Consider the following 144,179-nt stretch of genomic DNA (forward strand, 5'->3'; position numbering starts at 1 on the left):
ATTGCGTGTCTGTTTTGTCTCAGGCACTAAAGATGAGTTTAAGATATTGAAAGCCCGGAGCTCAGCTGGATCACCCATTTTGATAGCAAAGTCTCCCAGGACAGTGGTAGAGAGTTGAGGTAGAAAGAAAGACTGAAACACATGCCAAAAGCTGTAAGGAGTAGTGGAAAATGAGCTGGTCTGTAAATAGCAGCAAACTGTGGGCCAGGCAAGGCTCATGGTACAAATCATGAGACTCACAGGAAGAAGGGTTTTTGAAAGGGAATGAAAAATCAGTTAATCTGGACTTGACCTCGGACTTCAGGGACTCCGCTGCGCCTTCCTGCCCTGCAGCACATACATCAAAGGAAAATGGTCAGTCTTTTGAGGAGAGAAGGGGGTGTCACCAAAAGCCAAATAAATGATAAAGAAAGAGATTGGGGAAGGTGGATCAGTTAGTAATTACCACATAACAAAGAACTTCAGAATCTCAGTGTATACAATAGTGAGCTTTTATTTAACTTGCGCGTCTGTGGCCAATGGGTTTGGCAGATCTTGGCTGGGCTTGGTTCAGTTAACTTATCTAGGATATCTCTGTTTTATATGTTTGTCGTCCTCCCCTCCCTGAGACCACTAGGCTAACCCAGTCATGTTCTCACAGCCATAGCAGAGGACACAAGCCAGCTCCAAAGACCTTTGTTGAGCTTCTGCTGCATTGTGACTGACTGTCAATGTCCCATTGGCCAAAGCAAGTCACATGGGCAAGCCCCACATCAGTATGATGAGAAAGTATACCATCACCATGGAAGTAAAAGAAAGCACAGGATAATCTGATAGACCACAGCAGTGGAGTTTTAGTCCATTGTAGTTCTGGAGAGTACATGTAAAGTGAGGGGCACCCAGAGGTGGGAGGAGCATGTAGAAAGGCGTACCAAGCAGAGTGGAGGCAAGGATTCAGAGGAGCCTGTGTCTTGCAGTGTCTAATGTGGCATGCAGAGGAGAGGGCTGATTGGAGTTAGCGGGGCAGAAGGCTCCTATTGAAACTCTGGTGAAATCCCATTTTCGAGAACTTTGTGTTAGCCAGTTTGTTCGTGGGCTTGAAGGGGCATTTCCTAAATTCCCAGAGAAATGTTAACTGCTAATGACAAATCAATCATACCAATACAATATCAAAGTAGTCAGTACTCCTTTGAGATTTCAGGCATGCTATACACCTCTGCTCTAAAGTGTGACTGGATTTTTAATAGAATCTGGCTCTCTCAAGTTCTGCTGGACAACTGAGTTACCAACTGGGGTGGAAAGTGGGATCTGACTATATGCGAACTCGTTACCACATGTGATTAAATCCATGTGTATTTTGTTTATGCCTTGAATGGCACCCAAGTATTTTGATTTGGGGATTAGTTAAATCCTACTTAGCTACCTGGTTTCTAACATAAAATTAAGGAAATAGACTCTTTGAAACATTTTACTTGATAATTCTTGCTTTCATTGAAAAGAAACTGTAACACAGGTGTGGATTGTTTAAAAACAGATGAAAAGTAAACACCTGGGAACTTTTCGGCTCAACACATCTGCAGCCCTAGACCAGCCAATGTTCTTCACTGAAAGTCTCCAAGGAGTAGCCTGTTCCTGTTCTCCCCATTCTACACATAAATATTAATTACCCTTAAATACAACCCATTTACTACTATCAATAATGAAAAATTAAAAATGCCAACACAGTGTGAGAGAAACTGGAATCTAAATTATTACATTGTGCTGTTTGCTCTCTACAGTGGTGGTTAGATTGAGTGTCCAATCGAGGAGACTGTGCATGCATCACCTGTGTGTGATAATTACAGTATGCCAGAGGGGAGTCTTGAATTTTTCAAGAGGCTTTAATGATCCCAGGACATTGGGGTGTGGTAGCTGGATCCTGCAGAGAGAATATAAACTCAGTGTTACAGAAAAATAACTGTGTGGTTAAAATGCAGAGAGGGGCTGAATACTAAACCTTCAGTCTGAACTGTTTGGATGAGTCTATGGGGAAGTTAATTTTATGAAATGTGTGTTTTAGATTTTCATCTTTTAACCAGACAGAATGGCAACTAAAAGGGTGGAGGAGAAATGGAGGTGCAGAATTATATTTTTAAACATATTTATAAAGCCCACTGACCTATTTCATCTTTCTTTCTCTAAGAAAGAAGGCACAAAAATGAGGTCCTAAAGTCATATGAGGTAAGTTGAAATAAAGTCAGCAGTAAAGCCAGTAAGAATATAACAGAAAAATATAATCTGCATTATTTAAATAATGCAAAGAATGCTAAAAAATGTTACTGAGGTCATTATGATACATATACTATTGTGTGAGGGTCTAAACCTTTGTGGTCTTTAAGACATAAATTCTTTGATGTAAAAGTAATAAAAATACTATGGAAATGTAAATAAGTGGTTTGAAATTATGTTGTTTCCCAATATTTTTCTTTTAACTATTGTTAACTGATTATAAAAGCAGTAAGAATTCCTCAGAGAACATTTATAAGGTATCAAAATATAACATAATCTAAAAGAAGTATTATCAACATTATTTTCATCCAGTTCATGAAATGCTACATTTTTTCAAGGTTTAGAGATTTACTTTGCATTATATTTGAATACCACTTTGAATGAACCAAGTTAAGTCAATGATTAGGGGACCTTTTATTAAGCAGGGCATGGGCTTAGAGAGGAGACTGCCTTCATTAGTTAATATTGAAACTCTTCATCTTATGACAGCTTTTGAATGATTTGGCATGGTATTATCATAGCATTTTAAGAAATCAAATTTTCACAAAACATGACCCTCATTTTAAAAAATCAGTGTGTTTTGGAACATAAACGTCCATGACTCATACTTGCATTACTTAATACCGTTTTTCTGTTTAATGCTTTTTAACTGGAATTGCATTTTCTCTGATAGCCATCCTGCAACCACTGCTGGAAAGCAAGCCAAAGCTTTCTTTTTTCTGGTTTCAATTTATCAAGGATATTTTTGCTTATCACTTTACAAACGATGTTATTGTTTCACATCAGCGTTTATAAATTAATTTGACATATTTTAAAAGTATTTCCTTTTAAAAAGGAGGAAGTATCTTAGATCTTTTATTTATTATCATGACTCCTATATTTGACTTATTTATGTTATTTCATGTAATAGTTTCTGACTCTGTGCATTCCTGTTTTATCACGCTTTCTACATCTTCATGGCTGTAACCTTTTCTGCTTCTGGCAGGTGTATCCTGTCAATGTTGCATGCAGAAAACAGACAGTAAGGCAGCGTTGGCTATCGAACTCTTAGAATTTCTAGAGAGGCAAGCTCGTCCAGCCTGGGCCTCCAGGGATAATTTCCTGAACATTGAAGAACTGACCCATCCAAGGAGCTACTACCCCTGAAATCACCTCGGAAATATCGGGCTGGCGAATATACTGTGCGGGGAATCAGGCGTGGGGGCTGCAGCCAGAGCGGCCTCTGCTGCGGACTCCACGCATCGCGGGGGAGCTGGGCGCGGGGTGCTGGGCAGCTGAGCGGGGGGCCTCCTCCCGCGCCCCTCCTCGCCAGCGGCTACAACAGAAAGGGCCAGAGGTAGCCCTTCATTCACTCCCACGTCCCAGAGTTTCTGTGTTTCTGCTCGACTGGCCACTTGCACCCCAGCCCTAGCTGCGAAGGAGTCTGGGAAACGCATTGCTTTTCCTGGAGGCCCTGATAGCAAGGACCGCAGAAGGAAGGGGGGAGAGAAACGGCGCCAGCCAAGCAGTGTCAGTCCCGCAGTGCTTCTGGCCTGCTTATAATCCCATGTGAATTATTTGAATCCTATCTGAATGATGTAAAACTTTTTTATTTTACAGTTTTTAGCTCTAATTCTATAATTGTGGGAGGTCAGTGGTAATCTTCAGGTTCTGTTTATATATATATATATATATATATATATATATATATATATGTTATTTTCTAATCATTACACTTTATATTTTATATTTATGTATGAAACAGAGTGAAATATTATATACATAAACAAGTATATATATAATTATAAATATATATCACATATTTTAATTTTCGACATTTGCTTGTAAGTGGATAAGCCTATTGTTAGAACCATCTTCCTTTGTTCCATTGGCATTTTGAAAACTTTCCTAAGTTTTCTAATAAAAGTTTTTTAAGTGCATTTGAGACTTTCTGTGAGTGTACAGAATTATAATTTATGGAATGAAGGATGTATAATACACTATAACAACATCCTCTTTACCCAGAATATCATTCACTTATGTATCTTACAGTTATGGCTCAATTTTAGAATTTTTTTATATGTTTTTATTGTAAGTTAAAATCTGGACAATTTCCTCAAAGTAGTTTAAAGCAGAGTGATGTAGCCTCATGGAGTTTTCCTCAAAATCATCAGGTTCTGGACTCACCCTTTACAATATCTTTTATGTCAGCTAATAAGCTCTACAAGCATTACAATAGTCTACTATTGAAATCAACTTAGTAAATGTAAATTGTGTATTTCATTACTTCATATATTCTAGGCCTATAATGGGTCCTGGAGCTTCAGCAATGAATGCCCCCCATCCCCACCCCATGGAGTCAAGGTCTAGCATGCTCTGATATAAATCAATAAACACTAGACAGTAAGATAAAATATCATAGAAAAGTGTTATTAATTCTGCCTGGGGGTTAATAATCAGGGCAGATTTCCTAGAGTGAGTAATAGTTTACCAGATCTTTCAATTTCCTAGTCAAAAAAACAAAAGAGGAAAGTGTAGAACTCTCACTTTAATTAAAAACAATCAGAACGAATGTGAAGCATTTCACTCCACGGTTTTTGTGTGTGTAAAGACTTAGAGAAAAATAAAGGGGGTGATGGTGATTATGATGTTAATGCATATTATTCGCTGCCTACTCAGCAATTGGCTGGCTACCCTGCCTTTTTCCCTGCTAATGCCTTCATTTTCCTTCTGGTATCTATTCCTCTCCTGATTTGTAGCAACCGGGAGGTTTTGGAGCTCAGGGGTAAGCTCTAAATAGTTTAAGTCAATGAACAGAATCCAATGCCAGCCAGTGATTGGCTTAAGGCCTAAACCTGTGATAAATAGCGCAGGGCATTTCTTGGCCACAGAGGTAGGTTCAGGAAAGGGCACAGGCTAGATCTGGGCGAATGAAATGTAAGGGGTATTTTTTAAAAGGGGGTCCTGGGAAATATATTCTTAAGAGAAAACCTTAACTGAGCACTGCGGACCATTGTCGGATATACTAAAAATCAGATGCAGACATCTGATCACCAGCCCGAAGATGAAGCTACTACACGGAGATCTCCCCCACTCCCCTCCGTGAATCTCAGGGAAGTGGAGACAGGCCGTTGAATTAAGTAAGTCCTAAAAACTTCAAACTTTTGGGTACAAGAGCCTACAAATATTATTTAGGCCAGTTTGACTTGACTTTTCCATTGTTTGCAATCAAAAGCATTCAAAATTAATTTAATAGTTAACAGCTGTGTATAGGAAAAAGCTAGCCTAAGAATTACGGAAAATACAAAAATATTTTAAAAGAATATAAACAAAAATAATAAAAGTAGACAGGGTGAAACCAAAAAAAACAAAACTATGACAAAGCTAAAATAAATGAGAATAAAATGTCTAAGTAGAAAATAAAAGTTACAAATCAGTTTGGCAAAACAATCCTAAAACTGGGCAGGAGCGACTAAATCATGGAAAACCACAACAAAACCTAGTGTGCTTGGAGAGCTCCTTCAGGTTAAAAGGAACAGCCGATGTGCACACTGCTTTGGGAGTGACAGGGTTTAACATAAAGGATGTTTCCAGTCATGGGTACATGGGAATATCTGTGCAGCTTTTAAAACATCTCATTTCTGATTTTAGCTCTGGCAATTTCCATGGGACAGGTGTAACTGAGGTTCTGGCCTGCACAATTTTATGGACTGTTGAGAACCACACACGCTTGGACCTCAGTGTGACTGTCCCTGCACGCATCTCTTCCTGTTCTCTCTCCATGTGTGTCTCTGCATGTGTACGGCTTGTATCTGTTTCTCTCTGTGCACACCTGTCTCGGCATGGGGGTTTTTCTGAACGCCTGAGTGGTGTGTCTGAGCCTCCCTTTCTATTTTCCTTTGTTTCCCATTGTCCCTCTGTGTATCTCTTCTACGTCTGTGTGTCCCCCTCGATGGTCCTGCCTGTGTGTTATGTCTGTGTGTTATCTCTTTGCCTCTCTCCCTGTGTCTCTGCATATGTTTACTCTTTGGGTCGCCACATAATTCTGCATAGCTTTTCTCTGTGTTTAACTGCATCTCTGTGTGAATCTTTATGTGTATCTCTTTTTTCCTTACACTGTTAATTAACAGTAGAAACATACTCAGTCTTTTCCCAAAACCAACCAGAACATGTAAGAGCCACATCCAAATTCCAGGACCTTAAGGGACATATTTCTTAAGGAGCCTTGGTCAGCCAGTAGGAATCCTCTGCTCCTCCTGCCACCTTCGCCATCCTTCAGTTAAACCCCTGGCCGATAAGTGAGCCCCTCCTGCGCTGCGGGGGACCTGTGTGATTGAGGGCCTTACAGTGATCGCACACCATCAGACACACCTGTTCAGCCCCACCGCACCTCACACAGTGCCAGCCCAAACTCCCAGCAACGGGGGAACATTTATTACTCATTTCAGTGATCCTACTCACAAAATAATCCTGCCTGCATGCAGATACCATTACATAGTCATGTCACTTCTAACTCCTGCTGATGCTTGTAATCACATACCTTTCTAGGGCATGGCCACCGAGCACAGCCACGCCACACGTCCATCAAGGGCCACCTGCAGCTTCCTTCGTCTGCAAAGCACTTTCGTGCAATACTCACTTTGCAGTTTGGCAGGCTGCACGGCCTCCTGCCCTGTTCTGCCCTCGCATTAACATGTGTGCGTTTTCCTACATGAATTCCTGCCTTGGAAACCTGTCCTGCTCTGATCTGGTGTATGAAGCTCTTCCCCCTCAGTGGCTCACAGCGTGCTCTCACCTTGGCCTTTCCGTCTTTAGCTTGTGCTCCAGGTCGGGTCTTTCTCTCCGGCCACCCTTTCTTCAGCCTTTGCAAGTTTCAATGTTAACATCCTGGTCTCCATTTCTTTGTGACTAGTCCCCATAGCATTTTCAGATAAAATGCAGCTTGGATATTTCCAAAGATAGTTTTAAAATATATTAACCCAAACGACTCGTGCTGGCGAGGGTGTGGAGAAAGGGGAGCCCTAGTGCACTGCTGGTGGGAATGCAGACTGGGGCAGCCACTGTGGAAACAGTATGGAGGCTCCTCAAAAAATTGAAAATGGAGCTGCCTTTTGACCCAGTGATCCCACTTCTAGGAATATATCCTAAGAATCCTGAAACACTAATCAGAAAGAATATATACACCCTTATGTTCATAGCAGCACAGTTTACAATAGCTAAGATCTGGAAACAGCCCAAGTGCCCATCAGGAGATGAGTGGATAAAAAAGCTGTGGGACATTTACACCATGGAATACTACGCAGCTGTGAAGAAGAAAAACCTCTTACCCTTTGAGACAGCATGGTGGGGCCTGGAGAATATTATGCTAAGCAAAACAAGCCAGGCAGAGAAAGACAAACATCACATGATCTCGCTTATACGTGGAATCTAAAGAACTTAATAAACTGATGAACAGAATAGATTCAATGACATGGAAGCATAGATGAGACTGACGAATGTCAGAGGGATGGAGGAGGGTGGGTGGGTGCAGGGGGAGAGAGTAACCAAAGAATTTATGCGCATATATGCACAACCCAAGAACATGGACAATGGTAGGGAGAGGGACTGGGGAGGGGGAGGGGACAGGGTGGAAGGGGTCATTGGGGAGAAAAAGGGACATCTGTAATATTTTAAACAAAAACAAAAAAAAATAAAATAAAATATATTAACCCGAAATATGATTCATGAGGCAGATCGTAAAGGATGGCAATGACCTGTAGATCTCTGGAAAGAAAGGGATTGGATGCTGAAAGGGATTGGATGCTTTGTGCTGGCTGGGTGGACTCAGAGGAAGTAACTTCTCCAGGCTGCTGACTCCATGTGAAAAATGAGGAATTAGACCTTATAATTGTTAAGATATGTTTGGGTTCTAAAAATTTATAGTCATCATAAAAACTAATTTTCACTGAAATAAAAGCATGTATTACCATTCATTTCATGACACTTAAAGAATTAATCCCAATCCCCCATGCTCATGTTCCCAATCAAACATTAGTTTACTTCTGCAAAATAAATTTGCATTTATATTTTGCACATGATTTTTAATTTGGTTTAGTTTATGTTTCTAATTTAGACTTTTGTGAAACTTTTACTGAAAAATAATCCAATTGACTAGAACTCATTTCACTGCTAAGAGGCAGAATAAGTTCTTAATTTCATCTCTCATTATGAATTCCAACAACCTACTTTATATTCATTTATTTACAGTACATTAGTTCCTTTTTTCACACATGAGAAACTTGAATCTAACACATTTAAGCTAGAGCAAATTTACTGACATCAAATGCAGTATTTGGCTCTTTAATCACAAAACAACAAAGCTATTTAAGACAATGGGACATCAAGTACATTAATGCCTTTTGGCTCCCTAACTACTTATTCCGAAAATGAACTTGTTATCTTCTTGAAAGTACAGAACACTAAATCTTTGTGGTGTTTTTTGTTTGTTTGTTTGTTTTCTAAAAGATAGGTTCATTTCAAGATCATAACCAAAAAATATAATAAACATATAAAAATCAGAACGAATCATGAATATAAGACACTTGGTTAATTAACAGTTGACTTGGGAGAGGAGTAGAATGTTGATTAAATAATGTCGAAGTTATTTCAATGGGCATATCCGAGAACATACATTTTGTATTTTGAGATTTCTGCCATGCATGAAAAGGGTGCTGACACTATTACTAGTTAAGCCTTGAGTCATTGTGTATAAGAAAGCTTTGCTCTAGCACAAAACACTCAACTAAATTAAGCTCAGCTGACCTAAAGAAAAATAATGAAAGAGGAAACATATAGATGGAATCAAATCACGTAACTTATATATTTCTAATTTACTATGTCTTTGGTTTTTTTTTGTTTTAACTGCCCTATAACAGTAAATTAACACATTACCACAACTGGGTTTTTCCATTCCTCTGTGTTTGTAACAGAATTTTTACTTTATGCGTTAGAATGCCTTGCTATAGTTGGATATAAATAGATGCAGTATTGTGATGTCTGTCTGTCACTTTCTTCCTTATGCAAGTCTGCCTTCTTATCTCACTTTATGGTCTCTCCCTTACATTTTACTGATTTAAATATGGAAAGGAGAAAAACAATGGTGGCGATATTAACATCAGATTAACACCAGGCAAGTAGTTTTGTCCAATGTTTTATTCTAACCTTTGAATTTTACTTTAAGTATGTTCTTTGTATATAGAAAAATTTTAAATATGATAGTTTACATTTTGGAAATCATACACTTGATCGATGTTCCACCTTTAGACTTTTTGTAACTAGCCTTTTATGTATCTCTACAGTTAAGAAGTATGCCTCTTAAATGCCGTGACGTTACCAAGAATTGTGGGGATACTTTATACAAGGCACTAGGTTTATTCCCCTTTTTATCTTGTATTGAATTAACCATGATTTTTCAAATTTAGGAATTAAATCAATTTACAGCATTAATTATACACACATATCTGTGGAATTGATTAGTAAGCTTCCTGAGCTGTTACTAATCCTTTATATAGCTCGAATAGCCACCATAACCGTGGATTCGATTACATGGGAAAGAGACGTGCTGTGCCGTATGGTTCTATCTCTCCAGCCCTCCACCCTCCTATCAATCCGATTGGAACAACAGGAACATTGCTGTGGGTTTTTATGCTGTGTATTTTTTGTAGTGTGTTTGTTTCAACACTTAGATAATTTGAACCAGCTGCAGCCATTGCTTTCCATGCTCTTATTTACTGCTCTCTTTGTAAATGGATTGGTCAACATCCATTTTCACCAACAACATCCCTGTTCAAAAAACCTTTATGAAATTGACCCTTTATACTTGGAGGTATTTCTTTAAGCAAATTTGGGGAAAGGGCATATTTTATAACTATGCAAAGACATACCTGACAGCGAGTTCTTTTGCTTTCATACATGAGTATCAGTGTGGCTGCACCCGCAGTTCTTGAAAAATGCCTTTCTCTACAGGATTTCTTCTATAACTCTATTTTTAACTTATTTCCAAGTAACTCGATTCTTCTCTTTAGTAGCTTGTATATTTATTTACTTTATAATTTTCTGATATGACATGGCGGTCACGAGGGCTATCACACATACCCTGTTTCTCCATGTTTTCTAGGCACTTTATAGGATCGCACTCTGTCCTCTGTAAGTTTAGACGTGATCATGTAATTTGCTTTGGCCAACAGAAACGGGAATGAAGGTGACATGGCCTTTCTGGGTGAAGGCTGTGGAGGCATGTGCAGACCGCCTGACTGTTACTGGAAACCTCGTCAGGCAAAGTCCCTGAGGACCTGAAGGGACAGCATCCGCCTCTCCCCCAGATAGCCCTCAATGGACCTGCAGCGTGAGCAAGGACGTCATCCCCCTATGTCCAGGCTTGGGGGTTGTTTTGTTATTTCAGCATAACTGGTCTGTCTTGACTGACGAAGACTCTGTCTTTGTGACCATTTTCCCCCCGGTTAATTGTAGATAAACCCAGTGAATCCTATTTATTTTGGGATATTTTTTCCCTATTCAATCAGGAGGAAATGCCCTCAGCCACGTGCGCACTCATCAGTCTTGAGTGAGTCAGTCTTTCTTCTCCTCTGATAATACCTGGTATTCAAAGGTGGGATCTCGGAGATTAGTTCCCCAGCCCACCCTCTTCTCTACAGGGACCTAAATAATATTTTGATCGCCTGCCCCTTAGTCAAGAACAAAGAGACATGGCTTGGATAGAGAGAGGTAACGGGTGTTCCCCTCATCTCTCTACTTACCTCTTTCAAGTTCTACGTAACTTTCACATCTTTTTCTTTCCACGTTGTTTGTGTGACAGATGCCATCCTTTCCTGCTATCGATGGACATTTTAGCCCCTGGAATGCAGTGTTCCTTAGCCAGTCTCTTTGCAGAATCTGCGGCCTAGCATCACATCGGGGACATGGGCACATCAAGCAGATTACTTGCACTCAAAGTACTCAGGTAGGAGACGTGGGAACAGATCCCTGAAGACTGTCAGGGCCCAGGAAATAAAGTGGGATGTGAGGAACTGATTAGGCAGCAGGCTGGTGTGTCAGGCTTGCGAAGGCTTGCAAAAAAATGTTGGAGAACCAGGGAAGGTTGATAATGTTCGTCAGCGCTAAGGCATGTCAGATATTTTTTATATCTTACATAATTTATCTTCAAGAAAATCTCCCCATATACAGTTTCACAGATGAGAAAACTGAGTTAGGAGAGGTTGAAGAATGTGATGAGAATCTCGCAGAGCAAGTGACCAGCAGGGTTTATTGGGTGAAGTTGTCATTATTTATCACCCTGCCTTCTGGGAAGCAGGAGGTTTTTCCCTTAGGCCTGAGGAGTGTGGCTTCTAAGTACCTCAGCGCTGCCTCTCGTTGTCTAGTGCACGTCCACATGGTTCCTCTCTGTTTCTTTCCTTATGTTTCTGGGAAGGGGCAGGGCACACACCGCATGGGGCAGCATTTCCAGGTCTAGGTTTAAACCCTGATGTTACTTTCCTGCTCCCCACGCTTTCATTAGGAATCTATTCTTGGTCCCTGCTTTCGCTTCAGCCTTTCCTACTGAGGCTCGCCCAGAACCAGTCGGTGACAATTCGGGCTACCTTTTACTGGAAGGTAACTTCTGACCAGGTACTAATCAAAAGCTCTCCAATTCTTTTACCCCCAAAAATATTTTAGTACCAAGGTTCATTCTCATTTTTATTTTTTAATGGAAGTGGCTATTTCCAAGGAAACTGAGTGTGAAGAGACAGTCTGTATCTAAATTGATATAAGGCATAAGTGAAATTATCACACAGGTAGCTGGAGATGAGAGGAGAAGAAGCTCTAAAGGTGAATACCTAGGGATTAACAAAAATTCTTGGAAGACATTTTCAAAACCTGTGAAATAATTATACCTAAGCCCCAAATCCAGGAATTAAAGGGACAACCAGAGGGCAATCTGCATAAGATATGAAATAAACAGAAAATTGCTCTACAATATATCTATGACATGATACAAGGATTTGGCTGGGAAATAGGAAGGCACAGGGAAGTATGGAGAGATTTAGAGGTAGGGGAAGGAGGGGGATGGTGGAGGGGCCCAGTGGACTAGATGATGGGGCAGGGCTGTGGTTTCACTTTCCTCATAGATATACCGCAGGGTAAGGTGGTCATCCAGTGTCTTCAGCTTTTATTGCTGATGGTGGAAAATCTCTGGGTGGTTTAATGTCTTCCCATTTACTTTCATGGTCTTCCATTTATTCTGCTGTGACTGGAAGTAGATTTTTAAGTTTATTGTGTTACTTATATCTGAAAATTGTTTTTTTTTAACAGATTCTGGAAAATTTGTAGCATTAAAATATTGATTTTGCTCTCTTGCCTTTATTCTATGTGGATTTCCAACTAAATGCTGTTAGGACTTCTCTGGTCATTGGTTTCCCCTGATCGCTCCTTCACAGTTTTGCTTTCTTTGCGTCTCAGTTGCATTATGAATAGTATCTTCATATCCCTCTGGCAGTTTGCTGATATTCTCTGCAGCTATGCATTAGCTATCATTTAAAAGAATCAGATGAATTTTAAATTTTGGTGATTATATTTTGTATCCTTTTAAAATATTTCTAACGGTCTCATTTCTGTATACTATTTTCAGTCTCTTCCGTTATTTCTTTAAACACTTTAAACACACTTCTGTTGTACGTTGTTTCTTATATTTGCAGTATCTGCTTTATAGGTAATATTCTGCTGTCTGTAGTCTGTTGATTAGGGTATTGCATTTCCTCATCTGTTTCCCAGATTTAATTACGAGCGACCTGGTGGAACTTTAATTTTGAGAATCCTCGGGGCCTGTGTAGAGACGATTCATTTTGTTTCTGCCAGGACGAGAGAGCTCTGCTAATCTGGAGAAAACCTTTTTCATTTGGTTTCTTGGATTCAGATGTCACAGCATGTGGTGTAATTCAAATCCCAGGACTGCGTGAGAGAAGAGCTGTGGATGCAAATGATCAGAGAAGACAATATTACTTTTCCAACAGACTGTGTCTTTTGTTTCACTTGGTTAGCATGCAGGTGTTTCTACGTGCTCCTTTTTAATCCAGATACAGTTATTTTGGACGGCTGTCTTAGTGTGGAGGGTCTTTCTCAGGATCAGCTCCCTGGCTCGTCAGGCCTGAATCCTACTCCACAGTGCGGCTGACACTCAGCCCAGCTGGTGGTTTCTGGGTTGGGTACAAGCCTTGGCTTCTGTGTGGATTCTCCATTCCAGTTTTAGCTCCAGGTCCTTTTGTACTGTTTGGTTTGTGTTCCGTGAACTTACGTTGTTGTTGGTGGTGTAGTTCATGAAGGACTCCCTTACTGTTTTGTGAGCTCTGCAGTGCTTTTTAAAGTAGATTAGCTCTAATCAAGCAGCATTTAGGTGTTTTGCAGAGGAAAAGGGTTTCAGAATGTCTGGTCTTCTTAAACTATTGCAACAGAAACCTCATACATTTTATTTGCTTTTTTAAAAAAATTGGATTTTATATCAGACTTACTAGCAAATTTGAAATATAACTCCATTCAAAATGCTTATGGAGCTTTGCTGTAATTATATATATATATATATATATATATATATATATATATATATATATTTCAAGTGTCAAACAGTTCTGTAAGTTTTGAGAAAAATCAATTTTCAGAATTTACATTATTTGACATTGTAACTATTCATTACAATGCCAAATGATATTTTTAAATTATGTTTCCTTTCTTACATAACACCCTGCTTTACCTGCAGTAATAATTTCCTCGATTTTTTTACTTACATGATTTCTAGATACCTGTAGTCTCTCAGGCCTGCTGAGGACATGGCCAAACCATCAAGTTAATCATTTGTATCTTTCCCTGAAGACCTAACCTCCTGCACTGCTCCATCCTGCTAGCCCAGCAGGGACAGACTCACAGCTGCTTCCTAGGAACGTAGCTGTACTGCTCTCCTGTTACTGGAACCCTATTTTCTAGACCCAATGTTTTTATTTTCTTTGGTAGTTCCCCCCCCCCCCCCCCCCCCCCAGTTTTAGTAGCACCAGATCTTCAGTGGCTTCCTAGGAAAAGTGCACAGGAGGTAATATTTTTGGTAACTTGTACTTATAAAAATATTATTAGCCCATATTCATTAGTCCATGATACATATACATAGTCCATGTATCAGGGTAGAGAATTCTGGATTGGAACCCTTTTTTTTCTGTTAAAAATGTGAAGGTATTCTCCACTGTTATCTAGCCTTCTCTGTTGCTGGTTAGATGTCCCGTGTCTTTCTGATTTGTCTAGACTTGTTGTATACATGTTGTTTTTGTCTTGACTCTTATAAATATTTCCCTTTAATCACCAGTTCTGTGGTCTGAATGTGTCCCCTCAAATTCATATGTTGAAATCCTAACTCCCAAGATGATGGTATTAGGAGGTAGGGACTTTGAGAGAATTAGGTCATGAGGGCAGGACCTTCAAAAATGGGATTAATATTCTTACTAAAAGAGACCCCAGAGAGCCCCTTAGCCCCTTCTACCAGACGAAGATAAAATGAGAAGTTTGTGATTCAGAAGAGCAGCTCACCCAACTTAGCTAGAACCCCAATCTTGGACTTCCAGCCTCCAGAGCTGTGAGAAATAAGTTTCTGTTGTTTGTAAGCTACCCTGTGGTATTTTGTTAGAGCAGCCAGAATAGGTCAACAGCTGGTATACTGGAATGCCATTTGAAGTGCTTTGCCAAGGATCTCTTTTATTCCCCGTCATGGCACTTGTTGACCCTTTTTTCAGTCCTTCAGCTCCGAGCAGCACTATTGAAAATCTCTTAAAGTAATTTCTTCTCCTTATTGTCTGAGCGCTCAATAACCTTAGGTATCAGTTACTCTGATGTATCTGTTTTTTCTCTCCTGTTTGCTTCCAATGTGTGTGTTTTTAAATAATCAACTTTTTTCCCTTTAGGGTTGTTAAAGAAGTGCTATGCTTTAATTCCATTGATCTTGTCATTACCTTTAATTTAAAATGGTATTTATTTTACACACATTATATACAGAGAAGTCTGACTCATGAAATAATCCATTATCTCACACCCCTGAAAAAATCAAACTTTCTTTAATAATATGAAAATAATGTCAATATGACAGAAAGTTCAAATTACACAAAGTTATAAAATAAAAATAAACTTCTCTATATTCCAACCTTCTTTTCCCCAAAATCACTATTATTACAGGCTTTTTACTTTTGGAATCTTTTCTAAGTGTGTGTGTGCATGTGTCCATAGATATTGTGAAGAGATACCAAAACAAGCTTTCATATTAATATTATGTTACACATTACTTGAATTATAAATAGTGTTATCACACTAGATCACACTCTGTACACTATTCTGTTCTTTGCTTTTTTTTTTTTTTTTGGTTTAACATCCATTAGAGATTTTCTACATCAATATAAATATATAAATGTATATATTTGATTTTAAGCTTCATAGTATTCTATTATAGACAAACTATAGTTTATTTGACCAGTTATTGGTTGATGAACATTTTAGGTTAATTCCTGAAAGTTTTTCACTGTTCTTGAAGCTACCTGAAGAAAAGTTGCAGATTTCTTAGCAGAGTTTCACACACGAATCCTAGCAGGAGAATTCCTGGGTTGGAAGATGTCAGAAGACGAATTCTTCACCGAAATGAGCTGTGGGATTTGCACTTTCTCTCCCTCAGGAAATCTGGATGAACACGTCCTTTGTTCACTTCAGCCTCAGTTTCCTCACAAGTACTGTTTACAGGCCCAACACCTACCATTCCTTCCCCCTTGTTCTGTTATAAAATTAAACAGAAATAGTAACTGCCACTCACAGAGTTGTGAGGTTTAGAAATAATATACACGGTCGGGCAAAAGTAGGTGTACAGTTGTGAGTACCTGAAACACAGGGTTCATTTTTGTATTATTACCTGTTAACTATTGTATTTTCCATATGAACAACTGTACACCTACTTTTGCTCCATCCTGTATGTGAATGCCCATCTATTACCCATATTTGGTGAAATATGAGAAATCACTGCTTCCTTTTATTCTTTAAGTGTATCTATTAATGAAACTAGATGGAGGGGGGGAACATAATAGACCAATAAAAGAAAAACTTACCTGTGGGGCTCTTTGGTTCAAAATAAATGTGGTGAGGGTTGAGGGGAGCAATAGAATGAAATTGTGTTGGCATATTCATACCATCGCCTGAACTACTCTTCAAGTGAACTGACATAGTTTAAAATGAAAAGATACTTGTATAATTTAAAAATAGAAGAAAAGAAAGCTTAAAAAAATCATAAAGCACCAAGGCAAAGAGACCAAGAACATAGAATTACATAGTTATTGCCACTGACTGCGAAGACCCGTGTCCCTGTATCATCCATCACTAGGAGCCTGGGAGCTGTGTTGCTTCAGTGCCCCCAGTTTTAACTCCTCTCCCTAAACCATGCCTCCCTCCTTCCCACCATGCTTGGGAGGCAGATTTCTTTGTTTATCAACAGCATGTCCTGCTTTGCTGGCTCGCGGCCTCTGCATCCACCGTGTCTGTGAGACGCCACCCAAGACAAGCACACGGGCCCCCTGCACGGATCAGAAGGAGACCGAGAGGGAAGGAGAATGAAACCGGGGCCAAAGGTTAGGCCAGGAAGGAGGCGGCCGCTCTTTTGGGGACCAGCACGTGGTGCTTTCTGTCTCAGGAGCAATTACAGGTCCACGGCGAGCCCGGTTTCTGTACTTCTGCCCAGGCCTGGGTAATTTGGTCCTCAGGGTACTTGTCCTTGAATTTTTCATATTTTTCCCCCTGAATCTCTGGGTCAAGATGTCTCGGGTAAACACTTTCCATTTTCTGTAATAAATTCCCAGTTTTAAACTGCTGCTCTGACAGTGCTATTTCTTCCACACACGTTCGATTCTACAGCCCCTTAGCCAGCAAGAGGTGAATCTAATATGAGAAATCAGAGGTCAAGAGTGTGCCAACCCTATGGTTTGTGTGTATACGCCCAGGAGCGCACAGATACTCACTAATAAATATGCTTCTTTCTTCCCATTTCTGTTTGTGCAGCTATGATACATCTACTTTCCTAGCATTTCTGTTCTCTCCTGTCTTCATTCTTCTATATTCAATGGTAAATAAAAGTTTGTATGTCCAACTAAAAGATATACATGCACACAAATATGTATTTGCGTGTCTGTAAGTATATATGTGTGTGTATGTTTTACTATATCCATATCACTATTTTAGTTTTATAATAACTACAAAAACAGGCTACGTGATTCAGAAAATGATACCTTTATTCTAATACCAAGGAGAGGGAAAATGCTCAAGATATAATAGTTACATTTAAATACAATCTGCCTTTTTGAATTGTCACCTGATTTGCTAGGTAAACTGAATTATCACACCACTAAAAGAATGTATTTTTCTGCAAGATAAAATTGAAGATCAAATTAAGTTTGGAGAAGCACAAGCAATATGACTTATTTTCTCTCTTTAGCAGTCATTTAGAAAAATATACTGAAGATAATTTAAAGAACACAAGTGACACTTAACACATTCTGTTGTTTGCAATGTTAAAGATATTCATGTAGTAATCTGAGGAAGGAAAAAAATCTATAAAGACTAATAAATGCTACAGCACTTACTTTATAGATAGAAGGCAAACGCATTTATACATAGAAGGCAAGCACATTTATAGTTTCTAAATAAGTTTTTTCCCCATAGTAATCGTTCATTTCTCATATTGAATCCACATAATCAGTGTATGAGTATGTTTTTTAAAATTAGTTTTTAAAGTCTTTTTAATTTATCTGTAAAGAAGCCACACAGTGGTTTTTCAAAAACCAAAATTGTAGGCGATAGTAGTTTCCTCTTCACAGTGTCACTGAAATACTTTTCCGATCATTGTCACTTAATTTTATAAACCAGCTTCTGGATCTTGCAGTTACCAGGATGTCTCCGGAGTTAATTATGTATCCTAACATAGTGGTACAGACCGGAGAGCAGACACTTCAGTTCATAAGCACTGGGTTTCATTTCCATCTCTACTACTTACGATTAGTTTGACTCCCATGAAGTTTGTAAAAGTCTCTGCTCTTTTTTTTTTCTGTCCTTGAAAAGAGCAACAAAACCAGCCTCCTGGTGGCTCACAGTTGTTTGGAGCCCTGTTAGAGAAAATCTGAGTGTGGGTATTAATTTTGGTGTTGATGGTCATATGCATGTTCTCTGACAATTGCAATTGAGAAGAGGGTAATGTGCGGGTCCACTTATCAAAACCAGGAGGGTACCAACATGCCAGGGCGGGAAGGGCGCTGCTCTGGCGCATGAAGTGGCCCAGGGGGATTTTTATTAATGGGTCGGAAATACTTTGCAGAGCAGTTAAAGATTTCTATCCAGCCCTGAGGTAAATTAATAATTGTGAATGCAATGCACATTAGAGAGGATCAGCAACTGTTTCTACTCAGCAGCGGGAAATAAACAGTAGAGCAAATGGCAATTGTGTAAGACTGGATTTTTTTAAAGGTTAATACCTACCTTTACCTTCTCTGGGTTATTATTCTAGCCACTTTGCCTGTCCTTCTCTCTATAGTGGGGAACTGCTCTTTGGAAACTAGGTTTCTCGGTTCCATTGTCTGTGGATGTCGGCTTCCACTCATGCTCTGTCGGCCTAAGTGGCAGGAGGCTGGAGTGGGGTCGGGCAGCAAGGCTACTGCTCTGCCCCTCTGCTTCAGGTGGCACCTGTTCCTCCGTGACTCTCCCAGACGCCCCCGTCTTGCCACCAGTTCTTTCCTCCGTGGCCTCGTTCCCCCTGGAAGCTCACACTATGGGTCTAACCCCTGCCTGTGGGTCGCTCCCCCAGGTCTCCGGCTCTTGTTCCAGCTCCCAGCTGGTGGCCACTTCTCCTGGCTCCCCTGCTGGTCCCCGGGGCAGCCCCATCGTGGGGTTTCACTCCCTCCTGATGACCCGGGCTTCTGGGCTCCAATAGCATGTTCTCTTCTTCTCTCTGTACCTCTAGTTTTAGGAGTAACTTGCAGATGATTTATGTCTGGATAGCTCAGCTTTCCATGTTTGCAGCTTTTCAAAAAACTCTGTGACTAGTTTGCTGAGTTAAAATCCCTGGTTTAGTTCTGCCTTCCAGGGTGAATACAGACTTGATAGTCATCAGATAATAGGTGGAGTACATCCAGCTCATTAAAAAGTAAGAAACAAGTTGAAAGGAAGGGGTGGGTAAACGAAACAAATCTTGGTTTTAACCAAATGAGAGCCTTTTCTTTAGACCTAATTATTACAATGACATTTAATATGGATTCTGTGAGAATATCAACTCTAGGGTGGCATTTTAAAACTTGTACAGCTTTCTCATTAATTGGTTCCTGATTATAAAATCAGACTTTTTTTTTTCACCATGGTTATTTGTAGACTATTTTTGCCTAAACCCCATCGCTCTTTATGGAGACTAGCTTAGACTAAATTTGCCAAGAAATAAACTAGCATAGGTCTTTAGCAGATTTCCCGATAAATCAATGGGTTAATCATTTAGATGGAATGAGTAACTTCCATTTAAAATTCAGATAGACTCTGTTCTGAACACATCACTCCGTGTTTACCTCTATAGAACTGACAGAAATTACTGCCCTGACAAAGATATATAACATATCCATTGTTAACTGGAATATCTTTCCATATACAGTTATTTTTTTTCAGCATTACTTATATGAGCTAAAACTGAAAACACACACTGTCTCTAGCAGTGGGGAGCATGGAAGGCTTATCTAAAGCAGAGGATGGATGCCAGGGAGCCTAGCTGGATGGCGGGCACATTGCCCCTGTGCTGTGACGAGAGGCATGAGCTCGATGTGTGGTCCAACACATACAGTGTGGTTAGATTTCAAATTCCTCAAGTTTGGGGAAAAGCATCACAACATTCTTGACAGTATTTCTGGAAATAGGGTGAGAGAAGGGAAGCCCATTGAAGAAATAAAGACAATGTAGAAAAGGTGGGATGCTGGGGCTTCCAATTGGATGATCATAATTATTTTAATTAAAGAAACCACCATTTATTAAATACCATGCCACATTTAATGAGTCAGAGGTTATAAATCTACTAATTCCTTTAATCTGTTTAATTTATATGGTAAAATTATTTACAACTTGCAAGGCAAACAGTATTGCCCTTATCTTAGAGATGACAGATCTGAGGATCAGAGAAGTAAAATAAATTGTCGGGATCAGACAGTTAGTTGAGTGGAAAATCCAGGGTATGAAAACAGGACTTTCCAATTCCAAAGCTGATGTACTATCCATTAAACCTCATAGTGAAATGCTCCTATTTTGTCACCTGCCATGTGGAAAGTGAAGATATCAAAGGACCCATCTATAGCTGAAACAAGATGTGGTAATTTGGTATCATGCACACACAAAAACACTGGGGTTTGCTGTTCTGTACTGTAGTACCCAGAATAATGGCCCCCAAAAGTGTCCATATCTTAATTCCAGGGCCCTGTGAATATATCGCCTTATGTGGAAAAAGCAGCTTTTCAGATGTGATATTGATAAGCATTTTGGGATGGGGAGATTATCTTGAGTGTTCACTGGGTCCAATGTCATCACAAGGGTCCTTCTAGGAGGCAGACGGGAGCATCAGTGTCAGAGGTCGGAGCAATATGAGGAAAGGGCCACGAGCCAAGGAATGTGGGCAGCGTCAGAAACCTGGACGCGCAGGGAAACATTGTGCTCTGGAGCTTCCAGAAAGAATGCGGCCCTGCTGGCCCATTTTGGACTTCTCACCTCCAGAATTGTAGCAGTAAATGTGCGGGGTTTTAATTCTCTAAGTTTGTGGTAACTTACAGCAGCATTTGGAAACTATTATGCTTACTTTATTCTGTTTAAACTATGCATCTATACCCTATTTTACCGTCATGAAAGTAAACTAATTGGAGACAAAATCAAATCTCTGCATTCATAATTGCCTGGGTCAGTATGCTTCTGATAATGGGGAAAATCAGATAAATAAATAATCTCACCTAAAGATAGAGGTTGATTCCATTAGACAGTCAGTTTTGACACCCTTAAGGATACTGGGGCTGTGCATATAAGTTAAGCGGTCCGGCTGAGACACCGGAGAGGAGCTCTGTGGGTAAAGGATGCAGGATTCAGTTAGGGTGTAGGTCATGCCGATCACCTCCTGAGAAGTTCTTGACCAGCCACAGTAAATAATCATGATGTCTTTCTGTGTACCAGGTTTCTCATGGTATATTTTCACCTAGAGGGCCTTAAGCACTGAACAGGAAATTACACTCAATGCTTATTTACTCTCTGTTGGTTCTGAGACGCAGTGACTGCCTTCTTTGTGACATATAAACACAGCCAAGTTCTGGGCTGATTAAATACCAGGCTTAAAACAAGAACTAATTATTTTAGTAGAAGCAGCACGTGGTACCCTCAAGGCCTCTCCTGGGGGTTTGGTAGATCCAGAAGGAAACAACACTCTTATCCTTTCCCTTCCACACTGGTTCCCAAGAAATAAGACAGGGCACAGGAATCTTTCAGAGTGACTGTGGCTGGAGGTAGATTGAAAGAAGACGGATTCCCTCGGATTGGATTTGGGCTGGATGGAGTCCCCACTAAAAGTAAGCCAAATAACAACCGCTACAGCCCTGTTCTCTGAGCAGGATTCTGTCTTTTTTAGTATTTCTCTCAGCATCACTGAATATAAAAAGGAAGAAAAATGTGCTTCTCAGGGCAAATTAAAAAATGTATCTAAGAAAGCAATAGTTTTAAAAAAATTCTTTATACATGTGATCTATGGAGTTAAGTACATTGTGTAATAATTCTACCTTGTTTCTCACTTTGGGAGCTGTGTGTCGGAGAGATTCAAATGGTAGTGAAGGCGACAGGAGCCACTACTGCCACTAATACTGGTGACCCCTGTCAAGCAATGTCACAATGTTTAAAAGCAGTTTTCATCCTGGTGTCCTAGTGTCTAAGTGGTGAGATCCCATCTCATAGGTGTGTAGTTAAAATTCCTGGAGGACAGAGCACACTTTGACCCTTTCTCAAAACTATGGAAGATTGTTGAATTTTTTGTTGCTACAATAATAATAGAAATAATGTGAAATAAAAAAATATTCATAGATTCCATGATTGCATACCTAAAAAATCCTGAGTAGTCAATTTAAACTATTAAATATAATGAAAAGTTTCACTTAAGGAGCTGAGTAAGATAAAACAATTAAAATATAAGTGTTTCTGCATTTCAGCAATATCTACAAAAGTTAGGTAAGTGATAAATACCACTCACAATATAACAGAAAGATAAGTACCCTGGGGAATAGGCAATAAGCAGTCTGACTGAAATATCTATATAAAAGAAAACTGCAAAATGGGGACATGCTCAAGGATATATATTGCATACATCAGAGTGGGTGTCCTTGGAGTTGGGTGGGGAGAGGTTTGGTATGAATGGAACAGAAATGAAGTAGAAACAGAGCCTTGACCAGACCATGACAGTGCCACATCCTGGACTGAGGGCTATGCTTAATCCATGCCCTTGTCCCTGAGGTTAAAAAAAGAGAGAGGGAGAATAAAAGAGAACTGTAAAGCTGGGTCATGTTTTTATTTTCACTAAATGCTGTAAAGTAGACAGTCAAGTGAATTTATAGTTTGAATATTGTACCAATCAGCATTTCAACAGAAGTTTTCTTTGGCATTTGTAATGTTACCTAGAGGTATTACCGAGCAAATGTATAAAAAACGAAATATTTGTCAATGACAGAGTTTTGATAACTATATGAGGATCTCACACAAAGGGGACTAGAAAATAATTCATAGGAGAAAAAAGGGGAAGTAAGGGGGAAACCTACAATTGGTATAAACAAATAATCCATATAGGAAAAGGCAATGTAAACAGAAAAGCTAGAGGTCCTCCTCCGGTTACCTCCCTGACTCCTTACCATTGATGCTTCGTTCTACAGAAAGTGAAACACAGATTAGGTAAATCACCCGAGGGCACAGCTCAAATCAACAATTATTGACTCCCTGCTAGTGAATTAGATGCCAGGCATTTCAAAACTGGATGACAATATTCATACGAAGTCTAGGAAACAGTCATGCAAGTAGGCAAAATAGATTTCAAGCTAGATCTTTTTACATCAACTTTTACACTAATTCCATTGCCATGCTATGCTCTGTATCAGAAGACAAGTAATAACAGACTTTGGGGAGGGAGAAGGAAGGGAGAATTAATTAATTAGCTAAATTTTATTAGTTACCAAAGAAATGCAATTAACCTTTTTTACCCTTAATTAGCAAATATGAAAACGCTATTTATAACACTCAAGAGTTCTTGAGGTTGGAAAAAGCCCCAAAACAGGCAGGGTTATTCATCACTATCACCTGTGGCCACATTACAAGGGATTGCTCCTATTTATACAATCTGGCTGTGGACGTCAACAGTCATAAACATATGTATATAATCTAACTAAATAATGCTATGATTTGTAATCTAATCTTTAAAATTATTTAGAATGAGAAAAATAAATATATTCAGAAAAGATTTACTTTTAACCTAAATTAAATTTTAAAAGGGGAAAATGGGAGATAAATCCTGAATAGTGAGAGAATATTTTAATCAATGGCAGTATAAATATTCAGTGGGAGATCACTATTGGAAATTATGCGAGAGCACGAGAGAGAGGAAAAGAGGACATCATGGAAATAAAGCTGTTATTGGGTGGTAGTAAAAGTTAATTGGTATTTCTTCAGTTTTAATTATTTTTATCATAAAATGATGTGTTCTAAATTAAAAATACATCCAATGCAACTAAATCAGAAATATATTAGTTTAAAATGATTATGGCATTAAGAATGTTATAATGTAAACTTTCACGTTGAGTGTCCTCATGAAAGATAAAAAATGATGTACAACTTTTAAGTATCTTCTAAAATTCTAACAGCATCTGGCAACTAACCAAATCAGAAACTTGTTTTATTTTTAACTCCAAGATAGCTTTACTAGTTTTATCCATTCTAATGGCCTAAAATTCAGGCCTTCAAAATTTTCTGAGCTTAAAATTTTAGATGGGAAAGGAAGACCTGATGCTCTAACAGGAATCATCAGATAAACAAGGACCAAGCTTTCGCAACCTATGAGCATCCCCACGGCCCACCTAGTGCCCACTAAGAAGGGTGAAAATGTCCCATTTCTCTTTCTCCTTTGCCCGCCTTCTCCTTTTGATCATATACCTTGTGAGAACTTCTATAGGGACAGCGAGTTCACTTTTCTCCCAGTTGTCATTTTGGAAATTTTTCTCTCTTATTGACATCCCCTAATTTTGAGCATTCCTTTTTAACAAAAAAAGTAAAATGGATGGGAATTTTTAGTCTCTTTCAGCCACATACTTGCTTCTGGAAAGTAAACTAAAACTTAGTACAAAATTCTCATTTGTGAACTTGAGGCTGATATTGAATTTGTTCACTTACTCTTTTCGTAATGTTTACTGAGCACTTACAAGGTGCCAGGCTCCAGACTCAGCCACTCCTTCCTAACATCCTTCGTTCTCCATCACCGATGCACCAATCAGGTGTTTTAACACCTGCGGCCAGCACACACCCCCCCACATTGTCTCCGTCCTGTTTTTCCTTCCTTCTGTTGTGGTGTTCCCTTGCAGATCTCTCAGTTATTTCAGATGCCTTCTGGAAACCTCACTGCTAACAAAGTGGTTTTATTCCCTCCAGTTTTTTCTTGACCGTTGGATTTACCTCTGGACCATAAAGATCTGTCCAACAACCACTCAGAGACCTTCACTGACTCACGCACAACCCCCACACTTATACCTAATTACTTTGAAGCATCGTGCATATGGCTAGCATTTCTCTGGCTCCTGTGCAAGTCCATATTTCACATCTTCATTCTGCAATGCTCCCTACACTCAGGCACATGCATTTAGCCCCCCTCACAAGTTCTTTGGCCCCTAAGTTTCTGGTTTATTCACAGTTGAAGAGTTCATGACTCACCACTGCCACTGCCCTAGGGTTCCATCTGACCCCACGACTTACATCTTCACTCAGCAACAATCCGCTCATCTAACTGCATTTAAGATAACTTCCGCCCCGTTTCATTAATTTATTAGGGTGACACTGGTTAACAAAATTATACAGGTTTCGGACGCACAATTCCACAGCCCATCATCTGTACACTGTTTTGTTTGTTCGCCACCCCAAGCCGACTCTCCTTCCATCAACATTTATCCCCCATCTGCCCCTTCCATGTGCCCCAGCCTGCCTCCCCCGGCAATCACTGTTCTCCATGTCCATGAGTTTCAGTAGATGAGCGGATGACAAAGCTGTGGGACATTTACAAAATGGAATACTACTCAGCTGTGAAAAAGAAGGAAATAGTACCCTTTGCGACAGCGTGGGTGGGCCTGGAGAGCATTATGCTAAGTGTAATCCGTCAGTCCAAGAAAGACAAGAATATGATTTCACTCGTATGTGGAATCTAATGGACAAAAGGAACTGACAGATAAAATAGTGACAGACTCAGAGAGCGGGCTGACGGCTGTCAGGGGTGAGGGCTGGGGATCTGGGTTGTGGGGGATGGGAGGATTGAGTAGAAAAGAAAAAGAAAAAATACACTTAAGATCTTTAATACCAGGTAGAGCTCTTCTCATTGAAATGTTGCTCACCGAAACTCTCAGGACCACGTTTCATATCCTACCTCCCTTGGGCACTTGCTCCCTTCACTCCCCTTGCCATGCTGCTTGGTGAGACGGGGAAAAGCCAACAGAGGGTGTTTGGGCGAAGTCATCGCCTCTCTCGCTTCACTGCCCCTCACTCTTCATCAGCCTGTATCTTACGGTGAATTATTCTAGTGACATTCTCACCAACACCATCGATGGCTTTGTCTATATAGTGTTTAATTCTTTTCTTGATGCACCAATAGGGAAAAAAAAAAAAAAAATGGAATGATCCAGAGTACTTGACTTAAAGGATTTCAAATTGGGATGAAATTGTATACACAAGTGGACAGTTTAGAAAATTATAATTATGATATTGTGATGCTGTTCAATTAAGTATTAGAAAATTCAATCAATAATTAAAAGGTAATGCGATTATTTTATTTGCATTAAAAAAGACTTTATATCATTTCTATAAATAAAACAATACCAAAAAAAAAAATAGAAGAATCACAGCAAATTATGCAATATCCCACTCAGAATTTTTAACGGTGTTAACATTTGGTAACACTATTCTAGTCATCTTTTGACGCATAAAGAAATAGCAGTAGCAGTAATGATATAAAAATATATTCTCACAGTAAAATGTATTAAATGTCATCTAACTGAATTCAACATAAGGAAAAATGTGAGGTAAAACTAGAGGAATAGCTAAATTTCAATAAGTATTTTTCATGGTAGAGGATATTAGAACCCAACATGGTTTCACTTATTCTGTGGTAAGAAGCTGGGGCTTTGGAATTTCAGCTACAGTTCAACTAGAAAGAATATCAATTTACTCATTGCTATGAAAGATGAGAACATTACCTTCTGAAAAATTTTCCCATATCCTGCCTTTTGTTTCTTATGTTTATTTTGTTTACTTACTTGTGTTTTGAGGCAAATGACAATATACACTGTGCTTGTAAACATGATTGTCACTGTTCAGTGTTGATTTTTCCCAGTGTTCAGCACCTGCCGTTTTATTATCTATGCCTACTTTTGATATTTGTATTAGTACCAGGTCCTCCCTTGGTTGTGGCCTTGGGCTTGTTTCTTACTACATCTTTCTTTAATTTGTAATAATAGTACTTGCCTCATGAGGTTGTTTGTACCAGGCAAATGGCAAGAAACATGAACGTCATTGAGATTCTATTTTATCCCAGGCTTTGTTTCCTATTGTTATTGCATCCCCCCCCCCCCCCCGCCCCGTCTTGTGTGTTTTCAGAGGCATTTCTTTTGCCCACTGGTTCATACTTACTATCCAGGCTTTCTAATTATTATGACATGGTATGGGTTAATTTTCCTTGACTCTCTTACTTTACCTGGGGACTGACCTATAGTTTGAGCGATAGATATTGCTTCTTTTAACCTTTGCTAACCTAGGAAATCTGAGGTTTGTAAGGGACATATCTCTGTAGGGCTGCATGCAGCCCTTGTGGTGAGGCTGGGTTTTGATGTCTCTTTTGTGGTCTCTTTAAGTGTGTTGCATTAAGAATTATTTTACCCAACCACTGGTGCAATCTGTATCCACTGGCTATGGCCCGTTCTCCCAATTCTCCCCAGCACCCCAGCAAAGAACAAGCCCACTAGCCTTCTTATATTTGGGCATTTTAATTGACTTACACTAAATCTGCTCTCTTAGCCTATATTTTAGCAATTCAGGGGTACGGGTTACAGTGCTCAGGGTCTTCCCTCCCCCTTCTTTTGTGTGTTTGATTTTATTTTATATTGGTTTCAGGTGTACAGCTTAGTGGTTAGACAATCACATACTTTGCATAATGTTCCCCGATATTTCCAATACCCCACTGGCAAAATACTATGAAGTATAGTCTGATATCAAGTTGCTATATGTTCATTTTCATTTGCCTTAAGGTAACTTTTAATTTCTTCCTTAATCTCATTGTTAACTCATTCATTGTTTAGTAACATGTTATTTAGACTCCATGTGTTTGTGTGTTTTCAGGTTTTTTTTCTTGTGATTATTTTCTAGTTTTATATCATTGTGGTTGGAATGTCCATTTTGTGTTATGTGAGCCCTCTTGTTGTAGTTGAGTTTTGATTGACGTTGGACCATCTATGAATGGGGTTGCCTCTCCTTCTGACTATGAGTATCAACCCCCAGGTTCAATGTACTATCTTCTGTGTGGAGGGCTGGCTCTACTATGCTGGATTCGTCTCAACAGGGCCCAGCATTGGCCGAGATCTCCCTTTGTGTGTGCTTCTTTTGGAGCTAATTGGGTTGTGCTCTAATGTGGCCTGAACCACTGGTTGTGTTGGTTCTAAGGACCTTTGGGAAGAGACCCAGTTCTGATGGATGTCAGGTGCTGCTAGTGATGGCCCTGGACTATCTGTTTGGAGCTACAAATCCATCCACAGTTTGTGGCTGTCTCTGCTAGGAATGGGCATGGGAGGGAGGAGCCTAGATGCTCACCAACACAGCTTCTACCAGCAGTGAGCCCAGGGCAGGTCAGCAAAGGGCCCAGGGCTTCTCAAGATCTGCTGTCACCTGTTAGCTGCCTGTTAAGCTCAGTTATTGAAAAAGCCTCTGGCAGTACATGAGGTGCTTGAGGGAGGCTCTCAGTGACTCATTAGGTAAGAGTGAGTTGGGTTCACTAGATTGATACACATTCAAATTTGATTCCTGTGCTGGATTTGAGGCCACTCTGCAACATTCTCAGGATACACCACTTGCCATGTGCCTGTGGGCCTTTGTGGTGGGGCGGGGTCTCAGGGGTTCATCCGGGTGAGGTAGCATTCATTAGGCCCAAACAGACCAAGGTTTGGCCATGTGAAGGGAGGGCTCTGCACAGGTATGGTGGTGCTGGTCTGGCATACTCAGGAAAAATGGCCCTCTCCAAGAGCCACACAACAAGAGTCTGACCAGATTTCCTGGGGAGTCTTCTGCACAGGGGACCTCTCAGCATTTTTCAGATTCAAGGTTTTTTTCTGAACTGCCTCTATAAGATGAAGTTGGCATAGGAACCCGTTTCTGTCATTTTTTAAGTTGCTGGTATAAGTGTAAAACTTCTCTGCTTTTGTGCTTTAAGAGGTGGAGTAAAACAGAAGTTGTACTTATCTAAGGCAGGAGTTCTGTCTAGATTATTCTATAGTCCATTAGTGTCCATAAGTCCAGAGGACCTTTGGATCCTATCTTAGGTTGAGATCCTCCAAACCAGACTCTGGGATTAGGACTCCTGATTCAGTTATTAAAGAAATGATCTCAGTAAACTGGTGAGGGAGAGAGGGAAAGAGGGTAGAGAAGGGGGTCTTAGGTGCAATCCCATAGAATGTTGCTTCAGTCTGATCCTGTATAGGACCTTGAGGCAAGGGAACTGGGCTTGCATACTCCCAAATTTAGCAGACTTCTCAGTTGAGGACAAAGGTACATAAATTATTCTGATCTAAATAGCTGAGACCAGGATTTGTAAAAAAGTCTCAGGTGCTGGCCTTTGGAAGTCCAGTGAAACTGGACAGGAATGGGAGTGTACACAAAAACGAAAAGTGGAATATGAGGGGAGCTCCCACGTTATCCAATGCAGACTTCCTAATGGCACAGTTGGAGTTTCCCCTTAGGATTCCTCGGATTTCCCTATATTTGAACCTTCCCCCTTTTACATTCACTTTTCATGGGCTTAGAATAGAAATGAGCTTAGTTGTAGATAAAAGTTTGAAAATTCAATGCAAACACAGTAATAGTGACTAACCCCTGGTCCATGAAGTTACTTGCTGATTATTTGCATAAAGCTCTCTTTTTAAAATGTTATCAATGAACCTTATTATTTGTATGAGGCCTTACAAAGACATATGGTGACAGTGACTAGTATAGATCAGGGTTTCTCATAGCCTCCCACACCAAGTATAGCCCTAAGAGCCCAGATTCCTTATTCAAGGCATTTGTGCTCAAAAACAGAAATAGCTCATTTATGGACATTACATTTAAAATTAGAGTTAGCCATGTGAGAATATTCTTTGGGGTTATGGAAACTGATAATTTTCACACTGGCCACTCCCTTAAAATAATGAGCTGTGGTGCCTCCAGTTTTAAATGTTCTTTTGAATTATGCTATCAAACAGGAGAATCTTTGCAAAATTTAACTTATGGATTTCATTTGGCCAAGGACCACATTGTGTGCCTGCTTACAATAAAGTACAGATTTGGAGAAAAGAACAATGTTGGGAAAAGCAATCTCATGTGCAAAGTCTTTTGATCCCCAATGGGCTGAATAAGAAGAGGTCTTGGGCCTGAAACACTTTCTTACTAAGAGAGAGAATCCTCACAACCTGTGATAGATTTATCATTCTATGTGAAAATAGCTTTTCCTGTCCCAGACTCACTGTGTACTCTTTGTTCTGTTTAAGCATGTGTGTCATAGGACACCTGGTCAGTCTCACTGCTAAATGTATCCCCTGCAGAGAGGGACCGAGCCCTCTGTCTTTGACATAAGCAGTGTATATGCTGGCCAAAGGCCCTGCAGCAGCTGCTGCAAGGGACATGCTGGCCAAAGGGAATCAATATGCTCACCATTGGAGCCGAGCTTACTCTGCCTGTTTGCTATGTGAGCACAGCACTGTTACACCCAGTGCTTGGCTATGTTGTGTTGTTCTTGGGGACTCTGATACCAAGATGCAATGGGCAGAAATGTTTAGACTTCTGCTCCTGGTCATAGGCAATATACCACTTGGTCAACAGAAAAAGATTAAGCTGCTATGATTTTTTAAAACAAGTACTATATTGCAAGACCCACGCTGACACTTTATGTTTATTTATTTAATTTCGTTTTATTGAAATAAAATCATTATTTAGAAAAACACACAGATCTTATTGTTTACTTTAATGAGCTTTGGACAATTAAAAATATTTTAACTTATAAGTCTTCCCAACCCTTCATATCCAGTTCCCCATGAAATATTATCACAATAGAATAAGTTGCTCTTATTTGAATTTTATATAATTGAAGTCACACAATTTGACTCTTTTTGTCTAACTGCTTTTCCATTACCTAATATTTTGGGGATTCATTCATGTTGTTGCATGAGTCAATAGTTATTCTCTTTATTGCTGATTTGTATTTCACTGTATGAATGTGTGGATATACTATGTCTTATTTAATCCTCTTTTGATGGATATTCATGTTATTTTCAGTTTTTGGCTATTATTAATAAGGACATATGTTGATTTCTTGAACATATATTTTCATTTCCTTTGGATTATACATCTTCCAATATTTTTCCTCATTTAAAAGTGTATTTTGGCTATTTCAGGCCTTTTGCATTTTCATATACATTTTAGATTTATTTAGAACATTTCTTCTAAATAGGCTGCTCAAATCTGATAGAGACTTGCATGAAATCTATATGCTAATTATAGAAAAATGGACACTTTAATATATCGAGTCTTTAAATCATTGAACATGGTATACCTTACTTATGTAGGTTCTCTTTAGCTTCTTTCAGCAATGTTTCATAATTTTAAGTGTAGTGGTCTTGCAAATCTTTTGATTGATTTCCATGTGTTTGATTTCAGTGTGTTTGATATCAGAAGTGATGCTATTGTGAATAATATTATTTTAAATTTCCCTTTTCAAGTCTTCATTGCTTGGGTGTACAAATGCAATTGACTTTTGTATTTTAATTTTGTGTTTGTTAGTTTGCTAAATTCATATTGGAGTAAGGCAAAGCTATGCACTTCAAACACTTGTATTTAATGTTACTGGGGCTGCTAGCCAGTGCAATAATGCAAAAATAAATAAATTAATTAAATAAACAGTCACACACACACAAAAAAGTCACTATTTTCAAGTGACATAATTATGTTCATTTAGTTTTTTTTGATATCTTTTCAGAAAAGGGTTTATTTTTCAGTTTTTCTCAACCTCCATGAAACTTATTTCTTGAATTTTAAGAAAGCCATATGTGCTCTCATTTCATATTTTTAATGTAAAATTGCATTAATTTTTAATTATTCCATAAAGTAAACCACTACTTTAGAAAGGCAAAGCAACAGTAGAAGAATTCCACGATTCAAGGAGTGTGGTACAAAACGGAAGAGATGCAAGTTATGTGAAAAAATATAACAGAGTGGCTGGTGTCTATAGGAAGAGAGAAGTATTACTGATCCAGGTTAAAGAAATTATCTCAAAGAATAGCATTGACTTAATTGAGAAAATACTGTGAGTTAAAGAAAGAAAAATCTGCACATAGGAAGGATGGGTCAGAAAGGGGGGGTAGTTGTATGTTTGAAGTTATAAGAGAGAAGACATACAATCTGCTTTTCTGCTTCTTTAACTTGTAAGAAAATCATATTTAAGTTTTCTAAGACTATCAACACCATTTTAATAGTTAAGTTCAATGAATTAAGAGCTTTGTTTTGAAACTTTGAAATAGTTTGTACACTGCGATGACCATTGTCATTTGAGGCCTTTGGACATCTTTCTGTAATTATTGTCTTTGTGATGGAGAAATGAACCTACAAAGAGATTACTAACATGCCTAACGTCCATATAGGAAGTAGAAACACGACTCAACTTCTAGTCTCTATTCTCTTCTGTCTGAAATGCCAACAAAACTGACAAAAGAGTTCGTTAAAAGTATTAAAATAAGGCTATGAGTTGGGTTTTTAAAATTCATTTACGCTCAAAATTATGTAAAGCTCTGTTCCCTTAAGTAGAAAAACGCACAAGGAGTAGTAAAAACAGATTTAAAGGTTCACCTGTGCCGCGTAGTGCTGACATCGGTTGTGAATACTATGCTGATGCCGGTCAAACCTGCAGTAGGGCGCTTGATCTACTTTCTAAATGTTAAATCTTATTTTGCGTGTTTACACATGTGAAGCTTAGGACCTGCCTATTTTACAGATTTTGGAGCAAACTGAAGGAGGGATCTCCTGATAGAACACATGGAGACTGTTACTTAACATGGAGACTGTTAGTGAAATACCAAAAGAGAAATGGCCTTAACCTCTCTAGGGAAGAAGAGGGACTAGAGTAAATGCTTACACACACTCAAACACACAGCCTCATAACAAATCCATCCCGACTTCTTATCTGGAGGACTGTGTCCTTTATACTAATATTCATGTCATGATTACACCATTTCTATTATATATTAAAGAAGAATTTGATATTACCAAGTGAACGGAGGTGTTCCTCTCACTATAGAGACAATAAAAATTACAAAGGGGATTTCAGTTACATTTCTTTATTTTTCTTCTTAAATTAAATGTATTGGGGTGACATTGGTTAATAAGATTATATAGGTTTCAAATGTACAATTCTATGATACATCTGTATATTGCACTGTGTGCCCACCACCCAAAGTCAAATCCTCTTCTGTCACCATATATTTCTCCCAGTTACACTTTACTAACCCCAACCCCTCTTCCATCTGGTAACCACAATATTGTTGTCTATGAGTTTCAGTTTTATATACCACATATGAGTAAAATCCTATGGTTCTGAGCTTTTTCTGACTGACTTATTTTGCCTAGCATGATATTCTCGAAGCCCACCCATGTTGTTGCAAATGGCAGTACTCCATCCTTTCTCATGGCTGAGTAGTGTTCCACTGTGTACGTGTCCCACATCTTCTTTATCCAGTCACCTAGCGAAGGACACTTTGGTTTCTGTGCCTTGGCCACTGTGAATGATGCTGCAGTGAACATAGGGGGTGCGTATAGCTTTGAGAATAACTGTTTTCAAATTTTGGGGGTAGATACTCAGCAGAGGGGTTGTTGGGTCCTATGTTATTAACTCTATTCTTCATTTTTTGAGGAACCTCCATACTATGAAAGAAGATGATGTTTTAAAATAAGTAAAAAGAAGTTCTATTTTAAATCAATAGGACTAAACTTAAGGTCCAAGAAATTATATAAGCTAAAATAAATATATGTATTTCAAGTTTGGTCTAGACCAATAAAATAATAATTATGGATCATGTTATTATTGAAAATAAATTTATCCAAATGTATTATACATCTCTAGTGGAAGACAATTGTATTTATTCAAAAATACCTCTTAATGTTACTGTCAAGGTAATTGTTGAGGTAGATGTGTGGGCTCTGAGTAATACCTGTGATATCTATATACTTGTATCTGTATATCCATACCTATGATATACAGATAGGTATCTATATGTCTATATGTCTATATGTCCATATATCCATATATCTATATATTTATATATCTATATGTCCATATACCCATATATCATATATCTATATATCTAATACATCCATATATCTATATCTATGACATATATAGGAGATTGAGATAGAAATCTATCTATCTATATATCTCTCTGATATTGATGATCATTATGACATAGAAAGTGGATTAATATCTCTTGCCTCCTGCTCAATATCAGACACACATTATCTGTTTTCATTTTCATGACATCCTATGGAAAATACCCATTACCTTCAGACAGATAATGGAATCAGACAGGGTCAGAAAAGTTAATAAATGTCTTGTACCCTGAATAATGGTAAAGTCAAGATTCACATGTGGGGCTTAACGACACCACAGCCCATGCTCCCCCTCACGTCACTCCTATTTTCCACGTGGAGTCAGACAACAGCCCAGAGTGGGAAGACTTAGGCAGAAACCAGCGTTCAGAACATTGACGCTGGGCGCCAGTGTCTCTCTCTTCCTTCCAAGCAGACAACAGGTCAGGAATGAGAGGTTATATGTGAGTCAGGAATGTAGACAAAGAAACTCAGTAAATTCTTTGAAAATTATCTCAAGAACAAACCTCCTTTTGGGGAAGAACCACTTCCCCAGATGCAGTTGGCTAGAGTACTGGAGGTGGGGGAGAGAAAGAAGTTGCTGGGGCAATGTCTCCGTGCAGATAAATCCCTGTGGTCAAGATCACGATCATGGGTTCAGATGATTTGTAAACTTCTGGCACTTTCCACATTAGCTGTCTAGTTCAATTACTCCCACCATAGTCCAGAACATTGCAGCTTCCCACCTGGACAATTTATTCCTTCCTCTCTCAACTGTTACACACTTGTTAAGTGCCAGACACTGGTGATGCAGTGATCATCCATATGGGCATGGTCCCTGCCCTCACGGAGTTTACAGTCTCTTCAGGGCTGGATGGTGCCAACAGGTCAAGAGAAGTTTACAGCACAGTGGGAGTGTAATATTAGAAAGAGAGGGTATATTACCTTAAGATTTGGCTTTGGGTGGTGGGCACACAATACAACATACAGATGATGTATCATAGAATTGTACACTTGAAACCTGCATAATCCTATTAACCATTGTTACCCCAATAAATTTAATTAAAAGAATAAAACTTATTTTTCAATTACAGTTGACATATATTACATTAGTTCCAGGTGGAGGTATCTTAATTTTTAAATAGTGAGAGCAGTTGAAATGCAGAGCATGCTGTCTTGTCTGAGGATAGCCAAAAAAAATGCAAAAAAAAAACCCCACAGAGACTAAGCTGGTTAATTGTTGATTATATTAAAGCGGTGTTATTTGTGATGACAATACATGATAGATACAAGATAATATGAGTACTAGGAAGTAGTAGGACAATCAATTAAATGACAAATTGGCAGTCATTCAGAGTTTTATTTATTAATTTTTACTTACTTAATTTTGTATATTATACTGTAGGAGACAAAAGAAGATATGATACATGATCCTTGTTCTTCTCAAGGAGCTTCCACATGAAGGTATTTCAGCTTTGCTCACTGTAGATTTAGGAACTGAAAACGATTTCTGTAGGCAGGGCCATTCCCTGTGGGCATGGGATCTGTGCAAGACACTGTGAAAGGGTGTGCTAATATAAGACCCTGAATTTTTAATTAAATGTAGCAAAGAATGTTTAATGCCATATAAAAATATTTATCACATATTAACAAGTGAAAATACAAGCATATATAACCAAGAGTATAATAGAGTCATGTTTTGTGAAAGGTACTTTTTTATATATATTTATGCAAGGAAGAAATCCAGAAAGCCATCATGGAGAGCACATAGTAGGCCCTTAGCAGTATTTGTGGACAATATAAATGAGTGACTACATGAATAAGAATATGTTAATGCTGATTTTCTTTGAGTATTAGGATACTCACCTTGGAAGTCTAACACCTGGAAACAAGTTTTCTTACATGCATAAGCTGACTTATGGTTTTGCTTTGTCCCTTGTCGATGGGCCATTACCTCCCTGCATCAGGGATCACATCTGAGTCTGTGCCCTCTGGGCTTGAGTTGTCTTTCTGTATCTTGAAGTCTATGAAGCTACCTGACAGGCTGGCTGTTAACATTGTTTAACCTCCCCTGGAGGTTATCTTCACATCTCATTAACAATAAATTTATTTATCACATTAAATCAGCACTGAATCAAGCGGAGACATGAACCCAACTTTTCAATTAACGAAGTTCAAGAACCATGTATTAGGTGAGGTGTAGTGATCCTGTTAATTAATTCTTCCTACCCCTCTTCATTCCAAACTCCATAACAACTCATTTTTCTCTTTAACTACTTCACAGTAGGAGTTGTTCTAAGAGACCCTCTTATTTCATACCTTTAAAAACAAATTCAGGGCCTGTTTGTTCCTTGTGAAAAATTCTAAATTTAGGCTCATATGGAATTCTTCCATATCCTCTGTCTCCAGAAACTCACACTAAGGGTGATATTTTAAATAAGATTTACATGTGCTTGAATGAGAGGCTTAAAGAAAAAAAGGTGATGAAATACTCGGGATTTTAATGAAAACATTGGGAGGTACTCTCACCTTTTACAGTCTTTCCTTTTTCATATTCAGCAAAGTAGAAAATATGGTTTGTTGGTTATCTGTGAGTTTATTTCCCAAATGTGCAAAATCCTCTTATTTTCTGTATTATTACTCTGTTGAGAAAAGGCTATAAATTAAGACAGAGGCTCTATAAAGCGGTAGTTAGTAAAATCGTGGAAATGAATTATAGGCCCCAAGAGACTGAGGGAGGCTTCCTGGTTGGTGTTGGACCAGAAATAATGAGGAGATTTCCGGTTTGGCTTTGCTCCTGGATACATGTATCACCCTGGAATAACTATTTTATCTTTAGCATTCTCAGTAGTCTCACATAAAATAAGAGCAATGGATGAAATCATCTTTGGGGACCATACTATGAGGCTAGAATTCTAAATCAAGAGCTTGCATAAATGTCAATGAATTTATTTATAATGATAATATTATTTTTTATTTTGATAGAAATCTTCATTTAAATAACATGGGTGTGGCAGTTATATGTTGCCATAAAAACAAATAAATAAATATGTGATGGTTCATGTTATATTTAAACGATGGAAGGCAAGTACCTGGCAAATATTCCACTTCTTTCTTTCGGCCCTGTGGTAATGACATATCATTGATTAATCTTATCCTGTGGCTTTATTGAAGATCCTGAGGCTGGGCTTGGGGTTAAATACTCCAGCATGAACTACCTATTGATGATAAAGGGCAGAGTGATTAAAGATTACTCAAGGTCACAATGTCATGTGGATGACAGGCTCTGGAGTTAAGGCCTGAACCAAGGTCATGAGTGTCTCATCAGCAACAAGTAAAACCCATTAATTAATAGATTAATATTCATTAACATTTTGGCTCTATTTTAGGTGGCAATGGGTGACATATAACCATGAAACAAAATTAAAAATAGCAAGTCAACTTAGGGAAACACATAAACACGAACACCCACATGTGCTATATTCATTGGTTAGCTATTACGACAGTAATGCTGTGTAACAAAGTCACAAAAATATCCATGGCATTCAACAGTTTATTTAATTCACTCACTTTGGGGATAACAAAGGGATCTTATTTGGTTGGGGGCTGGTGTGTCTCTGCTGATCTCATCTGGGCTGTCTCAGACATCTCTCTCAGTTAATCTGGGCTACAACAGCTAGAGGCTTTGTTTCATGCACCAGTTGTTTGCGTTTCCCATTCATCTTGGACCACCCGATTACCTGTGAATATTCTTCCAATAGCAATGTCAGAGCACAAGAATGCATGTCAAAATGGATAAAACTTCTTAATGCCTAGGCTCTGAACTGGCACACTTTATGTCTGCCTCAATCAATTGGCCAAAGCAAGACACATTGTTGAAACCAAAGTCTAGGGGAGGAAGTCCAAAGTCCCAGGACAAAAAGTGTAGATGCAGGAAAGAGTGAAAAATTTGGGTCGATAATACAATCTATCACACTATATAGTATTAGCTATATTCCAAAAACGATTTATAATTCTTCAGAGATAATTAGAATTTAAAGTGGCAATGATAATGAGAGACTCTGTAAAGGACGTAAGAAAACAATATATGTAGAAAATAAAAATGAATGTGATACTCATATACAGTATCACATGATAAGATTTTTCACACATGTCGAAAGAGGGACACATTTTTATCTTTGCACTTTAGAGTATCCAAAATAATGAAAGAAATGTGTTGAATCACAAGCTTCAAAAAATAAATTATAGTGGAGGAAAACCAGACTGTTCCACATAGAATAAACTAAGTACAATTCTGCACTCTTAAGGAGGTGCATCCTTCATCTATAGAAGGCTTTATAAAAATGTAAAATGTAATTACAATAACACATTCCTGTACGCATTTAATGGGGAAGTGAACTTGAGGAATTAATTGGATATGGTTTCTTCTTGGTTTTAAGTTCATTCCTAATAGCCCCTTAAGATACGTTTCATGACGATTAACTGAATCAAGTAAAAAGTGAAAAAAACGAAGACCATTCATTTCTCTTGATGTACAGAATAGCAAATATTAGAAATGTTTGACTGGATTGTTGTTTTATAGACAAAGGGAGGCTTGAATTCACTGCGTTGAGCAAATTCTGCTTGTAATCATTAATGTTTCCCTTGGCACATATAATTAGATGATGCTTTCGTGTGTAATTTCTGCTCCACCGCAGTCTGCTGTTGGGAGGACACCAGTAACTTTTAAGCTTACAGTCCATCTTCTGTGAATATCAGTCTTCAAGCACAAATAACACTTGGCTTCTTAAAACTGACTATAGATTCTGCCTTGGTAATAGCGAAGTGATGCGGCAATTCAGTCACTGAATTACTGCTCTTTAGGCTGATTTCCTATTTTTTCCCACCACTTCAAGGTGGGTTAGCACACTAATAAACATGTACTTGTTTGGAAATCAAATTGAGCACTAGACAGAAGAAATGTTAGCTTCACTCATTTGTCTCCTGAGCTGCATACTTCTACATAAAGTTAAAGCCCCTAAAATGTATTTCTAAGTGAGACCAAGGCTTGGAATATGAATGTCATCATTTCTACACTATTTGTCATTTAGAGATTGAGGGAGCTTGTGATAGCCCAGAGTGATCTGGCTGTTTGCGCTCCTTTTAACTAAGGACTGTGCCCTTGAACACGGCTCTCTGACTTCTTGGTGTGGCTCTGAAAAGACATCTCAGACGTGAACGCAAAGAAGAGTTTGTGATGATAAACAGTACAACAATTTTTAAAATAGTAAAATTGGAAACGCCCATGTGTATGAGTGGGGGTAGTCGCGCTGTGATGCAAAGCGCAGAATCCCCTACCCCAGTTAATAATGGTGAGGCCGTCCGTGCATTTCGGGGGTGTCTGCAGAAGCAGCTCCTGGCCCACGCACACGCGCAGGCGCAGTCACACAGGGAAGTGCTTTGAACGCATTTTGGAGCACATGGGGGGGTGCTGGGGGCTTTGGCTTTAGGAGCATGATGTCACTAGTGTGGGGAATAAATGCTTCACGGGGACCTCTCATGGAGATTCTTAAACAGCTGCGGGAAGAGTGGGTAGGAAGCTGCCTTCGCTGGGTCTCGGCAGCGCCTTTCCGCCGGCGAGCGCCCCCGGGGCACCCAGGGCACCCAGCTCTCCAATGAGCCGCGGTCAGAGCCCCGGCTTCCTAGGGGGGCCTCGGGGGCTGCGCGCCCCGCCTCCGGCATCGGGGCATCAGGGGCATTGGGGGCAGGGGGGGGCATCGGGGGGGGGCGTCAGGGGCACCGCGGGACATTGGGGGCATCCGGGGCAGCGGCGCAGGTCCGCAGTGGCGCCCCCTGAGGGCGCCGGGCGCTGCCACCCTGGCGCTGGCAGACAGGGCGCCGCAGGTGCTCGGGGCCGGCCTCTGGTTTCTCACACACAAGAGCCGAGGTGTGGGGTGGGTCGGACGGGGGACAGCTTTACCTTTTTAAGAAAACGCCAAATGCTCTCCAAAGTGGTACCGCACCTTTTCCCTGCGGAATGAGAACTCCAGTCCCCCGTCTGCCCGATGCCCGTGTCCGTTTCCTCTGAGCCGTCCCCGTGGGCGTGCTGTGCTATCCTCCGGGAAATCAGTTCACGTTTCCCTAATGACTAGGAACCCGCACATCTCTTCATGCGGGTATTTGTCGCTCACATCTCGTTTTTGGAGAAGTATCAGTATTTTTTTCCCTCTTAATTGATCATTTTTTATGGATTTTAAATATATACACCTCATATTTATTATACATTAAATAAATTATAGATTAATATATTATAATTTATAGTTATAATTAATAAAAATATAAATATGTATCTAATAACTAATTAAATAACCAATTATTACATTAAATATGCTAATTATATGTTAAATTTGCAACTTAATTAAATATATTTAAAATTCATAATAAGACAATCAATAAAAGATGGCCATGGATTTGAAATTTTAGATAAAATCTAAAGGTAAGCCCTTTTTGTAGCTATTTTATTAATGTTTGCTCTTAAAAGTCTGTGGCTTGCCTTTGTATTTTAATAGTGTCTTTTAAAGAATATGAGTTTTTACTTATGATAAAGTCTAACTTATTATTTTACATTATTTATACTTAATCTCATGTCTAATATCTACAAAACCTTTGCCTAACCTATTGTAATGAGAATGTTCTCATATTTTCTTATAGGCATTTCATAGTTTTAGCTGCAGGTGAATCTAGCTGCTTTGGCCTCTCCAGCCTCTAAATTCTGTCTTCTGACCTCAAGAGACCACCATTCTCTGCATTTCTTCCTTCCTGCTCTGAAATCTGTACACTCTTCAGGAGCAAACCAGGCAATACTAGAGTTCAACTTATTTGTTTTCTTCTTGGGAATTACTGTCCTGTGCTATCTTTGCCCAGTGTCTGTAAACCATCATTTTATATAGTTTGTCTGGTCCTTTAATTGTTTGAGGTGGAAGGTATATCCAGTCCCTGGTCCTACATCCTGACAGCAAGCTGAAGTCTTGAACTACCTTTTAAAGGTTTAACAAAACCTTATGTTTTGATAGGTTCTTCATATTTATGTTTTCCTGCTTTAAAATGGTTACGCTCCATAGTTCATTAGAGAAAGGGCGAGAATTTATCTAATCCTATTTTAGGAGCTTTCCCATTTATATTAAGATGCTACTTAGTATTTAATGATAAAATTATAATGTTGATGGTAGTAATCATAGAGTAGTCATGCCAAGTCTAGTTCAAAGTACAACAGACCCATGTGGTAGGGAACATTACTATTTCTGTTTTACATATGAGAAAACTGAGACTGTTGAGGGAAGAGGTTGGATTTCAAAAATAGGTAGTTGGTAGAGTTGGATTTCAGAACCTGGTAGTCTTTCTCTCTCTTAACCTTATTATTTTATAGTTTTTAAATTTTATTCATTTGATTCGAATGTGTTCTTGGTACTGGAGGTCCTGCAGTGAATGGAGCAAGCTCTGAACCTCTTTGAACTTGCATACTAATTTGTCATTTGCTTATTTAGTAAGTAAGTCTTTACTGAAGGCCTACTGGTGATATTGGTGGATTTTCCAAATTCCAGTGAATGTAACAGAAATAGTTCTTGCTCCTGTGGGCTTGACATTCTGGTGACATAAACAGTGCAAAGAGAATACTTTTATAGACTTCAATAGAAGGAGAATATTCTGAGACCTTGATCTGCAATTCAAGTTTAAGAAAGGGTGATCTGGGCATAGAAAAAAAAGATGAGAACTTTTAAGCAAAGAGGAAGATGATTTTGGTCAATTTTAGAAATAACAGTGTTTTTATGTTCACAACCAAAGTGACTGGACAAGGAATAAAGCTTTACCTTCAGATTATACGAGAAACCTGCTTTTCCAGTTAAAATTGGAAAACCTAGTATTTTGACTATGACAACTTAATACCTAAAATTTACTTAGTATTTACTCAATGCTAAGTGTAGTTCTAAAATTTTAAAAGTATTATTTAATTCACATGGCAATCTATTGAAATGAGTAATCTTATCATCTCCATATTATAGCTGAGGAAATGGAGACTCAAGGGGGTTAACTTCATTGGTAGGAGAAATGCAGAAACTGTCCTCGAATCCAGATATTCTGACTCCATAATCTTAACCACAAGCTTACTGTTTGGAAGCTAATGCAGAGATGTAAACTTTAGAATGAAAAGACTCTAACGAGATAAATGAACAGAAACTCTCGAAACCGAAAGACTAGAAAATTTAGTGTCTTTGTTTTGTTTTGGTGGAAATGGGAGTTGTATTGGGACTAAGATTAGATTGAAGAGATGTCTTAAAATATTTAAAGACCTAATAAATTCAAGAAGGGTGTGTCTTGTGCAAAATAGTATAATTTAAATCCTCTATGAAGTGATAATTACATTCTGTGTCCTGAGTTAAAATAGATTTTGACATAGAACTTTGGCTATCTGTCCGATTAGATAGGTGACATTAGGTTAGATCAACATTTCTCAAAACCTTTCTTTCTACTATGGCATGCTATTATAATAGAACCTTATATTTTAATTATTTTACATTTGCTTCAAAATAACAGACATACACATAAATGTGTATATGTACCTATGTATAAAAGTGCATGCATGTGTGTGACCAAGCCTGTCAAAGCAGAGCAGGCAAATATAATGATGAAATATCATGCCAGCCACACAAAAACTGTGGGTTTAATGAAAACATCTCAGAGCTTTTGAGCATATAGGCTCGTACAGGTAAGGTATCCAACAAGTCTATTTAAACAGTGATAAAGGGTTATAAATTTTAAAATATGTTAACTATGAATTCCATTGCCTTTGCACCTAAAGTCCCACTACTCATTAGTGTCAGAAACACAAACTGTTGAGAACTATTGCACAACCCTATTGGGTTTTAATAAAGCTGTATTCAAGAAAGGTAATTAGGAAAGGAAGGAAATTATAAAAGAAGACATCCAAGTGCCCTTTGCTTCAGCTTCCAAGCCTGAGTGAATGAAGAGTTGGACTTGGGAGTGTATTGGTGAATTGAAGCACACAGAAATGAGCCCAGGCTTACAGTTCAAGCCATTTGACAACTCTGTGTGAGGGGGGAGCAAGAATGATGGCGACAGGGACAGTGACAGAGAGAGAATGAATGAATGAATGAATGAATGAATGAATGAATAAATGAGTGAATGAATGAATTTTAAACAGAAGAAAAAATACTATCCCACTTAATGATAAGCATAGGTATGCCCTGGACTGAGTGTAAGGTAAGGGGCGTAAATCTGTCAGGCTCACAGTGGAGTCTTGGTTTTAGTGTTTCTCTCATATTCTGGGCATCTAATTATGTTCAGTATGACTTGACTTTTAAGTATATAGTGATATTTCACAATATGATCCTTAAATACAAAGGAATACTTTATTTGCTGTGAAATGTAAGTAATAGGTATTCATTTTAAGGACTGAAGATTTTGCTATGTTGAGCATTTTTAAGGGAAAATTGTAAACATAGAGAAAAACACAGCAGCCACTAAACCAATCCCAGCTCTATCAAATGTGAACACTTCGCTCCTGCTCCGCTTTCTTCCACCTCTGAAAGAATGCCTTAAATTTAAAATTTAATGTGCGCAGGAATGTTTTAATACTTCTGAATTATTCTGTAAACAAACAAATACTATGCCATTATTTTCCATGGCATTACTGTTATGTAAATGATACCCTACTACACATAGTCCTTCTACGACTAAATTTTTCATTCAGTATTTTCTTTTTGGCACTTATCCAGGTTGAATGTTCAGCTGACATTCATTTTCTTGCTTTATGGCGTCACGTTATGTAAATACATTGCAGTTTACATGTCCGTTGTTCCGTGGATGGACAGTTTTGACTCCCAGTGTTCTGCCGCTGCAGGCAATGCCACCGAGCCCGCTCATTCTATGCGCGTTTCCTTGTGCGGGCCGGTATGTTCCCTAGGTTTAGGTGGACAGTCCTCTGTATGTCTCTAGAAGAACCGCTGATACTGAAAAGTTAACGGTATAGTCAAATCGATCCTTAGTTTATCTTGTGCTCTCTGTGGCTCATTTAAAAAGTCTCTGCTGGGACGCAAATATTCTAAATATTTCACAGGTTTTTAACCTCTAAATTTAGGTCTGTAAAGCAGCAAGAGGCAAGTTTTGTGTTTTTTTCCTTCTGGATATACACTGTCTCAGAAGAATGATTTATCGTGCAGTCCATTCTTTCTTTGCTAATTCTGATAGCACCTTTGTCCTAAGTGACTCTATTTTGTCGCATTGGTCCACTTACCTGTGTGAATCGCATGTGTCTCGGTGGCTACAGGAAGCCTTGGTACCCAGTGGGGATGGATGGCACCAACACTCCGCTCAACTTATTCTTTCAATGGGCAATTCCAAAAAACCACAAAATTTGGGGATTTTAAATTTTCATAAATTAAGTTATAGATACTTGACATTTATAAGATTTTAATTTTTCTATGGAAACTGTCTAGTTATTTAAAAATTATTTAATATCTATAAGTAAAATTTTCTCCATCTAGGTTTTGCATATATTTAATTTAATTTATCTTTAAATACCTATTTTTGTTTGCTATAATCAATGCTATTTATTTCAATCTACTTTAATTGCAAGTTCTAATCAGTTGTTGCTGGTGCACAGAACAGTAATTTTTGCATATTTATTTATAATAACATTGCTGAACTTTTTTTGACCTAATTATGTACCTGTAGACGCCTGGATTTTTATAGCAATTATAAACTTAGTAAATAAATAAGGGTGTAAATTTTATTTTTTAAGTTTTTTTCCAACGCCATCTTTTATTTCTTTGAATTGAATTGGAGCACTGAGAGAGAACTTCTTGTTTGATTCTAATTTAATTGTATAGTAGTATAAAATCTTACAGTCTAAGGTAAATATTTGAATTATGGTTTCACTTAATATATATTTAAAATAGACTTTGGTGTAAAAAACTGTGTTATCTACTATTTTGTGTTATTCAAACTGCATTTCGTTTATATTGGGTGTGATAATGCATAAACTTAAAGGGCACTCTTTTAAAATAACACCTTTTCTTGGAAGATAATTAGTGCATTAATTAAAATAGATCTCAGTTTTCAAGGTTTCATTAAATTTTAGGAAGTTTCTGTAAGTCAGAAACATTCAAGGTGAGAATAACTTGTGCTTCAAGGTAATTTTAGTATGCCTATAGATGTTTATATAACCATAAAATGTGAAATTATACATACTAAATTAATAATAGTTACTTCAAATGATTGATATTGTAAGAAAATATGAATTTATGTAGATTATTGACTTTATACATTTGAATTGTTAGACTTGCTAAAATAAGCAAGAATTACTTAGGCAATTTAAAACAACAAATGAAGTAAAATAAACAAATAAATAATTCGTTATTAACCACACCGTTCAATAGGATGCTATAGTGTATCTTTAGCATTCTGTGATTGTAATAAATTTAGTGTACATTTCCTTTCAACTGTGGGATCACATAACTCAACACAGAATGACAGCAACCTCTCTTTTAGTGGCTGAACCCATACTTGTGTTTCATTTCCACACCAGGATTGAGGTTTTTTGAGCTCCAGTTGAGATTTGTTGAGCTCCAGAGGGTGGGTTTCTACTGACATCTTCCTTTTCGAGGTGTACATAGTGTAAGAGAAAGGTCACGTTAAAAGATACAGTCAGCACTGACCATGTGGCTCAGGGGTTGGAGCATTGTCCTGGGTGCCCAAGGGCTGTGGGTTGGATTCCTAGTCAGTGCACATACCCAGGTTGCGAGTTCGATTCCGGGGAGCGTAGGAAAGGCAACAGATCGATGTTTCTCTCTCACATCAATGTCTCTTTCTCTCTCTCAAATCAATGAAAACATGTCTTCAGGTGAGGACTGGAAAAAAATAAAGATACAGTTATAGGGAGAACATCTAATCCCTCAGCTTGAAACGCAGAAGCAGGGAGTCCAGAAGGAAGTCACAGAGACTCAAGTGATAAACATCAAACTGCATCACAAGAATCAGGCATTTGTCCCTTCCTTAAGAAGACAACAATGAACAAGTACAAGTTGACTTCAAGTGAGGTACTTTGGGAGAACCATCTAAATTAACTAAAGCATCAATGTTATTTTTAATTAAAAAAGTCCTGAAGTTAACATGTTTTGAAATTTTACTGTGACATTTTAAATGTTCTGTATAAACCTAGAAGTAAACTATTATGATTATTTATTCTTTCATTAATAAAACATTTTTGAGCATGTTCTAAATGTCAAATATTAATTACTCTAAGGGTAGGTAAATTAAAGATGAAAATGCATTCTTTACCTGGAGGGACTTTTTATAAATGCATTACCTGATTTTTTTCTGATGATTTTCTTCCTCGTAATTGTTCAGTACTTTTTTTTTCTTATTGGAAAGCATCTCAAAATACACCTGTTTCTATAAATAATACACTTCTATTATCTTCCATGGAGTTGCCCTCAGGCCAAACACTGTTGTTTTGCGATATCATTTGCCTTTTGGCTTTCTGCTTGACTTTAGCATTTATTTTGTATTATTTTCTTATAAATAAGATGTTTGGAGATACATAAAAAAGTGGCAGGAAAATTTTATAAAAATGCACATTTAGTAGAAGATGCAGAGATCAGGGACTTAAAATTGCGGTGTGTGTCTAGTTGCTTTGTGTTAATTCCATAATCTCTGTGGTTTCCATGGTCCACATTTAAAATAGTGTATTAAGAATGCTCCCTTCAGAGAGTCTGTAAATCAATTGCAGGAAAATATGAAAATGCTTTGTTCACATAAACAGTAATAAAATCAAATTATTTAAGCCACGGAATCACTTTTAGAGCTCTTATAAACTTTCAATTATAAGATAAAAAACTTTGGGGGATCTAGTGTACAGCACAGTGATTATAGTTAACCATATTGTATTATATACTTGAAAATTTCTAAGAGAGTAGATTTTAAAAGTTCTCACCACAAAAAGGAAATGGTAATTATATGAGGCTATGGGAGTGTTAGCTAATGCAAGGGTGATGATCGTCTCACAATATATGTGTATCAAATCAACATGCTATACGTGTTGACATACCATGTTATATGTCAATTATATCTTAATGCAGCTAGAAAAAAATACACAGTGGATAGTCTCATTCTTATAGTATTCCTTATAGAACCTTAGAAGACAGTTCCCTATAAAAATTAGTATTTTCTAAAGATATAACTATATAACCTCTGTAATGAAAAACCCAAGTTTCAACACAAATTCAAACAAAAGTGATCAAGTATTTACTGAGCATCTTCTAGGTACTAAGTGCGGTGCTAGGAAGACCCTGGAGATATAACAGATGCCGTCTCAGCTTTCATGGAGCTTACAGGTTTTATTTCAAAGTAACTGCTCCAAAACATCAAATTCTGAATAAATCATGGAACCATTGCATAAAATTTACATTGTAACCACAGATGACTATATTATGTCATTCATAACCAGGGCAAAATGTAGGCATTAAAACAGCTCTTATTGGGGGAACAGAAATCTATGCTGCTGATTGCACAGAAATTTAGATTGTACCACAGGCAGGTGTGCCATAATAGTGACAGGTACTCTGGCAGAGATATAGGCCAGGCCTGAGCTAGGGTTCCCAAACCGATCACTCTTTCTAAGGCAAAATGAAAGAATCTGGAGTACCGCACGTCAAAGGACATCTCAAGTTTATTGGCCATCTCTTTATAATTAGACTTGCATGTTCATGTAATAATCCGCCTCAGCATTAATCTGAGAACAGCTACAGAATGAGATTGCTTGCATTCAGTATTATGAAATATACTGCACATCTTCTAAATCATAACAGAAACAAAATGTTTCACTCAAAAAGAAGCCAAAGCAGAAAAGCCACACAATTAATTCCAGAGATACGAAAATGACATATGACAAAATCCAACTCCCATTTCTACTTTACAAAACAGAAAACATATTTTTTTAAAAAATTGATTTTAGAGAGAGGGAGAGAAAGAGAGACAGACAGACATTGATGTGAGAGAGAAACATTGATCGATTGCCTCCTGCACATACCACAATGGGCCTGCAATCCGGGTGTGTGCCCTGACTGGGAATCAAACCTGACTCCTTTTGGTGTATGGGACCACACTCCAACCACTGAGCCACACCAGCCAGGGCAAAAACATATCTTAATAAAACATTCCATTGATATAACTTTTGGAATAATTCTACTGCTTCATAATTTAGTACAATGCTGAATATTTATATAACACTATTCAGCATCCTTCATCATTAAGCGCTTGAAGCATTCTTAGAAATGTGAGGAAAAAAGGGAGGCACCATCATTGATTATTTACATTGCTCCAGGTGTACTAGTCATTTCAATTAGAGAAGAGTCGGAAATATGAGAAAAACATGTGAGAAAGGAGGCAACGAGATTATTATTATTTGCAGGTGATCAGGAGGCATTCCTGGAAGTTCCTAGCCTAGCAAAAGACATTGAACACTGTTAGAAAACATAAAATAGGTCAATAATGTTACTGGTCACAAGACTGGTATGTAAAACTAAATAGGTTTCCAGGAGAGAAAACAAACAGCCACTGGAAATGTGCATACACACTTACCTTGTTAGTGAATTACTGTCTCTTTGGGGCAGGGAGTTCTCTAATAGGGAAGGTTTGTTTATTTTTGTCCTCAATTCATGGTACATTATTGCACATGATCTATGCAAGGCCCCTCTCTTGTTTATTTAGTTATTTATTTATTGCCTTTTATCTCAGTATCCGCTTATTACCCTGCTGACGTCCTCATAAATAACTCTCCTGGTCCGTTTAATGTGTTCTTGCAAAGTGCTGTGGCTACTTGAATGCCTGCGCGTTATTTCTTGATGTTCCTACATACATTTACCTGTACACTCCCCCAGTGACAGCAGTGTATTAATTTTTTAATTAAAATGTTATTTTTAAATATTTGCTCTTAAAAGTGTTTATTTCTGACTTCGCAGACAGGAGCTTGTGTTCTTATCGCCTCCTTTTTTATCCCATTGGGAGCGAAGGATACCTGCCCTAATTAGTGCGAGGCGGCCAAACACGGGACACTCAGGCTTGGAAAGATGAGAATCGCAGCAGGTCGTTAGTCACAGGTGCTCACGTGTCATATTCGAGCACCTGTGACTAATGAGGAGCGGGGAGGACACTGCCTCTATTCTGGGCCACATGGGGTTGCACAGGGAGTGAAGCGAATCCCAGTGGGGAACGCAGGAGGCGGGCTCTGCAGGAAGGAGGGAGTGAAGTGCTCCCTGGTTTGTGTGGGAGCCGCGACTGCTTATTTGAAGAACCCTGTGGGCAGCCAGGGAAGTTAAGCTCATTAGGTTGATGAGAGCAGCTGTCCAGCTGGTAGGGGAACTAGCGTTGGGGAGCCTTACCCGATGGGTGGGGAATGTATGTGGCCACAGCTCGGGACATTCAGGGCCCTGGCCACAGCAGGGGACCCCGTGGTCAGGCATTCAGGGCCCTTGTATGGAGGTGAAGGCCACACCTGAAGCTTTAGGCTTTACAATGCAGCTTGGAACTCTGACCTTATTTCTTGTGTCAGGATCTCCCAGGGGTACCATAAAAGTCATTCTTTCTGCCCCCCCCTCCTAATTAGCATGGACACCATCCTATTAGTACCAAAAGTAACCACCCTCCCTCCTGGTTCACTGCGTTCATTCCAGTGCTGCGAGGGTCTGCTTGGGCATTTCCATTGCAAATACATAAACATTCATAGATGCTGATTTTCCTGCTGGACCGCATGCATGCAAACCTTATTATATTCAAAAGCCGTGGCTCATAAAAGACTGTGACCTTTTACAGCTTCAATTAGAATGGGCCGAGGAAGGTTAAGTGGTTTATGGACTTTCTCACTACCCTTGGAAACAAGTCACATACTAGAGAAGGCAGTCCTCTGATCAGCGGATAACACAGGGCCGCAGACACTGTGACAACCGGCGACAGGAAGAGCACAGTTCCTACGGAGGAGGAAAACCAGGCCTGCTTTTGAAAGCCAAGGCTGAAATGCCACGCTCGCCTCCTTCGGAGGGCTTAACGGAGAAGAGAAATCGCTGCTCTCCTGCGCCGTGCAGACAGTGGCTCCAGGCTGCCCTTAGAGCAGAGGAGGCCCTGTCATCTGAAAGGGGATTAGCTGGCGGAACAGGGGGGCTGTGTCTGAGCAGCACCCTGGCGTGTAGCTCACCGGGGAGGGAGAGCAGAGGGGGACAGAGGCCACACTGCAGTTCCCCGGGGGCCAGGAGAGAAGAGGGGCGCCGGGGGTCACGTGGGTGAGCCAGCCTTCATCCTTGTGTTCCCCAGGTACCCAGAGGGACTAATTTAGCCGTGCCATTCAATTAAAAGTACTGTAACCCGTGGTTGCTCATTAGCGTTACCCTCTCCAGCAGGTGATCGGAGATGGGGTGCTCAGACCCCTCAGGGATTCGGAAAATGAGCCTAGTGAAGCCTGAGCACCTCTCCTGTGTGTTTTGCGTGTGGACTGGCACCGCACACAGGATGTAAGCGGTTCCAGGGATGCAAATAGGGGCGCTCTCTGCTTCTCAGCCTTGTGTGGACACTGTTTATACTCATTTATAGTTGTCTCCTTAGTATCGCATTTGTATATACAGCATCTCTTACTCTCCTAATGTATAAAGGTGCTTTATAAATCATGAGGCATCCCGCATGGCATTCTCAACATCGGCCAGGGCGGCTTCGTACAGGAGCAGAGGGGGGAGGAAAGGAACTGAGGAAAGGAGAGGCCTCGCCTTGGAGTAGACGCCTTGGTAGATTAATCAGAATTCCTGACTTCACACTTCTATGTCATATACTAATTGAGGAGCCATTGTCAAGTTTCTTACGTTTCTAAAACCAAGTGTCCTCGTTGGTGGATGGCATCATATGCCTGGACTTAGAACCTGACAAAGAGAAAGTATTTGGTAAAGATAACATAAGTTGACCTGTTTGAGCATCTAACTCAGTGCCTTGTGTAATGGATGATCCGTGCTCATGGAAACCAAAGAATTGTTATTTATTATAATGAAATATTATATATTCTACCTAAATATTTTCATTTAAAATATTATCTAAATGGTGCATATAGGAAAGACTAAAACAGAACCTAGTACAGAGCCCAAAATTGCTGGGTTAGTAAACATACTGTATGTTAGTAAAAGAAAGTACGAATTTATTTAGAAATACGTAAAACTCAGTGAAGGGGAAAGTTTAACACAGACATTACTGCTGGTCAGGTTACTCAGAGTCAAAGGAGGAGGTGAGACGATGGCTGCAGTGGTCAGAATGCTGTGATAAGAAGGCCTGAGCTGAGGAAGCGAGTGGCCCCTAGAAGTTGAGAAGAGCAATTATAAATGCGTTTACTTATTTACCCGCCAATGTAATTTGCTTCCAGGTTTTAGCTCTTACAAATATAGGTGCAATGAATGTGCATGTACAAGTCTTTTTATGGACACATGCTTTCCTTTCCCTTGGACAGGTATCTAGGAGTTGAATGTCCGGGTCATATCACAGGTGTATGCATAACTTTTAAAGAAACTGCAAAACTTTTCCAGAGGGGTTCTGCCATTTTCCATTCCCACAGCAGTAGATGAGACCTCCGAATGTTAGACTCATCGCCAGCACTTGATGTGGTCAGGCTTTATAATTTATATATTTTAATTGATGTGTAGAAACATTTTGAGGTTCTTTTAATTTGTGATTGCCTTTCTCTGATGACTACTGATGTCGAGGGTCACTGTATGTGCTAGTGGGCCATCCATATACATTCTTTAGTGAGTGTCTGTTCAAAACTTGTGACCATTTGCTTTTTATTGTTTGTTTTATTATTTTGGAGTTTTGAGAACTCTGTGTATTCTGTATACATACTCTTTATGATATATGAGATCTGCTAATATTTCTCCTGGTCAATGGCTTGTCTGGTCATTCTATTGAGTATCTTGTGATCTGTTATTTAAAATGTTGAGATCTGTTTTATTCCACAGAAATAAAAGAACTGTGTATTAGTCCATGTAATTAACACTTTCAGCATTCTTTATTCTTTCTTGTAGATCCAGATTTCCATTTATTATAATTTTCTTTCTGCCTTAAAGTGCTTTTCTCACCTGAATTGTTATAATGGACAGATCTGATTTCTTGATTACAAAAAACAAAAATAGCAATAGCACCTTTTTTTTTTTTTTTACAGCAATTTCTAATCTTGCATCAGCCTTTCAAAATTACTGGTCTCATTTTTACTCATCATAAACTAGTATTTCCTAGATATGTATATTTCACAGGAAAAAATTCTTAAATGCAATTATCTGTCCTAAATAAGAACTAAGGGCTTATATATGGCCATTATCTACATCACTATAATTTTTTAAATAAAAAAATTATCTCAGAATAAGAGGACTTTTTTGTAATTAAAATATGTGTAACTTTTTGAAAATTCACATTTCTTCTTCTTCTTACTTCCACAGAAATGGTGGGAGTCTTGCCTAGTTCAAAACTTGCCTGGGAGTCATGTTGGAAAGCCGCCATCGCAGAGAGCACAGGACGAGATCTGAGTCTCATCTCTGAAGATTTATAAATGATATAGATAATTTAGGCAGTGACCTTATGTCTTACCAATGTTTCATGCACTCAGTAGGTGTGAAAGAGAACTTGCAGCATAAATTAAAAAGCTCTTCGAATCTCTCATTCCCCAAGTTCCCCCAGCTCTCTCACAATAATGGGTCTGAACTAGATTATTGACAAAACAAATAAACGTGTGCACAATTTTAATACCTCAACTAAACATATAAAATATTAACACTTTAAGAATTTTTTCAGTGAAAACAAAAATGTTTCAGACCTAATTTTATTAGACATAACTGGTTAAATTTTTCTAATTATCCAGGCTTTCTGCATCTTTCTCATGAGAAATCATTAACTTGAAGCAAGGCCACACCAAGTCATTCGTTTTTAAATATTACTATTGCTCTGGCTACTCCCAGGTGTCACAGTGACCCTTTCACATTCCTGGAATGAGAATGGCAACTGAATTCCAAGCTTCATTGTTCTGGAGCTGGATGATGTGCAGTGACTTAAAGACCAGGCATTATTTCTACCTACTTATCTCAGAAGGAAGTATGTACTTTTACAGTGAAGCAGAGAATGATGAAATTAAACCAATGACTGCTTTACTTGGATATTCATTTGTCTTTGCCATAAAAGTTGGAGGGAGGCAAGTAATTTTCACTGCTAGAACATAAAGCAAATTAGACATAATGATACATAAAAGGCTAACCATCAGCACTCTCCTGAAAATTAATGCCTTAAACAGGATATGAAGCCATTAAAAAAAAAACCTGTCACAACAGTTTTAACCTATTCTAGTTTCTATGCTCCAGTGACATCCATGCTCTGTTGACCCAATTCTGGGAAGCTGGTACCAATAATTAAATAAATCGTATTGTTTAAAACTTAGTTATCGAACATGGCACGAAGCCCACTCTTTCCTTTCACTTAAAAAATGTAATTACTATTCTATTTTCTAACCATAGAAAATTTTTAAACAAAGTGGTTTTATTCTCAAATCCATTTTTTTCTCTGTGGAACCTGTGACCTTGCCTCTGTAAAAGCTACCTGATGTTCACAGAGATGTGGGCATAAAGCATGTGCTTGTAGTCATGGTTTTTTTCAGCAAGGGCGAAATACATTAGGCCTCAAGTATCCATAGAAAGTGATTCGTAGGTTTGCCCCTAAACAGAGTCCCAAGTGATTGGTAGAGATTCCAATGTTGATTTGCTAGAATTGCAAGTACCGTTCTACACCTGAGCCAGGGGCACCCTGTGCTGGCTGTGGGTGACCAGTGCCTATTACATAAAGCTGGAGCCTCATTCAGACATTGTATGTATTACCTCCAGGTTTTAACTCTAGCTGGAATTTATTCTTTTTTTTTTTTTTTTTTTCACTTTTAAAGGAAATATCTTTATTGATTTCAAAGAGAGGAAGGGACAGGGGGAGAGAGAGAGAAACATCAGTGATGAGAGAGTCATGGATCAGCTGCCTCCTGCACCCTCCCTGGTGGGGATCGGGCAGCAAACCGGACTCGCACCTCAATCTCCTGGATCATGGGTTGATGCTCAACCGCTGAGCCACGCTGGCCAGGCTGGAATTTATTCTTTTTTGTGATGGGAGGTACCGAACTAGCTGCATTTATTCTCCAAATGCATAGCAGTTATTCCAGAAATACCATTGTGTCTCTGTTAATATAATGTGTATATATGTAACAGGTAATGGAGAACATACATAAATAAAACCAAAAGCAAGGGTAACGAAGGAAGACATGGGTAAACTGACCATACCAAAGTGTACTCATTATGACAAAAATCACCATAAAAATGAATAAAGTCTATTTGAGTAAAATATTTTTGATAAAAAATTGTTTATTAAAGACAAAAGTTAATATTCAGAGTTCATAAAGAGCTTCTAAAATAAGCAGAAAATTAAAAACAATAGACAAATAGACATATGACAAGTTATTCTCTGAAGAAGAAATGTAAAAGGGCATTAAATGTCTGAAGGGATGCTTAACATTGCTTGCCTTCTGAAAACTGAATTAAAATAACTCTGATATGCCTACTTTCATATATCAGATATTCAGAAAATGAAAAAAATGATAATATCAAGGAATTGAGTAATAGGTACTCTTATAAAGTTTCCCTGTGGGAATAAAGTTTAGACTATCCATTTGGGCAGTCAAAATCTATTTCTTAAAATTTAGACTATGTATATTCAGTTAACCCAATTTTTCATACCTCTCCTGGGATTTACTTATACCTGACGCTTATGCAAGGATGTGCATTGCAGCATTGTTTATAAAGTAAAACATTAGGAACTTGCTATATATCCATCAGTAGGTGTTAAATTATAGTACATATACACTATGAAATTCTATGCAATAATTAGAGAAGAGATATATAGGGTGGGAAAGATGATTCATTTAGTGAAAATCCTTTATGTAAATAGAAAATATACAAAATTACATATGTATCTTTAATAAAGCTTTTATAAACAAATAAATAGGAACGATTGGAAAGAATCACAAACAGTAGAGGTCACCTCTGGTAATAGCACAAACAAGTACCTTGACTTCATTTGCATTGTTTGATTTTTTTTGACTATGTGAAAACACTAATACAGTATTTTCACAGACCCAATCAGACAGTTCCAGGTGTGGTATGTTTATGAAAGCAGCCGACACAGCTCTAATTATAAATTTGGATACATATTTTGCTGTTGTTCAACCCCAACAGAAATGTACTCTTTAGAGACAAGAGTGTATCTTCACTGCCTTACCTTCGGAATAGGTCACCTTTCCTACGCTTAGTTAAATTGAAGGGTGTTATTAACTAACATCCTTTTGATCTTTCGCAGGATGTCCAGTCACATGAAAGACATTGTGAAGCAAGCATTCTCCATTCCCGTTAAGACACATGCTTGTCGGACGGGGGGAGATGAGCATGCGTGAAAGACAAGATCCTTGAAACCCTGACATTTTAGGGTTTAGTGCTGTGACAGAACAGCCTTGTTGAATTTTTGCACCTGGTACTGCATAGTACAAACATAGAGGAATAATTCCTAGTGAGCTTCTTTGGATTTTTGAGGAAACACAGTGTGTGTTGCTTCAATTATTTACAGTTCTGAGTAGGGCCTGGACCACGAAAGGCCTTTCATGGCAGGTCCAGGTTGGAACAAGCTGCTCTACTACTTGGCTTTCATGACTCAGTAGACCCATTGTTATTGGAAGTGTGGGACTTAGATATGCTGTTTAGAGCCTTTGGCAAGTCTTAAAACTCCCTGGAGCTTGCAATAAAGACATGATTTATTTTTGTAACATATGTCCATCAAAAGCTGGTATCATTTGATCAGATGAACCATAGCGCTAGATATGCACAGTAGGATTTCAATTTAAAATGGAAATGATATGTATGAGGTTGGGTTTCAGTGTGTCCAGAAAGCATAAGCAAATCAATGAACAAGTTAGTTTCCCATGCTAACTGTTCTGAGAGATTGGCTTCCACCTTTGGCTTCATGGGATTTTTGCCTGTGAACAGATTGACTTATTATTGCCATTTATTCCACAGAACATTGTTTCTGACTAGGAGGTCCCAACAAAGGGAAATATGGCAGTGGTTCATAGCCATAGAAATCACTAATTTCCCAGCATGCTTCATTACTTAGAAACAGCTGGCTTGATATATGTACTTGAAATGTCTGCAGTCCTATGGAAACCAATGAATATATGTTATCATTTCCCATAGTCAGGGTGCAGGTGTTCTGGAAATGAAAAGTATATGTGAGGGTGGCCCTAACGTTTGTTTCACCAATGCTTTTCATTCTCTTAATCTCAGTGTGTTCAGAGAAAAAGCGGGGTGTCCACCAGGGTGTATGGGAAATACAGCCATGGTTCTAGGAAACTGGAAGCTGACACTCCCTCCTGTCCATTTCAATCTCCTGCTAATAGGCAGAAAGAGGGCTGATTCTATTGTCTGGGTTGATTGAACCTGATCACTTCGGTGCAATGGATTGCTGCTAAATTTGGGGGGCAAGGAGCACAAAGTGTTAGTGCTTTCTTATACGTAGTTGGCTGACGGACTCAGATTCTAGAGGAATGAAATTTTGGATGACATTACCAAGCCCAGGAGCCCATTCAACTAAGGCTATGGCAGAGGGTAAGGGGAACATGGAAAGGATGGTGGCAGAAGGTAGCTGTGATGATCAATTTGGGCTTGGGCACAAGGTGTAGAAGAGGCAGGAGCAGTTATGCTTCATGATGTTTGCTTTCATCACTTCCCCTACCCCACCGTGTTTGAAGAGCACTGGTGGTGGGTAATATTTGAGATTTTGGGTGGGAACATGACAGCATTGACAGATATCGTAATTCTTGGGACTCTGTCCAGCCACATACTTTACGTGATCAAAAGAATAGAAAGATTGTCCATAGAGCAAAAGAGGTGGAATATTCTGGATAGCATCTATATATTCCTCCAGATCCGACTTCCAGCCTTCTCTGCTCTCCTCTGCACTGTGAAGAGGCTGACTTCTATGAACTGCATCTTGTCCTCGGGCTTCCTGATTAGGTTTGGCCAATGAGAGTCATCATTTGGAAACTGGAGTAAGAGAGGAGTCAGACTGTGATATTTATGACCCCAGTTTCCTCCTTGCTGGGTTGCCACCTGCTGGATATTGCCCCTGGACTGAAAAGCACAGCTCTAGTCAAGCAAACATCTCCCCACAGCTCTCTTGGGCTCCCAGTAACCACTCTGTCCCCTACCTCATTAAGGCAACCGCTGTATATGAATAGTTTTTCAAATGTTTTGAGAAGGAATACTATGTGGTTTTAATGTGAAGTTCCCAAATTGTGGCTACTTTTAAAACCAAGGGAGTGTTCTTATGTCAGCGTTTGATGCTTAAGAAAGCAGGAAGATCCTTTGGCCTTCACTACCAGTCTTAGGCTATTCCATGATTATTTTCCTGGGGAAGGCTAGATTTCTTGAAGGAAATATTAAACTGTATTGCACATTTCATTATTAAAATACAGAAGCTTATGCTGAAAAAAGCAAAATATGACTCAACTCTAAGTCTCTCATAACCAAACCTATACAGAGCCTGTAAATGTCTGGGACACGTAAGCCAGGAGGGTAGCTGCCTTGCATTATATCAGAGGTTAGACTGGAGCTTGGTGAACCCGTCCTCATTTCTCTTACATTTTCCCATGGAAGTGTTCATCTCTCAATCCTGGGATGAGAACTTTCTGTCTTTTAACACTAAAAATAATATCAAGTGTGATTTTCATTGGTATCTTTAATCAAGTCAAGTGGATATATTTATACCCCAAATTTGTTGAGAGTTTTTGCCTGAGTTGGATGTTGGATTTTTTCAAGCACTTTTTCTTCATTTATTGAGGTGATCATATTTATTTTTGTACTCTGTTAAAATGGCAAATAAAATATATTTTTAAATGATAAACCAGCCTTTCACACCTTAGACAAATCTTACTAAATCGTGATGTCTTACCCTTTTGATAGGTCGCTGTATTCAAGTTACTAAAAGTTTGTTAAGTACTTGTTTCTGTATCTGGGAGAGCTGCCCTGGACTTTGCTATCTTGTAATGCCTTTGTCTCCTTTGGCAACAGGACAACTCCGGCCTCATACAATGAAATGACTTGAGAGGTTCTCCATTTTCTGGAAGAGTTTGTATAGAATTTGTAGTATTTCTTCCTCAAATACTGTTCAGAATTCACCAGGGAAGCCATTGGGCCTGGGGTTTCCTTTGCTGGAAAGATTTTAACCACAAATTCAATTTCTTTAAGATATAGAGTTCTGGTTTGTCTTGAGTATCCTTTGAGAATTTTTTTTCAATTTCATCTAAATTGTAAAGATTATGGTATAACTTTTTAAAATATATTTTTATTGATTTCAGAGAGAGGAAGAGAGAGGGAGAGAGATAGAAACATCAGTCATGACAGAGTCATTGATCGGCTGCCTCCTGAATACCCCCTGCTGGGGATCGAGCCCGCAACCCGGGCATGTGCCCTGACTGGGAATCGAACCTCAAGCTCCTGGATCCTAGGTCAATGCTCAGTCACTGACTATGCCAGTCGGGCTATGGCATAACTTTTATTAATTATTTTGATTTATTAACCTTTTAGTATCTGTAGATATTACAGTAATGTCACTACCTCATGGTTGATAATGATAATTTCTCTGTTTTCCCTTTCAATTCCTGATCAGTCTGGCTGGAGGTTGTTTGTTTCTTCAGTTTCACTAATCCAAAGTTGTCAGCATTTGGTTTTATTGAAATTTCTCTATTGCATTTCTAATTTTTATTTCATTGATTCTTGTGACTACCTTTTAGTGCAGGTCTGCAGATCATGATTAATTCTTATAGCTCTAAAGTGTCTTGGAAAGTCTTTTTTATTGTGGTAAGAACACTTAAGATGAGATTCACCCTCCTAACAAAATTTTAAGTGCACAATATAGTATTGTTAACTAGAGGCTCAATGTTTTACAGCAATCTCTAGAACTTATTTATCTTATATAATCAAAACTTTATACTTGTTAAGAAGCACCCCCCATTTCCCCTCCCTGCAGCCCCTGGCAACCACCACTCTACTCTCTGTTTCTATGAGTTTGACTTTTTTCGATATCTCATGTAAATGGAATCATGAAGTTTTTGTCTTTCTGTGACTGGCTTATTTCACTTACCACAGTGTCCTCAAGGATTATCCATGTTGTAACATATGGCAGGAGTTCCCTCATTTTAGGCTGAATAATATTCCATTATATATACATATCATGTTTGCATTATCTATTCATCCATCAGCAGACATTTAGTTATTTTCCACATACTGGCTGTTGTGAATACCTCAAAGATGTTGCAGTTTCTGTTCCGAACCAGAGTAACAAAGCGAGTATCACAATACGGCGAGTTGTAATCTTTTTGCTAGCAGAGGGCCTTGCCTCCCATGTGTAAAAAATCCAACATTTTGAAGTGTAATAAAGCGAAGCACAACACACTGAGGCACGCCTGCAGTGCTGCAGTGAGCAGGTGAGTGCAGACACCTCTACAAGACCCTGACTTCAGTTCTTCTGGATTTATACCCAGAAATGGGATTGCTGGATCATATTTTCTATTTTCAATTTTTGAGGAATCTCCATACTCTCTTTCATAGCACCTGTATGATTTGAGATTCCCACCAACATTGTACAAGGGTTCTAATTTTTCCACATTCTCATTAACTCTTGTTTTTTGATAATAGCCATCTTAACAGGGTGAGGTGGTACCTCATTGTGATTAGTCATGTTCAACATTTTCTCATATACCTGTTGGCCATTTGTATGTCTTCCTTGGAAAAATGTCTACTTAACGTTCTTTGCCTGTTTTGTAAATTCAGTAATTTTAATTTTTTTGTCTGTGCTTTGCTTTTGAGTTGGAGGAATATACAGGGAGGGGAAAAGTAGATTTATAGCTGTTCACATGAAAAATAATACAATAATTAATAATAATAGATGAATAAACTGTGTTTTGCATACTCACAACTGTAAATCTATTTTTGCCCCACACCATATTTGTGTATTTTCAAAATTAACTTCTTATTAGGGAGATGGTTTGAAAATATTTCTCCCATCCCATAGGCTGCCTTTACATGCTGTAGGTTCTTTTCTTTGCTGTGCAGACGTTTTTTTAGTTTGCTAAAAGGTACCATTTGCCTATTTTGCTTTTGTTGTTTGTGCTTTTAGGGTCATATCCATGAAATCACTGCCTAGATCAATGTCATGAAGATTTTCCCTTACGTTTTAAAATAAAGTTTTATAGTTTCAAGTCTTATGTTAGGTCTTTAATCCATTTTTAGTGTTGTTTTTTTTTGGTGTGTGTATGATATAAAAGAAGGGTCCAGTTTCATGCTTTCGCATTTGTGTATCTAGTTTTCCTAACACCATTTGTTGTAAAGAATACTCTTTCCTCATTTTGTATTCTTGGCACCTCTGTTGACAATTAGTTCACCTTGTATGCATGGATTTATCTCTTGAATTTCTACTTTGTTCCATTGGTCTGTATGTCTGTCTTTGTGCCAGTACCATTCTGTTTCACTTACTGCAAATTAACTCTCATTCTCACCTTTATTTCTCTGTATATGATGTGGCTCTTCTCTCTACTTTTAAGATTTTCTCTTTATTACAGGTTTTAAAAAAATTATGATGTGCCTTGGTGTAGTTTTATTGTGTTTCTTTTGCTTTTTAAAAAACTTCCTATATCTTTAGGTTATAGTTTTCATGAAATTTGGAAAAATTTCACCATTATTTCTTTAAGTATTTTTTTTCATTTCCCCCTCTATCTTCTTGCCTCCAGGGCTACAATTATACACATATTACAGTGCTCGAAGCTTTTCCGTAACATAACTCTGTTAAGTTTTTTAGTCTTTCTCTGTTACTTTCTTTTTAATTCTAGATGCCTTTTACTGTTCTTATTTAATTTAACCCTTTATTCTACAGTGTGTAATATGCCATTAAACCTATGCGGTGTATATTTTTATCCAAGATCTTGTTTGGAACATGGGCCAGCAGGCTCAGGGAAATGACAGGGGCAGGTGCCTCCGTGCCCTGCCTCCTCCCACGCCCCGCGTGCGGCTGGCCGTCTGCTCGCGAATCCTCAGCTCATGCTGATTGTTTTCTGAAATTCAGGGTCTTAAGTTAAGGCCAATAAGAGCACCTGGTGTCCCCGCGACCAGGAATTCTCTTCCATCATGAAGAAATTGTAACCATTTTTTTTATCACCATGAACCTACTGAAAATAAAGGCAAATGCGTTACATTGTGTTGGGTGCCGGTGTCCTATTTTCATTCCTGCTCCACAGGCACTCGGCTACTGCTGACAGCAAGCCCTTCTTGTTGTAACTTGATGTTCTCTCCCCTTCAAATCGTCAATTTGAAAATATTGTCTTGGTCTCTAACAAGTAGTCTTGTGAAACCTAAACCTTAATGTCCTTTCTGTTGAGGAAGAAAATGTATCTAAAAATTAATTTAGTTTTCACTTTTAATGAAAAAAAAATTCCACCAATCTAAATACTTTAACTTTTTTCTAGTTTTGACCTTCATCCTAGTTTGTTAGCTTTATTTGTTCAGCGAAAAATAATCTTTCAACAAGGTTTCCTTCTGCAAGTCTTCGAATGATATTATTATTATTAATTTGATATGCCAGTTAAGTAAGGCCTCCCTGTATCAACCCATTTCCTTTGACAAGTAAATGATTTTTTTAAGTTGTAGTTCAGGCTGCTATATAAGAATGCCATAGACTGCGTGGCTTAGGCAACAAGCATCCCTATGTCACAGTTCTGGAGGCTGGGAAGTCCCAGGCCAAGTGCTGGCATGCTTAAGGCCCGGTGAAAGCCCACTTTTGGTTTGCAGATGAGCCCCTTCTTGCTATATCCTTACATGGCGGAGAGCAAGGTTGTCTCTCTCTTACCTCTACATCCATGGCCTAATTACCCCAATGTCCTACCTCCATGTACCAGACAATGGGGATAGGCTTCAAAATAGGTATGGCAAGGACTTACCTACCTGCTCAGGCCACAGGATGACATTTGTCCAGAATTACACAGTTATACAAGCTATCAGATTCCGGAGCTTGACAAATTTTTAGTTAGTACAATACATTAATTGCCAGGGCTTTTAAAATAGGTTTAAATAGGTAAGGTATTTACATGTTTCAAAAATTGATGGGATCAAGATGATATAGAAGAAAAAATTCTTCCTCACTCTCTTGCATTCTAGACACCCATGTCACCTTGCCGATGCTAATATTTTTACTTTCTCGTGTATACTTTCCAGATATGGCAAGTGTTCTCTGTCTATCCTTGTTTAACACCCAAAACAGAAACCTAAAATATACATCATTCTGCATTTTATTTTTTAATGGCGATTGTTTCATAGCTCGGCATAAAGGTATTTTCTTTTCTCTCTACAGAGTTAGATGAGAATAATTTAACAAGCCCCACGTTCCTAGACATTTAGGTTGCATAGCATTTCTCGTTTTTATACTTTATGCAGAATCACCTTGTACACATATTATTTGTCATTTGATCTATCAGTGTAGCTTTTTGGTAACAGCTTTATTGAGAAATATTTGACATACAATAAACTGCACATATTTAGAGTGTACAATTTGGTGGGTTATGACTTATGTATAGGACTATGAAACCATCACCATGATCAAAGCAATGAACATATTCATCACCCCCAAAGGCTTCCACATCCCTCTTTGTAACCCTCCCCTTTCTTCCCCTCCCCCCTCCTTGCCTCCCCTCACCCCCACACCCCAGGCAGCCACTGATCTGCTTTCTGTCACTATGGATCTTTTTTCACTTTTCATAATTCCATATAAATTGAATCACACATATGAGCTCTTTTTGTTTGTTTGTTTAGCCTAGCTTCTTTTACTAAGCATAAATATTTTGAGATTTATTTATGTTGTTGCAATTATCTATAATAGCTCATTGCTTTTTTTCATGTCATCAATATGTTCTATTGTTTTCTATTCTCTATTTCATTCATTTTGTCTTGTTTTTTCTGCTAATTACTTTGGTTTTTAAATTTCTCATGTTTTCCTAATTTCTTAACGTAGAAAAGCTGAGACCACTAATTTGAGAACTTTTTTCTTTTTTTAGTTAAGGAGATTCAGGGTTACAGATATTGTCTTAAATAATGCTTAGTGGTATTCTATAACATTTGATATTTTAAAATTTTTATTCAAAATTATTTAAAAATCCCTCTTGATTTATTTTTGACCCATGGCTTATTTAAAAGTGTGCTATTTAGTTTCAGAATATTGCGGGTTTAGTGAGACGTTTTCTAAATTAATTCTTTTGTAGTAAGAGAACATATTCTGCGTGGCTTATAGCCTGTAAAATTTTGTTGATACTTATTTTATGGTCCCCAAAATAGTTTATTTCTTTACATGTTTCCTATAAACTTAAAAGTAATGTGTGTTGCCCAGCTGGCATGGCTCAGTGGTTGAACATGGACCTATAATCCAGGAGATCCAATTCCCAGTCTGAGCATGTGTCCTGGTTGAGGGTTCGATCCCCAGTCAGAGGCCTGCAGGAGGCAGCCGATCAATGACTCTCTCATCAGTGATGTTTCTCTCTTTCTCTCTCTCTCCCTTCCTCTCTCTGAACTCAATAAAGATTTTTTTTTAAACTAATGTGTGTTTTGCTGTTGGGAAAAATATTGCATAAGTATTAATTGGATCAAGTTGACTAATTGTATAGCTTACATATTCTATATTCTTACTAATCTTGTGTCTATTTTTCTGTCAATTATTAAGAAAGGGACATTGAAATCTCCAATTATAATTGTGAATTTGCTGTTTCCCCTTGGAGTTCTATTGTGTATTTTGAAGCTCTGTTATTGAGTGCGTAAACATTTAGGATTATGACACCTCCTTAATAAAATGATCCATTTACTTTACAAAATTACTTTAAAAATAATCCTTATTACTCTGAAATAATTTTTCCAATATTAATATATCAGTGATACCTTTCTTTGGATTAGTATTAGCATGATATATAATTTTAATTCTTTAACTTTTAACCTATTTCTATATCTGTATTTAATGTTTCCATATAGGCTGCATATGTTAGCATTTTACTTTTTTAATCAATATGACAACCTTTGCTTCTTAATTGCTGCATTTAGGCCATTTAAATTTAATGTAACTATTGATATGATGTGCTTTATAGCCATCCTATAGCTATTTTTATTTGCTCCATCTCTTCTTATTTTCACTTTGCATATTTTATGCCTTTGTAATGAGTATTTTTTTTTTACTTTATCTCCTTTATTGGCTTGTTAGTTTTAACTCCTTGTTTTATACAGGGGTTTGCAAAAGTAGGTTTATAGCTTTTCATGTAGAAAAATATACTAGAATAAACAGTGTTTTGGGTACTCATACGGTAAACCTACATTTGCCCACCCCGTGTGAGCTGTTCTAAGGCTTCTAGTCTACCTAACCTGTGTCTGTCTGCTTCCTCGAAGTACTGCGCCGCTTCAAATGTAATAAAAGAACCTTGCAGCAGGTAACTTCCGTTCCTCTGCACCCAACCTTTGTACTATTTTTACATATTTTGTTTTTCTATAGGTTAAAAAGTCACACTCCATTGTCCCTGTTTTTGTTTAAAAAGTTAATTACATTTTAGTAGATTTTTTAAATGAAAAATTATTTCAATATTTATACATGTAGCTGCCCTTTCTAATGCTCTGTATTCCTTTGTATGGATCTATATTTATATCAGTAATCACTTTCCTTCTGCCAGAAGTATTCATTTTCATTATGAGAGTCTACTGCTATGAATTCTTCCAGCTTTTGCATTTTGAAGAAGTATTTCCCCTATCTTTTGACAGGTATTTTTGCTGATTTTAAGATTATAGGTTATAAATGATTTGTCTTCCAGAACATTAAAGTACATTTGAGGAAAGTACCCATGGCCAGGAAATCACCATTCTGAAGGATTAGAGGAAACAATTCCTGGCACTCACACAGCAAGAGGAATAGAGCATGTTTCCATCAGTAAACCTGGCAAACCTCTTATTCACAGGGCGTTTCATGAAGTACACAGGAGGATCTGTGTCACCAGTGAGGGATGATTAGTCTTCGTCTCAGCACTGCTCTGGTCCCATCTAACACATCTTGAAGGCAAGACCCAAAAGATCAAACTTTCTTCAGTTCACTAACCACACCCCAGAACAAAGCTCAAGACTGCTTATGGGAACACAGAAATATCTAGCACCCAACAGGGTAAGTAAAATTCATTCTATCTAGTCTCTAATCCACAAGTTTCAGACAAATAAGCAAGAAAATACAACCCTTATATTAAAAAATTCAATCAATTGAAACTGACCCAGAACTGATACAGATGTTTTAATTAGGAATAAAAACTAAAACAGTTATTAGAATACATTCATATGTTCAGAAATCAACAAGACACATAGAAATATAAAAGACCTAAATTGAACTTCCAGAGATGAAAATCACAATGTATGCAGAGAAAAAATCATAAAATGGGATTAATGACAGATTACACATGGAGAAAGAAAAAATAGAGAACTTAAGGACATAGCAGTAGAAACAATCTAAAATGAAATGCAGAAAATAAAATAAAATAATAAAATAAAATAAAATACAGCATCAGTGAGCTGTGGAACAACTTTAAGCAGCCAAAAATATAAGTAATAGGAGCCATAAGAGTGGGGAGGCAGGGAGACAGAACAAATATTTGAACAAATTATTATCAAAATTTTTCAATGAAACACAAGCAGTGTGGTGATTGCTCGGGGAGGGGGTGGGGGCAGTGAAGAAGGGTATGAGGGGGGTAAGTGGTGATGGAAGGAGACTGGACTTGAGGGGATTCAACACACAGTACAATGTGTAGATGATGTGTTATAAAATTGTGCATCTGAAACTTGTATAATTTTGTTAATTAGTGTCACCCCAATATATTCCATAAAAAGAAAGAAAAAAGAAAAGACGTCAAGCATAAGAAACATAAACAAAATTATACCTCGTTAAATCAAATTGTTCAAAACCAATAATAAAGAGAAAAAAAAATCTCAAACAGCCAGAGGAGAGGTGACATTACTTATGGAAGAATGAAGATCTTTTCAAGGTCCGGTGAAGAAACCACCAGAGGGGGAGCAGGACCGCTCTTGGAGTTCTGTCCTGTCGCTCTGTCCTCTCTGGTGCTCTGTCCTGCGCGTTCCAGCCACCTGGATCCCTCTGTCCCTCGCCCCATCTCCTAGCCGGGCCTTTCAGCCCGAGTCCAGCTTGGTTCCTCCTCTTGGCACCACAGCTTGGAAGCTCTCCAAAAGCAGTAAGCCGGGGCTGCCGAAGGGTCACCACGTTTGAGTCTCATTTGTCATGGATCCTTTGTTGTGTGATGTCCAGTATCTCGGAAACTGTTTCCTATATTTTGTCCACTCTTGGTGGTTTCAGGTGGAAGGGTAAATTTGTTTCCAGTTCCTTCACCCTGGTTGAGAGTGAAAGTCCTTGTCTAGTTTCCAACCTTCAAATGCCTTATTATGGCAGAGGCTAGGCCTCTTATATAAGATACAGCCACAGAAACTATTTAAAACGAAGCACCGAAGAAAAAGATGATTAAAGATGTTTAGAAATCCCTTGCATATTTTTGTACATGATTTTTCATATTTTTTGACTTGTTTCTAAAGCATTTTCAGTGTTTTTTATTCTTGATTGTCTGTGTTCTTTGTATAACAGGGAACTGGAATCATTATTGTTGGTATGAGTTTTAGTGCCACGACTTTCAAATCAGACATCATTAGATTCACTCACATACAGCCTTGTGCACAGGCATGGGTGTCAGGTGTGACGAAGACTGTGTGTGTCTTTGACACCTGGCCCTTTCTACCCCGTGCAGATTATATCTGGAGCCCTTTTTGTCCTTTCTGTCACTCAGCTTCTATTATTTAGGTTCATCTTGACCCAATCTAGTAATTTTTATTGCCTCTAGGTAGAATTGATGATATTTATTAGAAGAAGGAGTTGAGGCTCAAAAATGGGCACTGGACAACCTTAAAGTCTGTATTTTTCCTCTCAGTAGACTTCAGGTCTTGCATGCCAATGATTTCTCTCAAAAAAAGGAAATGTCACCCGAAATGTTGTTGTACAAAGGATGTTTATTTCACTTTATCATATATTTTGGGCCTTTCTATTTTAAATGTTGATTCTATCACTGTTTTAAAATGATTGCTTAGTGTACATGTTAAGAACCATAACTCGAAGATAACTATTTTATGAATGTTTGTTTAGTTTCTATATATTTTTTTCTAATATAGGTCCACAGTCCCTTATTTGCAATTCTGAAATCCAAAATGCACTTAAAATTGAAAGTATTTTTTCTCTAGTTTGAAAATCAAACCTGACCTTATCTGAATTCTTTTGGTATCAAAATGTGCAGAACTTACTTAGACTTATTTATGGCCTATGCTTATTTCACTTTAAGTATTCATAGGCTCTGCTGCAGAAATATGAATTAATGTTGTTTGTTCATGAAATGCTTCATATGCCTCTGATGATGCTACATAGCATATGTACTATATGAACCTTCCAAAATCAGAAAATAATTTGAATTATAAATTGTTCCCAATAGTGGAGATATAAAAATTCTGCAGTAAACATCCTTAAATATATATCTACAAACACAAGCATATTCTTTTTAGAATTCCTAAATTTTAAACTGATAGTGAAAAGACAAGATTTTTTTGTAGTTATTTAAAAATTGCTCTCCAAAAACTATACCAATTTATACTTTCTCTGACATTAATTTTATTTTTTTTAATCTTTGCCAGACTTAAAATTTGAAAAAATAGCTACTATATTCTTTAAGGATTAATAAGACTGACAATTTTTATAACCTTACTCAGTATTTACATTTATTCTTATATAAGTTTTTATACTTTTATTCCATTTTCTACTGGGTTGAAAACTTTGTTGAATGTATATGTCTACATTTAATTGCAAATGGTCTTCTGACCTATTAATAGTAGGTTTTTATTTATTTTTTGATTGAAGCATGTGGTGTAGAGGTGAGTGAGGGCCAAAGAAGTGTTAGCAAGGCTAGAAGTTACAAGCAGCCAAAATACGGAACTGCCACATCACCAGTGGTGGGCAAAGTAGACATTGCTGCATCCTCCACTTTTATGTGCATCTCAGCATTATTGGGGTTAACATGTGGAAAGAAAAGAAAAGAAAACAGGAAGGTGCAAGTACAACCAGATTCTCCTCCCCCCTCTCCTGTATCTCTCCTCTCTAAGCTGCTACGGCCTCTCTTCTAACCTGTGCTGGGGAGCAGAAGAGGTCAAGTGCATTATGACATTGAATCTTTTTTTTTTTAAATATGTTTTTATTGATTTCAGAGAAAGAAAGGGAGAGGGAGAGATAGAAACTTCAATGATGAGACAGAATTATTGATCGGCTGCCTCCTGCACGACCCCTACTGAGGATCAAGCCCCGCAACCCAGGCATGTGCCCTGACCGGGAATCGAGCTGTGACTTCCTGGTCCATGGGTTGATGTTAAATCACTCAGCCATGCTCGCCAGTTGACATTGAATCTTTAAAATGATTATCATTGAGATTTTAGGAACCAAGGTGAAACTTCTAATGACTAAATATCTTGAGCATTTATGAAAATCAGCTGAATTTTTTAAAAAGGTATGGCAAGATATATTGGGTGTCCTTAACCCAGACCAACTGAATTAGAATCTCTTGGTGTTGCCTAGCTAAAGTAATTTTTAAAGCTCCCCATAGGATTCTCTTGTGCAGCTGGTTTTGAGAAACAGTGCCCCTGGACATGAGTCTCCTACCCACTGTGGTCATCATGATCATTACCATCATCACCATCACTGAGCACAGCACTGCTCCTGCCTCCCTCCTCATTCCCCAGCCTTAATTTGTAAAGCAGAGTAAGGCTGCTCATACAGGAAAAGTCTAATACAATTCTCATTCATGCTGAAACTTTTACGTCTGGTAGAAAACGTTTGGTTCTTTGAGTCTTTTCAGCATTCATTCAGTTTGTACTGCTGACCTATAGGTATAAGGAATGAGTATGTTGGCATTCACGTGTGTCCTACTTGTGAAAAAATTCGAGATTCCATAAATACCATGAAATGTTAGAGGGTCAATTAATATTGAAAAGCTGTTCCAAGCTTACTCTGGAACTCCGATTTGGTGCCAATCTCATCTCAAGGTTCGCAGGTCGGACTTTCAGTATCCTTCTTGATTCATAATCTTTGCCTTAATTCTGCCTCACTCATCTACCTCCAGTTCCTTGTGTGTTTAAGGTGGAGGCTTACTCCTGACTCAGGTCTCACATCTTTCACACAGATTTTGTTACCTAATTACACCCCCAGGGTTTTGTTCAGGATATTTAGGCCAATGTGTTCTGTGGACAAGTGGAGTCAACCAAAACCAGGAGTTTGTTAGAAACAGAGAATCAGTTTTCAGACCCTCAGGCCAATGAATCAGCATCTCTGAGCAGATCACCCAGAAACCTGTGCTTTAACAAGGTATTCAGAGAATTTCATGCCTGCCAAAATTTCAGAAGCACTCTTCTAGGCTATCCTATGATATTTCAAATGAACCCGGAAGGCTCAATGATGTGAGGGAATAAATGTTTATTCCTGGTGTCATCTCAGTGTGGGTTGGGTGACTTTCCTTGGGGGCTGTACCCTAAATTCAGGGGTATAAGCGCCTTTCAGCTCATGATGCTGTCCACCTGCAGTCTCCATGATCACTGCAGATAGGAAATGGACAATTAAGCAGGGATTTTGAAGTAATGCTAAATATAGCTTACATCATTTATGCCCACCCTTCATTGGCTAGAACTCAGTCACAGGGCACCACTCTCTTGCAAAGGAGGCTGGTGAATACAAAGAAACATGTGGTTTTCATGAGCACTAACAATCTTTGCCACCTGCTGATTGGCCTTTGCTTGGCTTGTTCTACCCCTCCTTAAAGTTTCAGTAAATGTCTCACCTCCTCGGGCAAATCTGATCCTAATCCCTGTGTTTGCTCCTGGATATACTTGAGAATATTTAATTTTTAATTCTGATTAAAACATTTTACATCTTAATTTTAATATATATGTCAACAAATTGCCCCTTAATTGTGTTTAAAAATGTACACTCTCAGAATTTCCATTCTCACATTATGCAAAATCATATACCACGCTAAATTTAATTTAAATTAGTTAAATAATTTGTACTTATTATGATGACTTTGTTTCTCAGATTTTCAGCTCTTTTTTGTCTATCTTTAAGGGCTTTCGTCATTTCTGAAGGTGTTTATGTTTTCCCTGAGATTATGATTGTCTTTTGACTGCTTCCTAGAGAGTTTGGGGTCAAATGAAGCTGAGAATATATTTCCTTTTATATTTGCCATATTGTATCTTTTTGAGATTAGTTTCCTGTCAGGTTTAGAAGGGCCTTCCTTACTTGAGCATCATGAAAATATTCTCTGGATTCCTCCAGAATTGAAGAAAACAATTTGACAGGAATTCAAGCACTTCTGATGGATATTAGAGATCTAATAAACCTGAGAAAAGAGGAATGTTCTTTAAAAAGAGCTAAAATGGCTGGCTTTATGAAAGGCCAAAAGACAAAGTGACAGCACGGTTGACACAGGAGTCCTTTAATAAGCCAACAGACAATTGTGAGCAATTGACAACAAGGACACTCATGAGAAATAAGGCCCATTTACAGTGATGTCACTCAGGACACGAGGTTGTTATTTGGTTCAGCCTCATAGCCAGAGAAATTGACTGTTCTTTTTTTTCTGGACTATATGTCTCCAAAAATGGGATCCTATTAAATAATTCTCTGTGATCAGAAAAACTCCTACCTAAGAATTGTCTGTCTCTGGCATACCTTATGTTTTATACCCTAAATTGAATTTGACAGTAAGACTAAAAACATTGTTACATTAATTAATGCCACTTCCCTGTCACCTATATTAGAAATCGATAACCCCTTTTAGCAGCTTCTATATCCTTCCACTCAAAGACTCTTGTTTGGCTCCTCTATGACCTCGGGAAGATGCCACAATGTCCTTCGTCCTGTTCAGTCTCTACCCCATTGGTGGCCTGTTCCCTCCCAGCCTTCTTTCCCAGAGAAAAGTGACAGGGATAAATCCTTCATCACTTGCCTTGTCAACACACAGACTCTACCTGATCCACCTTGATTGCACACCTCAGCTCCACCCAACTTTGAGCAAATAGGATTCAGGGCGCTATTTATTTGATTCAAAATTATTTTGTCATTGTCAGATAATCCACTAATTTCAAGTATTTTCACTCTTAGGTTGTTTTTTTTAAAACTCTAAAAATCAGTAGTTTCACAGAATGTTTACGATAGAAAAGGGAACTAAATTTTATTTAATTACAACTTTCTGCCAGTGTTGAAAAAAACATTTTAATTAAATTTATAATTATAAAAATTATGGAAGTTATACATCCACATGTTAATTATTCAATTAATACAAAACATAATATGTCTCCTCTTTTAAACCCACAGAGGGAGTTTGATTTATATAGTTCCTTGCAAAAATTTTTAGTGATCCTATATTTTTTATTCATAATACTTTTTATAAAATGCCGTTCATATTGTTGTACTCTTTATTACTTAGTAATATGTCTTAAAGACCTTTCCATTTTTGTGCACACAGATCTACTTCATCTCTTTAAGGGCTGCCCAGGGCTTCAGTCTGTGCTTAGATTAATTTGCTTACCTGGTCCAGAGCAGAAACAGATTCTTAGTCTGCCTGATCCCAAAGCTGAGCTCTTTCCTCCTGCACCACGATACCTAGAAAATCAGTGTCCACTTGCTAAATTTCACAGATGAACTTACTGAGACCCGTACAGGACAGGTCACTTGCCCAAGGTTGTCACAGAATTAGTGGGAATGTTGAGACTGGTACCCGAGGCTGCTTTTTCTTACCCCCTGAGTTCCAATGAAGAACTCTTTCAGGATATTTTCTTTCAGAATTAGATGTACTTGAGGAGTCTGTTAAGCAGATGGTCTCCTGGTACTTTAAATGGGGCAAAACATAAAAGAGTGTCCCTACGTGGTGCTTTGAATGTCAATCACTAGATTGCTGAGGGCGAGCCCACTTACCGGTGGAAAATTAGAAGAGCACAGCATTGTTGACATGTTTCAGGGAAATCTGGGTGAGGAAAGCACTCAGTTGGAGTTCATAGTCTGCCTCCTACAGAGAATTCTTTACATTTTGTCAGGTTGGGTTTCACTGCTTTGCTCCCCCCTCCTTGATTTTATCTGTCCCGTGTATATTTCCTGTACTTTCCTCTGAGCTCAGCTATGCATTTAAAAAGGACCATTGTGATGGATCCAGTGCCTTGGCGTTTGCCTCGGAGGCCTATTCAGACAATTTAGTTAGCCATAATGCTGGAAGTAGAAGTCCCTCTAAAGTTTTTTTTCTGTAAATTTTATTCAAGTCTATGTAGAGAAAAGTGCAAAAATACTAAGTGCAAATTTATGAATCACAAAGTGCACACAAATTTAACTGATGCCAGATCAAGATTCAGAACACTGTCAGCATCTTAGAAGCCCCTCCACTCCTCGGTTCGATCGTCAGGCCCAGCCCCGCAAGGATAACCACTGTGCTGACATCTAGCTCCATGTATAAGTTTCCTCTGTGCTTTATGGAAACCGGGTCTAGTAGAATGTTCGATACTTGTCCAGCTTCCCACATTCTATGCATTGTTTTTGAGATGTGCACGTAGTATATATACGTGTGTGTAACTGTTCATTCTTGCTGCTGTATAGGATTCCACCGTATGTAACCATGAGGGTTTATCTTCTTTTAAAAATATATCTTTATTGATTTCAGAAAGAGGACTGGAAGGGGAGAGAGAGAGAGAAACATCAATGATAAGAGTCACTGATCGGCTGCCTCCTGCACGCCCCCTGCTGGGGATCAAGCCACAACCCGGGCCTGTGCCCTGACCGGGAATCGAACCGCGATCTCCTGGATCCTAGGTCGATGCTCAATCGCTGAGCCATGCTGGCCGGGCAGAGAATTTGTCCTTTTTGATGGATATTTGGTTAATAGTTACATTCCAAATGTTTTTGTGCACATCTTTTGGTGAACATATATGTACACTTTTAATGTATGTATCTATGAGTATAATTGCTATGCCATTGATATGCTTATTTTTACTCCACTTTCTATTGAGTTGTCTGCATATTATTGATTTTTAAAGTTCCTTATAGTGTCTGGATGTTTGTTCTTTATCATCTGTGAATATTGAAGATTTGTGGCTTGTCTTTTTAGTCTCAATGTTGTCTTTTGATGGAATAAGAGTTCTTAATTATAATAGCCTGATTTTTCAAAATTTCTCTTTATAGTTACAATTAGTAAGTACTCTTTTATGCCTTTGTGAGAAATATTTGCCTACCAGAAAGTCATGAACAAATTCCGTGCTTTCTTCTGGTCTTGTCTTGGCTGTTTACTGAAATCCTGGCAATAGAACCACATGGTGAATCACATGATGTTAACAGAGCTGGACAATTTTGAGTTGTGAACTTGAAAACTGAGAGTGCTTCTGATTTGTCCAGAAGCCCTTCAGTTTGGGCCAAGTGTGTGTGCTCTGTGAGTATGTTTCACAAAAGTCAGACTCCCATTTTAGAGCCCGGTTTCACATGAAGACAAGGAGATCTTACCTTTATGTAGTCCCACAGTCAAAGGCCAAATATAGCCTGTTTTGTGTTTGGAAGGCTATAATAGAAATGATAGTTTAAGTAGCTATTTACTAAATGCTCATAAATACTTGAACTTCCTAAAATGTTGTCTCATATAAGGTAATATTACAACTTGGAATCTGGCAACTCTCAGTTTGAACCACTTGAACCACTTGCCCTATATCTTTAACCTATGGAAAGAAATTATAAAGACTTTTTATTCAGATTACATAGGATCATATAAAAGACTCTTAATTCAGGCCATCAACTTTATGAGGCATTCACAGGAAAGACACACATGTAAATACTAAAGCAAGTGTAAAATAGTCATTAGTGACTGGACCCTGGCAACCCAGAATCAGAACCCATGCCTACTAGCAGCCCAGCCTTGTGCCAGACATCACCTACCTCAAAATAACACAAAAGGAAATTTTATTCAGTAGAAAGCTTTGAATCCCCATGAAGTGTTATGACTTCATGTAACAACTTTTTTACTGTAACGACTTTATTGGGGGATCCATAGCAAGACTCAGAGATGTTAATTTAATATTCTAAGCTAGGGGTTGGCAAACCACAGGTTGTAGGCTAAATCTAGCCATGCCCATTCACTAGGATGTTGTCTGTGACTGCTTACATACCACAATAGAGTTGAATATTTGCAGAAGAGACTATGTCACAGAAATCCTAAAACAGTGTAAGGCCTTTAATGAAAAAAAAAAATTACTGACCTTGCATCTGGGCTCCCACATGCAGGGGGAACGAAGGGGGCTGAAACACAGCTTATCTGTTTCTTATCTTGCACTATTTATGATGGGGTGACATTGTCCAGCTGGTATAATTTTAGTATAAAACATATCCAAGAAATGAATCAATGTTAAATCTCATAGTCACTAGATCAAGCCACCTCAAAATCAAACAGATGTTGTCACCAGCCCACTGTCTTTAAAATCAACTCGTAACTCAAAGGATAAAACCCAATTTCACACTTTCCCAATTAAAAACATACCACTTCTGGTTTCAGCAAAGAAGGAATAAGAATAGTCTTGTTTGTCTCTAACTGATGCCTTGGACAAAAGTCATAAGGCAACTACTGCAGGTCTCTAAAAGTAAACAAGAACAGGTGGACAGCGTAGAGATATCAAGGCTCAAAGAATGACCACGCTTGGAGACTATTTTTTTAAATTTGTTTTTATTCTATTTGTTTGTTTTGCCTTCCATATTTCTTTTCTTAGACACATGTATCTCCTGGAATTGTGAACAGTCAGAGGCTCTTCAGCCAGTCTTGTCTGCATCCTAGGAAGGCCTCAGTAATGGACTGTAAGGTCATGCTGCAGTGGAGGCCTTCTCAGGCCCTTTCCACCTCAAATTTGCCCCCAGAGGGATATAGTCTAGGATGCCCCCAAGTCAAAGGCTCTACTTTTCAGGGGAGCATTGTGGGGGGGGACGACTTATATTCTCCAGTGTCAGAATAAATTGGCACAATTCATTTCAAGAAACTTGCCAAAATATATCAAGAGCCATGCAAGTGCTCATATCCTTTGATGTAATAATTAACTGTAGGAATATGCCCTAAGGACAAAATTCAAATAGTTTTAAAAGCAAAATTTATATTTCTTGCAGCTTTATTATATGAATTAAATAGTTTCATTGCATAATTAAATGATTTATGTTAAAAACAAACAAGATGTCAACTGAATTGTGTTTAACCATTCATAGGATTATTATGAAAACTAGGAAAGAAATTAAAATCCATGTGACATAGCACTTTGTGAAAAAGCTGCTTTAATGTTGAACTTGGGCTATGAATATACTACTTGAGCAATAAAAAAGGTAATTTTAAGACTATATTTAAAATAAAATTTCAGGTTTAATAATGATGATATTCTGCGGTTTTAAAGAAATTCATAAGGACGTAGTCTTCATTTGGACGTAGCAATTGGTTTAAAAAATGAAGCAAGTCTTCTAAAGAATCCTACAGTACATGTTGGAGAAGGTCTTTTAGCATCAGAGATATTTATAAACTGAAACTAAATTATTTAAGTTGATGTGTAACCATGGTAAACATTTTGGCATAAGCATCAAAATTCTTAACATTTTTCAGTAAATAAGAGTTTGGAAAATATCTTCCAAAAAAAATTGAGAGAACATATCTTTCAGTTTTCTATTTCTGAAATAATTCTCTAACACTTTTTTTCTGTTCTTTTTAATTTGGCTGAATAGCTTCTTTGTTATGGAGTGTGCTGATAAGGTTGTTAGGATAAACATAATCAAGTGGTTCATATACCTAAAATCTCTGGACTATGATTTTTTAAATTTCACACAGCTTTGTAGTCACATCTTCTGGCTGGAGATGGAAGCAGAAGTGAGTGAAAAGGGCACAGGATGTCAGTTCCAGTTACTTTCTCCACTCCCAGTGGGTAGAGTGAACTGAGACATTTAAGATACTGCTAAGAGTTTGGAATTCAGTTCAGTTAATCCAACAATGACTGCCTGCTATGGGCCAGGCATTGACCAAATCCTTTAAATCCAGGGAGGTGATGAGCATCATGCCCTTCAGAGGAGACAGGTGTAATACAAATAATGCAGTAATACCAGGGCTATAATAAAGAAAAATATTTAGTGATATAGAGATATAGGTGACAGAATAAACAACTCTCCCTCGGCTTGGGGGCTGACCAGAGACCGCCGCAATGTGACATTGAATTGATCCTTGAAGCACTGGGCAGAGCGGTCAACATGAAGAGACTGGAGCCCTGAGAAACCTTTATTATTGGGGAGAGGAGCCAGATAACATTTCAGATCCTATTGAAATCACTCAGGTGACAGGCAATAAAGGTCCAAATCAAGGTGTTTTTCATGAAGATAATGTAAAAAAACAGGTTTTGGAATTATTTGGGAATGAAAGCCTACAGAATTTGGTGACCAAATGAGAGAAGCAGGGTGACTGTAATTTTTTAGTTTGGAGTATTGGTCAAAGGTAGGTGCCATTAATGTAAGCCTTGCAAGCTTTAACCTAACTCTTGAATTGATAATCAGCTTCTATACAATACTATATTTAGTGTCATTTTAATTACATTTTTTATGATGAAATAGCTAGCCGCCTAGCTCCAAAATATATAGAAATAACTTTACTATATCTAATAAAATATTCAGGAACTTTGATGTTAGAAATTGTTTGTCATTGACTTGCCTCAAAATACATGTGTATGCAGAAGTAGTATCTTATGGATTTAGGCTAGTCTTACTGAAAATTTAATTTACACAGCAATCCTGCCACTAGAAATACATTCTATCACAAAGATGCTCTGAAATATTGTTAAAACCAAGACTCTATCTAATATCCTCAGAGTACAAAGCCTGATTCAAGGACATGCAGGTTGCCTCATAGTAAGTCATGTACGATGCAAGGCTGTGGGCATTTACAGTCAATAAAATTCACCTGCACAATCTTTGCATAAAACTGTTAAATGCCAAAAAACCGAGAAAAGTTTTATCTCTTTCCAAAAGAGACCAGACCTGTATTCTGAGTTGAATAACTAAAAGATGGGCCATTAGTTTGGAAATAAAAGAATTAAAGTTCCCAATATACATATGAGATTCTTTACAGTAATTTTTGGAACTCTAGTGAAACTCATTGAAAGTCTGAAAACTGGACACATAAGTATTGTAAAGAATCCAGAGGCGAAATGAAATGAAAGTAAATAAAAGCAATTTTTTGCTAACATAATTGTTTTCAAATTTAAATAACAAACATTATTAAGATTAGGATAAATATCATGTACTTTAGTAGGAAGGATAAATAATATTTACTGTCAATTAATTTATAGGATTAATGTAATTCTTATTACCCTCACTTGATAACTTTTATCTAATGTTCTTATAAAAAGTATCAAACATACAGAAAAACTGAAATAAATTTTAAGTGAATACTTATATATCTACCAACTCTATTCTAATATTATTAACTTGCTTTACCACATAGCCCTCATAGTGTCAACTCCTAAATCTTTCCATCAATTAATATTTTATTTTTTAATGTATTTCAAAGTTAATTGTGAGATAGAGTAATAATTACTACATTTACCTACACCAAAAAACCCCACACAAACAGATGAAATAACAATTTTCATGACACTGAAGATCAGGCATTGAAGGGTAGTAAACATTGTCCTACAGTTGCCCAAGTTTACTGGCTGGAGAATGTTCTAGACTACGATTCAGACAGAATCCAGAAGGGGCTTCACAGATACTCTGAGGAGAGGACACTGAAGTGAGAGTCTGGGGAATCAACCTCAGTGAAATTCCTTGAAAGACAGGGATGGCCAAAGCGTGCTCAGAAAAAGAAACAGGTACCCTGAGAGTCCTAGATCTATAACCAATGAGGCCAGCATTACCCAGGTACCAAAATGAGAAAAAGCAGTTAAAAGAAAAGAAATCCACAAGTCAGTACCCCTCATAAACTTAGACATAATGTAAACACTTCTGAATAATGTTTTAGTTCATCAACTTTAATAATAAATATGACAAATATAAAAATATATGTCACGACCAAGTGAGATTTGTCACAGGAGTCAAAGTTGGTTTAACATCTCAAAGTTAATCAATGTAATTCATTATCATAAAATAAACTGAAAAAGGAAATGATATGGTCATCGGTGTAAATACTGTAAAACATTTGACAAAATCCAAGATCCATTTCTGAATAAGCTGCTCAAAATCCAGGCATAGAAGGGATTATCTTCAAAATGATAGATAGTCTGGGAAACAAAGCAAAGCTATGGCTAACATCTTACTTATTGGTGAAAGACCGAGTGCTTCCACCTTAAGATCAGGAGCAAATCAGTGATGATCCATTCTTACTACTTCTGTTCTACAGCAGATTGGGGGTTCTAGCCAATGAAATAAAGAAAAACATGGCTTAATTTTGGAAAGACAGAAGTAAAAAAGCCTTTATTTGCAGAAGACATAACATCTATGTAGGAAGTCTCTTAGACTTTAAAAATGAAAAGCATGTAAGTATGCCTAGCAATGCTGCAGGATGGGTTGGTCAGGATGCAAAACTAATTACATGCCTACACTGGCAACAAGCAAGTAGAGACGGCATTTATGAAATACATAGGAATACATCTGCCAAAAGATATGAGAAACTTGTACACTGAGAACTGCAAAGCAGTTCTGAGAGGATTATGAAACCCTAAATAGAAGCATACTGTGTTCACGGGTGTGAAGGCCCAAGTTAAGATGTTAATTCTCTCCAAATTGATTTATAGATTTAGTAAAATTTCAGTCAAAACCCCAGAGTTGGAGAACTAGTGCTGTTGATTTCAAGGCATGACAAAGCTGCAATAACTACAACAATATGGTATCAATGTAAAAATAGACGAATACAGCAGACCCACACATATTAGAGAACGCATTTCCACAAAATGTGCAAAGACAATTCAGTGTAGAAAGGATAGGTTTTTTTTATTGTTGTCATTGTTTATTTGTTTTTTAATCAAATGATAAGTCCCGTAGGCAAAAAATAAAAGCTGGTCCACACATTATACCATATGCAAAAATTAATCTAAAATGGATCACAGGAGACCAAGAGTAAGATGGAGGGAATTCCAAGGGTCTAAACAGAGGTAAGTCCCAAGACAATGGCCAGTCCACGTAGCAAGAGCATGGGCATTTCAGAGAGAGATCTTTAAACAAATTAAACTAATAATGTGAGTGATGTGATTGACCATGTGCGACATTTCATTTAAAGACTTTAAGACTTCAGGAAGGTGTATGAAGAATTAGCAACAGGTGGAAAAAAGCATTAATGGTGAAAGAAATAAAATATTAAATCAAATAAAACAATGCTGGGTTGTGAATAATATTTGCATAGGATATATATATGTGTGTGTACATAGGATATATATATGTATATATATATATATCCTATATATATATATTATTGTTTAAACTTATATATATATAAGTTTGAATCTACCTGTGTCAGGGGGATGTTGTGAAAAGCAGAGAAAATGATAGTATAAGAGAACTGAATTATAATTTTTGTAAGTTAGAGATGACACAAAAGATAGCATGGTATGTATGTTATTCAGACTTGTGGAGATGTGCGAAAATCATAAAGACATCTTTAAAACTGGAAGGTAGTTGTGTCTATTGAGGGGCCTGTGGCAGGGTTCCTCAACCTTGGTGCTCTTTGGCATTGTTGTGGGAGTCTGTCCTGTGCATTTTAGAAGCCTGGTAGTATCCCCGGCCTCCACCCACTAGCTGCCACTATCAACTCCCTCCCCACAAACAGTGACAGACAAAATGTCTTTGCACATTGCCTGTCTGCTGAAAGGCAAAATTATCATGGTTGAGAACCACTGGATAAGAGGGAGGGGCAGAATTCATATTCTGTTGTAAATATTTATAACTTGACTTTTTAAACTATTTTTATTACTTTGATACAATAAATACTAACAAAATAAGAGGGCTGCATGAGATTATTTTGAATATCCTTTAAAGCCTAAAATGCTATAAAGTCAAATTCCCCAAGTACTACTTTTTAGCTACATTTTCTTTAAGTCGTAAACTGTGTTTTCTTGATAGGGAAACCTGTACTGAACACTTTCTACAAGCACAGTTGAATACGTAGTTCTGGATGCACAGAAACGGGTAAAATCTTATCCCTGATTTCAGATTGCTTACAAACCTATCTGCTCCTATCTGTGGCACAGACAATATAATTATGGAGAGATTTGGGGAAGGTTCTGGAGTCAAAGAAAATTTCACCTCCCAGCTTTGCCCCCACATGAGCCCTCTGTAATGAGCATGTCTGACATGTGATACCCAACAATATGATTTATAGCTGCCCGTGTCCCCAGATTCCCTCTCAGTTCTATGACCATGAAAACAGATTGCGATCTGTGTTTCACTGAGCTGTGCGAACTAAGTCCTGGTGGTATTTCAAGGAAGAAGCAATAACTCAGCCATGGAAAGGTGGGCAGCCTCCTTACAGGAGAGCACCGCTCCCCAAATGGGTACAAAGCAGGGCTTGTGTCTTAAGTCCCTGGGTCTGTGTCAGCAAAGGCTCTTATCCCCTCAACAGGGCAGGCAAACTAATAGCCTCCCCACCCCACGCCCAGCATAAGCCCCTGTGAGGTTTTCCTCAGGTTTATGGTCTGTGTCCGACCACCTAAGGTATTTGTTTGGTATAAAATTCAACATTAAAATGATCTGGCTTGAAAATGATAATAAGGCTCTGGGAATAAATTTCTTTCTTTATTGAGTTTATTAGGATTGTTGGCTTTTAACAAATGCCAAACATGCCACAAACAGAGCTTTTGCTTTGTTTTGTTTTGGTAAGAATTAAGAAGCTTGTAAAACCTTGGTGTGAATGTGGATTTAAGTGGTAATTTTGTGAAATCATGCAGTCTGGATAGCCCTGCATCTAATCCGCCTTTTTCAGGATGGTTATTTGCTTTCCAGAAGCAGAATATTCTTTACTCCAGATCAGTTTTGTTGCAGTTAATGTCATTACTTATTAGTACAAGTAGAACTAAGGGCATCTTCATGTAGCTTGAAGTGGGTTTTTATTTTTGTAACCCAAGAACAGACTGAAGTTTGCTAGTGAAACTGCTTCGGTAAATACCATCAATTCTCATGACAGATTATTTCCAATAACCCCAGGCAATTTTGTTACACCGCCGTTATGTTTAGGTGATAGCAAATTAAAATGATAAAATGTCTTTATCTCTCACCTGCAGCTGTTTTAGCAACCCCACAAAATGAGTTTATACTGTCAGCCGTCCAGAAATATATAAATATGGGTGGCACTGTCCCTTAAGTATTCCACTAGTCACTATGCCGCGTAGGAAATCTAATGGCCCATTTCTAAAGAAAATGTTTCAGGGTCTGTTTTTCAATTATTTGAGAAATAGACACATTCATTGTTCTGCCTGGTGTCAGGGTCATCTCACCATATATATTATGGTAAATTACTATAATAGGCGCACTTGGCATGTTGCATTAGAGTGAAAAGAGAAACAGATTGGATGGAAATAAGAACTCATTCATTCTCCCTCCTCTCTACTGCGTACGCCCCGACCACCACCGGGGGAGCTTATTAACCTTTCTCGCATTGTCAATGTTTCTGGAGAGCAGAACTGAACAGAACAAGCTGTGCAGTCAAGCAACGTTTCCCTCATTCCCCACTGAAGATAAATGTTTCTTTCTTAGACCATTTAAAAGGGATGATTCAAGTATAAATTTGGATTTCGTTTGGCTCTCCTCACTATAATTACATGTGCAGTCTGTTTTCATTTATGTGTGTGCTTTTTTTTGTTGTGGTGGTTGTTTAGAAAGATAATTTTTTCTTCTTTGTGAGATCTTTTATACTGAGCTTATGGTTTCACCCTTTTTAATAATATTTTACTGAGTTCTTACCAGAAGCACCGTGCTTGGCACTGGGCCTCGAGCAAGTAGTGCTGAGTTCACTAGGCATCAGGTTCATAGATTCACTGCAGGTCTAGCATTTCCCTGGTCACCTTGTAGCTGAGCTCTTTTTCCACAAAACACACTCCATGTTTTTCAGTATTCACTTCTCTATGTGCAAGTTTCTGGGGACATGCTTAAGTGTATCTTTGCAGTGTCCACATCGCTGTCGCACATTCGCTGAGTTCCCCTTGTTTCTTACCTCTCTTCTCTAAATAGCCAAACTGAAAATAGGGTACGATATGTGCTTCTGAGATTTGGACCCAGCTAGTTTGGATCATGCTTCACTTCCATGAAATACATCATTGCATCCAAGGAAAGATCATTACATTCTGCTGGGTGCTTCACCTTGCTCCGTTTGGAAACTATACCTCAGCATGTCAAGGTGGCTCTGTTCCTGGAGGGAAGAGATACCAGGTAATAGATGTTCATTTTTGTAACAAATGAATGAACAATTGGGAACATCTTGGTCTCCGGTCAGTTTTAAATCACTTCTATTCATACGACTGTTCCTTTGTAACTTGGACTTATGACACTAAAGGTCATAGTGCTTCCTTCTGGACCTCATACATCTTGATCTTGGACACAGAAGAGCACAGCAGCTAAGACCAGGGGACTTGCAGTCATAGAAACGGAGTTTAAATGCCTTACTCTCCACTCACTCTAAGCAAGTTGTTTAATCTCATGTGTTTACGGGGGAGTTAAAATTCAATGAACTATTTAAAGGAGATACCAAATTTATTGGCATATGTTAAGTCTTTTCAAAATGTGAAAAAAAGAAAAACAGCAAATAATATATTACCTTGGTGCAACATTTAATTTGAAAGATTTAATGCTTTCTGAGGATCCCTGAAAACAGTTTAGGTTCCTAAGGCCTTCTATGCCAACTGAACTGGACAGGACTCCTCATCAACATTTTACTCCCAGAAAGAGTCTATCTATAGTGTTCATGTCCTTCAAAGGAAGGCCTCACCATTTAACATGATGGTGACTGTTTTTCCTTTGCAAACACTGAAAATTAGTCTTACGTGCTTCAAGAACCACCAATAAAAGCAACTAAGACAATTCTTTTAAATCTTGGGAAATGTATTGACATTCAAGGTTTCAGAAATTGCTATTAACCAAAAGCAAATGTTGTGCTCTTAAAAATATCAGATGCCTTTTGCATTGTAGCTAAGATAGTATTTTGTTTCTTTGTTAGTTTTTGTTTTGTTTTTATTGAAAGAAAACAAAAAAATATCATTATTATGATTTGATCTCTAGGTTTTTTTTAACGGCTTAGAGCTTAAGTGCAGCATTAAAGCTACAAGATACCAGGAATGTTGACAGTCATTTGAAAGATGATGTATCTGGGGACACTTTCAAAGAACAAAACTATTGCCTTTTGTGTTAACATAAAGCTTTTATATCTAGATGGATATAACTGCTCTCTGTGGATTTCTGCAGACAAGATGCTACTTTCTTGGTTGGTATTAGACAGTTATTTGTAACCATACTTAGAGTTCTATGATTGTGTAAAATGGTGTTGTTATCTGTCCAGTTTGGAGTGTATATCATAGATCCCGACAGAGCCTATTTTTTAGAAGGAAGTTAGTATGAGATTGCATCCAGTTAACTTGTCTGCAGTCTTCCACGAGAGATGAAGCAAATGAAGGAATTTCTTGCAAAAAATGGAGCTACATGTTCTGGGTAACTAGGATGTGGACACAGAGCCATTATCCCCAAGCAGCAATGCAGTGTATCCGAGCAAAGAGACCCCACCCTGTGTCCTGTTAGCCAGATGTAATGATCTGTTCGGCTGGTGCTATCTTAATGCCTCTAACCTGTTAACTTATCTGTACAGTGGGGGGAAATAATAGAATGTCCTTTATAAAGATGTTGTGAAAATTAAATAATATACATAAAGTAGCAAAGTAGATAACCTATATTATATACTTAGAAAATGTAAGCTCCTTTTGTAAATATCATTAATACCTCTACTGCTACGAAGTATATCACTGTGAACAATTTGGTTGCCTCTCTTTTTTCTCCCAATTTTCTTTTATTTGTGGTGTTGAGTCACAACCTGAATTGTGAAATCTTTTAGAATGTTCTCACATATAAGAAGAGGAAAACTGGGTCACTGTTGCCTAATATAAATTTGCTGATCACGAAGCCAAAAGAAGCATTAATTACATTGTTGTCACAATTATATTTCAAGGCAATCACAAATTGTAGAATATAAACTGTTCAGGCCTGGGGACTGCTTTCCCATGAGATGTGTTGGCCCCAGATGTCCCCAACCCAGTCATGTACTGTGGTGGGAGCTGCTGGGACAACAATACACAATAGAGTGATAGTAAGAGTTCCACGCAAGGGAAGGTTTCAGGCTCTGAAAAGTGAGAGCCTGCAGTACAGCTCCCCTCCCTCCCTCTCCCTCTGCATCTCTTCCAGAAAGTGACTCTTTGGGCAGCATCAGGATTTTTCTGAGAGGTCTGCAAGAATGCAAAATGTAAGTCATCTTTAGTTCCTTCAGTGGCCATTTATTCATCCATTTGTTCATTTGTTCATTCATAAACTCATGTACTGGGCTTCTGTTAAGTGATGGGCCTTTTGCTGGATTTGGGGGACATCATGATAAATGGGACAAAGTTTGGTGTGGCCCCAGTGAAGCTTACAGGCTGGTGGAGAAGAGAAACATTGAACTTGTAATAAAAGTGTGATGTTTAAAATGAAAAACCAAGTAGAGGGTGTAAAACATGCATGTGGGAGGAGACATCTGTATTGAAAGGAGAGGTAGAAATGCTAATAAAGGGTGTAATGTAAACCACGTGGCGTTATGGGAGATGAGCTGGTGTCAGGATGATGCTCTGAGAAAAGACAGGATAAAAAGCTCCAGCGCATAAGCAAACAAACAAACACAAACAAAACCCACCGTTTTGGTGAAAAGACAGCGTAATGCAAGCTTTTATGTGGGGGTATAATTTATATGGTAGTTTACTGAATGCCACAAAGAGTTTTTAATAGTATTGATACAAACGTAACATATGTCTTTAAAAGTTTTGTTAGATTTGGGGGCTGTATATGGGCCTGAGGTGGGGAGAAGCTGTAGAAAGTGCAGCTTCTTTGGGAGCTACCACTGATACATCAGGGAAAGATGCTGTCGGCTGAATGAGAGGCCTGGAAGTGTAGGGGTCATGGACTCGAGGATCTGGTCATCTATCCATCGTGTGTCATTACTTCCTTAACTGCTTTTAGTTGTGTTAGATACGAAGAGGAGAAAGGCATGGTATTTGCTTCAGAGAAACTAGGGACAGAGAGAGAGGGTGGGGAGGGGAGAGAGAGAGAGAGAGAATTTTCCTGTGATTCTCTTAAGGTTAAAGTTGGGGAGGTAAAGTGTTATGTAAAGTTGCTGAAAACAATTTCACCCAAAGCCAGTTAAATGAAGGATCGATTCCTCTAATTATTATTATTATTAATTATTATTGGAGCACTGTAATAAGTTCTTTATAAACATTATCTTATCCATCTATCTTAACCACTCAATTAACAGTGTTCTATTTAATACTATTTTACAAATGAGAAAACTGAGACACCAAGAGGGTAAGGCGCTTGACTAAGGTCATTCAGGCAGAATACAATGAAACTTGAATTTTGTCTGCCTGACTTCCAAGCCCATACTTTTTGGGACTTAACAGTGTAAGATATCCTGCTAAAGAAAATTTACAGGGAAATATTGCCATAAAGCAGCAATGGATAGAAAAGAAAAAAAGAGGGAGTCCACTTTGGTTTAAAGTGTTTCAATTCCTTTTTTTAAGATCAACACTGTAAATATCTAGAAGTAAGAAATGAATTTAATAGCATCATTTCAAGTGATGGGAACTTTCAAAGCAAGTGTTTAACACATTAAAAGAATGTTGGAGACAGTATCTCCTTAACTGAGTAAAATCTGATCCCCCCCGTTTGGAACACAAGCAACAGCGGCCTTACGGTTGTGCAGCAGGACAGTAAGAAGCTGGGAAATCCCTGGGCGAGTGGAAGGAGAGACTGAGGCAAGAAAATGAACCAAGGCCAAGCAGTTGGGCAGCTTGCAGTCAGCTTGTGAATTATAGACCTTATCCTCCCCAACCAAGGACGCCCGAGAGCAAATGGCTCATACCCTCCTCTCTAACCAGAGAATATGTAGCTCAAGTCACCCTGGCCTGGGAAACTAGAAAAGAGAGACCCAATTAATGCCACTTGTGCCATTAAACCCAAGGAGAGATGCAGTTGGGGAACAAATAACAAAACCCCATTAAAGCCAGACAGACCTAAGATAAAAGTAAAACAGTAAAACAGACCAAAGAATAGTCCCAAACTCCCCTATCCACTCATTTTGATGCATCAGCATATTAAAAATGCTCCTGGAAAGCTGATAAATATTCTACCAAAACCCTCCCCTAAGATTCTTGCCTGTAAAAAAAAAAAATGGGTAAAAAGCCCTCAGGACAAAGATTCAATGAGGGTTCTCTCTAGAGCACACCCAGGCCCCTTCCCAGGCATGAACTTTTTATTTCTAAGGGTCCCCAGGAGACTTGCAGCCACGGGAGCAGTGGGCAGCTTGACTGGGGCTCACCCCCTGAACCTGTCTCCAAGGCCCCCTTTTTCTCAGATTCCCAGTGATCTAAAGCAGCCCCGCCTTGGCTCTGCTTTCCTGTAACATTTCTAGGGAGCCAAAGCAGAGCACAGTCTAGGCTCTCCCCTGTTGTTTCTTCTACCCTAATTCCTTCCTTTGTTTCACTGTCCCCAGCATTAATAAACATATTCTCAAACCCATCTGGACTCGTGCTGCGAAATCTTTCCCACACGAAATCAAGGACCCACATACTACAGGCTGGCCTGAGGCAGATCTGGCCAGGCTGTGTTCCGTAGCAGTTGGGGGGCCCTGGTTCATCATATTTCTATTTTTTTCTGGCTCAGGAAATTTGTACAAGTTACTAAAAATCCCTGTGTGCACATTTCTCATTTTTAGAATTAGAATTTGTTATAAAGAGTAATTAACAATGCATGTCAACACCTAGTCAACTCCATGGCACAGAAAGAATCCTTATTAGGTGGTCAATATGCTATGACCATGTGGCATACTAGAAAATGTTTTTGGAGAGGAGAACAGCACCAAGACCCCAGGTAGAGCAGTGAAAACTGGTAAATTGCTGAGGCTGCAGGCAACCGAAGTCATGCAAGTGTCTGATTTTCAACTCATGACACACAGAGGGGAGGAGTGTAGACTCACATCTAATCAGGAGTAAGGAGTTAGACCAACATCAGGGTTAAATTTACACAGATATGAAACTCAACTGGAGACCGTTTATTCCACATAATGCAATCATGAAGGAAACATAGCTTCTTGGATTAAAGAAAATTAGAAAACATAGCCTACCAGCCAAAGTAAAGGACCTATCTTACCATGGGCACTAATTTTTCAAGAAATGGACAAATTCCCTCTATGAAAATTGCTCTTTATTAGAACACAGGGCTAATATCACAGGTATATTATTTATAAAGTTATGTAGTTTTTAAAAATAATTTTTTATTTTATTTTTCAATTACAGTTGACATATAATATTTTACTGTATTGTTCAGGTGTATAAACCAGCGATAGACATTTATATAAGAAAGTCACATAGATTCTTTGAATGACAGACATTTTTATGTTTCGGAATCATCGAACTATATATCTTTATCTGTGACTATGTCTGTCTATCTATCTATACTTAAATTCAGAATGGAGAGAGACAACAAATGCTGAGAAAATCTCATATTCAAGTTCTCCATGAAGTCAGTGAAGTTATGCAGAATCGCTTTTCGTAGAACACTTCAGAGTAGGCACCAGTAAGAAGTGAGAAAAATGAACAAGTTTACTCAGCACATACATCAAAGCTGTCTTTTATCAACTATTGAAAATAGTGTGTCCTTTTGTGGTATTTTCCACAGTTATTACTGATTTAGTAATTGAATTAGCATTGCTAATTCATCAGCAACAACACAGCCATCAATTGGAACAGTAATTACATTTTTATGCTGGGCTGGTGCTGAGACCTATGATCAAAATATGTTTTTATTGAACAGTCCATGATATAGTAGTCATTTAACCAGATTTGTTCATTTTTTCCTGGCATATTTATTCAATATATTCCACTGAGTGAGTGTTTCAGTAAATAACAATGACATAGTCTACTTACATAATTCATTAGCACACAGGTGTGGAGACCTATTTTTCAAATTAGATTTTATATTTTCTGTGATGTCAAATGATACTCAGTGCTGCTCTTTCGTTCCCCATTTCTTACCAATGTCTGATTGCATTAGGGCCTAGGTTAATTTCTCACTTTAAAAGCAGGAATACAGGAGATTAGGGATCACCATACGCCACGTTACCATGCAGGACCATGGACTGGTGGGACACCGCCCCTCAAACTTAGCTGCACAGTGGGAGCACCTGCGCTGTCCGAGTCCCACTCAAGGATTCTAACTCATTAGATGTGCGGTCCGGCTTGGGTAAGGGAACTTTATAAAACCCCAGGTGACTTTAATATGCAACAGAATTTGAGACCCACTGTGTAAAGCAGGGTATGCAAGAGCAAAGAACAGCACACTTCCCCCTCCTCTCTCCTTTCCTTTGTTCCTGGGAGCGTTCGGCAGTTGTCAAATAGCTAAGTGTCAGGAACTGTACTAGCTGGTAAAAATGCAGGGCAAACAAGGCGGTCCCTGGTCACATGTTTATTACATTAGCTCTGGGCCTGGATTTGACTGTGGCCTCAGCTGCTCACGTATCTCCCAGGATGCTGATCCCCAACTGCAGTAACCTTCTCTCTGTCCTCCGTGAGCTGTGGTCTGTAGCTCTCCGGGGATCTCTCAGAGGTGGTGGCTTGTCCCTGCAGAGTTACGTCTTCCCACCTCTTCTGATCTCAGTGTAATCCTCACCACCTTGACTTTCATGCCCGAGTGCAAACTCCTCTCCTCATACCACACACCGCACTCCAGCTCACATACTACAGATGTATTATGTTCTTATGTGTTTGATGTTTCTTTTTAAGCTAGACAGAGATCGCCAGCAAGGAGCCTACCACTGGGTTGCTTAATAACTGCTTAGCCCTGGCCGGGTGGCTCGGTTGGTTGTGGGTTCACTCCCAGGTTGGGTGCCTGCAGGAAGCAAGTGACCAATGTTTCTCTCTCTCTCTTTTTCTCTCTCTATTCCTCTCTCTCTAAAAATCAATAAACATTTCCTCAAGTGAGGATAAATAAACAAATGAATGCTTAATAAAATATTTATTGAATAAAGGAAATAATTATAAATATGAGCGAAGGTAAGTTTATCCTGGTTAATTGTTGCTGTATGAAAAACAAACATAGTTGCCTAAAGCAATAACCACTTGATGACCTCTCATGATCCTGAGGGTTGACTGGGCTCACCTGGGGGTATCTTCTATTCCACATGATGTCCACTGGGACTGCAGCCATCTAGGGGCTCAACTGGGCTGCAATATTCAGGACAGCACCCTCACGTGCCCGGTGTGTCGGGAGAACAGGACGGGAAGGCTGCTTTCAGGTGGGATGCGGGGCTGCCCAGCCTCTCTCCCATGTAGTCTCATGTTCTTCCCCTTTCCACGGGGTCCTTCCGGCAGGTAGGTACCTTCCTTAACAGAAGCTCAGGGCTTCCAGAAGGGGCATTTCCAGAGAGAAAGCCGAAGCTGCCCGATCTCCCAACAGCTGATTGGAAAGCTGATCCAGTGCAACCCTAGCCATATTTTGTTAGTAAAAACGTCACACATCCATTCCAGAATCACTGAGAAAAACAAAAACAAAAACAAAAAGACAGACCTCCCTTCTTTATGGGACAGTTACAAAGAATCTGAGACCACCTTTAATTCATCACAGAAGACCTCAAATTTAAAACATTTTTAAAATTTTCTTTTCGTTTTGGGAGGAGGGGTCACATCAAGGGTTATTTTCATTTTAGTTTCTATTTTATTGGCGTAAGAACACTCAATAGGAAATCTACCTTCTTAAGAGATTAAGTGTACAATACATTATATTATTAACTATAGGTGTAACAGTGTACAACAATCTCTAGAACTTATTTGTTTTTTTATAACGGAAACTTTAAAACCATGACCAACTTTACACTTCCCCTCCCTGTACTTCCTAGAAGCCACCTGTGTGCTCTCTGTCTTCGAGTCTGACTATTTTAGATACCTTGTGTAAGTGAAATCCTGTAGCATTTGTCCTATCACTGGCTTATTGCACTTGTCTTAATGTCCTCCAGTTTCTTTCAGGCTGTCACACATTGTAGGGTTTCCTTCCTTTTTAAGGCTGAAGAATACCCCATTGTATGTATATACCACATTTTCTTTACTCAGTAACTGATGGACATTTAGGTTGTTGCCACATCTTGGTTATTGTAAATAGTGATGCAAACAACCTTGGAGGGCAAATATCTCTCTGAGATCTTGATTTAACTTTGGGAGGACTAAATATCTAGAAGTGAGATTGCTGACCAGATGGTAGTTCTGTTTTTAGTTTTTTTTGGAGAAACCCCCGCACTGTCTTCCACAGTGGCCGCACATTTGGCATTCCTGCCAGCGGTGCACGAGCGTTCCCATTTCTCTACATGCTTTCCAACACTGGGAACAGGAAACAGTCAGCACAGTGAAAAGGCAACCTACAGAATGGGGGGAAATAATTGCAACCAAATATCTGAAAAGTAGTTAATATCCAAAATATGTAAGAAAGTCCTATAACTTAATAGCAAAAAACCCCCACAAAACCTCAACTAAAACATGGGATAAAACTTGACTAGACGTTTCTCCAAGAAGACTTACAAATGGCCAACAGAAACATGAAAAGATGCTCAACGTCACTGATCATAAGGGAAATGGGAATGAAAACCACACTGAGATACCACCTCACACCTGCTAGAATAGCTATTATCAGAACCACAAAAGGCAAGTGTTGGAGAGGACGTGGAGACGTTGGAATTCTATTTACTTTGAAACACCTAAGCTGACTCGGAGGCCCCATTCGGCCAGGCTGCTGGAAACACTGATATCAGCTATTCTTTGGGATCCCACTACCAGAGTTGAGTGTAATGGTGAGGCACTGAGGGTGATTTTTGATCACATCTAGCAGTTTTCATTATTAATCGCGAGCACCCGTTGTGGCAACAAGCCTGGTGTATTCAGGGGCAGCTGTTTTGGAGCCCATGTGCCATGGGGAGTGGGGATAGTGTGTGTGAGCGGAGATGGTCGCAGCTGGGCCTTGCTTCTCTTGAGCACCACCCAGTCTTTCTATTCTTCCCTTGGGTTTGCTGGAATGGAGAGAACAGCCTCTGTGTTGTGATGGGAGAAATGGACAGAGCTGATTCTGGTCAAGTAACTTCCTTACACACTCTGGTTTGCTTTACAGCTAGGCCTGGGCTTTTCTGTTGTTCTACCATAGTTGTCCTTTGCCTAGCTTAATCTCTCCTCTCTTTGTCTCCTTTGTTTAATTTTTGATTTTGACGTTATTTCACACATTTTTCAAGAATAGCACCACGTAGTTTTACTCTCCCTCATCAAGACTCTAAATGTTAAGATTTGCCCCCTCTCTCTCCCTCCAGCTCTTTCCCTATGCCATCTGTGTTATACAATTCATACCTTTTTTTAAAAAAACAAACAAACTATTGATTTCAGAGAGAGGAAGGGAGCGGGAGAGAGAGATAGAACATCAATGATGAGAGAGTTGTCATTGATCGGCTGCCTCCTGCAAGACCCCACCGGGGATCGAGCTCGCAACCGGGCATTGTAGCATTTTATGTGGAACAGTTTGTCTCTCCTTATGTGGTGCAGTTAACTGTGTATTTCCTAAAAGCAAGAACAGTCCCTATTGAACCACAGTATAACAGTTAAAACCAGGGAATTGCCATTGAGACATAGGCACAGTTTTTCAATTGTCCCAATATTATCCTTTGCAGTGAGAGAAGATCCCAAACCACGCGCTGCATCCAGGCCTCGTGCCCCTGCAGTCTCCGGCATCCTGGAAGGGCCCCCCAGTTCCCTGTCTGTAAGGGCGCTGGCTCCTTTGAAGAGCACTGCACTGATGTTCTGTAGAATGGCCATCAATCTAGGTTTGCCTGATGTTCCCCCGCGACTGAGTTCATGTGTTCAAGCCTGACAGGGACGCCGCGCCAGTGCTGCTGGGCTCCTCTTGGCCCGTCGCATCGGGAAGAATTAATGACAGTCGCTCTCGTCAGCTGGGGTCTCTGCCAAGCCTCTGCATTATGAAGTTACTATCTTCTTTTGTAATTAATAAGTATATTATAAAATTAATAATTACTTTGAGGACAGATAAGCATCCTATTATTCATTTCCCTTTCACTTTTTAACATCTGTTGATGTTTTTTGCCCAAATCGATTTCTATCGTGATGGTTGCCAGAGGGCGATTCCTCTCTGTCTCTCGCTCCACCTGCGCCGGTTTGTGCTGTGGGGCGCCTGCCAGATGCTGGATGCTGGGCCTCCGCGGGGCGTGCTAGGCGGGCTGTCACAGGCAGGAGCGAGGCTAAGGAGGCCCAGGGGACATTTTCCGGAGCCTGAAATAGGCGACTCACTGTCGTGATTCTCTTATAATCAGGGACGAGCAATCCCTAGTCAAATTTTAACCTCTGCCCTAAACTTTCAGCTGGTGGTGGTTATATGGATATTTTTCTAGATGTAGATATAACATATGAGTATATATATAATTTTATAGTGCTTAATATTATATCCTTTATGCAAATTATACTCAATAATTAAAAAGAATAATAGGGCAAAAAGAAAGAAACCAACAAACCTCTAACTTAGTTGCTTAATTGCATAGCATTGTATATGGCTTTATATATTGCACACAACTTAAGAAATACGCTTAACCCTGAATCATTCAATGCTATAAAAGTAGAACCGTAGCTCTGTAATAGCGTTTGGCTGTTACTTAATAACATTCAATTATTTTCAGGTGAAAAAAATGAAGCTATTGATTTTCTAAAAGGAAAAAATAGTACTCTTTTCCTTAAAATAAATTAATTTTTCCTTTATATGATATTTGTGAAGTAAAAAATATTGCATATTCATATAAAATATTTTAAAATAAAATAATTGAAAATTTGCCTAAAATGAGGATTCACTCCTCGTTTTCTTTAAGTAGACAATGACCCTTCTAGCTTTATAATGTGACTTTATTTACATAATGTCAACACTTTTAGTAAGTTGGTTATTCTCTATGTGCCTCTTCTCCCCCAATAAATTCTCTGCCCTGGTTCTGTGCCTGTGGACTGACCCTAAAGATTTGACACCAGGACTTCTTTGAACTCTCGCTTCCAGTTGGTTTCAGCCAGTGGGAGATCAGAGCAAGGAAGCCAGAGGATGGGTTATTTTCCTCCTAGCCTTCTAGGCCTTGGCTCTCTGGTTTTGGTCTGATTCTCCCTCTAAAAGTACATCTCCTTTCAGGAATTTTTACAGTTCCAGTTCTCATCAGGCTTCTACTGTTTCCTTCTCTACTCTTTTTTTTTCTTTTTTTTTTAAATATGAGAGGTCTTTTTTAATCTTTTTTTTAAATTGATTTTTCTTTTTTTTAGAGACAGAGGAAGAGAGAAGTGTAGAGAAATAGAAACATCGATAAGCAAGAACCATTGAAATGCTCCCTACTGGGGGTTGAGCCTGCAGCCCAGGCATGTGACCTCACCAGAAATGGAATCGGTGACCTCTTGTTTCATGGGTCAATGCTCAACCACTGAGTCACACTGGCTGGCCTCCTTCCCTACTCTTTTAAACCCAAACCTTTTTTTTTTTTTTCTTTCCCATATAAGAACTATTGTTATTTTGCAGAGAGAGATAGATAGAGATGTCAGAATCACAATATATAAGGTTTAAGACTTTAAAAGCATCTTATATTCTGCCTTAATGGCAACGGGATTAATAGGACCAAAGACTTGTCTTGCTCCCTGCACAGCTGGAGGGTACCTCTGCAAACCTGATGGCCAGACGCTGTGAGGTATGTAGTGTGAAGGGAGACAACTAGATGGGTCTTTGCTGCAGATATTGGACTATCAGTGTTTTGGACCCGTGTCCCCTGCATGATCAGGTCCTACATGTGATTTTTAACATGGGGATCATCAGTAGGTAGACCAGGAGATAACTTCTCTTCTTCTGACTGGGTGCACATTTTAAGATCTCCATATTTTCTCCAATGTAGCCAACAAGTTGCACAAAATCTATATTGCATCTTAGGTGGGCCCCAAATATACCATTGCATTGCACTCCCACAGGCTTGCCCTCTTCGGGGATCTGAGGTGGCATGTGATCCCCACAGCTCCATTCAGTAGCTTCCACCTCTCCTCACCCCAGCATGCTTCAGTATTGCTTATGGTTCCTCTCCCCGTCTTTCTAACTAGTCTCTTCATCCAATTATCTTTAAAACCTCACCTTAGTTAGCTTTCATCTTCTACTGGGACCCTAACGGATGCAGTAACACAAGTCAGCAGTAAAATAAGAGGGATGAAGGTTCTAGTAAATAGCTAATGAGTGGTAGCCAATAGAAAACAGACCTAGGGAACCTTAGCCATACCTTGTGGGGAACTTGTAGCCATTCTGTGATGCCCTTGCCATAGAATCTGCAGTGAAATCTGACAATCGTTCCTGATTATCCTTCTGGAAGCTTGTGGATATATTTTCCTATTCTATACAACAGAAGGTTATGTTAATTTTATTTATGCAAAACTATTTTCCAAATATTGCTGAAAGAGGAACTTAGGGTAGAAAGTTCAGATATCATTTTAATACTTCTAAAAATTTATCTGCCACGTGACTTTTAACTTTGTAAACTTTCCAATACATAAGTTTATATTCACTAAAATGCAAATCTAATAAACTGCATCTAGAATATGTATCTGAGTGTTGTTGGGAAGGAAGAGAGGGAATGGGGCCCTTCAGAGATAATCTTCTGTGGCTAAGTGATTAAGCACTAGAATGGATATCACAGTCAAAGTCTAGCCTCATTTGTTTTACTGATGCTGCTGCGTTTGGACGAAATGCCTCTTTATATTGTAGGCAATTAGGCAGTGAATTAGAAGAATAGTTATAAGGAAAACAATAGATTAGAGAGTCATTCCAGTGAAGCTGGGGAGAGAATGGATATTTTAGCTGGTTTCAAATTCATTAGCCTTGGAGTCTATTGCTATAGATGTCAGAACCAGAGTCATGTAAATACACTTATTATGCTTAAATAAATCAAGAAAGGTTCATTTTCAAACACACCAGATGTCATGTATTTCTCTGGTGGCAATATAAATCTGAGCTCTATCTATGCTAAACATCTGTCAAAAACACACTTGTTTAAGGCAATCACCAACAGTATAAAACGGAAGCACTTTCAATAATGCCTCAGTAAGCAAAAGGATTGCTCATTCTGTCGAAAAATGAACTGAATACCCCAAACAGTGTTGTATATTATGAGGTCAATTTTTATAATAAAAGTATGTCCTCTACATGGAATTTAGAAACCAAAAAATAAAAATAGCTAATAAGAGTAAGAAGTACTTTTTTTTCATTATTCTAGGCTTATTTCTTCTGATTTAGAAGTTCACACATGTAAAAGTGATAATCAACTAGTAATTTTAAACTATATTGCACCTTCACAGTAAAAACAAAAACAAAACTTATAGTCCCCAAGGTAAAAAGGGATTAAAAACTTACTTTACCAGACAGAGGATTTAAGGCTCCAAAGGATTAATAAAAATTTCCCAAGGTTAAAAATTAAAATATTGCTGGCATTAGGTTAAAAGCATAATTTAGCTTTCCCCAAATGCATTTTCATTATATTTTTTATTTTAGATTCCTAGAGATTTGCTTTTGAATTGTTAAAGAAATACTTGCATAAACTTGAAAGCTATAACCACACGGATTCTTTCAGCACAGTTCTTCTTGGCCCTGAATGTTTTTCTTCCTGAATGTCAGCAGCACCCTGGGGGAAAGGCCGGCTGTTGTAAGTGAAGTGCTGTCAGTTCAGTGGCTGAGAATCATTCTCAGGCCCACACTTAACCAAAAAATACATCTAACATCGCAAAATGTCCATTTCTTACTCTGAACACTATTTAAGGCTTCCAATGGCTTATTTTAGAAATTGAAAGATTTTAAAAGCATACTTAACATACGGCTAAATGAAGTGGCAGCCGGTGATTGTCTTTTTTTATTTTTATGTTTTTTTAGTTTTAGGCTAATTTTCTGGCAGTTGCTTGGCTGATTTTTTTTTTTTTCTCAGTAGTCAATGAATTTATTTAAGAAGGTATTTGAATTCACTTTCTTGGTTTCTTTCTCTCTCTGTTTCATTATTTAATATTTTTACTGGGCTTAAGAAATATTTTTGAAGTACAGAATAGAAAGAACAGTACTGGTGGTGTTGCTCTGAGGGTTTTGCAACAATTCAGCTGTCGTATCTGACTCTCAGGTCAGAGAGTTATTAAAGATCAGGAGATGAGTGTTAGGAGCCTATGGTGAGCGATGAGAGAAGGGCATGGCAGAGTGTTTTAAGGACCCTCCTAAGTTTGTTTCCCAGGTGTACGATAGCTTCTTGTCTGTAGTTAGGATAAATTACTTTGACTAAAAGAATGATGGTATGAGGTGAGGTAAGAAAAAATACATTAAAGCAATGTTAAAATGCTGTGCATTTTGTTATACTTATGAATGTATTCATTTTGAAATGTCTGCATTAAATCCATTAAAAAGTTTCGGTAAATAGTACATTTCATGAAACATAGCTATATTTTAAAAGAGAAAGTTTAGTTGCAAGCTCCATTGGTTTACGGATTGGCCAATGTCTGCCTCAGCCTCTGTACTCAGTATGCTGCAAGGTTACTTCAGTGTGTGAAGAAAACGCAGCCTCGCTCAGCTACATAGTGAAAAACAGGAATATTTTTAAAACCTTCAGATAATTAAGAATATTCTTCTCTGATACTATACCCAAACTTGGCAAGTGGTAGTTTCTTAAAGGTTAGTCACAATATGGAGTCTGAAACGGTAAAAATGAACTTTTAATACTGTTACATAAAATTCCTTGGCTTTCTCTGCCCTTTCAATAAATCTTTTGCAGGTGCATGATTTAAAAAAAAAAAAATATTGCTTCACAAAATTATATAGTCTATCCAAATGTTGACACACTTCATTATACAATATCAAAAGTCACACTTATTTATATCACTGTTGACCTCATCAGAAAATTCTGTACGTATTAGCATGTTGAGGTCATTGTGGCAGATACAAGTTTTCCAAGCTCCTAATTTTTGTTTGAAATCTTGAATTTTAGATATTTGGCAACCAATGCCTGTCAATTGTTTTTCTTGAAGTGATAAACTCCTTTTTTTCATGTTCAAGAAAAGTCAAATACCCACATTTTAGTAACTGTCTTTGAAAAGAGCTAGTTCCTCTCTCAACTCAAACTATTGCACTAACACTTTTTCTCAAGGCAACCATGATATTTCAGAGAGCAAAAGTTATTTTATTATGTTTCTCACTTTGCCTCACCATGGATTGTGCAACATCAGTGCCAATGTCAACAGGGTGAAAATGGTAACTAGTTCTTAGTATTATTATGAAATTGTTTTGCCTTAATGGAGTCACTGGAAGAGCCTTGGGGACCGACAGAGATCTGAGGACCACACTTTGAGACCTGCTGTGTTAGACAATGTCCCAAGCCCTTCGCGGATGTTATAACTGTCATCTTCACAGCAAACCCAAAAGGCAGAGACTGTGAGTTTGCTCATTTTACATTTTCCTTTGTTTAACTTGCTCACTCTGCTGACCTGAATACCCCTGTATTACATATGAGTTTCAGTACAAAAGCTGTGGATTAATGTTTTAAATAATTAATAGCCAAGTCTTGACAGACACATAGGCATAGTGTTAAAAATCAATGTTTATGAAAATCGACACCCTGACTTTGAAAACTTATAAAAATCTTAGCAAGACTGTAGATTTCTGCTTCTGCCTATGATGGACTAAGAGGAACAGTATCTAACCATTTTTCTCTAAACAATAAAAAGACAGAGCAAAATATATAAAACAACAATTTTCAGGTAATGAACATACTGGAGGTGATCACTGAGAGAGGGGAAGCAAACGAGTGCCCACTTTTTCCAAGGCTCTTTTTTTATAATTACCATAAACACAGTTTTTAGTATATGGATTTATTTCAAACTTATATACGTTTTGAATGCATGCAATTTTTAATATAGTTTTAATGAATTATATATTAATAGGAAAAATTCAGGGTTAAAATTATGCTTGTTCATTCTCAAAAATGAACTGGAATTTTGTTGTCTAAAATAAGAAGATTAATTTTTAAAATGACTTCTGGGGAAAATACAACCTTAATAATTTCATAATTTTTTGACAGGTTGGGGATTTTTTGACAAAGGTTCATGTTCATGTTTCTTGCAGGGTAGCAATAAATAGGGTTCACACCAGAGAAAAATATGAAATATCAAATTAAAAAAGATAATAAAATGTGTCCTGCAGTGACAACGGCATCCTATCTCAATAAAAATGCACTACATTCAAGTAGATATCCAGTTGGCCAGATCACAACACAGTATTTTAGAAAAACCACACACACACACACACACACACCTGGATTTGTCTTTTAGTAAATAATCACATTTGAGATTGCTTAAGTCAGTACTTTCCATGATTTACAATGCTTTCTAAATCTATAGTGTTTAAAGAAAGTTGTGAACAACTTATATTAAGGCCAAAAAAACTCAAAACATTTTCCCCCCACAAATGTAGCTAAGAGTCAAGGTTAATCAAAGCATTTGAAATGTGGTGAACTATTTCCTTTATAAAGGTCAGCTAAATAAAAGAAATGAACCATCCTTTCCCATTTCTTTACCTCACAACTGCACTAAGAATATTCAGTTCACAACAAGTCAAGTCTTTGTCATTTGGGTTGTATCAGAAAGCTCTTTTGCAAAGCTAGCATACCACCAAATGGTTTCCCCTATTAGTCTGTAATGTACATTAAATGTCAAGCAACTAATTTTATTTATATAATTTGATTTGGTGTAATTTTAATACATTGTTCCTCTGTGTTATTTCAGCTTTTGGAGAAATTTGAATGCTGGATCTTTCTACTTTCCTTGGATTCTTTGATGACTTCAAGGTACTTCTTTGCAGGATTTTTTGGCCAGAAAGTCTCAGTACAAGCTTTCTCTCCTTTACCCTTTTTTAAGCATATATTTATCATCTACTTCCCATGTGCCAGCACTATGTTTAGCCAATGATGCCACATCAGTGAAGAACACAGAGATGTTTTTCTACTCTACACCCATGAATGTGTATTTCAGTAGGAAAAGCTAATAATAAAGAAGCTCTTCCTATAACCATGGACGTTATAAAGCAGGAATTCAGGACTTTGCTGGAGCATTTGCCATGAGGATTCACCTCTGTCTTACCAGGATGAGGTTCGGAGTCAGGGACCTGGTGATAGAATTAGCAAGGTAATAAGATATCTACAGATATCTGTGGAGGTGAGATAGAGTATATTTTAAAACAAATGGAATTTGAGGTAGCTGAGACCAGAGTCCTGCGAGTTAGGCACAGACACACTGTGTGAAGAACAATTTCAGCAAGTTTGGATTTTATCCTAGTCTGTTGAAATTTACTGAAGGATATGATGCGTGAGAGTAATGCAGTTAAAAGATGGTTTTGTATATGTTACTTTGGATGTGATAAGACTCATCCCTGCTTCGTTGTGTATGTGGGCATAGGGGGAGAGAAACAGGAGCCCTTTCAGCCGTCCCAGGCGCGGACATGGGGGCTTAGTCCCACCTGACGTAGTAAGGTCTGTGCTCCAAACAACTCTTCCATGAAACCCATGAAATGTGATTTCCCCGCGGAGTCCCTCATAAGCCCTTCAAACTACAAAAGAGGATCTAACCATAGAGCACCCTGGAAACTTGATGAATTTTTTGATAACTTTAATCTTCTTGACTATCCTTTGAACTAAAGTCTTGTCTACTGGATTTTTTTGGCCATTTGCCTCTGTTTATCTTACTGAAACGGTACTGTTAAGATGGTTGAAGAGGCCTAGTAGTAGCAATTAAAATTTGGTATGTGAGCAATACTTTTTTCTATTTTGTCCATGTTTGATTTGTAGTACTAAGCCTATAATTAATAAATACCCTATTTTAGTAGAATCAGTAGACAGATAAATGCACAGATATATGTGTCTACATATTTAGTATTTGTAAATAAGGAAGTATTTTTAGTAACTAAGTAAAGAAGTCAAGTTTTCAGTTACAGGGAAATTGTTTTGCAAATTAATCATGCCTTTTTTGGATATTGGTTACTAATTATAAGACAAATTGCAATTTTAAATAGTTATCATGAGGGAAAGATAAGACTGAAAAAGATAAAAGAGCAGGAAATATATTTTTAGTAATTTTATTGGCATCTCAGAGATCTAGCAGATATCATAAAGAAACAGACAAATGATGCATAGCTTTGCAAAGGCAAAAGATTGACCAGGATGAAATTTTATTGTTGCAAAATGCTTTTTCATTTTTAATTGACCCTGATTATCACAAACACACCACTGCTACCACCTATATATGTATGACAAGATAAGATCGCATTTTTGAAATCATTCAAACACAGTCAAGGGTAAATGAAAAATAAAGTGCATGGTCACACCATCACAGGCAAGATGACATTTGGAAAAGAAGGTTACTAAAGTCTAAATATGTGGACATTGGCTCCTAAGGGAACCAAGTAGTGCTTGCCCTGTGTCACACACATGCTTCAGTTGTCTCCCTCACCATAAAGCGATCTTGAGACCAAATTCCAAGGTTGTAAGTAAACTAATAAAAGAAAGATAGGTCCAAACCATGGCCCTGAATAGATCTGACCTCACTGACTCTCAAGAAGGTTAAATCCAAACAGCTAATTGTGAAACGGATGCTTATCCAAGTCACTGTGACATGATTTTCCTTTTTACCTCCAATTATATTAGAAGTAAATGTGTTGTTATTTTAATTTGAATAATCAAATTTCTAATTATATTTTAATTCTAAAATATATATTCAATAATTTTATGCAAATGTGTATGTATATATGTATGTATACACACATATACATATTTTCAAAGGGGAATTTTATAAACAATATGTCTTACTTGTAATAATGCTTTGTAACTGATTTATAAGAAATCAATGGAAAGGAGGAAAAGGGTAATAATCTGGGGACAAAATCCACAATGAGGAAGCATTGGGACAGACAACTGAAGTAATTTAGTTATCATTTACTTTTCAATAGGAAATGGACATATCATTCCTCGCTGAGAATTATGATCCAGTCCTCCTAAGTCCCTGTTTAGAGTTTTCATGTGTCTTTTATAGTCATTACTTAACCTGACACTGGAGCCACCGAGAGAGGTCTTTGAACCTGTAACAGGTCACATTCAGCCCAGTGGAAACAGTGCCTGTTGCCCTGTGGAAGCAATGCACACGTGGTAGCTGAGCAGGGGTGCGATTGCACTAGGCCGTTAAGAATCGCTTATGAAAAACACTTCACAACGTTCTGCACAGGCAAAGAGAGCAGGGGCTATTTATTAATTGAATCCCGTCACCACTGACCAGAGTTGCCCCGAGGGACCCTAACTCCCCCGCGCCTATGAGGTGAGCACGCAGGAACGCCGATGGTTGCTTTGAGCGTGCGGAGCTGCCCACCGGCGAAGCCCCAGGGCAGGAGCCAGCAGCCACGGGCTAGTGTGAGTCCAGGCACTGTTGATCGCACCTGTGTGAAACGGGACAACCTGTACAAAACTTGTCACTAGAGCCCTGGTTCGAATAAGAGGTGGGGCTGAGGAGCCTGCAGTGTGCAAGGAGTGTCTGATAAAGTTGTCATCATGACCCGTCCTGTAGATGAGGATCTAGAAGCTTAGGAAGCATTAGTTGCCCAAAGCCACATGCTGGAAAGTAGCAGAGCCAGGTTTCTATATGGTTCTAGAACCACGCTTAGGGATGTGGGGTACTGGTTTCTCAGGCTTATATTCTCATGAAAGAAAACTTCCATGATGTGTACACAGCAGAACTTCTGCAGGTTGATGTCGTTATAACACTTTCTTTTATATTACTTATAAACCATGGTTCAGGTAAGGAAGCAGGGCTTGGTGGCTTCTGCAGAGCCACTTTCTAGATGAAGAGGCAAAGCTCTTGGAGGAGATGGAAGCCCACCTGACTACCCTCTGTGGGCTGGTGGGCCCCAGGAGGGGCTGGGCAGTGTGTTTTAAAGGCTCAGCCTCCTGTAATATTTTAAACAAAAATAAAAATTTTTAAAAATAAATAAATAAATAAAATAATAATAAAAAAATAAAGGCTCAGCCTCAGGCGGGACTGGGAGCCTCGAGAGCCCTGCGGCTTTTGTAGGCCTATGTGCACCCCCTGGCGGCAGGACTTCTGTCTGAGCCTCCCCCCGAGGCCACGAGGCAGCTCTTTAACCACTCCTGAGCCTTCTCCCAAGCAGTGAGCCAAATGGAAATAAAGCTTTATGCAGAAACAAACAAGCAAACAAATAAAACACAAGATAAAGATGCAGGGTTATGGTCAATAACAAAACAACTCAGGGCAGCTTCTACAACGGCTGCATTTATAAAGGAATCGACTTGGTAGAAGACCTTAGGAGCAGAACTACAAACCAACAACCTGAGATAGGAATGCACTTTATCTGTTTCTGGGTTAGGAAGAAAAGAGCTGTGCAGGAGGCAGTCAGGTTCCTCAGGGAGCAAATCCAGCCCAGCCCCAGGCCTGCACCACGATTTCCCTAATGGGCCAGATAAGAGGGCACGTGGTCACCTCAGATACCAGAGAGACGGTGGGCACCTCTGACGTAAAGGGGAGCTGGACTTGCAGAGCTGGCAGGGTCCCGTCCCCACTGCCTCCGAAGCTCCTGGTGCCGAGCAGCTGAGTGGCGAAGCCCCTGCGGCCCGGCCATCCCAGGGCCAGGCCTCCTGCTTGTGGAGGGGAGGGCGGGGGCCTTGTGTTCTCCCACTGAAGTCACTGTTCTCTTCTGAGCTTGAAAATTACTCTTAGAACTTTCAACAGGCACTTACTGTTCTTAGAAATATGTTAATGCTAAAAATCCTAATTTCCTACATCTGATAGCTTCAGTTTAAACCTAAGTTACTAATTCACAGAAACAGAATGAAAAAGAATTGCTATCTAAGGCAAGGGGGGGTCTCAGTGGCAGCTCTGACATTCGCATCAGTGCTGGTGACTTGATATTTTTATCTCCTCCATTCTACCAAATTGTCTCTGTCCCCGCAACCTCAAACCAAAGCAGCGACCATTGCTTTGACACAAGTTTGTCTTACTTATCACTATAGCATTATTTGAATCTTAATTACAATTCACAGTGTCAAAAATACCTCCTTTTACTCTCTCTACCCTGGGTTTTGAAAGCCGTAAGGCTATAATTAAAATGCAAAAGAAGTGTTACCAAAATATAAAAGCCTCCGCAGTGCAGGCAGTGCGTTTCCAGGCCTCCTATTAATCGTTCCTCCTTTTCTCTGCATGAATTGATGTCAACATAGTTTCAGTTTGTTAAATACAAGCAATAAATGGTGTCTAAGCAGGTGGTTGTCAACCCAATACTTTATAACTAAGAATTACTACGTATGCTTTTTATTTTATTCAAAGGTATAAAATATAGAGAATATTTTTGTACCTAGTGGAATTACTCTTTTCCCCGAGCCCTGTACCCCGTAATGTTGAGGACATGATGCCCCCTCTTCTATGCTGCTCCTACTTGGAAGAAAATGAAGACGATGGCTGTGTGTGTGCTGTGGGGAGAGATGCTTGTGTGTAGGGTTATTGATAAAGCATCGGCAGTTAGTTTTCAAGTGTTCCTTCCTATTTTCAGAGTAAAGATGCCTATCTTACTGTTACCAGAGCATCCTACCTCGGCTCCCGTATCTCCTTAGAAATTAGCACAGAGATGGTGATATACTTTCTTTCCTTGACTCTGACCATTCTCTATTTCCCATATAAGGTATTGGAAACTGTGTCCTTATTAGAGTTTGACAAATATTTGTTCATTCACTCATTCTTTATTTTATGTATAGATTCATTCATTAATATATCTAGTTAGTTAATTCATAAACTTGGCTAATATTTATTGATTTTTTTATGTGACACAAGCACTTTAATGAGTAAAAGGGCCTAAAAAAAGAATTCTCTGCCCTTTAAGATCTGCCAGTGAGGTATAAATACAGATGGCCCTATTTTCTAAACATTCACAGTATAGGAACACCAGGCACGTGTAGAGAGGTACATGCAGAGCACAGGGGAGCACAGAGAGGGGCCCTGGAGGGGTGGGTGAGGCGTTGTTTAGCGGAATCTCTTAAAGGCCACGGTAACAGCTCTGGGAACTTTGACAATATATCATCAGACTGACTGTCATAGAATTGATTGAAAGCTAAGGCTGAGTTTTAAAAAATCACGATCATGTCATCAGAGTTAGAATTTTAGCATGTCTATGACAATAAACGCTGTCTCCTTTAGAATCCCTTTATAGCATTATAACCTCTAGGTCCTTAAGGAACTGATGTCATATACTGACTGTTTTAACCTGTGTTAATCTCTATTTCTATCTAATTCTACCTGTAACCCACTGAATTTCTTAATAAAATCAAACTGATTCTCCAGAAACCTTACCCTCTAAAGAGCAAACACAGAACACTTTGTCCATTATGGTGCTTTTGGCCTCAGTGTTAAAAGGTTATCCTTTTAAACACCATCAAAAACAAATTGACAAGAAACTTATTTCTATAGAAAAAATAAGCTAGTTTTTTTTTCTTTATGTAAAAATCATTTTGATATGGCTCATTAGTTTGTATGTGATAGAGTAACTTAACCATGATAAAAACTTTAAGTCAAGACCCTAACTTATTGGATTCAAAAAACAAAGAAAACACTAAATTAACACATTAGAGATTTTGACTTTTTTATTTTTAAATTAAATTAAATGTATTGGGGTGACAAAGGTTAATAAGATTACGTAGGTTTCAAGCATAAATTTCTATGATACACCATCGGTATATTGCGTTTTTTGCCTGCCACCCAAAGTCAAATCTTCCGTCACATATATTTGATCTCCTTTACCCTTTACTACTCCCCTACCCCCCCTGGGCTATTATCAACAAGGTAAGTAATAACAGATGTTAGAAAGGTCCTGGAGAAAAAGCAGCCCTCATTCCCTGCTGGTGGGAATGTAAACTGGAGATTTTGACTTTTAACATGAAGTTACTCATGGAAAAGGAACTCATTTTAATATGTCTTTTCAAAGCATCTGGCATAATAATACATAGTCTGAATATTCTGTATCATAACATCTGGACTGTCTTATATTTATATTGAGTTATCATTGAGACAGAGTTATCGGATCACAGAGATTGTAAGATGCTAAATTATATGCCCAGTGTGACAGGATAAAGGATGGATACTGTGGCCTGTGTAACACAAAGTATTGAAAATACACACCGTCTTTCTATTCTTTCTACTCTTGTTAACTTTTTTCCCATAGTCAAAGGCAAAGAGAAAGTAGGCTCTTCCTACAAAAATCATTTGATTGCAGATATATTCAAATGAATATTTTTTGTTTAATTTCATTGAGAAAAATTGTTAGATCCTTTTAAATTCGGACTATATATAACAAATGAGTCATAGAAATCAACAATGCAAAAATAAAAATATCCCGAAATCTCAGTATCCTGAAACAGTGGCATTGATATTTTCCTGGCTGTCCTCCAACATATACCTTTATGAGTATGAACATATACACAGTATTACATATGTGCATGGAGTCATATTGTACATTACATTACACAGAGGCCAACTTTTTAGGGCCATCTCTTTCTCTCTTCCCATTTCCCAGGTGACTAATATTTCACAACCTTTCTTTAAGGCCATGCAATCATGTACAAATACCTATACATATACCCACGTTTGGTAATTGTCATTCTTCTGTCATAAAAATGTCAGAAGACATTTTATTCTGTCACCTACATCTCTCTACATCTGGCTTCACTCCCTTTACCCTGATGACAGTTACCTTAAGTGGTATTTTAACATGTTATTTAATGGGTGCTCAATTTTCATGAAATGAATGTCACAATTTACTCCATAATTTTCCTGATCTTTAAATAGCCCCTTTTCCCCAAGGTTTTCATTTTCTTTTGTTTTGCTTTTGTCATTGCAAACTATTTTACAATAAACATTCTGGTGTTTGTCCATGTGTGCATTATTAGGGACTGCCGTGAATGTGTATTCTTGAGGACTGGGTGTCTGTAGGTGTGTACACGTTTTTAAATAACAGCTTTACTGAGATATAATTTATTCATCTTAAAAATTCATCCTTTGCAGTGTACAATTCAGTGGATTTTAGTATATTCGTAGGTATGGGCAAACATTGCCGTTATCTAAATTCAGAACCCAGTCTTCACCCCCAAAAATAATGCTCTCACTCCCAACCCCCTTTCCCTCATAACATTTTTGTTTCTATGGATTTGCGTGTAATTGGAATCATATAACGCCGCCTATTGTGGCTGGCTTGGTTCCCTCAACATCGTGTTTTTGAAGTTCGTTCATCGTAGCATGGGTGGCTTCATCCTTTTTTATTGCTGAATAAGCTTCTGTTGTAAGAATATACCATGTGTTTCTATCTGCTCTTCAGTTGATGGACATTTGACTTGTTTCTACTTTCGGCTAAACTGTATAATGCCACTGTGAATGCCGTTCTACAATTTTTTGCATGGAGGTTTGCTTTTAATACTCTTGGGTATGTACCAGGGAGTGGAATTGCTGGATCATGTAGAAACTCTATGTTTACATTTTGAAGGCTTGGCCAAGCTGTTTTCCAAAGTGACTGCACTCTTGCAATCCCACCAGCAGGTAAGAACGGCTCCTCCACCTCCTCACCTCCACTTATTGTTTCCTGTCTTTTTAATTTTCGCCATTCTGAGGGGGCTGTGAAGTAATCTCTCTGTGGTTTTGATTGGAATTTTCCTAATCACTATTGATATTTAGCATTTTTAATGTACTTATTGGTCATTTACATATCTTTTTTTAGATTAAATGCCTATTTGAATCTTCTGTCCTTTTAAAAATTGACTTTTTATTGATAAGTTGTAAGTGTTCTTTATGTATTCTGGATATAAAAATTTTTATCAGATAATGTGATTTGCAAATATTTTCTCCCATTCTGTGGGTTGTTGTTTCACCTTTTCGGTGGTATCCTTTAAATACATTTTAAAAATGAAATGAATCCTACATACCTATATTTTCTTTGGTTGCTTGGGCTTTCAGTGATATAGCTAAGTAACAATTGCCTAATCCAATATCACAAATATGAACACCTTTCTTTTCTGGAAAGAGTTTAATATTTTCAGACCTTACTTTTATGTCTTTAAACACTGTTCCATTTGCCCTTCCTCCCTCCCTACTCTGAAGCTTCAGGTCTCAGTGAAAATAGACTTTCCTCTGGGTAGCGTCCTTGCATTTCTTCCATACTCCTACTTCCCACTTACTATCCTCCTCGATTAATTTTGGGTTAGTTTTTGTATGCAGTGTGATCTAGGGTCCAAATTCAATCTTCTGCAGGTGGATATCCAGCTGTCCCAGCACCACTCATTGAAAGGGCTGTGCTTTCTTGTTGAATTGTTCTGGCATGATGTCTAAAATAAACTGACCATAAACATGAGGATTTAATCCTGGACTTTCTGTTATAGTCCATTGATACGTCTACCTTCATGTGTGTTGCACTGTCTAGATTTTCGTAGATTTGCTGTAAGTTTTGAAAGAGAGAAATATGAATCTTCCTCTTTTGTTCTTTTTCAGGAATGTTTTGGCTCTTCTGAGTCCCTTGCATTTTTATATGAATTTTAAAATCAGCTTATCAATTTCTGAAAAAGAGCCAGCTAAGATTTCGATAGCAACTGGGTTGAAACGTTAGAATTACTTGGGAATGTTGCCATTTTAACATTATAAAATTCTTCAGTTCATGAATGTTGGAGGTCTTTCCATTCATTATTCTTTCTTAGTTTCTTTCAATGATGTTTTATAATTTTCCAGACTAAGACCCCAGTGCTTTGCTTTGGTAAGCCACAACTCCGTATATTTGCTTGTCTGTCTGTCTGATCTTGGGAACAGCAGTTTCTATTGTGTCCTACCCCCTCTTCCACATCCAAGAAGGGAGTGGCTACTTTCAAGCTCCTGACATACAGAGCTAGAAACCAGGAGTCCTGTTTAATTCTGTAAACATGGTTTCCTTTAGTTCTTAGAACACATTGACAATAGCTTATTTTGTTTTGTTTTTCTGGTAATTTCTGGCTTCCTAAGAGATGGTTTCTATTGCCTACTTTTTCCCTATATATGGGGCATGCTTTTCTATTCCTTTGTGTTTCTCATATTTACTTTTTGAAACTGGGCATTTTGAATAATATTGTGTCGCAACCCTAGCTATCTGATTTTCCTTCTTCTTAGGGTTTCTTTTTGTACTGTTTATTGTTAACATCCATTTAGCGAATTTATTGAACTAATTCTTAAAAGTCAACATTCTATTTCCTGTGTGCCCACTGTCTGTCTGAGCCTTCACTTGCTGCTTGCACCGGCCCTGGAGGACGGTCAGTGGTGAGAGCTTAGGCCTTTGCCTGTCTTTCCTGGGGATGCTCACAGCCCTCCACATGCATGTGGACTTCTGTATCCCCTGGAAGATGTCAGAGTCCTTCAAAGTCCCTTGTGGATTTTCATTCACTGTGTTTCTTTCTAAATTCTTTGATGAGACATTTGTTTGACTCAATTGTTTTTACCACCTCAGGTGGTTGTGATGTGACCAGATGCCACTGATTGTTCCTGACAAATGCCTTGGGGATTGGACTGTTTACACTAAGCAGGTTCTGAGTCAGGTCCAATAAGAACAAGTCCTATGAATGGGACTTCTTCAGGAATCATCCAGAAAGCTCAAATAGTGACTATTTTCTGGGGGTGAGGCTTTTTAGGGAACCCTAGACCTGCTTTGCACCTACTAGTGGCTGCTGGTTAGCTCGTATATAATTATAATGGTTGTGAGGTTGGTTTTCAAGGTTACTGTGGAACTGGGGAGCAGGGATGGGAATAGTACAGATGAAAATGCTATAAAGCTCTCTGTTCTTATCAAGACTCAAGTATTTTTCTGATGGATTTAATGGAGCGCTGTGGGTGTTAGAATATTGCTTTTGTATTACACACCTTTTGTCAATTTAAAGTTTTTAAAAAGTTGATTTTGATCATTTTTGACAGTATTCTCATTACTTTTATGGATGAGAATTTTGTACATTCTTACTTTGCCATCCCAGAGGTGCCTCAGTGTAAGCGTATTTTGCTGGACTACTGATTTTATTTCTATGGATTAGAATTCTAAGAGTAAGATTTTTGGGTTAAGGGATATAAATATATTCAATTATATTAATTATTGCAGTTTGCTTTCTACAATAGCTCCAAAATTTACATTTTATTTAAAAACTTTGAGACGTTTTCTTCTTTTTGTTTCAATCTGAGGAATTAAAAAAATCTCAGTTGAATGTATTGAAATCCAAAGTCTTTTCATTGGTTTATTGAGAATTTGACGTTTGATCCCTCATGGATTTCCTTTGCCTATTCATCTACTAGGTTGTCTATTTTTTTTATATTAAATATTTTGAAATTGAAACTTTATCTGTAATATTTTATGTAAAATTTTATTTTTATTTATTTTTTTACCTGTGATATCAGTTTATTCTGGATTTGATGAGTGGTACATTATGTAAAATTTTAAATGGATCGGATAGAATTCTCTTATAGTGAAAGAATCCCACATATTGAAACATTTCATAAAATTTTTCTAACAATGGAGGATGATATGAAAATGAATGTGTTGAAAAATTGGTGAGGATATGATTTGAAATATTTAGTATGGAGAGGTAAATGAGTGCAAGGAAGAATAATATGCATTCAGAACAATTTTTCTCGTATAAGAAACTATTTAAAGTGCATCATGTTAGATTTCTGCTCCATTTTCTAGGCCGAAGAGAAAGTTTGAGAGACATTCTCGTCTAATGTTCTGTGTCCACATTGACTTTACCAGAGTAAATCTCTTGTGGCTTTTGCACTTACAGCAGCCAGTGGAGGCCCCGGTGTTTCCCTCGCTGTGGTCTAGTCCCCATAGGGAGCCATGGGTTTCCTATTCCTTTCTCTTCCTGCCCTTTTCCCTAACTCCTCAAACACCTGCAGTGTGCTCTCTAGAACTTTTCCTTTATTGCCAGAAAAATATTTTGTGTTTTTAAAAGCACGTTACCTTCTCCGTCTTACCATGAACATTCCCTTAGAGGCCTAATTCTCCTTTCAAAACGTTGCTTTTCAGACTTTTCAGGGTTAGCTTTTCCTTCCTTGTTCCTCACTCCAAGGGGCCTCGAGCAGGTATTGTAAGCTCACTGACAAGTTCAGAACATTCTCCCTTCTTCTCTTACACCCTTGGCTTTGAATTTCAGATCAATGTATTTTATCACACATGGCCCTTCTTTGTTTTCTCCCAGCCCGAGGCTTCTTCAGTTCTCCACAACTGTGGCTCCTCACCCCATCACTGTCTCCAACAACTTTCTCTACGATGATTCTGCGTCCCACCCTACCTACCTCTGGCCCTTATTCCGTATATAACCCTACTCTGAACACCACCTCTTATCTTTCTAGCTCTCATCTTTGAGTACCCCAGCCCTCCCAAATTCTCAGGCCATCTCCAAGACTTCCAGTGCATTGGTCCTAACACCTTTTCATTTCCTGACCAATTACCATGCTTCACTTCCCTTTGTACCCAGAGAAAATTTTATGATAAAAACTATAATAACAACCCTGTGTATACCTCAACTCTTTTTCCTAGATTCTTCATCATATTTGCTCTTGAAAAACTATAAACCCGATTAAATACAACCATCCGTCTAGTCCACCTTTATATCCGTGTGGCTGCATACAGCCCGAGAAAAAAGTGCCACCACACTGGCTGATCACCCATACAGCGGATTCGGTGCTGTCACATACTCATGCACGCCCCCTCTCACTTGCTTGGCTTATTCAACCCCATGTGTACTCTGTCCCCAAGCCCACAAGGTCTCCTCCTGCATCTTCACCCTCAGTTGATGACTGATCTATGCTTCTACTTCACTAAGAGAATGCATGGGATCAGAAGAAATCAACTGCGTAGAGGGCTATCAGCATCTGACCACTCTGCTTTCCTATTACCAGAGACGTATCATTGCCCTTTATATCTAAAGCCAGTTTCAGTGCTTACACAGTAGATGCATGCCCTCTTTGCCACTCGAAGACAACTCCTCCAGTAAGTATTCCTTTTTCCCCCATGTGATTTTATTCCATTGCATTCAGGTATGCTGTTAAATTTTTTCTGAATATATTTTTTTAAATCTATCTTGACCTCACTTCAGATATTTGCCAACCCATTTATTTTCTAAACTTTGTAGAAAAAATTCTATATTTTCTACATTTTATCCCTAAACCCTATCCTTTCAGTCCTTCATACTATTTCTATCAGCCCCCAACATCCCCTGAAATGCTTTCACCCACATTACTATTGAACAGCACGATTTAAAACCCAATGTGTGTTTGGGGTTTTAATCTTAACATATCAGAAATGTTTGAAAAGGTTGGTCACTCATCTTAAAGGTTTCTATTACACAAAGTTTTCTCAGTTTTCCTCTGGTTACTGACTACTTGTTTTTCCCCTCCCCTGGCTCTTCCACTAATTCCTGACCTCTTAGTTGTAGGGTCCCAGTGGCCTTAGTCAGCCTTTGCACTTCTCTTTCTTCAGATACCACAGGGCTGATCTTATCCAGTTCCATGCCTTAGATACCTGTGTATAGCTACATGTTGAAAACATCCTAATTTATGTCCGTCTCTAACTCACCCTTTTCTCCCAAACCCCAAGTCAATCTATCAATCTATCATCTATCTATCATATCTATCATCTATTTATCTCTCATCTATCATCACCTATCTATATCTATCTAATCTATCATCTATCTATATCTATCATCTATCATCTATCTACCTATCAGCATCTATCTATCATCATCTATCTGTCTATATCTATCATCTATCTATTATCATCTATCTATCATCTATCATCTATCTCTATATATCTATCTTTCTAATCTTTCTATCCAACACTTCCACTTGGTTGTCCGTTAAATTTATGCATGCCCATAAAACATAAGAAAACATGAGTTTCATATAGTCCCTAAGTTATAAGGAGTAATTAGGCCCAGGGTGGGTGTAGTGAGGTGGTAGGAAACACTTAGTCCAGTCAATCCTAACATGCTGGATTGGGTAGAAGTTTTAAATAATCAATAACATCAGATTCTTACAAAAGTAAAAGCCAATAATCTATTCCCTCATCTTATATCTCTAGTCCCAAAGTATAACATTCTTAGAATGAATTTGGCTCATGGTGAGAGCTATGTAATAATCCCTTTGATATAAGTATTTAATTACAGCATAAATGTTTATTCCTCCAGAGTCATGGGGATGGATTATACATCAGTGCCTCCCAGCAGGATTTAATCACCTTATTGTGTGCTGCACACCCTTTGTGCCCCATCCTACCAGCCCCAGTCACACTACTCATTTCTCAAAGCCCTTGTCATCAAAAGTAGAGCCTGTTTTCTAGGCACTATCCTCCTCATGGTTGTTACAATTGGCTTGTTTATCACTTGCAGGTCAAATGCATCGGCCGCGGTGGGCAAATTATCATTGCTCAAAAAGCTTCCTCTTGCTTATGGCTCAATTTTACTCATATCAGATACCGAAAGATTTTTGTACTGAGATTTGCTGACCTGTACAGGTTCTCATTCTAAGAATGGAGAGGGAGAAAGAGAGGGAAGGAGAGAGAGGGGGAGAGGAAGAGAGAGAGAGGTGAAAACTATAGGCACTCTATTGTATAGCAGATCTCTAGGACTTATTAATCTTGCATAACTTACACTTCATACCTATTGAAAAACAACTTGCCATTTTACCCTATTTTTTCTCCCCCACAGCCCCTGGAACCATCATTCTACTCACTGCTTCTGTGAGTTTGACAATTTTAAATACCTAATATATTAGGTGGAATCAGGCAGTGTTTGTCCTTCTGTGTCTGGCTTAGCTCAGTTAGCATAAAGTCCTCCAGGCTCGTCCATGTTCTCGCATCTGATGTGGTTTTCTTCTTTTTTTAAGGCTGAATGATACATAATTTTATGTAAATTCCGTTATGCATATACCACCTTTTTAGGTTGTTTCTATAACTTCACTACTGTGAATAATACTGTAATGAATATGGGAGTGCAGATAATGGCCTTGGCAATGATTTATTGGATATGACACCAACATACAGACAACACAGCTAACATTAGACAAGCAGAGGAAACAATCAATAAAATTAAAAGGCAAATACAGAATGGGAGAAAATATTTGCAAACCTTATATCTGACAAGGGGTTAATATACAAAATATATAGGAAATTCCTACAACTCAGTAGCAAAAGCAAAACAAAACAAAACACCTGATTTTAAAAATGAGCAAAGGACCTGAATAGATATTTCTTTAAAAAAACATGCAATTGGCCCACAGGAAAATAAAAAGATGCTCAACATCACTAATCATAGGGGAAATGCAAAGAAATGCACAGTGAGATATCACCCCACATCTGTTAGGGTGGTTATTATTAAAAAAAGGCTTGCCAAGGACTGGAGAAATTGGAACTCTTGTGTACTATTGTTGCGAATGTAAAGTGTTAAAGCTGCTATGAAAAAAACAGTATGGGGTTTCCTAAAAAGATTAAAAATTGAACTAGCATATTATCTAGCAATCCAGCTTCTGAGTATATATACAAAAGAACTGAAATCAGGAGCTCAAAGAGAAATACATTTAATTCCAAGGAAAGAACAAATTGAATTCCCGGAGTCAGTAGGTTACTAGGGGATACAGATGCTCTTTAGAGAGAAGCCACTGGAGCTGAAATTATAACATATTTTCCAAGAACCAGTATGTAGCTGAGTAAGTCATTTATCATAAACATCGTGGGTGACAAAGAAAGAAAAGATTTCTTTAAGGCTGCTGTTGATATTTGTAATGTACATACCCGTTAAGATTGTGGTTGTGTTTCTTTTTTTAATGTCATGCTTTCATTTTGCTTTTGCTCTTTTGGGTAGATTTATTTGTTTCCAATGTCAATTGGTAGATATAGAATTATATTTGAAATAATGAAAGATATATGTAGCTATAAATATAATTACAGGTTTAGATGAATATTCAAAACATGTTAATGCAGGCTATCTCCAGGTGTTGAAATGATAAATTATGAATTATTTAAATTTATTTGTGCTTTCCTGTGTCATCCTGCTTTCTAAAGTCAGCATGTATGATTTGTATAGCCACACAAAGTATTAAAAATTATTTATAAGAATAAAATATTTACATAGTCACTAAGAAGATGGATTAGCTGAAAGTCTTAATTCCATTTGCAGAAAATTCTCCTGATACAGTAACATTTCATAACTTTCACTACAAATGAAAAGGCAATTGCTAAGTTAATTTTCTCCACTTAGACAGGTGAGGTTATTAAGCTGATAAAGCTCGGGAATGTAGTATATAGAGCATTTCTATATTTCAGCAAACTTATGTCTTATGCTATCCCTAAAACTTGACTGAGAAGTGTTGGCTGCATTTCAGTGTGGCTAGATGGAGTCAGTTTTTAAGTAACCATCAGAAAGTGGGTAGGTTAATGTCTGATGTCTACTCCTGGGAGTTTATATAGTAGAGTTCTGAACCTGACTGTAATTTACTTAACAATTTCATTAATAAAAGCAGATGTTATGCCTATCATAATTTAAGTAATAAGGTACTCAACCTAGCTGACATCAGATCAAATCAGCTTATTCAAAAAGAGGCATGATTGGCCAAGCATTCTGTGAAGTTTAGATGGAACAAGAAGTAGTAAATGGTTGCATTTTTCTGAACTTACAGAGCTGCGTGCTAAAAATTGTTAACTTAGGAAAGGGGCTTGAAGTCTAGGATTACTAATCAATTATAAAGACATTGAGGCCCTGGCAGTGCAGCTCAGCTGGTTGGAGCCTCTTCCTGAACACCAAAAGTGCACGGGTTTCATTCCCAGTCAGCGCACATGCCCAGGCTGCAGGTTCAATCCCAGTCGGGGTGGATACGGGAGGCAACAGATTGATGCTTCTCACATCGATTCCCCCCCTCCCGCCCTCTTCCTTTCTCTCTCTAAAATCAACAAAAACATATCTTTGGGTGAGAATTTTTAAAATCATTATTTTATAAAATATATTGAGAAGGTGACATCAGAAAGTTTGATATATAATGGATAAAGTCAACAAATTGTACATACAAATGGAAATAAAATGTATAAAACTAATAATATCTTGAGTTTGAGTTTTTTTCTGAGAACAGTAAGAACCCATTTTTAAGTCTGCTAATGTGTGTGTGTGTGTGTGTGTGCGCGCAGGCATATACTTTACAACAGAGTTTACAACGTTTCTAAGTCTCAATGTGACTTACCAGAATAATGCGTGGATTATTTCTGTAAATGTCCTTCTTGCCAAGTGCTCATAAATTGTAGGCAGGTTCATTGAGAGGCTTCTGTATAAATTGATGGGGCTATCAATTTTCTGGTTAATTGATCCTGTACTTGATGATTCTAAACATGTTCAGCTCCATTAAATGCAATGTCATTCTTTTCCCAGGGGCCGGTTGATTTCAGTGCCTGTTAAAAGCCTTGTTATAAAAAAGGAAAGGTTTTCTCTCACCCGTTGCTCTACTGCCACATACAAAACACCAAAAAAAAAAAAAAAAAAAAGATCATAATATTGGGAGAAGGAAATGCTTTTCAAAGCACAATGCAAAGCCTTTGAATCATAAAGAAAAAAACAACAACACACAAACACACTACAACACACATACACAAAATAAAGGAATCAAGAAAAATATATTTACAAGGCATTTGAAAGGGCTAATAATGCCTACCTAAACAATGTGTGATCTATAAAAGGAAAATTAAAAGGACAGACAAAATGATAAACAAGAATAATTATGCAGAGAGACGTAAAATACTTGATTTTTAATTCCTAAACTTTTGTATTTTCAGCAAATTATTTGCATTATTTTTAATAAAGACTATATTTTAAAACTGAAGTCCTACCACCCTCTCTACTTTTATTGTCTATTTGCTCTTTTCCTCTTTGAGTAATTTATAAATAAAAAACACAATTAGTCATAAAAACACTTCAATATTATTTTTGTGTGTGATTCCTCAGGGAATAGTTTTATCTGGAACCACTTTGTTTGGGCTCACACTCTTCTATTTCTAATTTTCCTAGGACACCATTACTCAATGCATGGATATGTTAAGAGTAAAGAGAGTATTTCTTGGCTCTAGATTATGAACCCAATCATTTGGCTGACCCTTTAGCAGATCCCAAGGGTTGAAGTAAGGGAAATGGTGAAGAAAAGAGTCAGGAGAAAGAAAAGCAGTGACCATGGTCCAGTTGCCCAGGTGCTGACCTTGGTGGGTGATAGACATCACTGATGAGAGGTAAAGGACTCTGTGTTCTGGGACCAGCTGGTTTCAGTAGAAGTGCGGGTCACACAGATCTAGCTGGTATGTCAATTACAAGAATTGGTAAAAACATATATTTACAGCTGAAGGGCATGCCCAGCAACACTCTGTGGGCAAAAGAGTGCAGGTGTGACATACAGCGAGTTGAGCATGTGCGTGGGTGGGGACAGAGGCGATGGGGGTAGAGCAGGAATTGAGATGAAGGGCTAGTGAGAGGAGGCAAGTCATGGTGTGACTCAGGCACACGTGACAGCTGTCGCAGGTTCTGGAGAATATTTCACACCTGAAGAATGTTCAGTATGCTCTGCACTTCAGGAGTAATCATGTTTAGCTTATGATTCTTTAAGTGTGGTAAGGAGAAATGACACCACAGTAACGGGGAGGGGGGAGATCCGAGGGTCCCGCGCCTGGCTTCTTTCACTCAGCATCATGTTTTCAAAGTTTCTCCGCATGTAGCAAGTACCCATACCCTGTTTTTGCAATATCCTCATTGATTAAAATCAAGACTCAATCTGACCTGAGGATGCTGGCCCCAGTTTAGGTGATGGACTAAATGATGTTCCCCTCTTCACACAACCAAGTCATCATCCTAAGACAGTTAACAAAAGTGCAAGATTCCTTTCCTTTCCTTTTAAAATAAACCAAATGTGAGGCTAACTGTAGTTTGATTTTGTTGATAATACACAACTTTTTTAAAAAAAATTCAATGTAGAAGTAGCTTCACAAAAAGGCAAGTTTGCACTATATTCAATTCTTGGCTTTTTCTGATGATGCCACCAAGAATAGAAATGGAAGGAGCCTATAGGAAATTCAAAATACTTATTTTTTGATAAGTTGGAATTGCTGAGTTAGATGTGAACTGGACATATTGGAATAAGTGAAAAATTTTCATATTCAAAAGAGCTATAAAAAACAAAAGGAAATTGTCCATGAAGTGTTCAATGTTAAGTAACAGAAAGTACAAACAATGCATTGGATATGATCTCAATTTTGGAAAAACAAAAAGTTACTTCTACAAACACATCTAACCTGTGTGTATATTTACGTGTCTGTGTTTTTGTATGTGTGTGTGTGTGTGTGTGTATAGAGTATATATGTATATATACACATATACATATGTGTGCACATATACACAAAACTGACATAAATTTATTTCCTCTGGGAAGTAAGATAGTACTTACGAATCATGAGGGATGATTTCATGATTTATTTTATGTATAATTGTATGGTTCTAATTTATGTTTTTTCCCCCATCACCATTTATCCCCTCTATGCCTTCTTCCACCTCCCCCAGACCACCATCAGCACACTGTTGTCCATGTGTATGAGTTCTATCTTTTTGGCTCAATTCCCCCCCCCCCCCACCCCACCCCCCACCAGAGCTGTCTGCCTGCTCTCTGTCTATAAGCCTGCCTCTATTTTCCTAAGTGATTCAGTTCATTCATTAAATTCCATATCTGAGTGAAATCACATGATACTTGTATTTTTCTGGCTTATCTCACTTAGCATAATGCTCTCCAGGTCCATCCATGCTGTTGCAAAGGGTAAAATTTTCTTCCTTTTTATAGCAGAATAGTACTCCATGGTGTAAATGGACCACAGCTTTTTTATCCACTCATCTCCTGATGGGCACTTGGGCTGCTTCCAAATCTTTGATTTATCTTTTTAAAAAATGCCTTCCTTCATCTTCAGGGAGGAAAAACATGCAGTAAATTTGTGCTTTCACTTAAAACATTATAGCAAAACATATGTTATGGTCTTTTCTTGGAAATGTAGTCAGTAGCTGAATTTCCAAGGAGAAACATCATTATTCAAATGAAATATTAAATTTTATGAGCACACACGTGTACTATAGATGGCAATGTAAATACGTATAGGTTTCTGGGAAAACAATTTGATATTAGGTATTAAGCAGTTAAAATTTTTAAAATGATTCTACCTCCTTCCCCCACTCCCTTTTTTTCTTTATTTGTATTGTTGACACTATTACAGATGTCCCTATTCCCTTCTCCCTTTGCCCACCTCCACCCCTCCCTCTGGGCATCACCACACTGCTGTCTGGGTCTATGGGTTATGCTTATATGTTCTTTGGTAATCCCTTCACCTTCTCTTTTCCAGTCTCTCCCCTCCCCACTCCCTCTGATTCTACCTCCTTTTTAGGATAATAAACAGAATGTACCCCAAAGCAGGTAACTAGATGTCAGGGGTGCAAGCATTCAAATTCAGAGTAGACCAGACACAGAGTCATAAATATTCACTGCAGTGTTAGTCCTTATAACCAAGCACTGTAAACAATCTAGATTTCCTTTAGGCAGATGGTTAAATAAATTGTAGTTAAGTTCCCACAATGCCTTTTAAACCAGTTTTTATTGACACAGGAACTTGGTAATAAAATTACAACTTTGTTTTTTAACGGACTTGCAAATAGTATTCACAAAATATTATCTTTTTTATAGTTATACATTCCTATATAGGAAAATAGGAATAGAACATATAAATTATTACTAGCTTTTATCTCTGGGTGGGGATGAGTTACATACGTTTTTTTAATTTCTTTTGAAAATGGATCAATAGTCTTTAATTAGAGAAAATGACATTTTTCCTTTGTAATCAAAAATAAAATCAGAAAAGTATTTTTTTTAAATGAAGAAATTATAATACATTTTCTATAGGATATATTTTCAGTTCATAAAGCTTAATGAGTTCTTTAAGGTGTTTATTGGCCTTGAATTACCTGCTTTGATGAAGTTCTTAAAGATATTTCTACATTTATCAAGAAGATAAATGCTATGACTGATAATATTTACTTAGAAAAATAACTTTTATTTGGTATTTAGCAAAGATGAGCTATTTCTTATACTCTAAAGAAGACAAAGACAGTAAATCTCTAGTGCTTTTACAACTATCAGGTCAATGCAGGACATTTCTCTATCAAAGAATACACCAAACTGTGAGAATTATAATCCCTGCGAATGCTTCCGTAGAGAAATGCCAAGAGCTCCCTCCCATAAAGTGAAAGAGAAAGATGCAACCTCATGAATAATGAGAGGAAGCACTATGCCAATAGAATGGCAGCTTTAGAATTTCTACTGCATGAAAAATGGTATGTCAGGATAGATTTTTTTTATTGACGTTCATAAAATTTATAGTCTTGAGTGGCACTTATATATTGTTATTGCTTTATTATATTAATTCTTTTAAACCCATTCATATAATCATATTTTACTATACTCATTATAGTATATTTTACTATACTCATTAATAACCGCCCCGTGCCAGGCACTGTCTTAAACGTTGGAAATACAAATTTACCTGACTCTAGAGAAACTCACAGTCAAGGAGACCTTTGTTCAAAATGTATTGGAAGCAATTACAGAAAAACAACACAAAGCAATTATAATGCCTGTGCCTGCCTTTGTTACCAGGAAACAATTAGATTTAAAGTATCATAAATTCACCAAACACTGAATCCCGTCCTATTCTTTCTCCCTGGGTCTAATCTGGCATCTTGACATAAGCAGATTTGTTGACATAAAACACTAAGCAAGGTAAACTTCGTTTGGTGACTGGTATGTGAAGCAGGTGATTCCCACTGGAAGCACCCGATTATCAAAATGTCCATCACCCCAGTTACAAATGTTAGAAAGAAGAGCGGGCTTCATGAGAGCCTTGTTGACCTAACCACAGATCCACATGATACCTGCCTCCAGGGAACATAGTGAGATGTCTTATTTAATATCAGTTTTTATTACAGCATTAACTACTGTTAATTCGTTTACCAGTGTACAGAGAAAAGACTACAGGATGGGGTAAAAGTAGGTTTATAGTTGCTCATATGGAAAATCATGCAATAATTAATAAATAATAATACAAGAATAAACTCTGTGTTTCCCATACTCACAACTATAAACCTACATTTGCCCCACCCTGTATAAGTTACCAATAAATGTGTGAAGTCTCTCTAGCTCTTGAATATAGAAATAAAGCAAAATAGGATTATCATAATAATAATACATTTTTAAAACATTGTAGTACCCAGCGCAGGTGAGGAGAGTGTAATTGTTTACTTCTTATACTGTTTAGTGGTTTTTGTAAACTAATAAAACTTTTTTGCCAAGCAATTTGACAGTGAATGACTCTCATATTAAGCTGGAATTTCTACCCACCCCACCCCTGGGGTGCCCTCCACCACAGGCTTTTTTCCCCTGTGCTCTCATCTCTGGTTTGTTTCATCATGGTTATCTGCCCTACTGGCTTCTTTTAGTGGCCAAAATGTTGATGGATTCCTTACTTATTATGGGAGAGAGTACAGTTAATTTTTTTCACTGTGGACAGTGCTTTCTTCACAGCAGGATATTCTGGGTTCTGAGTTGTCTAGGGAGCATCCAGAATGTCTCTGAGCTCTTTTATAATCAAAATGACTCACTTCCTTTCTGGCACCTGTGTATATAATGCAGGGCATTTCTCTCTTCCTCTAATCTGTACCATGGTTAGAGCAGACTGTGGTGGAAGAATCTTTTCTGCCCTCTGGCCTCATATCATTTCAGTGCTTCAAAAGATGAAAGAGACTGGCATATCCACACACACTCCCAGATTCAAGCTGAAGTAATTCCCCTTGTGGCCTGGTTCCTCTACAAGTGACACCTGGCCCTCCTCCCTGATATGAGGAAGATCTTACAGAGAATGGGCCCCACAGTTTGTTTCCAGAAAGAATGTTAAACTTTGTCTTGCTAAAGTTGCCACCTTTAGCTTGAGTCTAATTTTTTGAAAAGCTTCATTGTCTTTATTTTGACTTTTTTCATGCTTCCTTAAAGTTATGGAGTTTCTATTCTCTCATATTATCAAAGTCTAAACAACAATTTGTCTAAAGAGGAACGCCTCCGGACCAGTTGTTACAGCAATTATCAATTATATTTGGCTTCATTTAATTGTTTGCAAAATTAGCTTTTTAAAGTACCATTTAATTCTCTTTCCAGTCTCACTTCTCAAGAAGGTAATTAATGAACTAACTATAATTAAACATGAAAGATAAAGCACAGGGAACTTTTAAATTAAATCATCATTGAACCTTTTCTGTATCAGTTGGGACTCGGGTACTGCAGGGCACTGAATTCATTAGAGTTCTGCACTCCTACTAACACCACCACCCCTCTTGTCACTGCTTGAGGTTATATATCTAATTTATTAATGTAAACAAAATGTCCCATCTGAGTTAATTTATCAAGCCTATGGGCTATGAAAAATGTATTTTAAAATATCCTACGAGCTGCAAAATAATACGTGTTGACATTGATCTGGCCAGTCTCTATGATGTGAGTAATCTATGACCCTGAAGCTAAGCCCTGGTTAGGAAATGTGTCCTGAGGCTGTCTATATCCCCTTCATGCTCTAGGTGGCATCTGTACCTGCAGCCTATATATCATATGACTTTGAGAAATACAAGAAGTCACTTCTCTCCAGAAAAATATTGGGCAACACGCTGAAAAATATCCCTGAATTGCCCTTCTGGAGGGTTATATATACATAAAACATGAAATGTCTATTACCTTGAGTGTGGTGATGTTTTCAAAGGTATATGCATAGGTTCAAACTTATCAAATTGTACGCATTAAATACGTGCAGTTTTTTGTATATCAGTTATCCCTTGAGGAAGCTGTTTTTATAAAATAGAATTAGTATTGCTGAGAGCATTACTTTTCTTTCAGTTTGCAAAAATTACCATAATTTTAGCAACTTAAAACGCAACTCTTTTATTAACTCAGTTCTGTAGGGCAGACATTGGGTGTGGCATGGTTGGATTTCCTGCTGAAATTCTCACAAGGCTGAAATCTAGATGTCAACCAGTTTTGCCCTGGTCTGGATTCTGAGGCTCTCTTCCTAGCTCACACAGTTGAGTCAGAACTCATCTCCTTGCAGGTGTAGGATTGAGGTTCCTATTTCTTTGGTGCCTGGCAGCTGCAGGTCAGCTGGAGTCACTTTCTATATTTCTTCTCACATGACCATCTCAGTCTTCAAAACATGCAATAGAGAATCTTTCCGTAAATGGTCTGCTGGGGCTGCCACAACAAAACATCACAAACTGGGTGGCTTAAACAACAGAAATTAATTTCTTACAGTTCTGGAGACTAGAAGTCCAAGATCAAGGTGCTGGCAGGGTTGGTTTCTGGTGAGGGCCCACTTCCTGGCTTGTAGATGGCCACCTTCCTGCTCTGGCCTCACGTGTTTTTTTCCTTGTGTGTGTGTGAGTAGTGAGTGGTCTCTGGTGTCTCATTGTCTTACAAAGACACTAGATACAACAAATTAAGCCCTACACTTATAGTCTTTATTACCTTCTTACAGGCCCTGCTTCCAAATACAGTCACATTAGGGGTTAGGTTTCAACATCTTAATTTTGGGAAAACACAGTTCAGTCTGCAATACCTTCTCATGTCAAATTACCCTCATGCTTCAGAATTCTCTCACCAGAGACGGTCTAACATCTTTGAAAGGCCCATCTGATTAGGTCAGACCCACCGGGAATATTCTCCCTATCTAAAAAAGTCCACTGATTTGGGACCCTAATTACATCTGAAAAAACCCTTCAGAGCATTGCCTACATTAAATAACTGGAAGTTCTCAGGGTGAATGGAGAGAGTGTGTTAGTTACATCGGGGGGTGAGGATCTTGGGGACCATCGTTATTTGGCCCACCGCACTGAGTCAGAGGAGATGACACATGTTGCTATGTGGCACTGGTGCGACCTTCTAAAGCCAGGAGTGGGACTGAACATTCAGTGTCAGTCTGCCACTAACCGACTGTGCAAGTCACATTACAACTCTGCACTTTAGTTTTCTGGCCTTGGAAATGGGTCTGATGGCCCCTGTTCTGATTCTCCAACCCGATACATACGTTACTTTTTAGGAAGCAAGAAGTGACTTTTTGTGCAGCTCTCCAGTTTTCCTTTCTTTTGCACTTTGTCCAGACTTGTCCTTTGTTGCTAGACGCTGACAGTAGTAGCAATTTCCTCAAAGTTTAAAAGAGAATCACTGCACAAAGGTGAGAAAGATAGAGCTTAATCCCCCCCTTCTAAAAAGCAGCAGGACGCAGAGAATTCCGCATGACTTGCAGTATATCCCCGGAGCTTCTTTAGATGGGAGTAGCTTATAGCCATGCGGCTCTATTCAACACTGATGCCCCACATCGGGTGAGATTTTTAGCATTTTTCAGTGTTGCCCTTGTCATTTAATAGACGGCTTCAGAAGAGCAGATCTCAGCATGGCCGTGCGGAGTCCTGCCTGGTGGTTGCCTGATCTCTTGCTTTCATACTGAATGACGACAGCACAACTCTTCGGGGTTCCTGGGGCTTCTCTCCCCACTCTAACCGATCAGGGCCACTGCCTCTGAATTTCTCTTAGGTGCTGCCACCAGTGCTCACCAAGGCGTTGTCAACAGCCCCTCTTGAATTTACACAGCTCTGCGAGTCATCCCGCTGCCTAAAGCAAAAGAAACGGAATTCACTTTCATCTTCACCCCTTATCAGCTCGTAGTGATTCCTGATACAAGAAACTCCCAGCTTTGCAGGCAAGCTGTGCGTTATCTATTATGCATTACACCGTCCAGCTGTACTTTTCCATAGGTTCTCTTAGGAGCGTGGGGCTTTGACGTGCTATGGCAATGGGCCCTGAGCACTTGTCTGTGAGAGGAGATGAGGTTTGGAATCAATGCAGAGAAAAACGTCCATGATGCTTAACTGGCTCTATTCTTTGAGGTGAGTGATTGGCATTTTATTATTCTGGTATGGAATCATAATTTCCATTTTTGTATTTGCATTATATTGCTGGTTTCACCTACCAAGAGCAGCAGGTGACAATAATATGTTTTTATTGTTTATGCTAACTTCTAATGGGCATTTATGAACTGTCAGGTACGGGACTAAGCACTTTATGGATATTATGATCTCATTTACTCCTGATAAAAACATAATTAAGCAGGGATTGTGATTTTCCTATTTTACATATGAGGAGACTCACACAGCCTAAGTAACCATGTCCAGCTTATAGAAATAATAAGTTGCAAAAAAAGATAAACCAATTATTTCTGAAATCAGAGTCTGGTCTCTGTTGGAACCATCATGAAATATTCTAATAGATTTCTTTTTTTGCCTGAAAGCATAACATGTATGGTGGGAGGAGCAAAGGCTATGGGCCTATACAGAATTGGATTCCAACTTCATTTCAGCCACTAATTTTGTGTCTGTCTCTAAAATACTTACTCTTTTCCCCTTGATTTTCTTATCTCTTGATGAAAAAATAAAATATTTCATCATGGGTATATTTTTTTATTTCACATGACGTATGCAATTAATTAAATGAGACTATCTGGATCTCTGCATTGAGATGGATACTCTTGACATTCCAGTGAGACACTATTGTGATAGATTAGTGATGTTCAATGGAAACAATTGAATAGAGTCTTCATGGGTACTACATACTTGCTGTCCCTAGTCTAGTGCATGATGGAACTGAGAGATAAGAGATAAGGGTTCCTTTCTCTTATTACCAGGTTTTCTAATTCCATGAATATATATTTAGAATGCAATTCATCACTTAAGCTTCTTCTATTTGTCGAACATTGTTAACTGCTATGTGAAAAAAGATGAAGTATGATCACTGGGTTTTAAAAATTCATGTTTAAGTCTAAAGGGATGGAAGAAGAGAGAAAAAAGTCAAGTAAGGGCTAACTTTTGTTGGGGAATAGTATGAAAAAATTCAAGAATTCTCAATTCATTATCCTACATTAGAGTAATTGCTTGTGCCTTAAGTCTAGAAATTCCACCAAAATTAATAGGTAAAATGTCAGTAGCAGCAAAGCATAATCTGACAAGTAAAAGTTAGCTTGCTTTTCTCTCAACATTTTCAGCATATGTAACCTCTTAATATTTGTATAACCCCTTTTAATATTTACATTTATCCCTCCTTCCCCCTTGTTTATTTCCCCAGCTGCCTATCTTATCCCAAAGTCCTCGCCCAGTGTGCCTAAACTAGATCTTCCTAGAGAAAGGACCAGACAAAAATATTCCTGAGCAAACACTTGTAGGGGATTTCATTTATCTCCAGGTTCAGACTGGGCCTAAAATAAGCCCCACTTTGCAGCTCTCTATGGCTGAGCATTCTCTTTGTACTCTGGTTACACTGTGTGTAAATGATGGGAGGATAGCTAACAGAAATGGGCTTAGACAAAGATACATTTCCAAACACCCCCTAGAGGCAGTCACGCATTTGGAATGTCTACCTAGTGCTCCCAACTATAGCATTTACCATCTCTGTACCCTGGCGTGGTTGAGAACCAGCTCACTTCCTTTTCTAAGATGGGATTTTTTTCAAGTGATATTAAGTCACAGGTCACATTCTAGACTTCAAATATGTTAGGAAAGGAGGGTAATGTCTCTTCTTCAGACCAGTGTTTTTTTTCCAGAGACTAATTGGTCACTAGATAGCCTTGAATATATGTAGCGGTTTAACCCAACCACAAGTACATAGGTAGATAAGTAACCATTCACCAGATCTATAGCTGTTCAACAACTAGCCTCTATTAGTTACTACTTTTAGCTCTTCGCCTAGGTGCTTGATGAAGTGAGTTGGCTTTTGAAGGCAGGGAATGCATGTGTTTATGTTTGTGTTTCAAACATTTTCACCAGCACAGCTCACCTTGTGTTGGGGTGTCTTGGTTCTTCGCAGTTTAGCAGATTCTATTACACTTGAAATGTTTAATTTGAGAATAATGATTATAACTCTGGCTTTAATCTACATTCATTATAAAAACAGATATTGAGTTCTTTCATGGCATTTCTGATTTTTGTGAATGACTATACTCATTTTTTAAAAGAATTTGCCCTATTAAGTCATTTCCTTTTTTCCAGAGGAACATTGAAAATTTTTTGAGATTCTGTTTTTTATTACCATGCCTAAATGATGCCACATGTTCTTTCAAAGACTTGAAAATTAAGATAGCTTGGGTCTCTTTGAAATATTCACCTTGTTATTAATAAAATATGATCTTAACTTTTGTCTTTTCTTTGAGTCTAACATAAAAGTGCCAATATCTTCACTTTAGAAATGTTATAAAGATGGTTTGATTATATATAAGAAGATTATATATATATATATATGTGTGTGTGTGTGTGTATGTAATATATATATATTAGCAGTCTGGCTAGCCTTAGAATAACTTTGCTTAACTTAAGGCTCTAACGTAATTGCTACAATTAAAAAACTTTATCCATCAAATATTTATGTATGGAAATCTGTGTTCCAGTCTCTGTCTAAGTGTTAGGAATACTGTATCACATACACACACACTATTTAGGAGCAGCCTGCATTAGGTTTTTATTGCTGCTATAACAAATTACCACAAACTTAGTGTGTGTTTTTTTAAACAAAACATTATTATTTCACAGTTTCTTTGGATTTGGACCAGGACACAGAGTGTCTCATTTGATTCTCTAGTTAGAGCCCTACAAGGCCAAAATCAAGATATCAGCAAGAGTATATTCCTTTTTGGAAACACAGAGAAAATCTGCTTCCAAGCTCATTCACCCTGTTGACAGAATTCAGTTCCATGTTCTTCTGCTTTATCTCTGTCTCTTTAGCCTACCTTTAAAGGCTCATGTGATTACATCAACACACAGGCAAATCTGGGATAATCTTACTTAAAGGTCAACTGATTAGCAACCTTAATCTCATCTGCAAAGTCCCCTCACAGCAGTGCCTACCTTGGTGTTTGATTAAAGAACTTGGAGATTGGAATCTTGGAGAGAGAGCAGAACTCCTCCTACGACACTGCTTACATTTTTGAAGTTTTGTTTGACCCATAGCATATCAAAATGCATGTAACAATGACAAATTTCTTGCAGTATTTGTCGCTGTCTTTGTCAATCATCAGCATCAACACAGACACTCTAGATTTACCTATAATAAGTACAGTACACCAATAATGGAACTGTCAAAGTAGACTCATTTTCATTTTATCTAGTCTCAATAACAGTGAGTAATGATGACAGTGAGTCAGCTTTAAAAAAATTAAAAGATAATGAATTAGTAACAGGAATACAATTGGCTATAAATTGATACATGACTCAGACTGGGTCTTATTGTTCCAAAAGTTTTCTAAGAGGAATTTTCTTTGAATTGGACTGAGGAATAGAAGAATAATGAAATAATGTACTCTGAGTCATTAAAGATATTTGGCACAATCTCATAGATACTCTTGATGTTAAATATTTTATGAGACAATTACTTCCTCATGGGACACAATTTAGAAGGGCCATTGTCCCAATCCTGCTGAGAATGATCTCAAACTGTTCAAAATATAGTATGTTTTGTCATATGAGTGGTTCTCCTTGATAAGTAACATTCTGATTTCTGATTTGTCTTTTCTTTAGTTTTAATTTTGAGAGTAGGAAGCGGTGATGGCAAGGATGATGGTGATAATTAAGGTAATGAGAATGAAAGAAGGAGAATTTCCATGGTGGGTGTGTATGCATTAGAATATATGTGCAATGGAATATTAGAATATTAGAAGTGGAATATAGAAAACATTTTGGATAAATGACACAATTATAATGCAAAAGTTATTAATCAGAGTCATATAGTTATTTATTTATTTATAGTGATTCAAATAACTAAGTGATAACATTTGTTTTACATTTTTATGTTAGTTTTTATAGAAAATGATCTTATATAGTTTGTAGGTTATTAAATAATGGTACTTGCTCTTGTGTCAAGAAAAAATATGTGTGCCAAATGTAGTCTCCTTTAAAGTATTTTCTTAGCTTTGTGAATATTTTTCACATGCCCATAAAACTTCTTACTCTTATTGAAGATTTCTAATAATGGCATTGGTATTGCTAAGGACCTTACAAATTTACCAGTCTGCAGAAAAACTTAAATAATTGAAACCTGGAATATCTTTTTTTTTTTAACTACACAGAAAATAACCTGTACAGTAGAGGTATGTGCGTGTTTATGTGTGTGTGTATGGTTATGGATGTGTGTCAAGATAAACTTAATATTTCAAATCAAGTTTTTTACATATTCAACTTTTAAAATAACTTATGTACTTAGCACATAGGTTATAGGGGACATAATTTTGAATGAGAGAGACATGATTCCTGACCCTTGAGAATTAAAGGTTAATTGGGTAAGAAAAAATGGTTCAAAATAAAGAAGGGCAGGTAAGGACCTGTACGTGAAAGCTTATAAAATGAACATTAGACTGACCAGTCTAAATTTTGGGAGCAAACAAAAAATGACATAATGGAATTTCACAATGCTTCCCCACACACCTTTTAAAAAATATATTTATTTGCTTTTTATTTTCCCTTATATATAAGAAAATATCCCCAAACTTATTACAGATGCTTGTTCATAGAGAACACACACACAATAAATCAGGTTATAGATGACCTTCAATTATTTTAATCAAGACAACTATTTTAATTGACTTTTGAACAAATGTGAAATGATCATGAAAACCAGCAAGGGCCAGTGCTCATTACTGAGAGCTTCCTTTGGCGTTTGGAGATAATCCAGTCTCTGCAATGAACAGAACTTCTAATGGAAATAATGTGCATTAGTACAGAGGCTGAGATTGAATTAGCATCACAAAATCTTCCATCAATGAGTTTTCTAAGGAAATAAGAATTAGTGACACAGCATCCTTAGCATATCAGCAGCAGCTTCCATGCTGAAATTCTCAGGGTGACTTCAGTTTATTTTCACTCACCTTCATGTCATCAAGGAAAAACAGCCAATGTTTGGAGGTGGGTTGAGGGCAATTGAAGGACCATAGTAAGTGTAGAAGAGTAGCTGTTCATCCTTTTATTGAAGTATTGTCTATATTATCTCACGTAGAATTACACATTACAGAACTGTGATATGAGAGTGGCAAGGGCCAACTGTCTACTGAAATCTTTTATCGTGCTCTTCAGAATGGCAGTCAGTGTCCATTCCCCAGTCTCCTTTGCTGTTAGAAATGGCCATACACATGTGCTCCCATCAGGGAGTCCGAGTGCTGGTGGTATAAACCTCTTTCTTGCTTAGGTCCTAAAGCACTGTGATGGAATTTCCCTCCTGCTTTTTTTCCTCTGTCAACTGGATACAGATGGAGCTAAAGGCAAGGAGATGGTACAGCCAGAGATGCAGGAAGCTGGGCCCCTGACTTACTTCAGGGAGCAAGGCCACCCTACTGAAGAGAATACATGCAAGACTGTTACATGAGCAAGTAATACTTTTAAAGCTACTCAAATTTTAGAGTCTCTTTATTATCAGTAAATATTATAGTACTTCCCTCAATCCAGGAAAATATATCTTTTTTAAGGTTAACACTTACTCTTATTTTTATTACATTCTGTGACTCAGAACTCACAGGATCAGTAATCAAAACACAACTCTAAGTGCTAAAGAAATCTTTATTTAGTTAACTCTAAATTTGCCTATTTGTAACATTCACAGTGGTTCCAAATTTAAAAAAAGGAAAGAATCAATACAAATGACTGTGATTAATTCAATGGGATATTTTTTTCCTATTTGTGCTGTCCCTGCTTTTAGGCAGATAATATTGAACATTCTACCCATTAATTAACCTATTTTGAAGAGATCCTCTATTAAGTGCTGGGAGTATGGAGTGACCAAGGCAGGCATTGCCAGGCCTTCAGGAGGTCTGCAACCCTGGAGAAGACAGATATTAAAAAAATAACTACTATTTGTTCTATCAGGAACAGTGTGCAAAGAGTGGTTAGGTTTCTACAACTTGTCTGCTTTCATCACCATAATAAAATCATAGATTCCACAGAATAGAAAGTAATACATATTACCTGATCAACAATTCATATGTGAGGGATCTGAAGCCTAAAGAAGGTACTGCTTATTCTACATTCACTTATTTTGTTCATCTTTCATTGAAAAACATATTTAAACAGTGAAATCCTATTGCTCAAGTTATATTAGTAAGAAAAATTGAATGCAATGAACTGCAGCATGTATTTTATGAAAACCCTATTTTATAAACATTGAGAATTTCTCAGTTCCTTAGTAATACCTATCAATAGCTTATTCCAATGTGTTTTGAAATGTGAAGTATCTAGGGTTTGCCTCATAGCTGTTTAGAATCAATTGCATAGTCCCTTGTTAACATCCCATTTTAGGGTCAGGTCCTTATAGACCCACATCTCAGCTCTGCACTAACTGGTCTTGTTATTTTGGCCAGAGTATACAACCTCTCTCTGACTCATTTTGTTTTGTTATTAATCCATGAGGATATTAACTGCATTGGTTAAGAATGATTCAGATCAAAATAAGAGAAAATCTTGATGAATCAGCTCAAAGAAAAGCAGGTTAATTTAGCTTACCTAACAGGAAGGCCGGGTGGGTGGCTGCTGGCATAGGACCAACACCATCAGCAATGAAGTCATGCCCAATATTTTCATAATTGACGTTTCACCCCCATGCTTTTTACTCCACTGTCCCCAAATAGTTGCTGCTATCACTTGACATCATTTCTGCTTTATTATTTATTTATTTATTTATTTATTTATTTATTTATTTATTTATTTATATTTTTTCAAGAAGCAATGTTGAGTTCAGGGAATTCCACATGCCATAGTTAGATGAGATGATGGGAGCAGAGGCCTTAGCGGAGGGCCCTGGACAGTAAGCCCTCAGCACAGTGAGCTATTACTATTATTATCTGTCCTTGAATGTGTCAGAATGCTCTGCTACATATTTTCATCCTAAATATTAATGTAAAATATTGATATAAAATAAATATTTCTGGACATCCCCTGGAGCACATGTTAGGTTTATACTTTCCTGTCCTTTTGAAATATTATCAATGAAACATGAGCAGAAGAGGCACATGTTACTCCTGAGTTGGAGCTTTACAAGTTCATATGCAACTTGCTGCATGTTCATCTCCTTCCTTGGCAGATGAGCAGCAGTCCATTTGGGGGGTGCTGTGCGAGCCTGGCCTGGGCCCTCGGGGAGGGTGGTGTGGAGCAGGATGTCCTTCTGCCCAGTCACGAAGTACCTGGAGCATGAGTGGGAAATAAAACTTGTAGTTTTAAGCCACTATGACTTTAGAGTTGCTTAATAGTCATAGCATAGCCCAGCCTATCCTGATTGACACGTATTTCATTAAATTATCTTGCTAAAGAGGCCTTGCTATTTTTGCCCTTTACAAGTGAGTATATATAGAACCAGAGGTTAATGGTCAGCCTACAGCCACAGAACTAAGCCAACAGTGCAGTCCAGATATGCACCCTGGTTTTTATGCGTTCACAGGTCATTCTACTGAGTATTGCTGGCTGCAGGACCATAATTGAAATGGAAGAGATGGCTTTAGAATGTGAATTTTCACTCTGTACCTTTTATTAAGACTTTCAACAGCCCTGGAGTCAATATTTCATTTCCTCACTGATAACTTTATGATGACAAGAACCTTTAATATTAAACATTAAGATAAAAATAAAAGGAAATAAAACATCTTCGGATTTACGATTATTTTAACTTTCATTAACCTTTCTTTCTGTTCTTTTGCCCATGGATTAGAGGCCATACTTCTTAAAGAGCTTTTTATAACATGCATTTTATAAAATGCTTTTTATAAAGTACTCTGAGAATATTACATTCATGATTTAGTATATCATATAAACTGTGTTCTTAAGTTTGCACATATTATGCTAATTTTTAAATTATGCTCAACCATTAACCATTAAGTGAAAACAAATTATTAGAACTGAAAAATTGCATCTCAAACCATCAAGTTTTCTTCTATAATCATAAAGAACAGGAAGCAAAAGCAACATTTATTTTCTAGGCAGCCAGAACATATTTTAACTTTTGAGGATGAGCAGGAACATCTACAGGGACTGAGTACCACCCTACCTTTTGAATTTGTGACTGCACACTGCGCCTTTGAGGGGTTGAACATGTACTGTATTCTCCGCATATCAAATTGCCTTCTGTCGCACCTAACTCAGGAAGCATTTTCTAGTTTCAATCAACATTTTTTCATTACCCGATGCGTATATTCTTAAAGAAAAAGGGACATTTTTATACCTTTGACTGCAAATGATCTCTACTTGAACAGGACTTTCCAGGACAAGAGGGAAACTGATCATTCATTTAACAAACATGCTGAGAACCTTCTGTGTGCCAAACATTGTCCTAGCCACTGAGCATGCAAACAAAAATACACACTGGCCTGAGCCCTCGAGTGCAGCGGTGTGGAAAAATTGGTAAAAATATCATTATCATACAATGTATTAAGGACTGTTACGAAAGTGTGTGCCTGGGGAAGAAAGAAATACTCATTTAGGCTTTACTGGAAGGTTCTATGCAAAAAGGAATGAAATACTCTTTTCAGCCAAGCTGGGCATAGCTCAGTGGTTGAGCATGGACCTAGGATCCAGGAGATCACGGTTCGATTCCTGGTCAGGGCACATGCCTGGGTTGAGGGTTCGATCCCCAGTTGGGGGTGTGCAGGAGGCAGCTGATCAATGACTCTCTCATCATTGATGTTTCTCTCTCTCTCCCTCTCCCTTTCTCTCTCTGAAATCAATAAAGATATATTAAAAAAGAAATAGCATATACCTATTCCTAAGCATATACCTATAGTATGAACCAGACTTTTTAATCCTGGATATTACCCAACATTAAAAAAACTGACGTATCATCCTGGCCAGGTTGCTCAGGTTCGGAGCATTGCCCTGTAATACCAAAAATGTTGGAGGTTTGTTTGATTCCCAGTCAGGGCACATACTTAGGTTGTGGGTTCGATCCCTAGTCGGGGCACTTACAGGAGGCAACCGATTGATGTTTCTCTTACATTGATGTTTCTTTCTCTCTCCCCCTTCCTTTCTCTCTCTCTAAAAATCAATAAAAACATATCCTCAAGTGGGGATTTAAAAAACAACCCACATATCTATAACAATACTTATAATAAATATCCATGGAATATTTATTCGTAATATTTCCAACAAGAAAATAACACAAATATCCAGAAATAAGTGAATGAATTAAAAACTAGTATATCCTTTCAATGGAATATTACTCAGTAATAAAAAAAAGAATGTATCAAAACAGCAACAACTTGAACAGACCTCAAAGAGAATTTGAAATCTCAAAAGAGAATTTTATGTAGAATTCTAGAAAATCCATTCTAACCTATAGTGACAGATAGCTATCATTTGTCTGGTGTGTTAGTTTGCTAGGGTTACCTTAACAAAAAAGCACAGATGAGATGACTTAAACAACAGAAATTTATTTTCCTCAGTTACCAAGGCCAAAAGTCTGAAATCAAGTTGTCCACAGGCTTGATTTCTTTGAGTTTTTCTTCCTGGCTTGCAGATGGCTGCTTTCTCCTTGTGTCCTCATGTGGCCTTTCCCCCATGCACACATGGCCCTGGTGTCTCTTCGAGTGTCCACATTTCTTCTTCTCACCAGGCACCAGGCAGATTGGATTTGGGTCTACCTTAAGGGCCTCATTGTAACATAATCACCCCTTTGAAGACCCATTCTCCAAATACAATTGCATTCTGAGGTACTAGAGGTTAGGACATCAACATATAAATGTTCGGAAGGTGTAATCACCTGGGGATGGAGGACAAGGAAAGGGGATTGCACAGGGACAGGAGGAAACTTTTGGGAAGATGAAGAAAATGTTTATTGTCTTGGTTGTGATGATGGATTAGTGTGAGTTACATATGTCATAAATGATCAGATTGTACACCTCAATTTGATTCAGTTTATTACATGTCAATTATATCTGAAAGCTGTCAAAATGTTAGAAAAGATGAGCATTGAGCTCTCATAAAATTGGATACAGCAGAAGATTAAACCTTATTGATATTATTTGAATTTATCAGGATAAAGTTGAAGCCAGATGCCAGACATGAGCTTTTTAAAAAAAATTTTTTAGTAACTTTGTGGGCAAACGTTCATTAATCGAAGATATACACACCCTTCTGAAATCAGAAATCTCAAAATGTGATTGTGAAAACATTGCATATGTTACAAAAGTGAAGTGAGCAGTATTATTATTAATCAATTGAAAATATTTATTGTGTGCCCAATCAATGAAAGCAATCAGTAAAGCAATATTCAGGAGAAATAATAGGACTGGGCTCTGGCACTCAGGGAGCCTAAAGTATAAGGACATGACTCCCTTTACAAATTCCATGCAAGAGACCGCATTCAGCTTTCAGATTAAATACTTTCCAAGACACACAACTTCTTAAAACAGCTCAGTCCAATTTGGGAACATGTCAATCTGTACACAGCAATGAAGGACAAAAGGTAAAAATCAATGAAAATAGCTTTAGCATGGATAATACAATCAGGGATGAATAATTGCTGAATTGTACCATAGATGATTTTGCTGAGTGACATTACTATAGGCCAGCACGGTCTTAATTCAACAGACCACACTGTTAAGAAATATTGTTTAATTATCCGATGGGCTATCTTTGGTGGGGTCATTCTTAACAGCAAAATGGCAGACCATTATATACTGAGGAGATTGACTTTTTTCTTGACAAGTTTCGTTCAAAAATATATAAAATATAGTGGAGAATCAGAGAGCACTCAGTCCCAGACAACGTATGTATTTCTCAGATTGTTGAGAAGGATGGTGCAGGGTTAGTTTTCCACTATTTTTTTTTCCAGATTAATTAGTGCACTATTCTTTTCCCTGTCAGTAGAGACTATACGTGACTGACACTAGATGGTATTGTGGCTCCTTCAATTCAGCTACCTTCCTAAGTGAGGCACTTTCTATGTTTGATTGGTGTGCAACACATGTATTTAATGTGAGATCATCACCTCCTAGAAAAAGTATAGCTCTTTGTTTATGAAATATGGCTTAAGAAAATGTAAGAGAGCCTCTTTTCCAGTTTTAAACTTAAATGAATATGTTCCTGACACTCATGGTGTATATCCTCAAATAATAATATTTGTACTTTGTCAATAAAATACTGTTGAGAAAATAAGAAAGAAGGAGCCCAGCAGAACAAATGAGAAAAGGAATTGTGTCTGCTGATGTTATATTTAAAGTGTTGCAGAAGCAAGCTACTCTTTCTCTAAAACCATGCAATGGAAAACCAATTGTCAGTTTATTCTATTTTTAAATTATAATGAGCTCTTCAAATCAGAATTTTATTTTGCAAGTGGCTAACTAGCAGGTACACATAATGCTGAAGTTTGAATACAAGCCTGACTAAATAATTTTGTTACTGGCTAGGACATTATTAATGATAACATTTTGCAACCACATTATATTTGAAAGTAACACCAAAAACACTCGTCTTTAGCATGGATATTTGGCCTACTTGTTCCCATGTCTGGACAACTCTTCTTTTGCATTTTCACTTCACAAATGGTCTGCCCATATTTTAAGGTCCAGCTTAATGTGACTTTCTCAACGAACCCACTCCAATCTTCCTGTCTAAGTGAATCCCATCTTGCAAAACCCATTTCTCGCAGCATGTAAGGTACCCATTATGTCACAGTTACCTTGGAAATCATGCATCTTTTGTATAAACATATAAACATTTTGGAGCTAGGGGCAATATCTTGCTCCCTTTGACTCAGTGTTGTTGTTTTTTTAATTTATCTTTATTGTTGAAAGGATTGCAGGTGTCCCTTATTTTCCCCACTGGCCCCTTCTACCCTGCACCCACCCCCGCCCCAGGCCTTCGCTACACTGATGTCTGTGTCCATGGGTTACGCACGTATTCAGTGTCCTTTATGCAGCATAAACAGTAAGTCTTTCATAAGTGTTCATAAATTGACCTTCTCACTTTAAAAAAGACACATTAGAAATTGTGAATGAAGCTCATATTTACTATTCTCTGCATTAAGACTATGAGGGTACAAAAATTACCCTTCACTTAGTATTGGTAGGCAGAAATTTCTTTATGATGAAGAATCTGTTTTAATAAAAAAGAGTAGTTAATTTTCAGGCTCTTCAATATGTTCAGACGGTAGGCTCCCAGAAGTCAGGGCTCTTTTATGCTATTCAAGGCTTCTCTATATTTCCATATAAAATGCTTTGTGCTGTTCTGTAGAAGCCTCTTTCAAAGGCAGCTAAAAGTGGCCATTTTCCAAGTGTTGCTACGACGACATGTAGGAGAGCCAGTCAGGGAGCTAATTAAGCTTTGGGTGTAAATTAGCTCAGCCAGCTACAGCCTGAAAGAAAAAAGGGCAGCACAGCGGTCCTACCATCTTCCCAAAGTGTACAAGGCAGACAATTGCCCTTTCGTTTTAGCTGTTCCGGGGAGAGGGGCCAGGGGAAGGAGGCCGATTCCGCCCACAGCCAGCGGCTGCCACGACCAACCCGAAGCATCACTGAAAGTTTGGGTTAACATTCCAGGAATACCTAATATTAATATAAATTGAGCAGGAATTGGCAAATGTTTGCTGTAAAGGACCAGAGAGTAAGTATTTTCAGATGTCCCAGCCATAAGGTTGCAGTTCCACTATTCAGGTACGTCACCCTTGCAAAATAGCCACGGATGACAAGAAACAAATGGGGTGGCTGGATTCGACCCTTGCCTGGGCTCTGCTGCCCCCTGGTTAATAAAGTATAAATAAATATTTATTTTATTTTAGCAGGTCTTTATCAAAAAGTAGATTTAAATATGGTGATAGATGCTAAATTTTAGTTAGACAGTGACCAAACTGAAATTTAAGCAATCATATATTACATTTATTTCAACCTTGACAAAGACTTTATGAAGCCGTTTTCAAACTTTCCAATCTGGATTAACCTCTCCTCATTTCTCCTGTTTATATCGCTCACCCTTTTGCTACAGTATGTTTGTATTGGTGTCCCTTTCATACATGTATTTTTCTGTCACTAAAATGTAAACTCTGTGAAATTAGGAATTACGTTTTATTCATTTTTTTGTTTTTAAAAAATGAAATATAGCCCTAGCAGGGTAGCTGATTTGGTTAGAGCATCTGTGGTCCCAGTAAACCAAGGCTATGAGTTTGATCCCTGGTCAGGGCACATACAAGAACCAACCAATGATGCATAAATAAGTGGAAAAACAAATGTCTCTCTCTCTCTCTCTCTCCTAAACTTCCTTTGTCTCTCTAAAATAAATGAAAAATATTTTTTAAATCCACCTTTGTTTAAAGAATAAGTGAAGTGTTCTTATTATTCACAAATAGCTAAATTTAAGAATAGATTATATTTATAGATTGAAATTTTAATAAAAATAAGGTTCAAAAAGTTTGTGACTTGAAAAACACACATCACTGGTCATTTTAAAGCAAAGGAAGTCTAAAGAGAACCCTCTCTTTCAATAAAAACTGTGGTGACCAGGACCCAGGTGGTGGGGGGATGTTGGCCAATGAATATAAGCTTCCCATTATAAGATTAACACATTCTGGGATCTAATGTATAGTATAGTGATTGTAGTTAATGATACTATATCATATACTTGAAATTTGTTAAGAGAGTAGATCTTAGGTATTCTGAGATCTAAATACCTAAACAAGGTAACTATGTAAAATGATGGATGTGTTAATTAACTTGATGTGGGAATTATTTCCTAATGTATATGTATATTAAATCACATTGTACACCTTAAAAAATCACATTGTACAATGCAAACTGTTTTTTTTTTTAGTTTAAATAAATTGAATAAACTTTTTAAAACACATCATACAAACTAAATGTATAATGTTTGTGAATCATACCTCAATAAAGCCTAAAAAAATACCTATTAGCCTCTAATGATAGCAGAAAACATATCAATGAATGGAGGACATTTGGTGATGATAATACTGATGAGAGCTGATATTTATTGCACTTTTATTTGGTGATAACCTCAAATCAAACAAGGCCTTACTAGTTTTCCCAGCAACATTTTCAGTTGTGTTGCCATTATATTTTTCATTTTCAGGAGACAAATTGAGGCTTTTGATGAGTAAGTAACTTACCTAAAGTCATATAGCTTGAAGGTGGTAAACTTAAAAAGGTAATAAAATGAGACCACAGGGAAGGGGAAATGCCTAAAAACTCACATTTTCCAGGAAAAATTTTTAAGAAAATATTTAAGAAATGGAATATGGATTGAGCTTTCAAAAATAATAGCAAAATAAACTCTTTCTTCCCAGAAAATCTAGGTGAGAAGAAGGAATTGTAAGCCTGAATTTAAAAACCACTTGTTATTTTTTGGTAATTGTTTGTCCTTTCAGAAAGAAGTAAAATTTGAGTCGAGAGGCAGAGAAACATCTCTAAATTTGGGAGCAATATTTTTGTTTTTCTTGTCAATTGGTTTGAAGTAAATTTTTACACACACACATGAAATTTCAATTACATACATATTGTGCATCTGGGTGTGCAGACAGAATGCTGGACAAATAACACAAAGTACCTAACAATGGTTTTGTAAGTGTGGTAAAGAGTTTAAATTTATCTATGCAGTAACAATATTTATATTGGCTTGTTGTCAGTGATGTTGTCTTGTTATTGGTTTTGTCATTAATAAAATTTATATTGAGATATATAAATTATCTATATGCAATGTAACCCAAATACCTAATAATGGAGCTAAATCCAAAATGAATTAATAACGTGTAGTACATTTAAGTGAACATCCTACTTCCTCAGGTACTCAGTACTGACAAGAACTAGTTAGGAAAAGTTGTTTTTTTAAAGTAGATTCAATTATGACATCAAAGACAAATCGTAACATTCCCTTTCCTTCGTTTTCATCTCACCCTTCATATTAAATGTACACAAACACAAGTCGTACATGTTACACTTGATCCACATGCATGTAAATCTAAGAAATTATAGCCAAATATGTATGTATGTCCTAAAGTATTTTTATCTTAGAAATCTATTGGGAGCAGAACACAAAGGAAAAGACACTGTATAGTTCTATGAGCAAAGATGATGAACAGTAGTCATCTTTGGCTCCTGAGATAGAGGAAGAACTTTCTAGTCATCAGTTAGTAAGTGTTCATCCAGTTCCCAGAGTTCTCTTACCAATAGAAAAGATCAGTAATGCCATCTACCCAATCCTGAGACAGCATCAAGAAAAATATTTCTAAAAAACACATACCTCTGATTTTTACCTAGAAAGTTACTTTCTGGTTTCCAAATATGAGTTACACTTAGAAACTCTCCAAAGTGAGCACACATGTTTATTCATGGTAACAACGATGTCTGTTAAAACAAATCATCTCAGTTGTATGAATATATTTTTTTAAGTAAAATGAGAAGAGGTGGCTGTAGAAGCAAATGTGGGTAATGATTCTGGAGAGCGTGAAGAGACTCTTCATTTGTGGAGATGGACATGAAGGCTGAGGCAGAGGATGGCCTGCCTGCCAGGGCATTAAAGGTGTGTCCCCAGGTACCCACAGAGTACCTAGCAAAGGCTGGGAGACGAGTAGGTACAAGGCACTTAATGAAATCTCTGTTCAAGCATTAACTGACCACTAAGCTAACCAAGCAGGGATTTCACTGGCTACCCATTACCAAGAATAAAGACTTAACAGAATTAGTTCAGACAAGTGATCAAACAAGCAAATAGCAGCATTAATCGCAAGTACGCCACCGAAATGTGGGGATTAGAAGGCCTGACCAACAAGAGTAATTGCATTATATTATTGACATGTCCAATCTTCAATGAAAAAATCATGAGAAATGAGAAGAAACAAGGACATGTATTGACTCTTCTTTAAAGAAATGTTGACTATTCAACGATGGAAAGGTGAAGGTCAGAACCTTTAAGGAGAATGAAGAATCTCCTTTTATGTTGGAAGGGACTTGAATGTGATCTACATTCTTAGATTTTTATAGAAAGCTGACTCATGGACTGTTGAGACTACTGAAATGAAAGCCATAAATAGTTGATTATTTTAAATCATCAGCCTATTTAGTCTGGACATACTCATTAAAAAGGAATATTTTGGAAGTAAAGGATGCCGGAAGAGAAAAACACCTGCTGTCAAAATTCAGGGCATGATCTTGTATATGACTTATTGTTGAAGGTGGTTTGGGCATGTGTATATGTTTTATTTTACCTGCTGTTATCTTCTATAAAAAACAGATTTTATATAAAATTTACCTGAATCAGCATTTAGTGAATGCAATAATTCAGCAAGAAAATTCACCAAATTGACACACTCTGCCATATAAAAACATAACACTCCCAAACAGATTAAGGCTGTGAAGAAACATCTTTTATCTTAGTTTTAATACATTTTCAAGACAATATATTTTAAAAAGTCTTTTATAATAAGTGAGAATTTCATATTAACAAAGATTTTATTATAACTGTTCCAGGTCTGTGTGAAATATCTATGATGTGCTTTCTTTTTTCACTTGAAATTCCCATTGTAAAGAGAAAACAACTTAATTTAATTTGCCTTATAATGAGTGAAAAATATGGTTAATTCTACTGATTCCAAATCTAGTAACTAGTGGGGGCTGTTAAATCTTACAAAAGTCTGAGGCTGGCAGGGTGGGGCAATTGCTTCCCCCTTCAGGCAAAAGCCCAAAATTCGCAGTCGGGGAAAGATGTCCTCCACAGTCTGGGGGAATGACTGGGCGCTGGAATCCAGACGCATGTCGCCTGATCTCACTCTGCAGAGCCCAGAGCCCCACACTCTCCCCACACCGCTCCAGCCCACTCCGCTCCCCCTCCGCCCGGGCCCAGGTGAAGAAACTGCAGCCCCGGATGATGAAGTAAACTGCGGGCACATAGCTGGTGCTGATGCTCTTCATCATCCAAGGAGTTTTCACATGGAAACAAAAGGTGTATCACTGCCCTGCTGTGTCCTTGTGATGAAATCAGCCTAAGAATAACAGTGCCTTGGATTTCAGATTGAAGCAAATTAGCCCTAAAACTGAACCCAGTAGAATTCTTGATCATAATAGTGGTGATTTCTTAAAGTTTCATTGCAAGTTTTTCAAGGTGACTCCTTTGTCTATAATAGATACTGGCTGGTATCACCTTTGTCAACTGAGTGCAAATGAGTCAGGAGCCTTCCCTAGAATTAAAGGGCAAAGTTGTGTTCGAGGGTCTTAAGATTTGCAAACCTTTTTTTTTTTTTTAAATATATCTTTATTGATTTCAGACAGAGGAAGGGAGAGAGAGAGAAAGATGGAAACATCAATGATGAGAGAGTCATTGATCGGCTGCAGCCCACAACCCGGGCATGTGCCCTGACCGGGAATCGAACCCTGATCGCCTGGATCCTAGGTCGATGCTCAACCGCTGAGCCACGCCTGGCTGGGCAAGATTTGCAAATCTTGGAACACCACCAACATAACACCCAGAGTGTTCCAAAGAAAAGAGAAAAGTTGAGAGTTCTAATAGTAAAAAGTACATTCTAGAGAAGAATCAGCCCTGCATTTTTCAGCCTCTGGATTGGTCCAATATGGTGATTTTCCAGATGTCAGACATTCTGGATAATAGATATCAGGTGGTCTGAACACATGAACGCTCTTTCCTAAGTTCTTCAGAGGGTTAACTGTAGGAGTTTTATGGATATAGGTGATTGATGCACAACTAAGAAGTTCAAAAGTTTAAGTCCTCAAGCTAATAAAAGTAAAATAAAAATTAAAAAATAAAAAAAAAAAATGTCTGAGTCTGTGTGTGTGTGTGCATTTATCCTAGATTTGATGTTATTGCCTCTGAGATGAAATCTGTTTGATTAGAAGTTTTTTCACATGTGACTTTTGATATTTTAACACATTCTTGAAAATTCTGCAACAAGGATAAGGAAATTTTGGAGCTCAAAATGAACAAGTCTTCTTGTCCTAATACTCCACATTAAAAATGAGAAGGTCCAAATTATTTAAGACATTTTATCTAAATCACCATCAGATATTGACTTACTGGAAACTGAAATCCGTATATTCTGAGGCTCAGAATTAATAAACAAAACCTTGATTGCATTATAGATATGTCTTGATTACAGGTTTTTAACCTGTATCTCACTGACTTTGAAGTGCACATTATTTCCTCTATAGTCTTATGGTTTTTAACTCTCCACCAGCCATTGTCAAAGAAGAAAAGGGAAACCATACTGGGTGTTTTAAAGACATAATTAAGATAGGAAGTTGTTTAAACATATATTGAATACTTGATAAGGCAAAAGGGATTACAGAAGTAACAGCAGGAAAAATACATCACCCCTTAGGCTGAGGGAACAGAGCTGGTGTCTGAGCCCTGATGAGGGAGCCTGCATAACCCGTACTGCTGGCTCAGAAGTTCAAAACCTGGATCTCAGGCCTATAAGGATGGATGCTGTCCAGATAGTATTTTTATATCTGAAAAGATGTGATGAGGCTTTTGGGAGAATCTGAAAAAATACAGGAAATCAGAACCACCTATTACTCTGGGAGGTAACTACTGCTGCCAGGGTAAAGGCCCACTGCTGGGGTGATGCTCACAGGACGCTGGGCAAACAGGCAGGGCTCGTTCTTTCCTCTCTAGTCTTGGGTTCTCCCCCTAGTGCCCTCTTGTGGCAGAGTCTAACAGGAAACTAGTCAGCAAAGAAGGAAAGCCATTTGCAGAGTCCCAGCCCAGCATCACAAGGTGGACAACGATGGGTTTGGAACTAAAAGTCAACTGTTTTTATGATGTCAACAATTACTCTTTAATATTGATATTGCCCACACTCAACAACCTACTAAAATTATATAGTTTTGTTACCCCTTAGGATTTTTATAGGGCTTATTTGTAGAGGTAATAATTGAATATTGTCTTTGAACAGGCTTAAAATTTTATTCTGATGAATCTGTTTTATGTACCTAAAATCTTTCTTGAGTAAGCTGCTATAAGTATACTGATTATAAATTTATATATAAACAATCATATTTATAAGAAAAAAAATCCTTTCTTTAAACATGTGTAGGGAAATGAAATGGCTTTGTATTACTCAGTG

Source organism: Miniopterus natalensis, chromosome 12, assembly GCF_054644295.1.
Source record: "Miniopterus natalensis isolate mMinNat1 chromosome 12, mMinNat1.hap1, whole genome shotgun sequence".
NCBI classification, from domain to species: Eukaryota; Metazoa; Chordata; class Mammalia; order Chiroptera; family Miniopteridae; genus Miniopterus; species Miniopterus natalensis.